The sequence below is a fragment of the Lytechinus variegatus genome, chromosome 6 (genome assembly GCF_018143015.1).
Source record: "Lytechinus variegatus isolate NC3 chromosome 6, Lvar_3.0, whole genome shotgun sequence".
Taxonomy (NCBI): domain Eukaryota; kingdom Metazoa; phylum Echinodermata; class Echinoidea; order Temnopleuroida; family Toxopneustidae; genus Lytechinus; species Lytechinus variegatus.
In genome coordinates this window covers 21,021,588-21,137,977 of record NC_054745.1, presented here as the reverse complement: position 1 = coordinate 21,137,977, position 116,390 = coordinate 21,021,588, and the positions used below count along the sequence as shown (strand labels likewise).

Sequence of the window (116,390 nt, the reverse complement as noted above, 5' to 3'; positions counted from 1 at the left end):
CAGTACGTCCATAACCATTTCGTCTCATAGCCAGTTGGTCTAATACCCATTTATTTTCATTCATTTCGCCCAATTGGACCAAATGTTATATGGACTAAATGGCTATTGGACCAACTGTCTATTACACGAACTGGTGAGTGGACGAAATGGCACTCAGACCATGTGGATAGTGGACGAACTGATGGTAGACCACATCATCAGTAGACGAGTTAGTAATTAGACGAATTGGCATTAGACCAACTGGAAATAAACCACTTGCAGTGAAGGCATCTTCCACGGAAGACATTGGCAGATCCATACATCAAAGTCAAATCTGGGCTCCGTATCACACAGGCTTGCAATCAATCACTAAATACCAATGACCAATCAAGATCGTCGTTGCACGCGCACTCTGTTTAAAATACTGACCGGGAACCAATCGGTGCGGTTCTTTCATACACGCAATTCATCGCAAACCTAATTAAATGGTTGACAGGTTGCATGGAAATACGACAACATTTTTTCTTGGGGAAGATACTTTATTTACTGAGAACACAGATGCATGTCTGCCTGGAAAATCTGTACTTTTACAAGATCAATAAAATCAGACAATGATGCATTTCTCATACATTTTCACTTGGTTGCTGATTCTTGATGTAACAATACTATTTCCCAGTATCATTGGTTGAAATGAATTCGTCAAACAGTTTGGTAATTTGATATGTATCAGATATGAGAGAAAATGAAATGGATAGAAAATAATACCAAAAAAAAAAGTAATAAACTCCCCGATTCCAGGTAAAGTCATTAAACTCTAGACAATCAATTTAACATCCATTAATTGGTGTTCATCTGTAGCAGTGATGATAGTGATGGTGATTGTGATGAGTAGAATCCTGTCGATAATATGGACATTTATTTTTAAAAAATAATATGAAAATGACAAGTATGATAATAATACGTCATAATGATAAAAACAATTAGAAATATTGATGACAAAGTATAATGATATATCTAAAATTACAACAATAATGACGGTTATGATAACAATATTAGTAGTAGTTGTAATAATAATAATAATAATAACAAAAATAATGATGGTGATGATAATAACATTAATAATAAATAATAATAACAATAATAATGATGATGATGATATAGTAATAATAATGAAAACAACAACAAATATGACGAAAATAATGACAATATCATAATGGATAACACGTTCAGAAAATATTCATGAACAAAAATATAAAAGATATGTTAAGGTGTATGAAATTTGAAAACTATACGGAATTTAGAACGAAATAAAGAATATATTAAATTCGTATCTATATCTAGCATTTCTCTTCTCGTTGGTGATAAAACCAATGATACTTAGCAGGGTGAAGTTAAAACACAAAAATAATGATAAGAACGATATCAACAATAATAATGGATATGGTGATGATGATGATAATGCTACTACTACTACTACTAATAATAATGATAATAATTATAACAGCGACAAAAAGCAACAAATATAATAATGATGAGGTAATATATACTAAAAGTAGTACTGATAATTATATTGAAGATGGTGATGATATTGATAACATTAGAAATAAAAAATAATTATCATAACAATAATAAAGTAATATAAATAACATTCATATCAACGAAAATAATCAGACTTAAAAAAGTGATAGGAGAAATTGATACAGATCAGAAGTATTTAAAATAATAAGCATTAATTTATATAGCGCAGCTTTTATATGGATATATTCAGCTGTGCTTGTTCAGAGCTCTTTTTATTTATTTTGGTCTACATAGCATATTTTCTTAACTAAAGAGATATGTTTGTAATTTTGATTTGAAGAGAGCCAAGGATGGAGAGCTTCTTATATCAACTGGCAGGCTATTCCATAGTTTGGGGGCAGCAAGTGCAAATGCACGATCACCAAGTGTGACTTTTGTTTTGTGAAATGGTATCTGAAACAATAATTTATCTAAAAGCAACAATGATAATAATCATCATAATTATGGTTATAACAATAACACACTGATAACAATAACGACAATGTCAATAATAAGAATAAAGATACAAATAATAATGACATAGAACATAAATAATTATTGCAGCAACATTGATGGTGATGATGATGATGATCACGATAGTTCATTATGGTAATGACACCATTAATTTTTTGAATAAAAAAAAGTCGATTTAAGATAATAAACTCCTGGAAATAGATAAGACAACTTCAAGACCTTTGCCATTGTTTGACCAGAGCCAAAGTGGATTGTTTTATTTAAAATAAAATAGTAAGGCCTACATGTAGCTTTTATTCGTTAATTGCAAAAGTGGGAAATTAAGCTCCATTATTAAACATTCAAGTTCTAAATCGAGTGTATGCATGCAGTCTTTGCATATCACTGTGTCTTGCAGGGCCCTGGGAATGATTTTGTTTTCCGGTGCTGAAGTTAATTTGACAAGGAAAAAAAAAGGTTTACCCCCCCCAAAAAAAATGATCTGTTCCTCCCGAGCAATTTTACTTTGTCACATCGTCCAAAATTCCTGGGCCATGATGTCTTGATAATGCAAAATGCCATGATTAGCATCGCTCCCTCTTATTGCAGTAATATATACTTTCACTTTGTTAAACTTTACACCTCTGAATAAGAGCTGATCTGATATTTCGCAAACTATTATTGTGTTAATATGCATTGCACTTTCATTTTAATTTTCCAATATTACGAATCTTAATGATCGCACAAGCTGCAAAAGGAACTTTCAACAAATTGGTAAAAGAATGGTACAGATTCAAAATAATTTCTATTGGATTTTTCGTGAATTCGAGGCTTATGACCCTATGACGATTGGTGACCCTACGACGATTATGACCCTCTGACGATTGGTGACCCTACGACGATTATGACCCTCTGACGATTGGACCTATCCCCTAATGGTGATTGGATTGTACATTGTTAAGTGCAAGGTCCAGTTTATTCGAGAGGGATCGGTGGCGGTATGGCTTGGTTGAGATCACCTGTTGATGAGAGAAAAAAAACACAGAGAGGCTCCGATTCTGATATTATACATATATATTGTATGGCTGCGCAGTAGGGAATTTCGCAACTACTACGCAGGCGCTTTCTGGAACATAGAGAATCTATTGTAAAAAAAAGCCAGTCATGACAAAGCAGCCTTTGTCGAAAATCGATCAAACAAAGCAGCAATGTCGTCCGCGACTCTGGACAAATGACATATTTACAAGTTTTCGTCAGCTCCAGACCCTAGGACACAGAGAAAGACCTCGGGCCTCTTAGCTGATAAATAATAATAATAATATGCAACATTTATATAGCGCTTAATACAAACGTTTCTAAGCGCTGCATACTATTACCCCGGCTTTAGCACGGCTACCCTGATCGGGCGTATCGAGCATTCAAGGAATTTCTTCCTACCGGGTACCCATTTACTACACCTGGGTCGAGAGTGGCAAATGTAGATAAACGCCTTGCCAAAGGACGCTAGTGCTGCGGTGGGATTTGAACCCCGGTCCTTGTGGTTCACAGTCCGGAGACTTATCCACTGAGCCACAACACCTCTACAATTGTGATTTGACAGGCATTTTTAAAGGTCAAGTTCACCCCAGAAAAATGTTGATTTGAATCGAAAGAGGAACATCAAACAAGCACAATGCTGAAAATTTCATCAAAATCGGATGTAAAATAAGAAAGTCATGACAGTTTAAAGTTTCGCTTATTTTTCACAAAATAGTTGTATGCACAATTTAGTCGCATGCAAATGAGAGAATCGATGATGTCCCTCACTCACTATTTCTTTTGTTTTTTATTGTTTGAATTATACAAATTTTCATTTTTATACAGATTTGACTGAACCATATAATGTTAAACAATGGTAATTCCACATGTTCAGTGAGAAATAAAACTTAGTTTCACAGGACAATGATAATAAGACAATAATAGGACTAGGACAATGAAATTAGAATATTTCATATTTTTCAAATAAAATACACAAGAAAAAGTGAGTGAGTGATGTTATCAGTTCCCTCATTTGCATGCCGCCCGGATGTGCATATAACTATACATGAAATTAAGCAAAACTTTAAAATGTCATAACTTTCTTATTTTACATCCGATTTTGATGAAATTTTCAGTGTTATGCTCGTTAGATGTTTCTCTTTTTACTCAAAGCAACTTTTTGTTGTAGTGGACTTGTCCTTTAAGTAATTATGATGTTCTAGAATCTGTACCTGTTGCAACTGCGAAAAGGTACTCCAGACTACCAATAATAGATAAAGAAAAATCTGACAAATAAAACACTAAAAAAAAATGATCAAAATCAGACAAGTAATAACAAAGCCATGGTGACATTTTAAAGATTTGTATTATTCCAGTGAAACCGTTGTAGGCATGTCTTCATAAATATTCAACGAGCAAACTGAAGATATCATATCCCCACTTGTTCTTTTGTCTTCATGAAATTAGGTTAATTCACATTTTCCTCCAAGAACTTGAAAATTCGGATTGACAACTGATTTAGTGCATTAGATATTTATACTTATGTTATTATAAGAGAGACATATCATTTACGGATGTACGAAAAAAATGAAAAAATTATGATTTTATGTAATATCATTAGAAAAAGAAAGTGAGGAGGTGACATCATCAGCCCACCTAATGAATATTCATGATGATGTGTATATAACTGTTTTCACAAAATATTGCTTGACTTTAAGATTCAATAACTCCGTTATTTTTAATGAAATTTTAAGCATTATGCTCTGTAAATGTCACTCTATTTATTTAGATACAAATATTTTCAGCCTGGAGTCCCCTTTAATTGTGTCATTGAGTACTTTTCTTCGGCCTGAAAGGTCGTGCGTACAAGCTCTATCCAGCTTATGGATATCATGATAAACATACCTGGACAGGTCCCTATTGTGACGTGCTGAAACCGGGGCTGCATCACTTTATCAAGTTCTTTGTTCCGGAGGGCCAACTCACACCTGTTAAAAAAACAAAAACACGGTCAATATACAGCATCAACAGCCACACATGAATGAAATCGTACGCCATTTTAAATAATGTAGGCATAATGCTGATTATATCGGTCAGGATCAGTTTCTCTTGGTGTGACTGACTGTGTGAACATGCGGTCATACGACATTGTTCCGGGCTTCATTTCGTCTAAGATATACCCGATATATAAGATTAAGGCTGCACTAGGGCTTTGTGTTAGGTTTATGGTTTGGTTTAGGATAGGATAAAGTGTTTACTATAATTTAGGATTGAAGCTGGTCATTCGATTAGTATGTTGAATTTATTGAGGAGCAATTGTTGCCGGAGCGGATGTAATGGAACTGAACATGCACCCGCCAGATATTTTTTTTTCGTCAGATTTTATACACCCGACACGAGAAGGCAGTGGTAATGACGATATAATAGAGTTATCTTGTCAGACTTTGCATTATGAATATTCATGGAAGGAAACTATAGGATATATCGAAATTTCCAAGCCATCGATTATCTCGAATGGTGTGGCTAAATCAGTAGACCAATTCTATAGTCGATTTCATAGTGTTACATATAAGAATTGTAAGAGCAATTACATTTATTTATTTAGTTGCATATGTATTTCCTCTTAAAGAATATTCATAGCATATAATAAATAAGAATATTCCAGAATGTCTCAGTAAAGCTTTGTTAGGCATGCATATTAATGAGGTGGAGTAATTTTTGTTATTTCTCGAATGTCCCAAGATAGACAATAGAGCCTGCCTGCTGTGAAAAGGACAATAAGATTAGCTATGTTGTTTACATTGTTAATTTCACGGAGGTCATTCAAGAGTCTTCTAAAATTAGACTGCTCTAGAAATTGGCAGAATGTTATTTTTGTAGACAATGCTGGAAGCTTCCAAAATAGTAAATAATTTGTATATAAGCTAGCAGTTTCTTCAAGATTACATCACATCAAATCAGAACTCAGAGTTTCACTCCGAACTTAATTTATGTCAGAGCATAGTTGATTTCCAACTGGACTACAACATCTATCGTCTGTAGAATTATTTGCACGCCATCAATGAACTGTTTGCAGTTATTTTGAGAGAGGAATTGTCAGTTCTCATCGAGAGCATCAACCTGTTTTAATGAACGCTTTTCAACCCATGGAATGCTGAAATTGACTGTTAATCATCATCAACATCATCTTCACGGACATTTCAACTTGTTACAGTGACTCTTGCTATTCATCGTGCTTCAACATCTGTTTCATCATCGCCATCATTGTGAACTTTAATTCAAGGAATCTTCGCCAAACAACTTGGATTTTATTTGGATCTAATATCATAACCTTGGATTGCACATCTAAATCTTCAAGACATGTAAGATGTTTTGTATTTGTTTTGTTGATTGATGTACATCTATTTCCTGTAATAAAAAAAGGAAATCAAATTTAAAACTAAATTTTCATTGCTATTTGTTTCGGTATATCGTAACAATAGACGCAGTTTCGAGTCTCTTCATGAACGTTTTTTTTTTAAGATTTGTTTTCCTTCAAATTTGAGGCGAGACTCAAAAAAGGTCTGGTATATCGTCATTCCAACTGCCCTCTCGCGTCAGGTACACAAGTACTGACAAAAAAAAAATCGTCACCCGCCAGAAATTGCAAGATTTCAAGAAGAAAGGTCCGTACCAATCAATGTATAAAAATTTGAATAATGTGGTAGAAATGCAGGGCTGAAAATGATAAGTCGAAAACCATTAAAGGGGATGTTCACCTCGAAGACCAGTTCGATAGAAAGATATAAGATTTTTTTTTTAATGTTGGCGAAGGTTTGAGGAAAATCTCAAAAAAGATTAAGAAAAAAGTTATTAGAAGTTTTTGACTTCCGATGTCATATGCAAAGAGCTGATCCATAATGTTATGTACTTTAAAATGCATTTCACTTTATCAGTGGGTCATCATGACTAAAATGTTTGGTTCTTTCAGGAGTGCATGTGAAATGATTTTCTGTTGATATACTGAAGGTAAAATAATAATTAAAAAAATGAGAATAGGATATTTCATTGACATTTTTAGTACACAATATATGGGGAAAACAGCATATGACGTCAGAGATTAAACATTAAAAATTCTTATAACCTTTTCAATGGTGGAGATATATGATGAAATGGATCTGACTTTATAAAGAAACGGATATATGATATGATTTTTATTAAATACCTGATCCGAAAAGTCTTGAACTCATTGCCGTTCGTTGCACAAACAGGAAAATCGTAGTTATCAGCACAATATCTTACAAGGCTTTCGCATTTGGGAGTCCCGTCTTTAGTTACAACGCATTTCTCATAGAGCTTGCATTTGAACGTAGGGTCCTTCTCGCATCTATCTAAAAGTAGAATAAAAATAAAGATTTAAATGAAAGTAATTATTGATTTGATTAAATAAAAAAACAAAAGAACAAAACAAATTTGAGGTCCTAGTTGTAACCTGTGTCATGCGATTCACAATATTTTCAATATTTTCAACATTTTCACACTTGAACAAGAATGGGCTCAATAGTCTTGACCCGCTACTTAAAAGAATGATCATCGTTACCTCTTTTAAAGCCAAAGTTAAACAGCATCTTCTTTCCACTTACAAGTGATTCTTTTAAATTAAACCAAAATTAAACAAGCAGTTATATGATATATTTTGTTTTGTCTTGTTTTGTCATGTATTGTAAATATTGTAACTTGTTTCATGTATTATTGCATTTGTTATTTCCTATGTTTTTTATTCTTACTGCAATTTGTTTGCTGTATTTGTATCACTGTAATTTATTTGTCATGGATTCCCCTGCTTTTCAAGTCTCTGGCTTTCCTAGGGTGTTTGATCCTCACATTTTACAATGTATATATACATATATACTCATGTGATTTTTACCTAATAAATGAATTGAACTATTTGAACTTTACAGAAGTTGTGTAAAAAGTTTAAACATATTGTGGCCCAGTGGATTAGTCTCCGGACTTTGAAAAAGGGGGTCGTGGGTTCAAATTCCAACCATGGCGTAATTTTCTTCAGCAAGAAACTGATCCACAATGTGCCGCACTCAACCCAGGAGAGGTAAATGGGTATCGGCAGGAAGTAATTCCTCAAGAAGCTGTGTGCGCTGTGAACGCCTAGCTTAGCCGGGTAATATAGGAGCGCCTTGAGCACCTAACAAGGTGGATATGTGCGCAATATAAATAACCTATATTATTATTATTATTCAACAACAAAGTTTAATTTGTAATATTTCTCAATAAATCAAGCATGGTTGTTTCACTGGTAAAGAACTACTGTATTTTTTAAGAGTTTTTTTTTACTCGTTAAGTTTTAAAGTCCCTGTAAGATTATACCGGGTAATAACTTTTCAGTGCTTCAAAAATTAAAAAATAAATACGCCGTAAACACCTCTCCAATGTTATTACTAATACTGTTACATCAATCTCCCAGGGTGATTAATTTTGTTTAATCTTATTCAGTGACAAATATCTTGACAATATTGATAGATCAGTTAGAATTGTTTTTCTTATTGGCTTTAAAAAAAATCAATTTGAATACGAAATACAAAATAGATCAATGTTCGGTGTATTTTTTCCTTTTAAAATGGCGCATTTTCGCATTTCAAACAACTAGGGGTACCAGTGAGCAGATCATTGTGGCTATTAAGTAATAGGGCATCCATTATTGCCATGATTTCAGAATTGGGGATTTTGACAAGAAAATATTTGCAATCAATTGCAAATTAACAAGTGATAGATCGATCTTAACTTAGGTAAATGGGGGGGGGGGGTGGAACGGTTTTTGAAGAGTGGATGCATGCTGATTTCACTCCAAAATGAAATGAAGGATGATTTTGGTCAGAAAAAGAGTTGCCAAGCAAAAAAAACCATCCCTCCAAAATTATGATGATTTTGGTCAAAAGAAAATTGACAACCGACCACGAAAACGTTTTCGCTCAAAAATATATACCAGCCTGACTTCAAATGGGTGCTACCTATCATGCTTATACACTGTAAAGCATGAAGTGCTAATATAGCACTTACGGTGCTTGTATAGTGACTGCACTACGAGTGTTGATTTTCTAGTTCAAATTTAACTAGGAAAATCAGCACTCGCAGTGCAATCACTATACAAGCACCGTTAGTGCTAAATTAGCACATTTTTTACAGTGTGCATGGTGTATATTACAGGCAGTACCCCCATCAAGTTCTCAGAGGTGCGTTAATACTCGCAGCAACCCCTCTTCCCGAGGCCACGAAGCCAGTTAATGACTTATTGTTGATTAAAGAAACAGGTCAGAAATCAATTGCAAAATTAAGTTGATTACAAGACCCGCGAATGATTATATAAGATCTAAAATTGATTTTGCGATCGATAATTGCGAATTTTTTGCAACTTTCTTTTTGAATAAGTCAAGTCTAAATCTTTTATATAAGGCTGTAATATTGCCACATTTTGACTATGCAGACATAATTTGGTCTTCTGCGACTAAATCTTGTTTGGGCATGTTACAAAAACTTCAAAACCGTGCAGGTAGCCGGGGCAGGTAGGATCATATGAAATCTATAAACTGTCTGAGCACCGACCAGTATGTGAAATTCATTATACTCTAGGCTGGGAAACTCTACAGCAACGACAATTCATTCATACTTACCGTCTTTTATGTTAAATATTCCATGATATGTCGCCTGCTTATTTAAAACAAAAAATCATTTTTAAGACATCGAGATACCATACTCGAAAAGGTAATCGGGTTGTCTTGCCCAAGCCTAATACTGAAAATTGCAAACGTTCATTTCACTTTCGTTGTGGAAAATTATATAACAATATACCTCTATACATTAAAAAACTTGAACAATTTTTCTACTTTTTAAAAAGAAGTTTTGAAATTAACCGGTTAAATGTAATGATGGTTTCACGTTAGGACTGTCGGGGGGGGGGGGTATTGTGAACTTGCACAAGTTCATTTATCCACTCTTTTACATTTTTTTAATATTGATTTGTTAAACATGTATTTATTAGAAATTTTCATATTGTAATATGGTTTCACGTTAGGACTGTCGGGGGGGGGGGGGTATTGTGAACTTGCACAAGTTCAGTTATCCATTCTTTTACATTTTTTTATATTGATTTGTTATACATGTATTTATTAGAAATTTTCATATTGTAATGTTAATTTAATTTATTTATTTTAGGGACCCCGGGGAAGAACAGGTTGGCTATCAATAGCCAATCCGAAACGGGTCTATCCCTATGATTCTATATTACATGCATTGTAATCTTGCAACTTTCCTTTTGAATAAGTCAAGTCTAAATCTTTTATATAAGGCTGTAATATTGCCACATTTTGACTATGCAGACATAATTTGGCCTTCTGCGACTAAATCTTGTTTGGGCATGTTACAAAAACTTCAAAACCGTGCAGGTAGCTGGGGCAGGTAGGATCATTTTGAAATCTATACTGTCTGAGCACCGACCAGTATGTGAAATTCATTATACTCTAGGCTGGGAAACTCTACAGCAACGACAATTCTTTCATACTTATCGTCTTTTATGTAAAATATTCCATGATATGTCGCCTTCTTATTTAAAACAAAAAATTATTTTTAAGACATCGAGATACCATACTCGAAAAGGTAATCAGGTTGTCTTGCCCAAACCTAATACTGAAAATTGCAAACGTTCATTTCACTTTCGTTGTGGAAAATTATATAACAATATACCTCTATACATTAAAAAACTTGACAATTTTCTACTTTTTAAAAAGAAGTTTTGAAATTAACCGGTTAAATGTAATGATGGTTTCACGTTAGGACTGTCGGGGTGGGGGGGTATTGTGAACTTGCACAAGTTCATTTATCCATTCTTTTACATTTTTTTATATTGATTTTGTTATACATGTATTTATTAGAAATTTTCATATTGCAATGTTAATTCAATTTATTTATTTTTAGGGACCCCGGGGAAGAGAGATTGGCTATCAATAGCCAATCCGAAACGGGTCTATCCCTATGATTCTGTAATACACGCGTTCAATACTGTTATATTGTTAATTTGATATATTTTTTTTAATTATTTGATTATGTAATAATATTTTGTTTATATCTATGCATTTTTAATCGTGAATAAAAACCACCCAACCCCATTATGTCACTCGGGATATATTAAGCTTTGTTTGAACTTTCAAGGAGTTGGGGTTGGGGCACCTTAATTCTTACCTTCGCAAACACCGAAAAGACTGTCCTTGGTCGGTCGGTCGGCGCAGAACAACCCTTCGATACAGTCCCCACGGATCGTGCATGGATCACCGAGCTTGCCTCCGCATAGGCAATAGCAGAGCTGTTGCTGGCCGAACTCGTCGACGTAAAAATGATTCTGCAACATGTGTGTCGACAAGCTTAAATCCAAAGTCGTCAAATTCTGTGGGGGTGGGCAGTCACATGACTGCAATAAATTGAAGAGGAGGAGTGCTTTTAGAATGCTTGATCTAATAACCACGGTTAGAACGACAAATCTGCTGGGCCTAAATGATTATGATTATAACTGTGATAATAACCACGGTAGCGATGATGATAAATTATAATTGTAAATACTAGTGAAAACGGGACATATAGCATCAAAGGCGTTGGAACACCCTCGTTAGAGTTGTGCTTTATTCTCTAAGTAAAACATGTGTCGAAATTTACACTAAGAGAGAACCCTGCACATTACATTTATATTTGTAATATCATGAGGCTTTTTCAACATTCAAACATATTGTACAGATATCTTTAAGCAAATGACGATATAACTGTATGTCGAAAAGTCTTTCAGCATCATTGAGCACCACTTACTTTGGAGAGTTCGTGATAAATTATTTGCGCAGAACTTGGAAGTAAATATATGAATGAAAGTAGACGTTAATGATAATGAAGAACACATGGACTTTAGCTAGGTTGATTTGAAGATATGTATATATATATATATATATATTATTTGTGTGTGAAGTTATAAGTGTACAACAGCTTTGGCAACTCTTTTATTTCAAATATTGTGTAAAGAAATGGATGAAGAGAACAATGGTAGGCGTAGCTTAAATCAAGGTTCCCCAGAGCTATCTACCCTTTGGAAAAATTGGTGATGCCGAAAAAATGTCTCTGCCGGGAATCGAACCCGGCCCCCAGCTTTGAGGCACCGCGGCGTTCAAAGCTGGGGGCCCGGGTTCGATTCCCGGCAGAGACATTTTTTCGGCATCACCAATTTTTCCAAAGGGTAGATAGCTCTGGGGAACCTTGATTTAAGCTACGCCTACCATTGTTCTCTTCATCCATTTCTTTACACAATATATATATATATATATATATATATATATATATATATATATATATATATATATATATATATATATATATATATATACATTTCTTTCACAACAAATTTAAATAAAAGAGTTGCCAAAAACTGTTGTACATGTACAATTTCTCACATGTATATATATATATATATATATATATATATATATATATATAATTGTGATGAGCAAGGACCTAAACATTGCGTGGGTGCTTCAGTGAGTGTGTTCACTCACGGCAAACACTACCTCCAAGTTGAAGGCACAGCAATGGGTACCCCTGTCGCCCCTTCATATGCCAACCTCTTTATGGGTCAAATTGAAGAAAAACTAATAAACCAAATGAATTCACCCACTGTCACAAAATCATGGAAACGTTATATTGATGACATTTTCTTCATGTGGAATGGCTCGCCGCGCACACTCGAAAGGTTCCAGGGGGAAATGAACAAGCTGCATCATTCCATTAAATTCACTTTCGAATCATCCCACCTCCAGACACACTTCCTAGACATATCACTCACAATACACAATGACCAAATAGAAACAGAACTTTATACGAAACCCACCGATTCACACGCCTACCTCCTACCCTCATCATGCCACCCTAAACACTCCATCAACAGCATACCATACAGCCAAGCTCTAAGAGTAAGACGAATTTGTTCCGAAGCTGGCCGAGAAGACCACCATCTCGGCCAGCTTCGGCAACACTTTGAAGACCGGGACTACAACCCACAAATCGTAAAAAAACAAATAGAAAAGGCAAAAGAAAAACCCAAAGAACAACTCCTCACATATCAGTCCAATCCAAAACAAAACAACAACATCTACTTCCCCATGACCTTCTCACCCGTAACAGCCAAAGTACCAAAAATAATTAAAAAACATTTCCCCATCCTACAACAATCACCAACAACAGCCAACATCTTCCCGAACAAGCCCACTACCTCCTACCGTAGAGGGCGCACCCTACACAACCTCCTTGTCAGGGCTGGACACCCCTTTCCAACACCAAACCCCACCGCCACCAACACCGCCAATGACCCCCCGGGATTCTTCAAATGTAAATCACACAAATGCATTCTCCATAATCACATCAAGGACACCACGAAATTCACCAGCACCGTAACAAAACAAAATTACACAATAACATCACACATCACATGCAAATCCACCTGGATAATATACCTCATTACATGTACCAAATGCAAAAAACAATATGTTGGCAAAACTGAAACCACCCTTTACACCCGATTCAACAATACGAGATCCGAAATACGTAACTTCCATTCACCACAACACAAGACTCTTCCATACACAGTGCACTTCAACCTTCCCTCCCATTCACTAGAAAATGTCCAAATTACCGGGATCGAGTCAATCAGAAGTAGGTCACGTGAAGCAATACTACACCGAGAGTCCTTTTGGATATCAAAACTAAAAACACTACAACCACATGGTATCAATGCCGAACAATAGATCACTGACCCCTTACTCCTGATTGACCCTAACCCCACGACCCATTTCCGTTTCCCCTTTCAAGGGTCAATGCACTTTCACTGATATACACACACACACCCACACATCACCAACCTGGTCAAGCACTTACAGTAAAACTTGGAGGTAAGAAATCAGACATTTATAATGTATCTTTTTTGTATACATCATTTATTTATCGCAGAACCACATATCATATATCATTGTTACCTCTACCTATTATATGATACTTTGTGTAATTACCAGCACTACCAATTAGAGTAGGGTTGGTTTGGGTGTCTGCGCCTATGTATGTATGTGAATGCGAGTGTGATTACATACATAAGTTCACGTGCTTAGACACGAATGTATATATGAATCAATACCTTATATAATTATGTATTATTTTGAGATATATATACTATTATATATTATTATACATTTTGAGATATATGTATTATACAACACACATAACCCAATACTTTCAAAAAATGTTCGTAATAAAAATCTGCGTAAACTTAATTAATTTTAATAGCTATTGGATAATCCTAATTAAACATTACCGATGTAAAACATATTCTTTTAAGATATACCTCTATTTAGTAAATTAATCCAAATATATGCATATTACATGTAAAGCCATTATGTCTTTTACATCTTCAGATACCTGAAGAAGGCCGAACTAAATGGCCGAAAGCTTGTATTAATAAAAAGTTGAAGAAATCCAGGCTACGTCTCCCGCTTCAATGCTTTTTGAGCTTCTTCGCCAATATATATATATATATATATATATATATATATATATATATATATATATATATATATAATCTTATGGTGACTAATGGTGTGTTGTGTACACTATACATGTATGGTATTATTGAAAATACGCCAATGTGTATCCAGATAAAGAGGTGTGAAATTCTTTGTAAGTCTCTTCGGGAATAACAACAGATGTTTCTACTATATCTATAAACAATCTCATAATTACGCCAGGTAGACAAAATAGTGAGGTGGGAGTTCCAAGCGTTAGCTCCGTGATCCAAGCTACATCCACCGGACAGGAGGCGCGATAGCTCAGTCGGTAGAGCGGGGGTTTCGGATTCCGGTGACCCGGGTTCGATTCCCAAGTGGTGCGCTAGTGCCCTTTGGTAAGGCATTTATCCTCATTACCAGGTCCCTCGGAGAGGAACTTAAGCCGTCGGTCCCCTGGTTGCTTGCTCACAGGCATTCGTGCTTTCTTATCAGTCAGGTAAAACCTCGGTATGACACGACATGGTGGCTCAGTGGTAGAGCGCTCGCCTCGTGAACGGAAGGTCGTGGGTTCGATTCCCGGCAGAGCCCACTAGAATGGTTCCATGACATGCGCTCTGGCGACAATTATTCCGATGAAAAGTCTGCACATTAAGCCAACCATAAAACCTAATCTCCAAAACTAGATAAGCCCTAATCCTTATCTTTACGTCATTCTGAACCAAGAATTATATTACAATTTTAACTCTAACCCCATGCCGTATAAGATATTATGACCGAAGTAAATGGCGTGTCATTGTAGTCTGCTGGGCAAACCCTTCACTCGAAATAAGGGTCTGAATGTGCAGCCTAATCACGCCTTGTGTACTGAAGGCTCTCTCGCTCAGTATTGGAACAGCAAGTTTTGTATGTGCTAGTCTTTGCGTGGAGGCACACTTGTTGATCAAAGTTCCAATGAGGGTCTGTGCCTGCAGACTAGTGTCAATGCGGGAATGAACTTACAGCTGAGAGTGGATATACCCTGGGTAAATGAATAAGAGTTATCTTCTTCTACGATGCACGCGACGAATGAAAGAAACATAGAAAATGTATTGTCAAATGACATGACAATGAACAACCAAGAAGACGTTGTCGAAAATTGGTGAATTAAGACAGCAGTTTCGTCCTGGGGAGAGTTTCATCAACATTTTCATCCAACAAGTTGTCAGATCTGACATCTTTCTCTGATGTTGATTGGCTGAGAGGTACTGTTACTATGGTAACTGTAGGATAAAATGGGACTTGTCGGATAAAACGTACGACAAGTCCTTTCATGAAACGCTCCCCTGCACTGACCGCACAGAAACGTCGTTAGCGCTAACATTGCGCTTACAGAGGCCATGTTGTAATGTGGCAGATGCCTAATGTTACAAGAGTGCACTGCTTACACATTGAAATAAATGTTTTGACTTTACAATCCCAAAGATGTGACAGGGCTAATTTCTGTTAGCGCTCTGTTAGGCTAACAACGTTTCTGTGCGGCCGGTACTGGACTCTAGACAAACGACATCAAAATTTGCAATTTTTCAGCTCCGAAACTTAGGACGAAACTGCTCTTCCAGCTCACCGATTATCAACAAAAACCTCCCAGCTGTTCATTGTCATTTCACGGGAATTTCAATACATTTACTGCGTTCTTGAATCAGTCCCCATTGCAGTTGCGAAAACTCTCTGATAATTGATAAAGAGGATGAATCTATACAGGATGTCGTCAAATCTACATCGTGTGTCCTGTAGTAAGAGTGTTTATGATCTGTTGTGCCGGTCGGTGTGTTTTGGTGTTGGGGTGGATGACATACTGTATGTGTGTGTCTGTTTATGACTTGATGAGTTGTGGCGAAATCAAGTAACTATCAAATCGTTCAAGCGAATTTCTATCATTGAGGATAAATACATCAAAAGATCTCGAAATACAACCAATAAAAGCTAATACATAAGAAATAATAATAATAAAAAACAATGAAATACATAAACTTCGGCTGTGATGCTATGATTTTTTTCTTCTTTTTGCTACGTCGATTCGCCTGTTACTTAGTATCTAAATTTAGGTAGTCCATCGTATTTTATCTCTGCTCTGCCGACATTCTTGCCTTACTATGCCACTAGTTATGATGAGGAGGGGAATAAAGGGAAGAAGTAAGAGGAAGATGACGATGGTTGTGGTGATAATGATGATGGTGATGATGATGATAGTGATGATAATGATGATGATGGTGATAATGATGATGGTGATGATGATGGTGGTGATGATGATGATGATGGAGGTGGTGGTGATGGTGATAATGATGGTGGTGGTAATGATGCTGATGGTGGTGATGATGGTGGTTGTAGTGATGGTGGTGATGACGGTGGCGGTAGTGATGATGGTGGTGGTAGTTGTGGTGGTGATGATAATGATGGCGGTGGTGATAATGATGATGTTGGTGATATGATGTTATGATAAATAATGATGGCGATTTATAGGCACAATGTTGCCAATGACAAGTTTGATTTAATTACGGTGATTAAAAAGGGCAACAAGTAAGAGTATAAAATGAAAACGAGTTAAACGATTATATATTACGATGTTGTTAATCGTTATGAAATATTGATTCGATGAAATTGATAACAAATTACTGAGATGGCCCGGTCATCTAGAGAAACAATTATAACAATCAGAGTAATTACAATGTGTGGTTGCAATTAATGTTATACAACATTCTATTATTCACCTGCTAACAGAGTTTTGTGCGGGGTTGCAGAAAATAGTGGCAAGGGGGCGTTTACCCTTAGAGAGAAGGGGTAAGAATTTAGTCAGAGTGAGGGAAAAGGGATGTCATCTCCGTAAATTTCAGATCTTCAAGTTCAAGTCTATACTTCTCGCTATACTTTATACTTGTCCGTACTTTCCAGTAAATTTCAGATATTGAAGTTAGTCTAAATTAAGTCTATGACTTCTAGGCCCCATTGCATAAAAGTTACTACTAGCGACCCAATGGCAGTTTTCATGAAATTCACTTACTCCAATCGGTTGGTGAACATCAACAAAATTGTCATTACTTTATCATTGACAGCTTATGTGACAATAAAAGCAATTTTGCACCATTATATGATTTATCTTTATTTTTTACCTGGCAAGTCCACTCAGGTCCTCCAAATCCATGGACGAGATCGGGAACACTGCATGCAGCCAAAACCGCAAATGCTAGAAGTCTGAATGCCATGTTGGCACACCTTTCTCCACGAAGATTCCTGGATGAATAATTCCTGCGTGTTTTTGCGTCTGCCTTCGTCCTCTCCCCGTCTATCTTCCGCGCCTCTATGCGGAAATCGTAATAAGAGCGTTTTCCGTCCTCTCTAAAAGGACGATGCGAATGTTTTCTTCGATGCAGGTAAAACTGACAGGACTTTCCGACAAAAAAATACGCTAAGCATCAAAGAAGATCGGAGCAGAAGCATGCATGGTATGTGGGCGTGGCCGGACTCAGGAAACTTTTTCAATTGGGCGATAGAAGTAAGGCCGCTTTGTATGAGATTATTGATTGAATTAAGTGAGTTATGACGCAAATTATATTTCAAAAGAATCTTGCAACAGGTAACCTGCATGTGGGTCGAATTAAGCACAGTGGCGGATCCCGGGAGGGGGGGGAGCACGTTCTCTCCCCTTGGGAGGCAGAAAAAAAAAATTATTTTATTATTATTTTTTTATTATTTATTTTACCAATATAAAAAGTACATACACATTACATTAGAAAATTTACAGTACATTAACATGCAAAGAATGCATGCGATAGTGGAATATCGCATGCATAGGCAAGTGAGGATTTTTTTTTTTGCTTGTCAAATTGTTCAACAAAATGACATTTGGGGAGGGATTGCCAACATTTTCCGGTAGCAATTCCCCCCGCCCCGTCCCCTTGAAAAATCCTGGATCCGCCCCTGGTCCAGCATTCAACGATCTCTCAAGGAGGGGGTGGCTCTAGGAGTGCAACATCTTTCACCAGTCGTGTTGCCCTGTTATTTTTATCTTAACGGAACGATTAAGTTTGATTAACCGGAGAGGGGAGGAGGTTGACATTTTGGCGTATTCCCCATTACCCATCCAACTTTGTTTGAAAATTCTCATGGATGCATAAAGCAGTGAATTTGTTTATATGCATATATTTAAATCTTTATTGATTAAAGCAGTGATTTTATCAATAATCTTAGTAAATACTGACAGCATGCATGTGTGACGTATCAACAATTGCACCATGTGTCTGTATTAATCAATAATTCCCGCGCTACGTTTTTCAAAGGGTGTAAATGAAAGGGGGAATTGATTGAATAAATAATCACAGATTACTTGCTCGCATCAGATATGGACAGCTGCATCAAATAATGAGAATTTTCCAGTATTTTATCTACTCCGTCGTTACTTCCGTGATAGGTTTTGAGATTTGTGTGTATATGTGGAAGGGTGAATTAATGATTACATGCAAGATAAACAAATCGCATCTTCTAATACGTAACAAATGACATCTTAGTCCCAATAACCTTTGTAACAACTCATCATCTAGGTCCCTTTCACCCAGCATATCACCCATCCTATCCACACACTCACACAGACACCATCACGCACAACCTCACACCAATTTTTGGACACTCACACCACAGCTATTTCCACACACATCCCAAGCACTTCACACTCATTCTCACATCAGAAAATACACATGCAACATATCTCACGGGCGCCCACATACACGCACACCCTATTAAAAAAAATATAACACACACTCATAGGTATACACACCCACAATATAGATCGCAGATTTATTCACACACTCTTACATAGCATACACACATTACAGATCTCACACGCACCCACATACACACACCCTAATATAAAACACACTCATAGGAATACACACCCACAGCATACATGTACATCACAGATTTATTCACACACACTCATATAACATACACACATAACAGATCTCAAAGGCACTCACATACACGCACACCCAAATATAACACACACTCACAGGTATACACACACACAGCATACATGTACATCGCAGATTTATTCACACACACTCTCTTATAACATACACACATAACAGATCTCAAAGGCAACCACATGCATATCCACACTGTCATCATTACACACACTAAACACTCACTCACACCACATATCAAATGCACCCACATTTAGCTTTCTCATTTATGCCTCACTGCATATAAAAAAAACTGGTTGGTTTCACTGTCCTGTCATTTTCTTTTACAGGAAAAATGTAGAGAAAAATATAAAATGTTTTGCGCTTCCAGAAACTTTTCATTCCCATTTTGGCAGTGAATATATTTAGAATTTGAGAAAGCAAATGGGCAAAAAAGAGAGTAAATCTAAATGATCACTAATCATTTAAAAGGTAAATTGTATTATCCAAGCATGAATAAGTATATGAGCACAAATACTGGTAATACCAAATAATTTGGAATGAACAGTTGTATGATGTAGGCCTATCAAAGTTCATCCCAAAAACAAAAAGAAACCAAGATTTTATAGAAAAGTTACCTATCATTGCAAAGCTTATAATCTTCTCATTTAACTGGTAGACATGAAACTCCTTAATCACACATGAATAAATGTACGATAGCTACCAGAGCTGCAAACCTGAAAAAGAACATTTCATTATTTTTAAAGTTGAAAATCAGTATTTCGGTGAGGAAATCAGTATTTTCAAAAAAAGCCATAGGACAACACATAAAGCTGAAACTTTAGAAATCAGTATTTTACATTAAACTATCAGTATTTTTCTCACTTTTCAGTACTAAATACTGAAAAACAGTACTACTTGGCAGCTCTGAGCTACCATAGGAAATCTGTTAAAACACATCTGTTTAATGGAATTATAAAAATACAAGTTTTTTTCAAGTAGACAGAACTTTGTCATTTCTTGACTCTTTACTGTGACTGACGTGCCAAATTGGAGGTCAGATCTTTAATTTTTATACATGTATTTTCTATTTGAAATTCAGATACCCCCACCCCCTTTTCATAAAGTTTTTTTCCATTCATGCATGCATGAGGAATTTTCTAGTTCTACCAGGTGAAAGAGGAGATTCGAAGCTTTACAATGAGAGGTCATATGTCTATTGTATGTGTGATTAAATCATTACCAATGATCCATAATTCTTGGATCATTTTTCTGGGACGCACTCTACAGGCGTCTGTTTCTATTTTGTTTTTAAATGATAATAAACAATTGTTCACAAGTAAACAATTAGGTGTAAGTTTTGATTTACTTTATCTTTGTCTGATTCCTTCTCTTGCCCAACATTTCTCCTTATTTTGCCATTGAATTAAACTTTCTTGTAGCGCTAAACTCGTTTTCGATAAATACTACAACATATGCTTCTGAAACCATTAAGCATAGCTTTTTCAAAGCCATTTATTTACAAATAATATATACATGTACACAATATATTTACAGATTCCTCATACTCATTCTCCTTCAGAACCGTGAACCCTGAAACCAGGGAAAGTTTGACAACTGGAGCGACAAGATGCGGAAGATAGGAACAAAGCAGTGTTTCCTGAACAGTGAATCTCACACAAAGGGAATTGGGTTTCCTACATAAATATGGTAATTGCTTTAAATCTAGATAAAATTGAGCTTTTTTTCTCTTTATTTTTATACCAAATATGACATGAATAGTTCAGGCATAGACAAGCAAGAAGAGTTTGAAAATTCAATTTCAAAACAAAGTTTTGCAAACATACAGATTGAGACTTCCCCTATTCACAATAACTCTTTGATTCATAAATACCAACACTCACATCACTTCCCATTTCAAAGAAATAATTGGAATGAACGGACCATTGATCATGCGTGACTGACTCTGTGGAATTCTCTTCCATAGGGTTTGGAAACACAGACATCAGCAACCACCTTCAAGGGCAACCTGAATACGGATTTGGATAATGATGATGATGCACAGCATTTATATAGCACCATATATTTGTCAAAGACATTCAAAGGCGCATTGGAGGAACCACCCAATCTTGGTCGCCTACAAGGGCACACACACAGAACTGTGACCCACAGGTCTCTCCTCCCGGTATAACTGATTGGGGAATGCAGGTGGACCACTACACCGGGATTTCCCCCTACTCTTATTCGAATAGTGCAGTGGGTTCTTAACATGCAAAGGTGGTGATCTCCTCTACACGGAGCCTCCATTTAACGTCCTATCCGAGGGACTGAGAATTTTTCCACTGTAACATAGCCTGCATCTATGAAACAGGGGAGAGACGTTTACACACAACGCACTGGCTTCAGTCATCCGCCCGGGGTGGACTCGAACCCATGATCTTAGGTTCGACAGGCAGACGCTTTAACAATGCTTTTTGACAGACAACCATCTATGTATCAAAGGCTATCCTTGTAAGTTCAACCTGCGATGAACTTTTTGTTCTCCCTTTCTGTATAATTTGCTCTAAAGCTCCTTGAGCATCTATTTGAGACGCCTTACAAATTCTATGTATTATTGTTATTTTTAAGGATGTGGACACCTTGCATAAGAAAGGTATGGCTCATGATCTTTTGTTTTCTTTCTAAAGTTTCTTTCACTACTGTGTAAAGGAGACTGGATTAAGATTCACAAGTCATTTTGGACATGCTTCGGTATTTAAAGCTACTACACAAAGAGTGGCCAATGCACTGGGTGTTTCATCTCAAATCAAAGAGATTCTATTCGCACTGTTAATTTTCAATTTATGATCGAAACATATGCAGCAATTGTTATATCTAACTCTAAAAGTTTCATATTTTGTGGGATGCATTAGTTGAAGTGTCTCCCTCTTTCATTGAAATTCAGGACAGTTGGCAGGAATGTCTTCCAATAACAAAGATGACATATTAATAAAAGTTCCTGATAAATATTTAATTTCTCTTTTTTTTTCTTCGCTTTCCTTTCATATTCAGCTCTTATGTTGCACTCATAATGACATCTCTAAGCACTTTACAGGTATATTATTACCCCCATCGGATCCTGGCTTGCCCTAAACACAATGAATGTACTTTCTCCACTCCCTGAGGAGCATTCCAACAAGCGTTTTCAAACTGATTTGCAAGGCATCCTTCCGGGTTTCCAATTAAAACCTGGATGGAGAGCATGGCAAAGTGTTGATTGATGCCTTGCCAAAGGATGCTAGGCCATGGTGGGATTCGAACACACAACCCTCTGATTACAAGGCGAGAGTCAGAACCACTACACCACAACGCTTCCACAATGTGTCAATGAGTAAATATATAAATAAATCTATGACATGACAGTGTGTATGCTCTTTAGAAGAGTAATTTTCTTCAAGGTTCAATGTTCAATAAACTCAGAAAAAAAGTACAATTCTATCTTACACAGGGGATCATTTCTTGTTTGCTTGACCTTTGTTGGGTTGTAAGCGGTGATGTTGACGAGGGCTGTTGCTTTTGTTGTTCGCTGTCTAACATTTTAAGTAACATGAACACAGGCAATCATTTCTTGTTTCCTTGACTCTGTTGTTGCGTTGTAAGTGGTGACGTTGACGAGGGTTGTTGCTTTTGTTGTTCACTGTCTAATGTCTTCAGTAACCTGAACAAACCGGCTGCCTCCCTGATGTGGCTGAACTCAATACAGAACGCCTGCATCTCGATGAAGAGATCCTGTAGGATATAAGATGTTATGGGGCATATGTGAACTTACCACAGACAACCATGTGTAGTAGTGCCAATTTAAACTACTGCAGACAGTTCACATATTAATATCAATACCTCAAAATATTGAACATATGTAAACTTTATTACCACAGTTGACCATGCAAATCAAAGCCTCACCTTAGCTTTTGTAAATCCCCCAATAGGGCTATTACTATTACTATTCATTTAAAGATTATATGAATGTGTATGCCCTATAACATTTATGATATTGGGGATATGATATGAAAATGTACAATGCAGGATAGCTTTTATGATTTTTTCACAACAATTTATCTATATTGGGTGTCAGATTATTTTTGTTTCCTTTTTTATTTAAGACTGTTTCTTTCTCTAAAAAAAATATTCCAAAGTATGGAATAGGCTGAAAATGTCAGGATATAATTGAAAAATATATATTTATGTTCGTAGAAATATAAAGATATCAAAGGCCGTGTTTATGCTTCCACTTTTCAGGCCAGAATCAGCATTCCAAACGTGATTGATCCAAAACACGGTTGCGTCCATGCTTACTTTCATTTAAACGCTGTTTCAAAACGCCGATCATAAACTCACAAAAAGGTGCGTTTGTAAACGTCGTTTGACTAGAATCAGACTTTCTGGGGAAGTATAAACAGAACCACGATCGTAAACGTGTTTAAATGACGTTATTTGGTACATGCTTCCGGTGAGATGAAAATCCGCTGGAAAATACAGTCATATTGCTCCATGTTATATCCACGTAATAACAACACTCGGAAAAAAAACCTTCGAAAAAGCGCGCGCCCAGTTTGACCTCGCTTTCCTGTGAAGCCAGCTGGAGATCGTGATTTCGCCTCTAAAAAGTTAAGCATAAACAGCACTCCCAGAACCACGTTTATGATCAGCGTTTTGAATCAACGTTTGAAATCGCTGATTCTGTCCTCGCAGTGGAAGCATAAACACACCCTAAGATTTGCACATAAGAATTCTCACAAAGAATCAACAATTGATTAAAATATACAAAGGCTACTACACTTTTTTTTAAGGATTGGCACATTAGCTGCTATTCAAGCATAATTTACATTACCATGGTAACGATCCCAAAACAAGTTTGTACAGAACCCAATCAAATTACCACAAAAATGAATTAAAAACATGAGGCAAAGGATTCAGAAAAAAATTCAATTGCTGAGAAATAAGCAAAAAAAGCATGTCATTCCAACCAAATGTTTGGTCTTTTTTTTCCCAGAAATAATATTACACCGTCCTACATGTGCTTATCTGTGTTGGTGATCTCCTGTTTGGTCATTTTAAGTTGAAATTTCATAATTCAAAAAGTATGGTTTCTGCACCTGTACGGGATCTAGATCTTTTAAATGATAACTTCAATTTCAAGCTCTAAGCTTAAGATGGAGGTCTCCCACATTTCAAAATGTATTATGCCGATATATGTATATATTTTTTTCTGTAATTTGTTTTAATAATTAAAAAAAAACATCAGGTATAAATATATTTCAAGTAGATTGTAAGAATGTATGTATGCATATGTTATTACACTTGAATAGCCTTTTTGTTATTGGAATGTGGAAATAAATCAAATCAAATCAATCATATCATATTCACTGACAACAAACCTTGCTTTTACAGACTTTCTCATGAAATCAGTGTTAACTGCAAACACATTCATTTTTCTTTAATAAATTTGTAACTCAAAGAAAAATATGACTTACTTTGACATTGATGATCTTGTTGCGTATAAGTGACTGAAGAAAAACGCAAACCTGATGATAAAAAAGAGAGAAAGATATTCATCAGCTATAACAGAAAATTCAGCCAGATAAATCATCACTAATGAATAATAAACATTATTTGTTTAGCGCTTATCACAAAACATGTCTCTAAGCACTATAAACAATGCAATCAATCGTAGAAAAGACATCAACCCCACAATGAATTGTTAGCTTTATAACAAAGGGCCCTGGTCTTTTTTTTTATAATTATATGTTTTATTAGGAAATCAATATCAAATTACAAAATTTACAAACAATTTGTCTAATTGGCAAAACATAAAAATGTTACATCAAAAAAGAATAAACAAGTAGCAGATATATACACAAAATCGAAGTAATAGGCCAATTTCTTTTAGGAAGAATATATAACAAGAACAATGAAAGCATAGTGAATGTATAAGAGTACATGTAAAACAATAGCAGGCGAAATATTATGACTGGAATTTCAACTATCGAAAGTTGCGTAATAAGTCTTTGACAAGGGAGATAAAGCATTAAAATGCACAAAGTAACCAAAAATACATGGGATATAAATAATAAAAAAACTTAGAAATGCATCCAATATGCAGGAAGTTTAAAAGGTGAAACGCCATTTCTTAAAGTGAATTGGCAAGGGCCCTGGTCTTTATATCCAAAGGCCTAATTCTCAAATCCTCTATGCCCACATGTACGATTACCAGCTGGTTGTATCACTACTTTTCATAAACAAAATTCAATTGAAAATTCTTTTGGGTAGTTTAAACAAAATAGTACTGTAAGCACTAAGAGCTTGAAAGTTAAATTTAATTTGGCAATTCGTAGCATACAGTAATACAAAAACATCACACACACAGGCAGAAGTAAAATCAGATTGAATATTGAATTCAAATCAAAATTCTTTTTGGGGATTTCCTGCCTAAAGTTACTCAAAACCAAGTACAAATCAGGTAAAATACTGCAGGTAAAAAAGAATTCAAATTATTATTCTCTTTGGTCCAATTTGGTCATTTCTAGAATAAAGCAATAGAACATCGCACCCATAAGTAAAATAAACCTGTGTAAGTAGGGGATGCAAATACAAATAAAGCTGTCAGGAACTTGTCAGGACTTCCAGATGTTGTGGCATATGTACATCAATGAATCAGTCATGGTTGAAAGGCATATTATTTGATTTCAAATGCCCCTCAAATGGATCACATCTGAATAAATATTTGAGTTTAGGGCTATTTGGGTATTTATTTCCTTCAGTGGAGATGTGGGTGCTAAATATTAGCATGGAAAATTGATTTTGAAATGCAAAGAGCAGCATTAGGAAGAGGATGGGTTAATTGATTGATCCATCATGGATTTGGAAGGGGGTTATTTTGTTTTTACAGGAGAGAGGGAGTAGAGATGGAGGAAAAAATAAAGAAACATGACGGAGAGAGAGGGGTGGTGGTGCGATGTGGTGTATGCAAAGATTGTAGAAAGCTTAAAGCAAAGGATGGCGTATGCAGGGGAAAAGAGCGGCAGTGGTTGTCACTGTAGTTTAAGTAAGAGTAGTAATAGTATTATCATCATTATTATTATTATTAGTAGTAGTAGTAGTAGTAGTAAGTAGTAGTAGTAGTAAGAAGTAGGAGGAGGAGTAGTAGAAATAGGAGTAGGAGTAGTAGTTTTAGTAGAAGTAGTAATAATAATAATAGCAGTAGTAGTAGTAGAAGTACTAATAGTAGCAGTAGTAGTAGTAGTAGTAGTAGTAGTAGTAGTAGTAGTAGTAGTACTAGACGTAGTAGTATAAGTAGTAGTAATAGTAGTAGAAGTAGTAGTAGTAGTAGTAGGAGTAGTAGAGGTAGGAGGAGTAGTAGTAGTAGTAGTAGTAATAGTAGTACAAGTAGTAGTAGTAGTAGTAGTAGTAGTAGTAGTAGTAGTAGTAGTAGTAGTACTAGTACTAGTACTACTAGTAGTAGTAGTAGTAGTAGTAGTAGTAGTAGTAGTAGTAGTAGTAGTAGTAGTAGAAGTAGAAGTAGTAGGAGTAGCAGCAGCAGCAGTACTAGTAGTAGTAGAAGTAGTAGTAGTAGGAGCAGAAGTAGACGTCTTCACCGTAATTCAAGTAATAAATAGCAATTAATAAAAGTTGTGACAGACTGGGAGACAGAGAGGGAGAAAGGGAATCAAAAAGGAGATCAAAGCTAGCCACCAATATACAGCCAGTGCAATATTCATAGGCTTACTTACCAGCCTCACAAGCCTGTTCTGCATTGATTTGTCTTTTATTGTCTCACATGTCGATATACAGTTGGAAATGTAGAGATGAACAAACTCCTGGGGCAAGTCTACTGCCTGCAGAAATTATTCATAACACAAAACAAGAATGCACTGTGATTGTTCTTTGTATTCATTTTTTTAAACATATTAACTATCACGACAAAGATACTGATGATAGAATTTCTGTACCAAGATTTAATTCTTATATATTTTATTGTGATTTTGTTTTCAATCCCTTAGCTATATCTTTGTTTTCTTAATTTTTTTTTTATAATGTTTTTTTGTTTACAACACTTGTTGATGACATTTCAATCATGAAAGGCATGAATAGTATCAAAGTAAATGATCTTATCAATAAAAGCAAAAATAATCACACATTTTTACGAATATTTCGATGAAAGAATATTTTGTACTGATTGTACATGAAATCATGTATTTGAGCAATTATGTGTAACTCCGATTATGTGTAAACTACCTTTGTGTTCACCACAAAGGTAGTTTAAAAATCGTGCAAGACTTGAAAAAAATAGTCATGAAAAACATGGATTACTGCGAAACTTGCAAAGTGTAATATCTTCTTTTTTTCAGATGTTATTGATCAAAGTATGAAATATAATATCTCGATACCCAAGTGTGATTTCATAAACATGCAAAATATTAGCCCTCTATCCCTGTAACAAACATGACAGCAACTTTTCCATCGAATTCCTTCCGACATGATTATGCCAATTTTGACACGGGCATATATCAACCAAAATGGCTTTAGTGTTCTTTTATGGCTTACCGTTGTTAGTCTATTGACAACCTCCATCGAGTGCAGAGACATCTCCATGTTGACAAGGACCGCAAAGTATTCCGTGATCTGATTGGACTGAATTAAACGTAGCAAGATCTCTATGGCAACAAGGGGATTACTCTCTACCAGCCCTGGTAGCTGCAAAGTGATAATACAAAAAGAAAGAAAAATAGATTCATTTTTTCAAAATATTGTTAGATCAGCTCATATCGTTTGATTGCAACACACTAAACAATCTGTTTTGCATTCTGATTTTTCAATGCATTTGGTGAATGTATGAACATTCCAACCTATAAAATCAATTAAAGGGGAGGTTCACCCGGAAGAAAATTTGTTGTAAAACATGCAGAAAAAATAATTTAAAATATTTTTGAAGGTTTTAGGGAAATCTGTTAACGATTAAAGGACAAGTCCACCCCAACAAAAACTTGATTTTAATAAAAAGAGAAAAATTCAACAAGCATAACACTGAAAATTTCATCTAAATCGGATGTAAAATAAGAAAGTTATGGCATTTTAAATTTTCGCTTATTTTCAACAAAATATTTATATGAACGAGCCAGTTACATCCAAATGAGAGAGTTGATGACATCACTCACTCACTATTTCTTTTGTAATTCATTATATGAAATATTTTTATTTTCTCGTCATTGTCATGTGAAATGAAGTTTCATTCCTCCCTGAACACATGGAATTCCATTATTTTAACATTTTGTGCTTCAGGCAAGGAGGTCCTAATCGTCAAATTCGTAAAAATTGAAATATTGTCTAATTCAAACAATAAAAAAACAAAAGAAATAGTGAGTGAGTGACATCATCGACTCTCTCATTTGGATGTAACTGGCTCGTTCATATAACTATATTGTTGAAAATAAGCGAAACTTTGAAATGTCATAACTTTCTTATTTTACATCCGATTTTGATGAAATTTTCAGCATTGTGCTTGTCTGATTTTTCTCTATTGATTCAAATCAACATTATTCTGGGTGGACTTGACCTTTAAAAAAGCTATTCAAACTTTTGGATTTGCGACGTCATACATGTACATGTAAACAAGCAGCTGCCCCAAATGTTATGGAACATGAATAAAATGCATGAATTTCATTTTTTTAATGGTTCCTGATGACATGTCTATTGATATACAAAAGGTACAGTAAGGACCATTTTCAATTTTCTGAGAAAAGGACATTTCATTGATATTTTACCATTTGTTACGCAGAAATGCTGCTCGCACATGACGTCATAAATCAAATTATTAAAATTCTAATAACTTTTTAATTCTTTGATGGATTTTTCTCAAACCTTCGGCAATATTTTTTTATTATTTCATTCCACTATATTTACAATAAGCCTTCTGTCAAGGTGAACTATTCCTTTAAAATTGAAAAAAAGTGGTACTAAAAAGAAAATATGATTTGTTGAAAAATCGTATCTTATCAGACTGAATAGTGTGTGGTGTGGTTAATGAATATCTGTCACCATTGTTTATAACAAAATCAAACTTTTACCTGAAGGCCAACATGTACATCTATTCCAGTGTTAATAATCATTTTCAAAATAAGATTTATTTCTTCTGAATGGCTCCTAGATTCTTTCAGTCATCAATCAACTATAAATGGCTGTACAACTTTGGCAAGTATGATAATAACTAAAAAAAAATATTTTTGTCTAAATGATTCTTGCAGAAGTTGCACCTATGTGAAAAACCAATTTGGGATCTTTCTCTAGTTCACTACTCGGCAGCCAATACCATGCAAAGGGTATCAATACATACACAAGGCATTGAAAATGAAATGCTTTTTCTTATCTCCATAGGCATTGATGAAATGTGGTACACCAATACAGGCTCTTTTTCTAGTTCGCTAAGCAGCTGATACCAATGTTGATACAATATAGTCACATCAATACATACCCAAGGTACTGAAAATCAAACCCATCTTCCTTACCTTTGTAGGTGTTAATCCTATGTGATAAACCAGCTTAGGATCTTTTACTAGTTCGCTAAGCAGCTGATACCAATGTTGATACAATAGAGTCACATCAATACATACCCAAGGTACTGAAAATCAAACCCATCTTCCTTACCTTTGTAGGTGTTAATCCTATGTGATAAACCAGCTTAGGATCTTTTACTAGCTCGCTAAGCAGCTGATACCAATATTGCTACAAAAGAGTGACTACAATATATACCCAAGGTACTGAAAATTAAACACATCTCACTTACCTTTGTAGGTGTTAATCCTATGTGATAAACCAGCTTAGGATCTTTTTCTAGCTCGCTAAGCAGCTGATACCAATGTTGCTACAATAGAGTCACATCAATACATACCCAAGGTACTGAAAATCAAACCCATCTCCCTTACCTTTGTAGGTGTTAATCCTATGTGATAAACTAGCTTAGGATCTTTTACTAGCTCGCTAAGCAGCTGATACCAATATTGCTACAAAAGAGTGACTACAATATCAGGCCTCGAAATAATCGACGGCCATCGCCGTCGATGCCCCCATTACTGGCCGTCATGCCCTTCTTCTTTTTGCTAACAGTTACGGCCACTAAGAATGTGCCCTTTTTTATACGGCCGTGGTGCCCTTTTTCTCATAAATGTGCCCTTTTTCTGATATATAATGTGCCCTTTTTCTGATATATAATGTGCCCCTTTTGAAAGTCTGCACCTTTTTTTCTGAGCAAGAAATCTTTTCTCCGATCTCAAAAAGTATTCAATACCTTAGCTTTACCAGCGACGTCCAGTGCATGTATGCAGTCTAGTCCGAAGCCGCGCCGAACGATGAGCTAGCTATACACAGCTGGCCGGCCGGCCGGCCGCTAGCGCGCTTTACATATGCTATGTAAGCTGCAGCATAAGAATGGACGAGCGCGAGCTCCGTATGTGTACTACACAAATGTCGCGCGCGCTGTTTTGATGTCGATCGTTGGAAGGTTGAATTTAGGCTTGTCCAAGTGAACACGTACATGAAAGTCACATGGACACTACTTGAAAGAAAAAGGGCTCAGCTGCATGTAGCTAGCTGTGCACTAGCGCATCGACTATGGAAAGCCCCCCCCCCCCCACGCCGCGAAACTGTAACACCTACAAATAATTTATTACATGCCCCTTAAAAAGTGGCCTTGGTGCCCCTCTGTATGGCCTTGGTGCCCTCTGCTGCCTGGCCTCAGTGAAAAAGTGCCCCTCAAAAAGTGGCCTTGCCCCCCCCAAAATCCTATTTCGAGGCCTGCAATATATACCCAAGGTACTGAAAATTAAACCCATCTTCCTTACCTTTGTAGGTGTCAATCCTATGTGATAAACCAGCTTGGGATCTTTTTCTAGCTCGCTGAGCAGCTGCTGTTGTTGCTGGAGCATGAGTGTTTCTTTAAAGGCTTTACCCATGAGTCTCTTAACCTCCTGCCCAGCACTGTTCGTCATGCACATTGTGGTGTCCCATGCGATGGTGTGGTTGCCATCAGACGGATTCATCCATAACAACTGGAAAGGAGGTTAAGACAGTAGGAATGACATTTAATAATCATACCAACATGCTTATATAGCGCGTATCACTACCAAATGCGTCCCTATGCGCTTAATTGGATATCATTACCCTGGCCTTAGCCCTGCAGCCTTTTACAGCGCGGTGGCATTTCAAGGAATAAATTCCTGCCAGGTACCCATTCACCTAACCTGGGTCGAGTGCAGCACAATGTGGATAAATTTCTTGCCGAAGGAAATTATGCCATGGCTGGGATTCGAACACACGACCATCTGTTTCAAAGTCTGAAGACTAATCCACTGGGCCACAACGCTCCACTAATACCAATACCAATTTAATACCAATATCATCTGACAAGCAATCTGATCTGGGCCCCATCTTACAAAGACTATGAAAACTATGGAAAGCCAACAACGTCAACATCTTAAACTAACGGTTTGTTCAAAACATTTTCTAGAAATTATGTGCATTCATACATTCACTGTTTTTTCTTGACAATTCAGTATGCTTCTCTTTGTTTTCAAAGTACATGTACATGGAGCAAATTTCCTAGAGAAAAAAAATCTGACATTGATGGATTTCCATATACTTGATCCGATCTAGCAATGTCAACATCTAAAGGCCACTGCACACCTTACGACTGTTCGGGATCCGATTTTGGAAGAAATCACATCTTGCTCATTTTCTGAAGATGTGAATGGAACAGATCATTTTATTTTGGGTTAAAATTAATTGATAAAATAATATTATAACCATTTTGAAAGATTGAAAGTAGGAGTGGGCTATACATGGGTCAAAAATACTTTTTTTGTAATTTCAATATGGGAACAGTTTTTTTTTTATTCCTTGTAATGTATCTCAACATGAAATGACAATATTTTTTGTCTCGGGTCCGAGAAAAAAGTGTGCCGGGCCAAAATCCAAAATGGCCGCCAAACCACCCAAAATCACAGTTTTGGCCACAACTTCTTTATTTGGTGGTCTTTTTCTTTGGTTTTGGTGTCTATTCATATGTATTTGGGGGCAGGCAATTTGTTTTTCCTATAATTAGTACTTTTAAACCATTATTTGTAGAGTTAAAAGGTAATTATACCTAAATTTTTCAATTTTTATAGCCTTTTTTCAGCCAAATGTAGGTTTTATCGTCCTGGGGTTCTTGGATATTAGATGGTACGAGGTCAACAATAGCAAGCAGCTTCATAGAGCTATATCGCTTTTATTCCTCTACTATGGGTTTTACGGATATTTGTGAAATATATCTTAAATTTAAAAAAATGTTAATTATCCATAGGGGCTATACAGTATACAATGTACTGTACATACTGCACTGCATAAATGCATTGGCCACCATGACAAGGCATGTATAAACTATAGTGTTATAAATGAGCTCTTAGGTTTAGAATTAGATGCCTCAGAAATTGAAGATATATTTTGTCTCAGAAACTGAGGACATGTTTTGTCACATATGCTAATTCAGGGGGCGGAGAAAGGTAATTAACCCCACATCATGGCATTTACACTGTAGATATTCTGGGCCCCGTGCATAAAAATTTACCATTATGTTAACTTAATGGTAACTTACATGGAATCCTTGGTTCTGATTGGCTGTTGATCAACGTTACCATGATTATATAGTTACCTGACCCCATAAACATAGGCCAGTTAGACACCACAACCAGGTAAAAAAAGCCTCAAAATGAAGAAGATATGGCTACACGTAGATATGTGATGTACGTATATGATATGTGATATTTTATGTGCAATTTACGTTGCTGGTTTCATCATGTACATCAGCTGACAAGCAATCAAATTCACAATTCCCAATCTAATTTTAAACCTTAAGAGCTTACAATGTATTTCTATGACACTATAGTTTATATACAGGCCTTGTCATATGTCATGGTGGTCAATGGCAGTGTAGTATGTACAGTAACAGTACATTGTATACTGTATTGCCCCTATGGATAATTAACATTTTTTTTATTTAATAAGATATATTTCACTAATATCCGTAAAACCCATGGTAGAGGAATAAAAGCAATATAACTCTATGAAGCTGCTTGCTATTGTTGACCTCGTACCATTTAATATCCAAGAATTCCAGGATGATAAAACCTACATTTGGCTGAAAAAAGCTATAAAAATTGGAAAATTTAGGTATAATTACCTTTTAACTCTACAAATAATGGTTTAAAAGGGCAAATTATAGGAAAAACAAATTGCCTGCCCCCTAAAACATATTAATAGACACCAAAACCAGAGAAAAAGACCACCAAATAAAGAAGTTGTGGCCAAAACTGTGATTTTGGGGGGTTTTGGCGGCCATTTTGGATTTTGGCCCGGCACACTTTTTTCTCGGACCCGAGACAAAAAATATTGTCATTTCATATTGAGATAAGGTAAAAGGAACACAAAAAAACTGTTCCCACAGTAAAACCAAAAATCACCCATTTATAGCCCACTCCTATTGAAAGCCCTTATTTTGGAGTAAAGTCCAAATTAGTTTCAAATCGTAGCCAGTCGTACGACTGCTATGACGTCATTACGACTAGATATTAAATTCGCTGTTTTTCTATCATGATAGCATAGTCACAAATTTGATCATAGGTATTCGTACGATGATTTAGAACATTACACAGTAAGATATTCCAAGTCCAAATAATGGCATCTAATTCTACAGTATTTTATTCTGAAATCGGGTCGCAGACCAGTCGTAAGGTGTGCGGTCACCTTGACAGGCAAATTTGTTCAAAATATTTCCTAGATATGATGCATATTCATACATTCATCGTTCTCTTGAAGTCTGAGAGAGATTCTCTCAAATGTTAACTAAGGTGTGAAAAGTTATGACAATGATGGATTTCCATATAGTTGAGATCAATTGGATCGATCACAACTCTTTGTAAGATGGGGCCCTAATCTGTATTTTTTCTGGCTTGTAATTGGCAAAGAAGCAAATGTGTTCAACTGTTACCATGATTGTTTTGGTTTATCATAAGCAATTTGCTTACAGCTAATATTGTCACAGAAGTTTCACAAACAAATTTCAGCTAAAAGAAAAAAAATGAAACAAAGAAAAACATATAAATTGATTTTGACACAATATTTGTTTCCAGTAAACTTTTAAGAATACAAAAATTGTAACCACAGCAAAATTCATACTGCATGCAATAATTTGGAGGTTCAAAGAAAAAAGTCAAGTTTTACTAAATTTTTTTTGTAAAATAAGCATAACTGAAGAAGGAACATTGTAAAAAAAAAATGAGTGACATGAGTCTGAATATTACATCAGATGCATGCTGCATTCACCTCAAACACACATAAGTATATTTTCAATTATTATTATTATTTATATACTGCGCTTTTCCCAGAATGGCCCAAAGCGCTTACAAGAAGAAAAAGAGATTGTTACAACTGCATGTATACAAATGAAAACGTACAATCCTAAAAATCTGGAATGGAAAAGAGAAAGGTTTAAGTCCCTTTTTAAATGAAGCAACAGATGGTGATTGTCTAAGATTAAAAGGTAAGCGATTCCAATAGGACCGGAATAAATTTTAGTACAGTAGCATAGAACAGAAGTTTCACAAACAAATTTCAGCTAAAATAAAAAAAATGAGGAAAAAAATGAGAAAAAAAGGATATAAATTGATTTTGACACATTTGTTTCCAGTAAAGTTTTGAGAACATCAAAATCTGTAAGTACAGCAAAATTCAGCCTATTGGGAGTATTATTTAGAAGTACAGAGACAAATAAGTCAGGTTTTACATATAAATTTTGTGAAATGAGCACAAATGAAGAAAGAACACCATTTTCTATTAAACTGAGTGACATGAAATCTGAGGATTACATCAGAAGCATGCTGCTTTCACCTCTATCTACTGCACACCTAAGTATATTTTCAATAGGACAGGAATGAATCTTAGTACAGTAGCATAGAACATCTGGGGCCCGTTGCAGAAAGAGTTGCAATCGATTGCAACTCTGAAAATCATGCGCAACTTGATTTTCAACCAATCAGCAGCGCGCATTTGGGACTTGCGTTTGATTTTCTGACTTGCGTTTAAACGCAACTTTATTTTCCTGGAAAAAATGGAAACACATACCTCATCCTCACAAATGTGCAGCGGGGGCGGAAGGCGTATGAACTCGGGGGTAAAGGTCGTTTGCATGGGAGGCTTGGATCCGCATATCAGGGCTTCCACTACAGGCTGAGCTATTTGGGGGTCAAAGGTGGAGCTACAGGAAGAAAGAATGAAAGAAATGGTTTAATATGTTGTTATTGCCTTGATGTCTGATATAATTATTGTTTGCTTCTACTATGTACCTTGAACTACGGAAGCATGATATCAAAAATAGAAAAGCTGGGACATCACATTCTCTTTTTGCGTACTTCATCCTGATGGCACTGTTCTGTTCAGGAACTGGCTTCTTGAAAGATAAATTTATCAAAACATTCTACACTGGTATAAGAACCAAATTTCCCTTGAAATATTTCCAAATAGTTCATTTCAAACCTCAAATGAGTGAAATGGAACTGGACACGACTTCTTTGAATATCTTGCTTGAATTATCAGTCCCTAAGCTAATGTCAGGCAATTTTGATGCTGCTGAGGCTGATGATGGATGATGATGAAGATGATGATGATGGTGATGATGATGATGGTGATGATGATGGTGATGATGATGATGGTTATGATGGTGATGATGGGGATGATGATGATGGTGTTGATGATGGTAATGGTGATAATGATGATGGTGATGATGGTAATTGTGATGACGATGATGATGATAGTGATGATGATGATGATGATGGTGATGATGCTGATGATGGTGGTGATGATGGTGATGATGATGGTGATGATGATGATGATGGTGATGATGATGATGATGGTGATGGTGATGATGATGATGGTGATCATGGTGATGATGTTGGTGATGATGATGATGGTGATGATGATGATGGTAATAATGATGATGATGGTGATGATGATGATGGTAATTGTGATGATGACGATGATGATGATAGTGATGACGATGATGGTGATGATGATGATGGTGATGATGATGATGGTGATGATGGTGATGATGATGGTGGTGATGATGGTAAAGGTGATGATGACGATGATGATGATAGTGATGATGATGATGATGATGATGGTGATGATGATGATGGTGATGATGATGGTGATGATGGTGGTGATGATGGTGATGTTGATGGTGATGATGATGGCAAAGGTGATGACGATGATGATGATAGTGATGATGATGGTGATGATGGTGATGATGATGGTGATGATGATGATGGTGATGATGATGATGGTGATGATGATGGTGATAATGATGGGGATGATGATGATGATGATGGTGATGATGATGATGGGGATGATTATGATGATGGGGATGATTATGATGATGATGATGGGGATGATTATGATGATGATGATGATGATGGGGATGATTATGATGATGATGGGATGATGATGATTGGGGATAATGATGGAATGATCAGACCTTTGTGACGCTACCTGATTGAATTTTTGAACATTAGTATTACAAGGTCATTGCCCTACCTAGCATCAGGGTCAGGATCATTCATAATGCATGACAAACCAGCCTTGGTCAGACTGGGCAGTTCTGATTGTCTTTCAGCCAGGGCGAGCTGGAGACCGGTGATGTCAATGTGAGGAGCATTCGGACCGGGGTCCATCGCAACGATCTGACGTGGAGATTTCTTGAATAGCTAAACAAAACAAAATAAAGGGAGAAATAACTAAATACTTATTTGAAAATTGTCTAAAGAGCGTAAAATAAAGCACAACTATTACAATGCAAAAAGTGTGCATGTGTATCAAATTCAGAAGACATCATTTTAAAGGCATTCTAGATGATGTCACTCGCTTTCCATACTCAAGTTTGATGAAATCAATCACATTCCATTGTAAATATGAATTTCTTTGTGAATAATGGATTCAAGATATATATATATTTTATGCCAAAAAATTCTGATAAAAAGTGCATTATCATACAGAATTTTGAAAGTGTTATCGACAATGGCTCTGTGAATCCCTATTAAGAAATACCAGATCCCAATTTTTTTGGTACCAGTAATAATACAATCTTTCATTATTACAAGTATACCATGAATATAAACTACAAATGTTATGGGTCTACATGTATACAAGTCTGATTTGCACACACAAAAGATAGTCCAGACACAACCAACCGTGCCAGAAAGAAATCAAAGTGAAATACAGTGTGACAATCACTGGCGGACCCAGGGGTAAGGGGCAAAGCCGGCCTGTGCCCCTTTTGAGAAGCAAAACTGAAATTTGTAATGTAAAAATGCTGTTAAAAACAGAAGTGTACCCCCCCCCCCCATTGAAAGTGAAGACCTTTTTTTTTTGCCTGTCCCAGACTATAGATCTAGCAATTTAATTTTTTTCCCTGTTATCAATTTCCTGCTTCTGGTGCATTCCTGGAATGCAAGCATAAAACAGTGAAAAAAATTATTCAATTCAATTCAAAACTAATTTCAATCAATCAATCACAAAAATACAGTTAAATATAGGTATATACAAATTAGATTAAAAAAGTGCCCCCCCCCCCTTTTGGAAAAACTTGGATCCGCCCCTGGTGGCAATATTGCGTTCACATAGGTCTTACCTCTCGAGGTGGATTAGAGGTTGAGATGAGTTGAGAAAGAAAATATCTTTCTGACTTGCCAATGGGACCGACAAGGGTGGGACCACTGATCTTGTCCTCCTCAGTTCTTGTCTGTTTGAATGAAAATTACGCAATAAATATATTAATAATAAGAACAATATTATAATAACAGGCATTTATATAGTGCAATCCATGTAAAAACAATCTCTTCCAAGGAACATTGTTGTTATTATTATTACACCAGTTTTAACTTGAGCTGCCTTTCAGCACTCATGCATTCAAGGAATTAATACTGCCGGGAACCCATTCACCTCACCTGGGTCGAGTGCAGCACAATGTGGTTAACGCTTTCTAATCTTAGGAAGGAATACCTTACGCCCTTTTTCCGGTAACAAAAATACCCAATCCACTGATCCAGTTTATACCGAAGATAGGCCGCTAGCTCGAATCGGTCAAGTATGCGCGTATGCACACTGAACGAAGAAGCGTCTTGTTCCCAGAGAAAGGACGCATCTATGTGCTAAAGCACGTGGGAATTTTTACTTATTATGTCATAATGACGTCGATTTTTTGGAGCCAAATTACGCTAAACAGCATTTCTTTGAGAGGGCGACGATAAATTCTACTTATTTAAGTCATGTATATCCCATGACTTTCAGAATGGAAGAATGACTTACGAGTTACCACAAATCATCGGCTGTCTGCAGTCTTCCTAAGCCACCCAATTTCTTACTTAAACTTTACAGATTCTAAGAACAGTTATGGAAAAGCTGTACATGTATATTAGAATTATGGCGATGGAAAGAAAAAATAACTGAAAATGGTGTAATTCCTGTAAAGAGAATTTCTACAGGTAGGCAAAAGAAGATTGCCACTTTGGTCATATCTAAATTAAAGACTTTCTAAGCTTTCCTCGAGATGGTAAATTACCAAATTTGTTTATTGCCAACTCGTCCACTCATCAAATGGACTACCTTCATTTTATAGTCTAATGCCATTTTGTCCATCAACATTTCGTCTAACAACCATTTGGTACAATAATCACTTCGTCTATTTGCCAGAACCAGTTGGTCTAATACCTATTTTCTTTTCATTCATTTCCCGCAATTAACACTTAGTCCAATTAGACCAAATGGTATATGGACTAAATGGCTATTGGACCAACTGGTAATTATATGAAATGGTGAGTGGACGAAATGCAATTAGACCATGTGAATAGTGGACAAACTGATTTTGGACCAGGGCTCCGTAACACAAAGATTAGCGATCAATCGCTAAATCGACTGACCAATCAATATCAATGTTACAAGCGCATTCTGTTTAAAATACTGACCAGGGACCAATCTGTGCGGTTCTTTCATATTTGCAATTCATCGCAAACCTTTGTGTTACGGAGCCCTGATGATAGAAAAGTTTGGAATGGGACTAATTGGCTTTAGAACAATCCAAAATAAACCCTCAAGATGTTTTGAATTTGAGATATGTCAATCAGTGTTATTTTATACAGCACTGCAAATGTATTTCAATGAGCGTACTCACCAATACAAGAGAGAAAAGAGGGGCGAAGGGGTTGTTGCCGATCGGCTCTGCACGATACATCTCCCATAACAAGAATAGGGCTGCTAGCCGCTGGGGTGGGGTGGGTAAGAGGTCAGGGCTGCTTAAGAGAAGGACCTATAAAATGTGAAAATCATAATATCTTATTAACAAATATAAAGAACAATGAAAATCTATAACGCTATGAGCTCATTTGTAAAGTGTTATCAAGGCAACAATCTAACATCACATCAAACATCACAACATCACATCAAGTTTGGGATTGTCATCTTTTTCAAGCAATCTGCTTATGATGACAATCCTTCTCCTGCAAATTGTGAACATCATATAGTTAATCATTTTTGTCTGGAATTATCTTTTTAGTAATCTTTATTTACAATTTATGCCAAAAATGCTAACATATTATGTTTATTATGTTATGAAAAATGTATTATACAAATGTTATGGATGCAGAAGAAAATAATAAATCAAATCAAATCAAACTGCTAAAAATAAGACCTCAACATGAATTAAAGAGAAATGCCAGTAGTTGCAGCAAACACTGATTTCATGAGAAAGTCTGTAAAACCAGGCTTAATTGTAATGTATATCATTGAGGATCTAGATCTTGTACAGTTACATAAACTGAACTTTGTGCAATCTTGAAATCTACGCTGAAAAATGTTCACACTGAAGATCACCAACACAGATAAGCGCACGTGGGACAGTGTATTATTCTGTGCTTATTTGCTGATTTCTCAGCAATTACACAATTTCTTCCAGAATCCTTTGGCACATATGTTTTATTCATGCGAACAGACACTTTGGTGGTCATTTCATTGGATTCTGTATGAACTCATTTTGATATTGTTACCACAACTGGCATTAACCTTTAAACATCACAATGACTAAAATTCATTAGGCCTATTTTATTTCTATTCCTGAGAATAATTGGAGACATCTGTAAATATAGCCCTGTATAATTAATCTTGTAAGTGTATTGCACAATTTCAATGACTAAACTCCATTAAAATAACCCTTAAAATGAAATAAAATTTCTGCTAATTATTAGAGCTCTATCAAAATTATACATCAATGGCTAAATTTGATTAGAGTAATACCGTAAATCAAAATCAAACATATAGCCCCAAAAGAGTAACGTGTTTACATACATGTAGCATCCAGCATGCACAAGCATGATAGAGTACCTATTGTCCCCAGACAATTGGGCCCATGAAATGCTCTGTAGGATCAAGGCTCTGTCTTACAAACAATTACGACTGATCTGATCAATAGTAACTCTATGGAAATCCACCATCAGTGTCATAATTTTTTTGACAGGAAATTTGTAAACAGAGGCAAACACACCAAATTGTCAAGAAATCAATTAATTTATGAATATACATAATATCTAGACATTTTTTTTCTGAAGAGTGTGCATTTTAAATGTAGGCATTGCTTGCTTTCCATAGTATGATGTTGATCAGGGTCCCGTCTTACAGAGAATTGCGATTGATCCGGTCAATCGCTACTACAATGTATGGAAAGCAAGCAAAGTCAAAATATAAAATGCACGTTTGTTTAAAAGATTTTCTAGATATGAATGTATATCCATAAATTCACTGATTTCTTGACAATTTGGTGTGTTCTCCTTTGTCTACGTAAGACATTTTGCAAATTTCCCGTAGAAAAAATTATGGCACTGATGGATTTTCATAGAGTTAGGATTGATTGGATCAATTGCAACTCTTTGTAAGACGAGGCCCTGCAGGATACGCGCCTGCATTTACGTACCAGTGATGATCCGACTTTGAAATGTTCTTGTTTATTGAAGCTTCCATGAAAAGCCTGGGCTAGAGATTCAAACGACTTGTTGGCTGTTGCTTCATCCCAGAGCAACCTAATAAAGAAAATAAGTTAAAACTAGACTAAGAATAGTTTTGATATGGTTTGATTTGAATCCATTTTTCCACTTTTTTTATTTACAATTCAAAACACGTACATATATGATAAACAGAGCATAAATGGACTACACTACAGTATAAATTTGAAAAAGTAAACAAGTAGCTTAGACTATAGAAAATGAGTATTCAAATATTCAAGAACTAGGGGAGACCGGGGTTAGTTGGAACATGGGGTACATGTAAGTTGAAACATCGTAATTTTCTTTAAAAAGGCCTGTAAAATAAATTTATGCAATACTGCCCTCAATTTATTGCAGTAATAATTCAACACTGTTGTATTATTAAGAGCAATGAATTGAGGGCAGTATTGCATAAATTTATTTTACAGGCCTTTTTAAAGAAAATTACGATGTTTCAACTTAGCCCATGTTCCAACTAACCCCGATCTCCCCTACAATAAAACAAAACTTAGTGGTGGAACCTAAATTCAAAGCAATGATTGTATTTCCTAGGTTAGAGACACATATCCTCGATATGCATCGTTTTTTTGTAATAAATTCTTGTTAAAAATGAAATCAATGTCGTAGAAATGTCAAAAATGAAGTTGTATCCCATTTACATTTTAGGGCTGTTAAATCTATTCTCTTTTAAAAGGAAAGTAGAAATCTTGGAGGCGAAAGTTTTTTTCACGGCAACACATAGATCTACACATGCTCCGTACATAGCCAGGAGGCTTCTAGAAAGTAAAAATCATTTACTAACGTAACTTACTCTCTTACGAAGCACAGGCTTCTATTCTATACATGTGCGTGTAGGCAGCCAAAACCTGAAACTTTCGCCCCCGAGATTTCTACTTTCTCTCTTTCTATGCTATGGATTTTATTTTTAGACAAGAATTCATTGAAAAAATGACAGAAATATCATGAAAAGAAGGAAGAGACTTGCCTGATGCTTACGCCGCCATCTTGCTTTCTATTGTTCTTCGCCAACGTTACCCGACACACGCGTCTGTAACCTTGGCGAAGAACAATAGGAAGCAAGATGGCGGCGTAAACATCGGGCAAGTCTCTTCCGTCTTTTCACAATATTTTTCTCATTTTTTTGGATGAATTCTTGTTCAAAAAATAATGAGAGTGTAGAAATGTTGGACATGAAGTTTTATCCCATGTACATCCCATGTACATGATTTAGGGCTAGATCTTTTAGAAGGAAAGTAGAAATCGCGGGGGTGAAACTTTCAGGTTTTGGCTTCCGTCGTGTGGGTCAATGACCAGGAAGACCTGGCTTCGTATGAGAGTAAGCTTACGTTAGTAAATGATTTTTACTCTCTAGAAGCCGCCTGGCTACTCCTGGCTATCCGTACACGCATGTGAATGGGACGAAATCACTGCCCTGGCTCCGTGGAGACTGGAGAGTACATTAGTAAATGATTTTTAGTCTCTAGGATTCCCTGGCTAACCCTAATGACCCTATCCACGAACTTAGTGTTAGAGAGCTCCTCGAACTGATTCTTTGACTGAGCTGAGCCTGAGCCGAGAGTGAGATGTGTGAGTGAAAAAGATGTAACCCAGGGAACTCCCGCCCGCTACGTTAACGAGTGGCAGTTTCCTGACATCTGGGCACAAACTGGAACCTCAAAAAAATGAAAAGTTCTCTCCTTCTACCCCCGTCTCGATCGGCCATTTTTGTTATGAATCGTAACAAAATGGCCGATCGAGACTGGGGTAGGAGAGAACTTTTCGGTTTTTTTTGAGGTTCCAGTTTGTGCCCAGGAATCTGCCACTCGTTAGACTAGCGATCGCAACGGGTTCGCGTTTAACACATTTCCTATTCTGCCAACACACAAAATGGGCAAAATTCATTGAGCCAGTGTATCAACATTTCAAATCCTTTTTTCATAAAATGTTACGATCTTTTTCTATTATATCTAAACTTCTTATTTCTAGTCAATTTACTCACATTTGCATCGCCAAAATGTTGTTTTTAAGGCCGTTTTCGAGAGCACCACCTGTTCGTCGTCACACAAAAGTCGCCATTTTGGAAAATATGACTCCAGAACCGGGTTAATCTTGCAAGTTACTTTTACTTGTTGACGCCCTCTAGGGACATCAAATAACCATGTGTTATGTATCATTAAAATCGGCAGACTTTCTTCTACAAGTTAGTGATGATTTCAGTTCAATGTCGGCAATGTTTTTCGTTACAAAAAGGAGTTTTTTGGACACTTAAGGTAAATCATATTTCTATTTTCTTACTTCAAAGCCGTATAAACAGAAAATTTCCCAGGGAACAGTCAAATATCAGATATAAATTAATTCTTTGAAGTGTATTTGTATCAGAAAATCTAATTTTGATATATAAGAATGTGTCGCATAGCTGCGCAAGAGGCGAATGCAAGCCCATGTTGTGCCGCCTAGAGTGTGATTTTGGTGCCATGGCTGACCGAAAGGAGTGAGTGTGCGTGGTGGCCGTGGGTGTGGTACTTGATGCATGTATGTTATTGTTAAATCCATTGAAATTAGTTGTAGGTGATAAGTTGTGCATTTGATTTCTGCATGAATTATGTGTATTGATGATTAATTAATGATAATTTCAACTTAATATTTCAAGAAAAAAAAACAGGCGGGAATTAAAGCATGTTTAATTCCAGTCTCATTTTTTTTTTCATGATGTACAGGCGCAGACCATGCATTGACTGCTGCCTGGTACTGGTATCAAAATGAATAGATACATGACTATATCTATATTCTGTTGTTTTGTGTCATCATATCAATAAGCTGTCTCATCAATTCACATGATGTACACAATAATGGGTCCCTGTTTTATTATGTTTACTAGGAGGGAGATTATTTTGTAAATGTGATTTTAAATGTAGTAGAAATTCAGATAATGTCAGAGACTTGCTTTTTAACTTTATATATTCCAATATATTCAATGTTTATATATTCTATAATTCTAAGCAGTGGAGTACATTTCTAGCTACTGTTGCAGCTCCAGCTGTCTGATCTTGCATTTTCTGATCTGCAAACAAGTTTGAGACATCATGGTAATTATACAGAATACAGAGTGAACCAAACTGAAAGAAAAATAAAAATTACTTGCAAAACTTAATTTTCTACTTTTGAATGATATAAATCTTACAGATACCGGGAAGTATAGTGGGACATTCATTTTTATTTTCTGATTAAAGTCTGTTGAGGAATGAGACCCCCAAGAGTTGATTAATTTTTTTTAACAACGCAAAGCGTGCCATGCACTTCTCTTGTCTTTATATTCTAATTTGTTATCTTTCTTCTTGTATACTATATTTTCACAAATAGAAGCTGTTTGAATAAGAAAAATATGAAGGTAACACAGCCATGCTCTACAAGATCACCTCTTGTGTTGCATTTTAGTCAAATTAACTTAGTAACCTACATGAAAAAAAAGTATGGAAGTTTCTTAGATCTACAAGTACCTGTAGATCTGCCACCCAATGGGTACTTGTCTTGGGTGGCAGAAAAGTTCCGCGTATAGCGTCCCTTTAAGAGGCCATATCTTCAGTTATGGTGCTCCAATTGTAATTTGGTCTACACCATTGAATTTGTCTTGAAAAAACCTTTCAAGTGATGTATAATTTGTCTGTATTTTAAAAAAAAAAAATCATGTAATATAGCTAGTTAGACCTTCATCCATATAATCGTGGTAAGTGCTTGATTTCTGTTTTAACTATTTATTCGGAGAATTAATTTGACCATACTTCACGCTAGTCAGGTGAGTATGGTCAATTACACGTAAGCAGAGCTACCAAGTCTCACGCATTATGCGTGAGACTCAAGAATTTGGACTCTTGTTCATCCCCTCAAATCTCTGTCTCACGCAACTATCACAACCTATCCCCATAAGTACACAATGTCTGTGATCTCACTCAGATTCACAGAAAATCTCACCCATACTATAGCTGGTCTTTGAACTTGGCACCTCTGCGTAAGGTCCTGGGGTCGATTGCACGAAAGGGTCTTTGCAAGGACCGTCTTTCGTGTCGCCCATCTTTTAAGATGCGCCATGTGAAACGCATTTTAAATAAATCATCTGCAAACATATTTCATTCGTCGTCCATTAAAATAAACAAAATATTTGTTTATAAAATGATGTGATATATCATGAAATTGTATAAAATTTGTTAAAAGCAAGCTTACGAATCTTATTCTTTATCATAAATTTCAGAAACACCCCGCTCATAGCGTATCATAAAAGATGGGAGACACGAAAGACGGTCCTTGGAAAGACCATTTCGTGCAATCCCGCCCGCATAGCGGGCGGGAGTTCCCTGGGTTAGAAAAGATGCAGAACTTTGCAGACCCGCCAATGCACAGTCCCAGACATTCATATCCGTGCTGGAAAGGAGAAGGGCAATAAACAGATAAATTGCATTTAACAATTGTGATCAATGAATGAAATTTAAAAAAATGAGCATACCCTGTTAGATTCACGCTGTCCTTTTTTGATAAACCTTGGTCCATTCTAATTTCAGAAATGTTGGCCTTGGCCTACGCCGTACGGCAAAATTCAACTCGAGTTCCCGGTAGTACGGCGGGTACGGCGACAGTAACGGAGCTTCCCTTCATCTAAGGGGTAAGCAATGAATTCCAATGCCCGGAGTTAGAAATAAATATTCATTATGAATGACGTATTCTGTAGCGCGCGTAATTTGAAAGCGTTGTACGCGTTACGTAGAGAGACGTGATTATGTGGTGCCAAAGAGAACTCGTTTTTTGGAGAACGGTACGGTGTAGAGAACTTATGTTGGTTACCACAATTATTTTAATTTCAGTCTTCTCGATCTCGGTAGGCCCGGGGGGGGGGGCACTCAAATTATTTTTTGATGGGGTGTGCCTCACGAAACTCTGAAATGGGGGTCTAAGGAACTGACTAAAAGGGTAAAATACGGGCCGTCTTTTCATTTTTTTATCTCTATTTTTAATTAAGAAAAAAATGATTTAAAGAATCAAATTGAAATAAGAGCCAAGTAGTATGAATAATAGGTGTAATGAAAACTGCCAGTGTAAGAAAATTAAGCATTTGCCCCAAAGAAAAAGAGAAAATAAGCCAAACATTGCCACCCTTATTTTGCCACACATGGAGATTAACCGAGAACAACTATTTGCTTTGCTTACTTTGCAAATTTGTACCCCACCTAATGTTAAAAATCTTCCTAAGCCTGTGGATGTGCAGTGTAGTGGCCTGGGGAGGGGAGGTAACAGGGTTAACGGGTAACCACACGCGTTACCTGAGACCTTGACAGGGGGGGGGGGGGCCACTTCCATTCACGAGTGGATACCATGCGCGACCATGGGGGTCTCGAAAAGCACCCTAGACACGTATATTTCCATTTTCTGAAAAGCACCCCTTAACAAGTATTGCCGTGTGAAAGCCTACCCTTAACAAGTATTGCATGGAAACAAAACAATACTCTTATCGGTAATATTCCCTGAAATGAATCCCTAAACAAGTACAGGAATGTTTTGTTACAGGTCCTTCGGTCGTCGGCTTTACCTTATTTGATTTAGTACGACCCCACCTTCTACACCTCGAACAAATCGGACTCTAAACACAAAGTTTTGGGGCAAAAAGGACATCCTTTATAAAACATATTTTAATTTTGTTTTATCATGCCCGCATATTCGACCCTAAACACGTAATTTTCCTAGCGAAATAGATACCCTTTTTTCATTATTTTTGTGTTTTTGACACCCTTATCACGTTACGTACGTAACTTGCCCTATCGTGAAAAAGACATCCTTTTTACATGTTTTTTTGGTCGCACATGGTATCCACTCGCCAATGTAAGTGGCCCCCCCGGGTCTTGAAAAGGCCTCGAGACTTGCAATATAGCTCTTTGGTGGCCCTTAGCGCAAAATCCAATCACATAAACCCCCAACATCGAGATATATGTTAAAATTTCATCTTTTCTGGATACATTGATAGGTGTCACAGCTGGTAAACGTTTCCCAAAAGGCTTGAAATCGGCCGTTATATTACCATACATTTACGTGTAAACCATATGGGAGCTGAATTACTAGTGTGCCCCCTTCAGAACCGTTCTCCCTGTATGTGGTATTTTGAAAAACCTTAGAGAAACATACATTTTGTCTCATTGAAGCTTGAAATAAAAAGTACACCAGAAAGAGACATGTAAATGTAACAAAAATAGCATTAATAAGCATGGTCAGTGAAAATGATAAAACATTAGCTTCAAATAGATAAAAAGATCGCTCTTCAATTTGTTTATTGATTAATTACCATTGAAACATGAATTCTTATGTGGTTTAATAGTCTTTGTATATAATATATATTGTGTTTTTAATTTTTTCATGGAAAAATAAATCTTGGAACTTTTGATATAAAAATGAAAAAAATGACACTTTACATATTCATATAGGATGACAAAATATAGTTTTAATAACACAATCATACAGAAAAGACTTACAAATACAGCATGTAAATCAAAATCATATTTTATGTAAAACACGCAGGTGTTTATCTTGTTGCCCTTGTCGAGTTCTACAAGTTACGATAGGTGGTTACCCTGGCTAGGCCGTCGGGATATCCCTGGGGGCCCCTTGAAAAAAATACTTTTTTTAATTAAAAAATGGTCTAAATAGCCCTATATTCCCTTTAATTTTGTTAATTTGAGCCCCCTTAATGTGCATGCGCCGGGTCAAGCAGGTGTTTATCTTGTTGCCCGAATCAAGTTCTACAATTTAGGATAGGTGGTTACCCTGGCTAGGCCGTCGGGATATCCCTTGGGGCCCCTTGAAAAAAAAAATTAAACTAGAAATTTCCAACCCTTTTATTCACTGACTAATGTCCACTAAAAAATCCTCGTATTAGGGCAAGCCAGCTATTTTATGGTTGCCCGAGACGTGCTCCACCTTTTAAACCCCCTAGCTAGCTTTCAAAACCCCTAATTTTTGAATATCGAATATTGAATATCTGTCAATTTTACACGCGTTTGAATATCGAACCTGAATATCCAACCAACTTCACAGTTTGAATATCGAATATCCAACCAACTTCACTCCGGTTAAAATACTGGTAACCCTAATACCGTAGTACGGTACGTCTCTACAACGCTATTGCACGTACGTCACGTCGCTGTAGTTAGCTAGCTAGCGCTACAACGCTATCAAATTACGCGCGCTACAGAATACGTCATTCGTAATGAATATTCATTTCTAACTCCGGGCATTGGAATTCATTGCTTACCCAAGTGGGGGATCGTATCTCTGTGAGTTCACTAGATCAAAACGCCCTCTATGGCATGAAAGGGGTTGATAATCTTTCTTTCTTTGTTTCTTTCTTTCTTCCTCTTTTCTACTTTCCCTTTTCCCCTTTCTCTCCTTTATTTTTTCTTTCACACGTTTATTCATCTTCCCATACTTTCTTTTTATTTCTTTCTTTATTCTTATCAAAGAATTACGGAAACCTTTGTTTTTCTTTATTTTATTCTTTCTTTCATCCTACTTTTATTATTTCTTTTTTTTCTTCATTTCTTTACTTCATTTTTCTTCCTTTCCTGTCGAGTGTCAATTCATCTATTTTCTTTCCTCATTTCTTTCTCTCCTACATTCCTTCGTTCACACTCCCTTGCTTTCCTTTAAGATATTTTTTACTCTAAAAAATATTGGGTAAAAATGCTCCATGAGGCATGAGAGTAATTATGTGTCCAACCTTGCAACATTGGGCATTTATCCAGTGTGATGAAAATTTTGCCCATTCTAAAGTAATTGCTGTTTATTTTTTAAACCTAAACTGGACAATATGCTTCCTGCATTGGGTAAAATACTCCCCAAAATTGGTTGGACACATAATTGCCCTCGTGCTGGAAAAGATTTTACCCAATAATTTTTACAATGAACTTCAACATTGTGTAGACTAATTCTTTCTTGATCTTTTTTTTTATCAAAGGTCGAGTCCATCCCAGAAAAAAAGTTGATTTGAATAATAACAAGAATAATGCTAAAAACTTCATCAAAATCGGATGGAAAATAGGGAAAGTTAAGACATTTTAAAGTGTCCCTTATTCTTCACAAAACAGTTCTATATGCTCAACTCAGCTAGTGGTATGTAAATGAGAGAGTCGATGATGTCACTCAATATTTCTTTTGTTTTTTATTGTTTGAATTTTACAATATTTCGTTTTTACGGATTTGAAATTGATGACCATCTTGTTTTAACCACAATATGTTAACACCATATAAATCCCACATGTTCAGGGAAGAACTTTCGGCATGACAATGAGGAAAAAATTGAAATATTATTATTATTATTACTTATTATTTGTATTGCGCTTTTCCCATTAGGCCCATGAATAAGATGTAATATTTTAGAAACTACAAAGTATGAAAGAGATGAGTTTTTAATGACTTTTTGAAGATTGCTAATGATGGAGACTGTCTAATTATTAGTGGCAGGTTGTTCCAGGATTTTGAAGCCGACACCGTAAAAGTTCGGTCACCAGCTAATGTACGAGTTAATGAATATGTGAGGCGAAGGTTATCACTGGCCGATCTATATATAGAGCTCTAGTTGGTGTATACAGATTCAGGGAGTTATTTACATACTGTGAAATATGAAACATTTCATATTTCATATATTAAAATACAAAAGAAATAGTTAGTGGGTGATGCCATTGGTCCCTTCATTTGCATACTGACCAGGATGTGCATTTACGAAAATTAAAAATTGTCATAAATTTTTTGAGTCATTTCAGATTCGATTTTGATGAAATTTTTAGTGTTATCCTTGTTTGATTTTTCTCTTTCTATTCAATCATCTTTTTGTTGGGGTGACTTGTCTTTTAAGGCCTGGCTGGAGCGATCCTGCTCGGTCGATCCGCTCATGAAGCTTGCTTTGTCACTTGTCCCGTATTTCAAAGTAGACGAATTGGTAATTTACCTTTTTGAAAAGTGATTTGATCGGGTAAATCGTCATTATTTTTGTTTTTGTTATTATCAAATTATATCCTCGTGTTATATTATATTATTTTATATTTTATTGTATTATATCATATGACATGATATTATTTACCCTTTTTTAACAAAATTCAATTCTCATTAGGCAAATTTTATGTTCATCTTCTGTCATTCATGGTGGAAGGTATTTGAATATAATCTGTAATTTATCGATATGACGTAGAAAGTCTGTGTGTGTGATTTTCTAAGATTTTTTTAAATCTTACTGGTTTTTTTTAGCTGGGTGTCAACAACTCAGAAAAACGTCAACGCCATTTTTTTTCAACGGTTCATTTTCCCGTCCGAAATTAATGTCTGACAAAGAGACAATTAAGAGTCAACACAATTTTTTGTGGGGGGGGAGGGGGGGGGGGTCTGCTCGACTGCTTCTCAAGATGAGGAACGATAGTACCAACGAACGTAGAAGGCACCAACACCGAAGTGTTAAGCGGAGGTTAGGTCCACAAAGGCCACCCTCCCTCCATTTCGTAGAAGCACGCCTCAAAGCGAAGTATAGTTTGTAATAAAATTAATGTTGTTCAAACACAAATCATATCAAAGATCGATAAAAGCAATCAAACTTATCCATCTAAACAATTATATAAAGCGCAAGGCAATATAAATAATATAAATTCAAACTTTGGATCGTATAATGTTCAATGTACTTTGAGAACTGTTTTGGAAACAAAAAAGTAATAATATATTGTTCAAACATTGGTGACGTCTTAAGGGGGTGACAGTCACCCTTCGATTGTTTATTATGAAAGGGGTGGGGAAGGAAGAATTGAAATGAAAGAAAGGGAAAAAGTAATGAAGAAGATAAAAAGGATATATATTTATGGACCGTATTACTCTATAAACAAACTATATGGCATTCACTATTAGGTCGAATTGCCCCTCCTTAGCTCCCTCCCTTGGTAAAATATCATGCCACCGCCCCTGATACAAACAAATAGCCTTTATGGAAACCGGGTGCGCCCCTATTTCAATGTTGCGAATGTAAAACATAAACACTGATAAAGAAATACTTATATACACTGATACAGGATATACAAAGAAGTTAATACGAGAGATATCGGTAAATAAGTAAAAGAACAAAAACAAAATTATGAGTTGAGTTGAAGAGAGAAGAAGAAAAATGAGAAACTGGAGAAAGAGAGTTAAGAATGAGAAGTAGAAAGAGGATGAGGAGCTAAAGAAGGGACGTGAGAAGGAAGAAATAGGAGTAGGAGAATCAATAACAAGATAGTATAAGGAAAGAGAACATGAATTTTACGAAAGGAAACATGAAGAAAGGGAAAGAAACAATGTAAAAAGGGAATGTGTACGAACTACTAAGTACATCATGGCTTGAGGGATACTTCCGAGTTCAAACAACATACCAAGATATATTTCTTTAACTTCGGTCTCTTTAGGGTTTTAAACTGCAGATCTTCAGGCCTGCTTTTATCAAGCTCGAGAAAGAGAAGGACACACAAAGATAGAAACAAGGAGACTGGCATCTATACAGTCAGGCAGTCACAGACAGAGATATACTTAACAACTCGTTCCTGTTATCGACCATGATTATCTTCATATCGATTGTTTAGTCTAACCCCTGAATATTGCTAGAACCAATGCCACCCTTTTCTAGGAAGCCTGTAATAACGCAATATGTAAATGGTAAACGATATGGCACTATTAATGTTTGATAACCGATACATTATGTCAACATTACCAACAATTGTCAAAAAGAAATAGTGTAGACCAGTTGGAATTACCAGATAGCTGTAAGTCTATACCAAAACAAGATGGCGGAGCATATCGTCTCCTGGCTTTTGGCCAAGGGCGCCAGCATCCTGTCCGATGACCAAGAGGAAAACTCGGACATCTTGCTGAAAGCGATCAAAGATGGCGACTTAAACATTGTTAATCTAACCCTCGGAGGTGTCTCGGACATGAATAAAATGAAATTCGAGGGCGAGTCTCTTCTTAGCATCGCGGCTTATAGCGGACAAGCTGCCGTGGCAAAGGTCCTTGTCAGTAAAGGGGCCGATATTGAGGGGATGGACGAGGATGGGCTGACACCGTTGCATGTAGCTTCGAGAGAAGGACATCTAGAGGTAGTTCGGTTTCTCGTCTCGAAAGGAGGAGATGTCAATCGACAAACTTACGATGGGATGACTCCACTTGCAATGGCAGCAAAACGAGGACACCTAGATGTCCTAAAGTTCATTGTCGGCCAAGATGTCGAGATTGACAAGGCCGACAAGGATGGAAGATCCCCCCTTCTCTGGGCTAGTGCTCGAGGACATCTATCTACAGTCAATTATCTCCTTCGCGTAAGGGCAGATCCGAACAGCGCTAAGAAGAATGGCTGGACGTCCATGCATTACTCCATCTTCTACGACCATCTGGACGTCCTCAAGAGTCTTGTAAATGCAGGAGCTGACGTCAACAGGCCAGATCAAGATGGGACCACGCCTCTTCATGTTGCTTGCTACAACGGTCGTATACAAATGTTGAAGTATTTGCTGAGCAACGGAGCTGATCTTCACAAAACCGAGTTCGATGGGACGTCAGTGCTCCACTCTGCTGCTTCTCAAGGTCACCAAACTATTGTCAGTTATATTCTACGACAAAAAGAGGTACCGTGATTATATCAACTTCTGTTTAATATCACATACCATATTTGCATAATATGTTTTTGATATAATTTGTTATGCTCCCTTTATACATGCGGTGAATGTCCACTATAATTTTTCATGGTACGATAAAAATACCTAAGACATGTAAGAAGCAACTGCATTTCGAAAGTATTATTATTACTTTGACGGGTATTATTGAAAATCGGCAAATAACTAACGAAAAGTAGCATTTGATAAAGAACACGTCTTAATAATCCAGTTATACTCCTACTGACTCTGTCAGTTGCCATAACTTATAAGTCAGTGGTAAATTGTTTAATGTTTAAGATAGATTATAGAAGCTTATTCTTAGAAAGGAAGACTCAACCAAAAGCTTGATTCTCGCACGCAGGGTAGAGAGCTCGTGAACAGACCAGACGCACGAGGGGAAACACCCCTGCATGTCGCCACCTCTGAAGGTTCGACCTCTATCATTGATGTCCTGGTTTCCAACGGAGGTGACCTGAATGCCCAGACGTATGGAGGACAAACCTGCTTACATCTTGCTGCTACAGAACTCTGTGAAGGATCTACAGAGATTGAAGTCACCAAGGAACTGTCAAAGGTATAGAGCGTCCTATTAATTTCAAATAACATGTCTATCAACGAACGTACAGGGCGTCAATTAACCTTTAAAGTTGCTAGTTCCTAGATGTTTGTTGTAACAGGCGTGTGTGTGTGTGGGGGGGGTGCGTGTTTGTACATATTTTTGTTTGGTCAGGGGCATGGATAGATTTTCTTAGACGGAGTGCTGATTTGCTAAGAAAAACTTGACTAATTAAGTCAGGCGATCCTTCAACTCTGCAAAGCAAATGGGTATCGGAATACAAGCACGAACGAAATTCATGATATAGATAAGTTTATTTCAAGTTAATCAAGAAAAACAAAAATTATTTGGGGGTATTAAAAAAAAGATTTTGGTCAGTTTTTCATCCCTTTCAGTCGCTTTCCCGAGGTTCGGGTTTTATTCCGGGAGGTAAATTACATATACATCCTAATTGCCTCACTCATCTGTAATGCTAAACTCAATTTGGCCTAGAGATGAAATAGGGTTAGCCTATTCTTTATGTAGGCCCTATGTCTTAAGTAAAATTTATATAGTTAAATCTAATTTATTTTCATAATTGATTGCTTTAGTTGATGACCGGAAGTTCAAAGGATACCCTCGCACCAGTCGAGGCTTTTATGACGCATTTGATTCAGAAGGGTGCTGACGTGAACATACTAGACATGGCTTCCAAAAATTCACTGGATTATTTATCACACAGGATGGCTAAATTACTGGTTGGGTATGTATAGATGATATTGCAATCTATTTTGAACTTAACCATGATCTAATTATAAAGAGTCAGTTTTAAGGAGCTGTTTTGATAGGCTCACCTAATCAATCCATTATTTAAACTGGACGAACCTTAAGAAAGCCAATGTCGTTGAATTTCTGTTTCGCTATAGGCCCATTTCTAGTCTGTACCTTATACATGAAGTAGTGGTCATAGAAAACTTCTGCCTACTGACTTTTATTAGGGTTCATACGCCTAATAACCTTTTTTTTTTACACAAAATCAATTGATGATTGTAATGAACATCTTCATAAAATTAATCAAGGAATCAAAGTGATTCATCGACCGTCAATTGTGATGCTCTTAAGAAAACCTTTATCATCTATCCGTTATTCTGGACATCAAGTTACCTTGTAATAGCTAACAACAACGCGGCTTCTTTTTTTTTTATTCTTGTTGGGAATTTTACTTCATCTTTCATGAGGATTAGGTTGGCCCACGTTCTCTGCTGTCGACCAACATCAAGTTACTCATCATAAAAAATAGCCAAGAAACCCGAATAAGGAAAGCATGAAAAAATACCAATGTCTATACCTAACTGATGTATCTCACGTCACTATGACAACTACAATTACAACCTTGTTTGTTTTTTGGCTTACCCTCTACAGGGATCAGAGTCGAGCACAAGACGGGCGCCCTCCCGGAGGTGGCAAGGTTGACCAGACAGCAAAAAGGAAGGTTGGTTCTTCAAGATCATCATCCATATTGAACGAAGAGGTCTTGTACCAGTTGTCTGAAGACATCCCGAATGAGTCAGTCCTGGCACTAGGTCTTAAATTAGGAATCTCTCAAGCAAAGGTCAAAAGGTTTGAATCCAAAAACCATAAAGGCTCTGGAGTGACATCATCAGGAACTAATGCCATGCTTTACTATTGGTTTAATAGTACGACAGGTGCAGAGGGGCTACCAACACTCAAAAGAGCACTTAAGAAATCGGGTTTAGCCAGACTGGCGGAGGAATATCTCCAAGAAGGGAAAACCACTTAAAATTTGTTAAAATAGGTGATCCATCTAACAATATCCCTCCTATGAAAGTAGCGAGATTCAATTCAATGTCCAAAATGTAGTTTGGACGTTTAATTTGTAGTAGACGTCGTATACTTCGTAACTCCAGGTCAAATGACCGGGAAACCCCGAAATAGGTCAATTAAAGTTCCTTTAAGATTAAAATGGAATCGCCTTAGCATCTGAACACTTAAATTTATCATGGGTTACTTTTCAAGCGAGATGATATGTGGGCCCAACCATATGAATTTCGGTCCGTCTCTTAAGATTATTTTAAAATGGTTCAAGCAAATATTCCTTTCCACACCAGACGTTTCAAATAAATCTGCTTTGCGGGCACATATTCTATCAATGCCAGACGTCGTGCGAAAAACGCGACGGGGTTATTCACATTCCAGCCATTATTCCAGTGAATTTTATGATTGATATTATTTGCAAGAAAATTCTAGATATTTTATGGTCAGTGCTGCGAACAAAATATTTATCCAGCACTTGATGGTTGGTTATTTATAAGTCGCAATAATTTATTATTTTCAAGCATTTTGTTTTATACCAATTTTTATAATCAAATATCGAAGAGTTAAAAAAATGTGTTTGGTATAATCTCAGGCTTTTCCATCTGCTTATGTTGATGGAATCATTAAAGAGTCAAAGTTTTGATGACATTTGTAATCTACATATTCAGATATCTAACATTCTATTCGATTCCATCATAACTCCAATGAATTTGTATTTAGTTGAAATCATAGCGATTGAGAGGGTATACTTTAACATCTAACGTAGATACCTGGATCCCGTTTCATGAAGACTCGTTATAATAACAAAGGCGCAATATCTATACCAAAATTACCATCAGCCAATCAGATTGGAGGATTCAGTGGCTTTTAACGGTTATTGCACATTTGTTATGATCGCATTTTGATGAAACCGGCCCTGCATCTCCAAAAATTAGGCTATTTGTAAATCGACAGAGAGGAGACAGATATACACGGACAGATTTAAAGACAGAGGTGTAAGGGACAGGGAAAAGTGGAAGAGAGTGGAGAGATAGGAAGAAAATAAAAATATAAGTAGAGAGAATAAGAGAGAAGAGATAGGGGTGAAGAGGGTGAACATGGAGTGGGGTGGTGGAGGGAGAGAGAGAGAGAGAGAGAGGGGGGAGAGCGGAGAGAAAGCAAGAAAGAGAAGACGAAGACGGTACTATATGGGGAGAGACAAAGTAACAAAAAGAGAGAGGAGAAGGATATACAGTGTGTGTGTGTGAGAGAGGGGGGGGGGGGGCGGGGATGGAGAGAGTAAGGGTTGGAAAGGGCAGATACATACATCTGCGGGATTTACATGCAATCAATTGTAGACTCTTTTAATATGAGATTTTTGCAACCAGACAACACAAAAATGCAAAGCTCGGGGACGCCACAAGATCTAAAAATGTTCGAAAGAATTTAATATCTATAATTCTTTTCGTAATAGAATTTCAATAGACTACTAAATAATTTTATTCTATAAAATTATTTATTTGACAAGAAGAAAAATCTAAAAACTTATTTTTAAGGAGCAATTTCTGAACGAGTGAATTTATAGTAAATGTTTTCATTTCAATTCGAAGTGTTTTTTTTTTATCCATGTGGTCACTAAAATGTATTTCAGTATATTTACTCCCTATTCACCCTTTCAAATATATTCACTCCTTAAAAGGTAAAGTTTTCACTCATTCTAAAGAAAGTACGAAAATAACTAAATACACCATATGATTATTTCGAATGATATAAATATCACAAAGAAAGTGTACAGCAAAATAGATAAGGCCTTTTATGATACATGAAAGATTTTCTTCATTGCTAAGATCTGGATTGTTTTTGTTTTAATTAAAAACGACGTAAACGGATGAAAGTTTTGTGTGTACGTTTTTGTGAATATAAACACATAGACATGATAAATAGATATAAAATATGCATAGTAGCATAGCACTATATATTATTGTCTAAAATGATACAAAATTGATATCTTCATCATGTTTTTGTAGGTCTATTACCAAAACTCTCACTATAATACAAATAAATTTACATGTATTGTTTGTCATAATATAGAAATATAATTGTTATGAAATTAATTCCTTTCATGGAGCAGTCACGTCATCATTAGGGGGTTTTGCTCCTCGCTGTACGGTTGGTTGGTTCAAGAACAGACAACATGTATTGTCTAATGTATATCATGAAAAATAACAACCATGAAGTCTTTGTCGAGAATCGGTAAATTAAAACAACAGTTTCGTCCTGGACTGTAGACACACCACCTAATTGAATTTTTTCATCGGCTCCGAAAATTAGGACGAAATTGATGTTCCGATGGACCAACTGTCGACAAAGCCCTCCTAGCTGTTCATCGTCGTTTGATGAGAATTTTTCAATACATTCACTGTGTTCTTAACCATACCGTACGTCGAGGAGCAAAAATAATCCCTAATGACTAATAGGTTGTCCCCCGTGTCCATCATTGACATGCAGATCTGGCGTCGCATATGGCGCATCTGTCGACTCGAGAAACTAATCAAAGCGTGTTGCACCAGTCGCGATCACTACCCAAATGTCATTCTCCCGATGATAACAGTGAATTTTCGCAATCACTTGGCAGACGCTTTTTACAACGCATCGATTCCTTTGAAAATGCAAGTCAAATGATCGTCCCAAGATTCTGACCGGACAAAAATTGCAAATAATTATGTCGTTTGTCCGAGGTAGGACGACACTGTTTTGATTCACCAATTTCGACGCTGTTTTGTCATTGAATGGCATTTGACTTAAGATTTTCTGCGTCATAGAAAGCGTTTGCGTAGTTGTTTTGAAAATGCCCTCATCATGAAAGGGCCCGTGCGGAGGTCCGTTACATCCGGGTTTCTCGGGTTTGTCCTTTCCGTGTTTTTGTTTTTTAAATTGAAAATAGAAGACAGCTACGATCATGTGTGCTTAAGTCTACCCAAAATGCACCTCTCCCCATGATGACGAAACGGAGTGAGTGTCCAGATAACTTCCGTCGCAGACATCCGGGTTCAGAGGGGCTTTGTTCTTGCCTTTGTATTCGATGATGAAATATACCAGCATTATTATGCCGATGACGAGCATGATGAGTCCGATGATAACGCTCGCTATCGACCAGTTCTTTGTAGATTTAGAGGCTTTGAGTGAGCTGAGCCCTGGAAGTCGCCTGCTTTATATTTGTCTTTAACCTGTAGATGAGGATAGAAAGAAAAACAAATGTTTGATATCATTTATCATATAATCAAATTCACACGCGATGTCAACATGATGGAATTGCCCCCCCCCCCCCCCTCTCTCTCTCTCTATCTATCTCTTACCCATTTAATTTCCACTACATGCCTATTAGTACTTTTGTTCTACTATTTGCCCTTTTGGATTGTATAATGTTCAATAGACTTTGAACCTTGTTTTTGGAGACGAAATAATTACAATAATTAGGTCGAATTGACCCCCTCCCTCCCCCAACATAATATCATGCCACCTCCCGCCCCCACCCCTACAGTTCGTCATGCTTACGCATCACAGCAGAGTAAAGTATTCTGAAGAGGTAGAAGCGCTTCAAAATTTGGCCAATAGATTATTTGCAAATAATAGAAAGAGATTATGGTAAAAATAACCCAAGATTTGCTGTTGGAATGCCGATGATTGGAAAAAAAATCAGGTCCTACCTGTACCATTATTTGCTGATTACTCACCTGTTCTTCACTTTATTGTGACGTCAAACAACGCGCATGGCAAAAAACATGCGCAGATAGGGATGTGCACAAACCTGACTGGAGAACGCCTTTTATTATACAAACAATGTTACCCTTTTCTGGGAAGCCTGCATATGTGCACTGGCAGATCTGGGGGGGGGGGGGAGGAAGGACCTGGGAACAATTTTTTCAGTGGGGATGCTGAAATCTCTCCTCAAGGGGGGGGGGCACATAATTGAGTTTTCCATAATTACACACACACATACATGATAGTTGCTTCTTAGCTTTCTTCTTATAAAAGAACATAGATATATAATTAGATAACTCGAGTGCGAGCTTTTTTTGGGGGGAGGGGGCAATTTCATGTATTTTGTCCTGAAAATTGAAAATTTTGAGCAATGTTTGTGGTCCTGAACAAGATGCGTATGTAATAAATAATAACTGCGAACGTGATCAGATATTGTTTATATACGCTCTTGTCTGATCGAAAGGGAAGTATTATAAGGACTGTCTGCAGTTACCCATTAAGACGATATATATATCAACAATCAAATAATGCAGGCGCGAAGCGCGAGATGAAAAATTTGACATTCCGGCCTAAATACTAGACATTTTAAGCACTTTTGTAATCATAAACATGATAGGTATATAAATATACAATTGATGCGAGCGCGAAGCGCGAGCGGAAACAAAATTGAGGTTTTAGACAAAAAAAACCCGAGACATTCTAAACACTTTTCTAATAATGAAGAGGATTATTATATAACTATACAATTGTTGCGAGCGCGAAGCGCGAGCGGAAACAAAATTTCAGACCCCCAAAACAAGACATTCTAAGCACATTTCTAATCATGAACAGGATAGGTATATAACTATACAATTGATGCGAGCGCGAAGCGCGAGCGGAAACAAAATTGAGATTTCAGACCAAAAAACAAGACATTCTAAGCACTTTTCTAATCATGAACTGGGGGTGTTTCACAAAGATTTAAGTATGACTTAAGTCGCACTTAAAAACCGACGCGTACATGATATGCAACGCGCGATTTTATTGATAGATACGCATTATATAGTTCGCGTCCTCATGACACGATCTGACCAATGTGGTCAAGCCTTTCATACCGTACGCAAATCATACTTAAATCTTTGTGAAACACCCCCCAGGATAGGTAAATAATTATACAATTGATGCGAGCGCGAAGCGCGAGCGGAAACAAAATTGAGATTTCAGACAAAAAAAAAACCCGAGACATTCTAAACACTTTTCTAATAATGAACAGGATAAGTATATAACTATACAATTGATGTGAGCGCGAAGCGAGAGCGGAAATAAAAATGACACTTCAGACCTAAAAACGGGACATCTTAAGCACTTTTCTAAGCATGAACAGGATAGGTATATAACTATACAATTGATGCGAGCGCAAAGCGCGAGCGGAAAAAAATTGAAAATTCAGACCTAAAATCGGGACATTCTATTCATGTCTTGTAAATTAAGAAAATGATTGGCAATTTGATATATTTTTTCATTGATGATGTGAGCGCGAAGTGTGAGCAGAAAATTTTTGATAATCTGATCTGAAACTCCACACTGAATGTAATATGTTTTGAACAGACAGAGAAAAAATCAAACGAACATGGGAATAAAAATTTGATCAAAATCCGACAAGGAATAACAAAGTTATTGCAGTTTAAAGATTAGCATTATTCCGGTGAAACAGTTTTAAGCATGTCTTCATTAATATTCAATGAGCAAACTGATGATGTCATAACCCCACTTGTTCTTTTGTATCTTATTTCAAAACATTAGGTTTGTTCAGTATTTTCCCTTTAAGACCCCCAAAACAGTTGAATCGACAACGGATTTAGTCTATGAGATATTCTTTGCTGCCACTTATTTCATTATAAGGGAGATATATCATTCACACTATATTTATGAAAAATGATTTTGATTCCATGTAATGACACAAGAAACAGGATAGTGGGGATGTGACATCTTCACCCTACATGGGCGGAAATCCCTGAGGGCAGGAGGACGTGTCCACTCCGCTACCAAAAATAGTAGGACACAACATCAAATGTCTCCCTTCTATTTTAGTCTTTCATGGAGAAAAATATATCACTTCACAAACAAAATAATACCTTTTGGACTAAATGACCATACATTTTGAGTGAAAATCTTTTTTTTTTTTTTTTTTGGGGGGGGCTTTTCAAATTTTGTTAGGGTTAAAATGATTTTACATTTAGGGTGATAACCTTCTCTTTTTTTGCTTGTCAAATTTTCCAGGCCCTTGTCCCCCTCCCATTGGGGACAGATTTCCGCCCATATCAACCCACCTATTAAATATTCATGACGACATGCATATCACCATTTTCATAAAATATTGCTAAACTTTAGAATTAAATTACTTAAATATTCGTTATCAGATTTTCATAAAATTGTATTTTATATAAATATTTTCAGCCCGGAGTAGCCCCAAGACAAGCTGCGTATCTGAATAAACATGCGTGCGCATGTTAAAAGTTAGACCTAGTATCTGGGCATTGTAAATAATTTTCTTATTATAAAAATCAATAATGCAAGCGCGAAGCGCGAGCAGAAAATATTTGGTATATTCCCATCTGAAAAGGGTGAATTTAAATACTATTTTAAGTACTGTGACGGAAAAATACGAAGTGGAGGTTTTTTTTTACAAAAACGTCGTTCATTTTCATTACATTTCTGTCATTTTTCACCTTTTCACTAGATTTCCAGGAGGTGCTGTCTATGGAAAATTTCAAATGCAGCACCCCCGGTATCCCCGCTTCCCAGGCCCGGGGGGCCACTTCCATTCACAAGTGGATACCATGCGCGACCATGGGGTCTCGAAAAGCACCCTAAACACGTAATTTCCATATTCTGAAAATGCACCCCTTAACAAGTATTGGCGTGTGAAACCCTACCCTTAACAAGTATTGGAAACAAAACGATATACTCTTGGCAAATATTCCCTGAAATGAACCCCTAAACAAGTACAGGAATGTTTTATTGTTACGGGTCCTTCGGTCGTCGGCTTTACCTTATTTGGTTTAGTACGACCCCATCTTCTACACCTCGCGCAAATCGGACTCTAATCACGAAGTGTTGGGGCAAAAAGGACATCCTTTATAAAACATTTTAATTTTGTTTTATCATCCCCGCAAATTCGACCCTAAACACGTAATTTTCCTAGCGAAATAGATACCCTTTTTTCATTATTTTTGTGTTTTTGACACCCTTATCACGTTACGTACGTAACGTGCCCTATCGTGAAAAAGACATCCTTTTTACGTGTTTTTTTTGGTCGCGCATGGTATCCACTCGTCAATGTAAGTGGCCCCTCCGGGTTCCCAGGGCCATGAGGAAGGACGAGAAATACTGTGAAATTTGATTTCTATTGTCTGACTTGTAATTGTTTATACTAAACACGGGCGGTCGGGCACGCGCACACTTGATTGACATAAAACCTGGAAGTTTCAAGTCAACCACACCCATATTCCATTATGTCCCTCCCTGCTATCGAGTAGTGTAGAAACTATGGTTATCACTTATCGCGCGCGACCACGTCTGTATCGGAGTGCCGGAGCTTGATTGAGTCGCGTAATAGGAGGGATGTTATTGGAATATGTGAGACTATGTAAATGAACATTTATTTAAAAAAATACAAACTGAAAGGGAACCTGATTTCGTGGGGGTGCTGCCTATGGAAAATAATACACGCAGCACCCCTAGGAAAATTTCTGAGGGTGCTTCAGCACCCCCTGCACCCCCGCTTCTCAGGTCCCTGGGGCGAAGCCGGACCGTGCCCCCCCCCCCTCCCTTGAGAAGCAAAATTCAAATTTGTGAATTTTACAACAGAGGTGTGCCCCCTCTTTTGAAACTGAAGACCTTTTTTTTTTGCGGGTACGAAATATCCTTAATTTGTGGTTGAAAACTTTTTTTTTGCTTTTAAAAATTTTCCTCCGAAAAATTTGCCCCCCCCCCCTGGAAAATCCTGGATCCGCCCTGATTATATGATAAGGTAAACGAAATATCATATGCTACAATTAACCTTTGATAATCGCGACATTATGTCAACATTATAGCAACCATTGTAAAAAATAGTCAAGTGTAGACCAGTTGGAATTACCAGATAGCTGTACGTCTATACCAAAACAAGATGACGGAACAGATCTTCAATTGGGTCGTGAACAAAAGTGTCAGTATTCTAACCGATGACAAAGAAAATGAAGAAGAGGATAGGTTGCTGCATGCGATCAAAGATGGTGACCTCAACATTGTAACTATACTGCTCAGTGTTGTCTCGGACATGCATAACAAAATTTGTTTGATATTCAGATCAGAAGGGACATTTTAAGGAATGATTTTAGGAATTCATGAAGAGCAAACATATCTCACCAATCCACTAATGCGAACGTAATCACGGACAGGAAATGTTTATATACGAAGACCTTAACATGGGGCAATCGCTTTTTGTAAAAGAAGCATATGTCACTACATAAAAAATTATCACTTAAGTGCTAGGAAATATATTTGGTTTATATTTACTTGAAAACTGGATGTTTTAGTACAACAGGATTATATATCTCGTTAAACAGACAATGCGAACACTAGGAACAATGAATACGTAGGTCCTGGGCAAATTATGTTTCCTAAAGTTATGATAAAATTGTTTCTTATGTAATGTAACATAACGTAATTATAACATAACATTATAATGAATAATATTTTCTTCTTTCCCACTACGTTTCTCTTCCTTTCTTCCTCATTTCTCCTTTTCCCCGTTTTTTGGGGTAAGCCGATGGGGGGGGGGGAATGGGCCCCCATGCCCCCTGTAGTTACGCCACTGTATGTCCATATGGCAAATACCCCCTCCGATATTATTATCTTTTTTACCCCATGGTGGTTTAATGGTTTTATTAGAGATTACATTCAAAATTTTTTGACATTCCATCTTAATCCCTTCCCCAAAACCCTAACATTGATGAATTGGAAGCAATGGGGGTTTCTCCTCAATGTTATAATGAGGACATAAGTATTTCGTTTTGAAATGGTGAACTGGCTCTTTATTTGCATTTTATGATTCAATAATATATTGTTTTATTTGTTAAGCGGTATTTTAGGAAGAATTTTCACCAATAAAACAATTATCTCTTGTGTTTTTTTTTTCATTTCTTCCGTAAAAGGTGGGGGGATGTTTGTACAGGCCATCCCCCCTCCTCGAAAAGTGGGGGGATATATCCCCCCATCCCCCCGGGATTTACGCCAGTGAACGTATGTAATAAAGTTCATGTTGTTCAAATACAATTTATCGTATCAAAGATAGATTAAGGTCAATCAAAATGATCCATCCATAAACAGGTAAATCGCTAGGCAATTTAAATAGTATAAATTAATACTGTTCCTTGAACTTTATGATGTTCAATGAACTTTGAGCATTGTTTTGGAGACAAAAATAATAATATATTTTTCAAACATCGGTGACGTCACACTGGGGTGACAGTTTTCCTTTGATTGTTTATTATGAAAGGGGTACGTGGGGAAGGAAAAATTAAAATGAAAGAAATGAAAAAAATAATAATATAGAAGATAAAAAGGATATCTTTTTATGAACCGCATTACTCTATAAACCAACTATATGGCATTCATTATTATGTCGAATTAGCTCCCTCCCCTGAAAAAGTATCCTGCCACTGCCCCTGATACAAATGGCCGTTATGGGAACCGGATACGTCAGCATTTTAACCTGTATCATATTTTCAATGTTGCGAATGTATAACATAAAAAATGATAAGAAAATAATAATATATATATATATATAGGATATGATATACAAAGAAAAGAATACAGGAGATATCGGTAAAATAAGTAAAACGAAAAAAAAATTACGAGCTGAGTTAAAGAGGGAAGAAGAAAAATGAGAAACGGGAGAAAGAGAGTTAAGAATGAGAAGTAGAACGAGGATGATGAGCTAGAGAAGGGACGTGAGAAGGAAGAAATAGGAGTAGGAGGATCAATAACAAGATAGTATAAAAAAAAAAGAAAGAGAACAGGAATTATAAGAAGAAGGCAAACGCGTGGGCTTGTCGTGGACTGTGTAGTTGCGCCGCGACGATGCGTTGTGGTCAGTTCAGAATCTCGCCTTTCAAACAGAGGGTCGTGGGTTCTACTTCCTAGCCACGGCGTGTTTCACTTCAGCAAGAAATTTATCCACACTGTGCTGTACTCGACCCAGGTGAGGTAAATGGGTACCGGCAGGAAGTAATTCCTCAAAAAGCTGTGCGCACCAGAATCGGCAGACTACCTAAGCCGGGGTAATATAGGAGCGCCTTGAGCACCTAGCAAGGTGGATAGTGCGCTATACAAATCCCATATCATTTATTATGGAGAGGGAAAGAAACAAATAAAAAAAGGGAATGTGTACGATCTACTAAGCTACATCATGTCTTGAGGTATACTTCCGAGTTCAGACAACATACTAAAATGGATTTCTCTAACTTCGGTCTCTTTAGGGTTTTAAACTGCAGAGCTTCAGGCCTGCAGCTTTTATCAGGCTCGAGAAAAAGAAGGACACACAGAGATAGAAACAAGGAGACTGGCATCTATACAGTCAGACAGTACGTCACAGACAGAGATATACTTAACAACTCGTTCATGTTATCGACCATGTTTATCTTCATATCGATTGTATACTCTAACCCCTGAATATTGCCACAACCAATATAACCCTTTTCTATGAAGCCTGCATAACAGTATTAATAACGCAATATGTATATGATAAGGTAAACGATATGTTTATCTTCGTATCGATTGTATACTCTAACCCCTGAATATTGCCACAACCAATATGACCCTTTTCTAGGAAGCCTATATAACAGTATTAATAACGCAATATGTATATGATAAGGTAAACGATATGCTACAATTAACCTTTGATAACCGCGACATTATGTCAACATTAGCAACGATTGTCAAAAACACAAGTGTAGAATAGTTAGTTGTAAGTCTATACCAGTACAAGATGGCGGAGCAGATCTTCTCCTGGATCCTGGACAAGGGCGCCAGTATCCTGTCCGATGACCAAGAGGAAAACTCGGACATCTTGCTGAAAGCGATCAAAGATGGCGACTTAAACATTGTTAATCTAACCCTCGGAGTTGTCTCGGACATGAATAAAATGAAATTCGAAGGAGAGTCTCTTCTTAGCATCGCGGCTTATAGCGGACAAGCTGCCGTGGCAAAGGTCCTTGTCAGTAAAGGGGCCGATATTGAGGGGATGGACACGGATGGACAGACACCGTTGCATATAGCTTCAAGAGAAGGACATCTTGATGTTGTTCGGTTTCTCGTCTCGAAAGGAGGAGATGTCAATCGACAAACTTACGATGGGATGACTCCACTTGCAATGGCAGCAAAACGAGGACACCTAGATGTCCTAAAGTTCATTGTCGGCCAAGATGTCGAGATTGACAAGGCCGACAAGGGTGGAAGATCCCCCCTTCTCTGGGCTAGTGCTCGAGGACATCTATCTACAGTCAATTATCTCCTTCGCGTAAGGGCAGATCCGAACAGCGCTAAGAAGAATGGCTGGACGTCCATGCATTACTCCATTTTCTACGACCATCTGGACGTCCTCAAGAGTCTTGTAAATGCAGGAGCTGACGTCAACAGGCCAGATCAAGATGGGACCACGCCTCTTCATGTTGCTTGCTACAACGGTCGTATACAAATGCTGAAGTATTTGCTGAGCAACGGAGCTGATCTTCACAAAACCGAGTTCGATGGGACGTCAGTGCTCCACTCTGCTGCTTCTCAAGGTCACCAAACTATTGTCAGTTATATTCTACGACAAAAAGAGGTACCGTTTTTATATCAACTTCTGTTTAATATCACATACCATATTTGCATAATACTGTATGTTTTTGATATAATTTGTTATGCTCCCTTTATACATGCGGTGAATGTCCACTATAATTTTTCATGGTACGATAAAAATACCTAAGACATGTAAGAAGCAACTGCATTTCGAAAGTATTATTATTACTTTGACGGGTATTATTGAAAATTGGCAAATAACTAACGAAAAGTAGATAATCGGCAGCCTTTCCTTAAGCATTTGATAAAGTCTTAATAATCCAGTTATACTCCTACCGACTCTGTCAGTTGCCATAACTTATAAGTCAGTGGTAAATTGTTTAATGTTTAAGATAGATTATAGAAGCTTATTCTTAGAAAGGAAGACTCGACCAAAAGCTTGATTCTCGCACGCAGGGTAGAGAGCTCGTGAACAGACCAGACGCACGAGGGGAAACACCCCTGCATGTCGCCACCTCTGAAGGTTCGACCTCTATCATTGATGTCCTGGTTTCCAATGGAGGTGATCTGAATGCCCAGACCTATGGAGGGCAGACCTGCTTACATCTTGCTGCTACAGAACTCTGTAGTGGCAAAGGATCTACAGAGATTGAAGTCACCAAGGAACTTTCAAAGGTAGCTCTATAGAATGTCCTATAAATTTTAAATAACTTATCTATCAACAAACGTAATGAGCATCAATTAATCTTTTTGCTGTCGACGCCCCCATCGTTCCTCGATAATTATTGTAACAAGTGTGTGTGGATTGGGGAAGGGGGGCGGGCTAACGTGTTTGTACATAATTATGTTTGGTAAGGGGCATGGACAAATTTTCTAAGATGGGATGCTGGTTTGTTAATCCCCAGGTTCTGGTCTTTTCCGGGATGTGATTTATGCATCCTGATTGGCTCATCTATCTTTAACTGCTAAACTCCATTTGGCCAAAAGATGAAACTGGGTTATTCTTCATGTACTTAAGTACAATCATATACTATAGTCTTTTTTCTAATTAATTGCTTTAGTTGATGACCGGAAGTTCAAAGGATACCCTCGCACCAGTCGAGGCTTTTATGAAGCATTTGATTCAGAAGGGTGCTGATGTGAACATACCAGACAAAGCTTCCAAAAATCCACTGGATTATTTATCACGGAGGATGGCTAAATTACTAGTTGGGTATGTATAATGATATCGCATTCTTTTTTCAACTTTGCCATGATCTAATTATAAAGAGTCCGTTTTAAGGATCTGTTTTGATAGGCTCACCTAATCAATCCATTATTTAAGCTGGACGAACCTGAAGAAAGCCAATGTCGTTGAATTTCTGTTTCGCTATACGCCAATTTCTAGTCTGTACCTTATACATGAAGTAGTGGTCATAGAAAACTTCTGCCTACTGACTTTTATTAGGGTTCATATGCCTAAAATCAACTTTTTTACACAAAATCAATTGATGATTGTAATGAACATCTTCATAAATCAAGGAATCTAAGTGATTTATCGACCGTTAATTGTGATGGGTTCTTTTCACTGTAAAAAATATTGGGCAAAATTTTAACCAGCACGAGGGTAATTATGTATCCAACCAATTTGGGGCAGTATTTTACCCAATGCGGGAAGCATATTGTCCAGTAAGGTTAAAAATAAGCAGAAATTACTTTAGAATGAGAAAAATTTTCATCACACTGGATAAATAATAATACCCCCCCAAAAATGCCCAATTTTGGTTGGATACATAATTACCATCACAGAGCATTTTTACCCAATATTTTTAAGAGTGTAGAGAACCTTTCTTATCCATCCATTATTCTCGACAATCGAAAGTTTTGATATTACTGTGCATTAAGTCACCTTGTAATAGCTAGCAACAACATGGATTTTAATCTTTATTCTGGTTGGGAGCTTTACTTTACCTTTCATGATGATAAGGTTGGCTCACGTTCTCCGCTGTCGACTAATATCCATTTACTCATTACGAAAACATAGCAGTAACCCGAATAGGGAAAGCATGAAAATTACCAATGTCTATACCTAACTGATGTATCTAACGTCGCTATGACAACTACAATTACAATCTTGTTTATTTCTTGCTTACCCTCTACAGGGAGCAGAGCCGAGTACAAGACGGGCGCCCTCCCGGAGGTGGTAAGGTTGACCAGAAAGTAAAAAGGAAGGCTGGTTCTTCAAGATCATCATCCATATTGAACGAAGAGGTCTTATACTGCTTGTCTGAAGACATCCCGAATGAGTTAGTCCTGGCACTTGGTCTCAAATTAGGAATTGCCCAGGCAAAGGTCAAACGGTTTGAGCAAACAAATCACAAAGGCTCTGAAGTGACATCATTAGGAACAAATGCCATGCTTTACCATTGGTTTAATAGTACGTCAGGTGAAGAGGGGCTACCAACACTCAAAAGAGCACTTCAGAAAGCGGGTTTAGCCAGACTGGCGGAGGAATATCTCCCAGAAGGGAAAACCAATTAAAACTTGTTAAATTATCTGATCCATCTAACAACTTCCCTCCTATGGAAGTAGCGAGATTGAATCTAATGTCAAAAATGTAGCTTGGACGTTTAATTTGTAGTAAACGTCGTATACTTCGTAACTCCAGGTCAAACGACCGTGCAACCCCGAAATAGGTCAATTAAAGTTCCTCTTAAGATTAAAATGGAATCGCCGTAGCATCTGAACACTTGAATTTATCATGGGTTACTTTTCAAGTGAGATGATATGTTGGCCCAACCAGATGAATTTCGGTCCGTCTCTTAAGATTATTTCAAAATGGTTCAAGTAAAAATTCCTTTTCACACCAGACGTTTCAAATAAAATGAATTAGTATTATATCTGCTGTGCGGACACATATTCTATCAATGCCAGACGTCGTGCGAAAAACGCGACGGGGTTATTCACATTCCAGCCATTATTCCAGTGAATTTTGTGGTTTATATTATTTGCAAGAAAATTATAAATATCTTATGGTCAGTGCTGCGAACAAAATATTTATCCAGCACTTGATGGTTGGTTATTTATAAATCGCAATAATTCATTATTTACAAGCATTGGTTTTATACCTATTTTATAATCAAATATCGAAGGGTTAAAAAATGTATTTGGTATAATCTCAGGCTTTTCCATCTGCTTATTACATCTATTTTTGTTTACAATGGAAACATGTAGATCAGATATTAAAATTTATTTTCGTTTCCCTGTATATTAGAAAGTATTAAGGTCTTGATAGTTTTTTGTCGACGAAGGGATGCTTTTTCTTTTAGACACTTGCTTTCAACAAGGCAAACATGCATACGTATATTTAGCATTTTCACGATATAGGTGTGACTGTCTGAATTATTCAAACTTTTTTTTTTTATTATTATATTTTTATTGGAGAATCATCGAGGATCACAATATATACAAACAATTTTTACATGATTAGAAAACAAAATCAATAAGGCAGAATAACAGCAAAATGGTGCATTGATCAAAAGCGAAGTTCCGAGACAGAAAAGGATGATGGCCAGTGTACAGACCTTAGTTTACAAACCTCCAGAAAGTCACTATTTCACTGACATCGAAGACCTACAAAAAACAGGTAAACAACGCGCAGCTATGGCCGGATACTTAATGTGAAAGACGTATAAATTAATCACCTTTGATGGAATCATTAAAGAGTCAAAGTTTTGATGTCATTTGTAATCTACATAATCAGATATTGAACATTATATTCGATTCCATAATTCCTATGAATTTGCATTTAATTTAAATTATTGAGATTGAGAGGGTATACTTTAACATCTAACGTAGATACCTGGATCACGTTTCATAAAGACTTGTTATAACAACAGAGACACAATATCTATAACAAAATTTTCATCAGCCAGTCAGATTGGAGGATTCAGTGGCTTTAACTGTAATTGCACATTTGTTATTATGGCATTTTGATGAAAACGGGCCCTGCATCTCCAAATAAGTCAAAGCGACAGAGAGGGAGACGGACGGACACGAACAGATTTAAAGACAGTGAAGAGAGAGCAAGAGAATATAGATATTAGTAGAGAGTAGAAGACATAGGCCCGTATTCTGAAGTCGGGTTTAACTTAAACTTAGGTTCAAAGTTGTTGTTTAAGTATGGATAGCGAATTGTTACATAAATCACTAACATAAAGGTATCATATTTCAGCTCATTTGGCTCTCAAATCATTCATGATTGTCTAGGAAGTATAAATAGATGATTGTCTTCACCAACGATGAATCAGGAAAGACCATAGCAAACATAAGAAACATACAACTTAATAAGCATTTTGACAATTTTGGCTTCCCATACTTAATCCCGACTTCAGAATACGGGCCCATAGAGGGGTGAAGAGTGGGGTGGTGGAGAGAGATAGAGAGTCAAGAAGATGGAGATCGAGGGAGAGAGAGAGAGAGAGATGGAGAGAGGGAGAGGAAAGAGAAAGTAAGAAAGAGAAGACGAACTGCCATATGGGTAGAGACAGAGTAACAGAAAGAGAAGGATATACAATGTGTGCATGCGTGTGTGTGTGAGAGAGAGAGGGGGGGGGGATGGAGAGGGGGAGGGTTGGAATGGGCGGTACATAAATCTGCGGGATTCACATGCAATCAATGGTAGACTCTTATAATATTTTTTCTTTCAACCATACAACACAAAAATGCAACACTCGGGGACGCCTCAAGATCTAGAAATGTTTGAAAGAATTTAATATCTATAATTCTTTTCGTAATAAAAGTTAGTAGACTTCTAAATAATAGAATTTCATTCTATAGAATTATTTATATGAAAAGAAGAAAAATCTAAAAAAAAAATATTTTTAAGGAGTGAATTTCTGAACGAGTGAATTTATAGTTAATATTTTCATTTTCTAATTCCAAATGTTTTTTTTTAATCCATGTGGTCATTAAAATGTATTTCAATATATTGTTTAAATCTGTATTTATATTTACTTCCTATTCACCCTTTCAAATACATTCACTCCTTAAAATTAAGGTTTTCACTCATTTTTAGAAAGTACGAAAATACTTAAATACACCATGTAATTTCGAACTATATAGATATCACAAAGTAAGTTGACCAATTATGTTCAGCAAAATGTATAAAATGATAAATGAAAGATTTTCTTCATTGGTAACGTCTTGATTCTTTTTTTTAATAAAAAACGACGTAAACAAATGAAATATTTGTGTACCGGACCTTAAAGAATATAAACTCATAGACATGATAAATAGATATAAAATATGCATAGTAGCTTAGCACTATATATTATTGTCTAAAATGATACAAAATTGATATCTTCATCATGATCTTGTAGGTCTATAACCCATACTCTCACTATAATACAAACAAATTTACAATGTATCATTTGTCATATAGAAATATAAATGATATGAAATTGAATTGATTTGATGAGAGCGACGATGCCGATAGCTAGGCAGCAGAAGATAGTGACGAAGAGGGCGAAGGAGAGATGATCGCTTGGCATCGCCTGGGTGTTTCGAAGCATCTCGACCGATGAGGGCGACTGTCAAAAATAATCAGAAATCATCATCTATATTCAAGATGCAGTCACGCCATCATTAGGGAATTTTGCTCCCCGCCGTCCTGTACAGAAAAAATGTATTTTCAAATGCCGTTTATGACAAAGAACAACCAAGAAGTCTTTGTCGAGAATTGGTGAAGGAAAAGAGAAGTTTAGTCCTTGACTCTTATTAGACAAACGACATATGTGAAAATTCTTCGTCAGGCTCTCAAACTTAAAGGACAAGTCCACCCAAACAAAAACTTGATTTGAATGAAAAAGAGAAAAATCAGACAAGCACAATGCTGAAAATTTCATCAAAATCGGATGTAAAATAAGAAAGTTATGACATTTCAAAGTTCCGGTTATTTTTAACAAAATAGTTATATGAACGAGCCGGTTACATCCAAGGGAATTGATGACATCACTCACTCACTATTTCTTTTGTATTTTATTGCATGAAATATGAAATATTTTTATTTTCTCGTCATTGTCATGTGAAATGAAGTTTCATTCTTCCTTGAACACTTGGAATTCCATTATTTTAACATTTTGTGCTTCAGGCAAGGAGGTCCTAATCGTCAAATTCGTAAAAATTGAAATATTGTATAATTCAAACAATAAAAAACAAAAGAAATTGATTCAAATCAACATTTTTCTGAGGTGGACTTGACCTTTAAGGACGAAACTGCTGTTCTGGTTCACCAATTTTCGACAAAGTCCTTTCAGCTGTTCATTGTCATTTGACGGGCATTTTCAATTTATTTACTGTGTTCAAGAATCCTCCGTACGTCGTTGAGCGAAAACGCCCTATTGTCATTTGACGAGAATTTTTCCATACGCTTACTGCGTTCTTGAACCATACCGTACGTCGAGGAGCGAAAAGAAAATCCCTGTTTCTGTTTATTCTTGTTATGGTAACTCCCGTTGGAACTCGACAGGACAGCTAGTTGCTGGTAAACACCAAGCTGGTATAGGAAACATTTTATGTCTAGTTCAATCAGTCATAGTGGCTGACCTTATAGACGACAGATATTACTCTCGGGCTTTTTAATCAAAGTGGAGGAAATGGGGATTCAAACTCAGAACCTTGCGATTATGAGTCCAATGCACTAAACACTCGACCACACGACCCATAATAACGAATAGGATGTCCCACCGTGCACATCGTTTCATGGAGATCTGGCGTCGCATCTGGCGCAATTGTCGACTTGAGAAATTACTAATCAAAGCGTGTTGCACACATCGCTATCATTTTACCCAGAATGCCATTCTCTCGTTGATATCAGGATATTTTCGCAATCACTTAGCAGACGCTTTTTACAACGCATCGATTCCTTCGAGAGTCAAAGCAAAATAGACAGCCGAGAGTTTTTTTTCAAAATTTGGTTGTCCGGGAAAACAGATCTTCCGAAGATTCTGACCGGACGAAAATTGCAAATAATTATGTCGTTTGTCCGGAGCAGGACGACACTCTGTTTTGATTCGACCATTTTCGACAAAGACTGTTTTGTCATGAATGGCTTTTGACAAAAGATTCTCTGCGTTATGTAAGCAGAGTTTGCGTAGTGGTTGCGAAAATGGCCTCATGAAAGGGCCTGTGCGGATGTCTAACTGTTACATCGGGGTCTCTCGGTTTTGTCCTTTCCATGGTTTTTAAACTGAAAATAGAAGACAGCTACGATCATGTAAGCGTAAGTCTACCCAAAATGCACCTCGCCCCATGATGACGAAACGGAGTGAGTGTCCAGATAACTTCCGTCGCCGACATCCGGGTTCAGAGGGGCTTTGTTCTTGCCTTTGTATTCGATGATGAAATATACGAGCATTATTATGCAGATGACGAGCATGATGAGTCCGATGATAACGCCCGCTATCGACCAGTTCTTTGTAGATTTAGAGGCTTCGAGTGAGCCCTCGAAGTCGCCTGCTTTATATTTGTCTTTAACCTGTATATGAGGATAGAAAGAAAAACGAATGTTTGAATATATATATCACATTATCAAATTCACACGCGATGTGAACATGGATTGGCTCCCCCCCCCCCTCTCTCTATCTCTCTCTCTCTCTTCGTACATTATCCCCTTCTCCCTTCCCGCTCCCCTCTCTCTATCTCTCTCTTACCCATTTAATTTCCACTACATGCCTAGTATTACTTGTTTCATGTCGGCCTTCCAAGCTTTACCCCCCCCCCAAAAAAAAAAAAAAGATTTTCATAAATAAATGAGTTGCAATCATTGATTATTTCTGTCGTCTCAATTTCAAGAAATGTTGGTGAAGAATGGCGAAATTTGATGGCGAAGATCATGAGGCGCTATAAGCAAGTTATTGGTACAAACGTTTTATTTGTCAGACACAATTTCAATCAACACATTGGTTAATTTGATAAATCTTTACAAAGTCATTAAGTTTCAAGCTGAAAAATTGATTGATTACGCTATCAAAGTATTTAAAAAGTACCAAACGTGTATAACCAGTATAAAGAGCAATGTGTTACTATAACTCCAATATGAATACAAGTTGGAAGATTAAATCATAGTCCTGTTTGGGGTGCGTTACATGAAGTACCTTGTCAGTGATTTCTACTGACAAATTCAATATCAGCCAATCAGGTGGTAGGATTTCAGTAGCTTATAACAGTTGCTAGGATATACTCACCTGAATTGATTTGATGAGAGCGACGATGCCGATAGGTAGGCAGCAGAAGATAGTGACGAAGAGGGCGAAGAAGAGATGATCGCTTGGCATCGCCTGGGTGTTTCGAAGCATCTCGACCGATGAGGGCGACTGTCAAAAATAATCAGAAATCATCAATATTCATTCATGCATTATTCATGGATGTCTCGTCACCTCCAGTTATGCCGAAAACCTAGGGTAACCCACCACAAAATGCCCCTTTCATGCGGAGTCTTGAATGCAGACAACAGTAACATGTTTGGAGAGCCCATTAAACACCCTTTTTTAAATGTAATATATTTCACCTGACTTCCCAATTACATGTATAACTAAAACATGGCAGTAATTGATCACTTGTTATTTTTTATTTTTTATCTATTGCTTTTTTTTGGGGGGGGGTTCATCAAACCTTGAGCATCACTGAATTTTTTTTTGTCAACGAGATTTTTAAATATGAAATATACATATCTGTATCATTAAATCATTCTTATTTGTTAAGAGAATGAGTTGAAGAATGTCTCTTGAAGAAATGCACAACGAAACACAAATAAATAATAGAGTGATGGATAAAATCAAAGTTTGACATATCAAATTGGAAAATTTGTAAAAAAAAAATTAACTCCATATTATACGAAAATGACTTAAAGGGATTCTGCCGGGTTTAATTTCATTTAGAGACGTTACGTAAATTCTGTTTAAAAGTCAACTGAGCAACCGAAGTATTGTCTTTGACATTCAATGTTCTTATCATTTTGAGAATTATGTCTTAAAAAATCTCTATGCACCTGTTATTCTTCCCAGTTTTCTCAAAAGGTATTTTTCGTGTTTATTATCATTCTTACGAATATGATTGATGGGATAATCATAAAAATGTTTGAATAATAATTAGATATAAACTTACCTTTGATCTCCCTAGAAAAGAAAAAGTGAAACAAAGAAAGATTATTTTTTTGCAACAACAAAAAACCCATACATGATTGTATGTATAATCATATCTGACATAGATTATATTTTGGCACTATTAACAGCTTAAACAAGTGAATGAAATCATAAACAACAGAGTATAATTTTTAATACTTAATTCTCAATAAATCAAGCTTTGTTGTGTTAAACAAGTAATGTAAGGTTCACATATATATAGTTTTAAAATTAGCACGTTGTCTAAGCCTGTCACTTTAACAACTATTGTTAAAAATGTTGTGTAATTGTTTAAACACTTTATTTAAAGAGTTTAAACAGTTGTTGATAAAGTTTGAACAATACTTCTCGAGTGACGGGCTTAAACAACATGCTTCAAATTTAAACAGCATTTTCACAGTCTACTTCTTTCATAATGTAGTAGTACAAATATCTAGGGTATTTTAGGGCCAGGTTTGATATTCAAATGCATATGGGTGCAGGTAACCCCCCCCCGGCTACCCCTCATCCTGATAATCAAAGTAAAAAAAGCTGTTTAATATGTGATAAAAAGCTCTTTTTAATTACTATATGAACCTAATACAGTAGCTGTTTAACAGATTAAACAATCTTGCTCAATTCATTGCGAGTTTTAGTATTAAATCAGACCTTGTTGTTATTGATAAAACAACCACTAAAAGATTTATATAGTAAAACAGTGTAAAATAAGAATTTTAAACAGCGTTTTTACTTTGTAGTGATACTAGTAATAGAAGTAAGACATAATCTTATGATCATCGATGTGAGTGTATGATAGGATCTACAGAGCATCTATTCATGACATGCTAACGAATCTTTGCGGTATTCCAGTGATGTATCCCACCACAGCGAACCCGTCGGGAGCGTGTCAGCTTTATAGGTCATATGCCTCTATCATCTGGCTAACGTATACATGGGGAAATACCGCTCATTCCAACCAGTTGTATACACGGTAAATCGCGATTTAAAAATTTAGTCAACGCTGTTTGATATATGAAGTCTACAGTACACTGTAAAAACTTTGGTGTTAGAACTGACACCAATTGGTGTTAATAGAGGACCACACCCTGAGGTGTTAAAATTACACCCTAGAGATTAAACGTAACACCAAAGAGTGTAAATGTAACAACAAAGGATGTTGTAATAACACCTATAGGTGTAAAACTAACACCACCAATTAAACACCGGTGTAAAATAACTGGTGTGGTCCTCTGTGTACACCGGTTAACACCACAGTTTTTGCTGTGTAGTTGTTTAATTCGATTCAATTCAATTCAAAATTTGTTTATCAAATATACTTTCTTTGCGGCAAAAGCCGAATTGTAAAAGTTTACATTTGAAACAAAATCATCAATAACAAGATAAAAATAACTTAGTACTACGAAAAAATTTCAATATAGACATTAATTTAACAAAGTATATCGTAAATAAATTTAAATCGATACTAATTGATCAAATAGGAAACTATGCAAAATACATGTAAATATACCTATTGTGTTACCATGATCATCTTAGATTTTCTAGTTTGTAAGAAATATGTAAATTTTTGGATTGTAAAAAATAACACAAGAATATGGGTTTAAGTGAGTGTGTTTGTTAAGAGAGACAGATAAATTTGAGAGATGGAATGTCTTTTATATTCTATAAAATGTCTTCGAAAATATATTTGATTTACTTATAAGCCAAAATCACTTTAGGTCACCACAGTTTCCATTTATCATATATTCTAGTTATATGAACAGTATCACGAATTACACAGACGTGGGTAACATAATGATTGTGTATTGTCATTTTGATTGCATTTTTGTTGTATTTTGAAAATGAAATATGACTGAAATTTTAATCTCCGAGTGCATACATGGAATTTAATACCAAATCAGATCTATATAAACATTAATGTTGTCAATTTGACTGAATATCCCAATTTTCAAAAAGAAGATAAGGCATTTTTGTATTTTTAGAGGGATTCAGTTTGCGATCAAGAATTCCCTATCAAATCATTCCCTTTAACAATATCCCTTCCTCAGCCGCGAAATTATTCTTCCCACAAGAGGTTCTTGACCCCAATATGATTATTCATGACTTGCGTCTTCGGAACAAGAGGACGCAAAGTCCCCGACAGTTGAAGTTACAGGTATTGTCACGTAACGGTTAAAGATAAATACTGTCCCACGTTACATGCTTTTCTGTTTAAGTAATTTCAGAATTATCGATTTTGAGCTAAGATTTTACAAAGATAAGTTTACATTAATGTAAATCTAGATGTGTGATAATATTTTGACAATTAATTTTGATTTAAAAGACTTTTTCATCAAATGATTGTTCGCTGAAACTGCTTTATTTTACCCTCAGTATTGAAAATATAAACTTTACCAATTGCAACTCTATTCCGCTCGAGTCGCAAAAGGTTAAATTGCATGACCAACGTTGTTTGCTACTGTATTAGGTATATACACTGAAATAGAACTCAAGAGGATATAGTCATGCTGCGGGCCGATTCGGTGATATCAGAATCCGGTAATATCGATATTCGGTGATATCGATCTACGGTAGATAGTGACATACTATATCATAGCATGCTGCGAGGTGTAAACTATATTTTTAACTTCCTCTGCATGATGCTATGTTCAAACTGTTTATGTCTCTTTCATTTCTCTATCCTTTAACTATGAGCGAACGGGACTGATACACAACCAAATTACCCCCCCCCCCCTCCCGCAAGAGAGAGAGAGAGAGAGATTTGCATTTGAAAACATACACGCTTTTATCCAAAAGTTTGACGAAACAAAGTATAGAGGTAGTAAAACATTCTGAAGGGGTTGCTTTTAAACGAATGAATTTTTAAAGACAATCCTATTTTAACTAACTTATGATTCTTGATACAATTTTTATTCACAGTTTAATAATAATATCATACTACCTGGTTACCAAGCAATTTGGTCACAGTTTGTTCAATGTGTTGATTATCTGGATATGCGAATGGGACGGTTGAAATGCTCAAATTCAACTATGTTAAATTAATTTCACGGTGGAAACGTCGACGTTATAAGTGTTCAGAGTATATTTACATCATGCACAATATGAAAATGTGATTAACGCTGTTAAAATGCTCAGTGTGAAGAAGAGTTCATACAATACACTGTGTAGGGTAAACTGTGCTCTTTACAGGATGGTATACTTCATTGTAGTGTAAACGCAACCCCTTTAAATGAGAAAAACACTCCTTTACCCATGAATGAAGACGAATTATGAATTCACTTTGATTGCTGCAGGATATCTATCTCAACCCGCCGTCTAAGAGGGTCGCAGTCAGAGATAATTTCTTTCCGAACATGACAGTATTAGGTTGAGTTACTCATCTTGTTGGTCTGGCCACGCTGATCAAATAAGGATATCAATTTACCGCATTAATTTTTTTGTATTATGTTAAATATTTCGTCACAATAACATTTTAAAGCTAAAATTAGATATGTCCACGAATTGTTTTTGTTTTGTTTTGGATTATTAGTATTTTTGTTTTGCTGTTGGTTCTCAAAAAACAGGTATATAGGACGGAAAATACCCCCTCCCCCTCAAAGTTGTCATAAGAACCGAAGCAGTCACACTTAGTTTTACATTCTAAAACCGATTATATTTCTTTAGGATTATAAATAGTTTAAATCCGTGCATTTAATAGCCATACTTGAAATTACATTACCCCCCTTCCTGCCTTTATTTTAACTTCTCTTATCTTTGCTTGTTGATTTGTATAATGTTTACTCTATGTTTCGTGTAATCTTTTGTGTGTATCATGTGATATTCTAAATATTAGTTTGTGCGAACAAATTGAATTTTCATTTGTACTCGATTGCAATTGGACAATAAAAATATCTAATTCCAAATCTGAATTATGAAAATTACCATGATATAAGGCCTACCGATATTGTCTGTGGTTATTTTTGATAATGTTCGATAATGATATTAATAACAACAGCAATAATAATTATGATGAATAAATAAGTGATAACAACAATACTAGTACTAATAATGATAATAATAAATAAATGAATAACAACAACAACAATAATAATGATTATTATACTGAAAATGATTTAAAAAACACACACATGTGGATTATAAAGCGCCAAAATCCACTGTGAAATGTGTTCAATGCGCATGAAGTAATTAAGAAGGGAATAGAGAGGTTTTAATAACATTTGAAGTAAAAATAAAGTTTACGTACCTGAATCACCCATTGTGAAGAATGATCAGAATATCTTTCCTTCGTGGAATAATCTGTTTTCTCTGTTGATGGGGAAGCCGAATATTTACCTACAAAAATATAACAGGAACAGAATAGTAATAGAATCTAGTAAGCCTCGTGAAATTGGGAATGGAACGTCGAAGAAAAGCTACGATAATGGATCCAATATCAATTGAAAGCTGAAATGAGAGTGTTCATATCGTCATACGTCACTCATTCTCCGATTTACTTCTGCAAAATCCATTTTCTCTAACTAGTAATAAACAGCCCGCTGATTGTGATTTTCAAAATCCATTTAAAGCAAAGTTCATCGACCGAAACACACTCACATTGGGTGCGTTATCGTCTAACACTGTGGTTTAGTATGTTAGTATGATACAGTTCCGTGCAAATCCTTAATGATGATGATGATGATGTTGATGATGATGATAATAATAATGATGATGATAATAAAAATGATAATAATGATAAAATAATATCAATTATATTAATGATTGTAATAATAATAATATTGATAATAATGATTATAATAATAATAACAATGAATAATAATGATAATGATAGTAATAATAATGATAATAATAATAAACAAATAAATAACCTAAATGCAAAACCATCATAAACAACAAACAAAACATTTTGTGCTTCGCCTGGGTTGCCACAATAAGGCAGGTTTCTCTTTATTCTGAAAACATTGCCTAGGGAGCATTTCATTAAACAAATAGTCGGTGATTTTTCTCTGACTATACTGTTATAAGCCACAGAAATCTTGGCACCTGATTGGCTCAAAGCACATTTTGTCAGTGAAAGCCATAATTTGTTTCATGAAACACTTTGCTGTGATCACTCAGTGTGTATCACAGTGTTTCTACAGTGTGGAACACAGTGTGAAAACACCTTCACCCTGTTACATTTGAGAATTTCAGCAGTGTGAATCACATATTTACACAGTCGACCGTGTGAACACGCTGTGAACAGTCATACTGTCAAGGTGTCCACAAGGTGAAAATGTCTTCACATTGTTGAATTTAGGAATTTTAACAGTGTGAATCACAAGTCGACCGTGTGAACACGCTGTGAACAGTCACACTGTCGAGGTGTCAATCATTAGAAAGTATCTTCCCACTGTTGAAATTGAGCAATTTAACAGTGTGAATGATATTTTCACACAGTCCACTATGCGAACAACACTGCGTTCTTTTTATCAGGGATTTCCTTACTTCAAATCAAACAATGACTACATACAATTTACAAATACAACACTATCGTTAAAAAAGATCATTTTGAAATTAAGAGCTCGTACATATACAGGAAAAACAACAAACAACAACTGAATGTACCACTAATAGTACTAGAAAACATTATGAATATATTAAAGATGGTTATCTAACAGCAATATGCCCGCAATCTAACACTATGTCCCAATTAACTCTCCCTGGTTTCAATCTAAATATTATTATATACATCAGACAAATAAAAAAAACCTGAAAGTGGAAAAAAAATGAATGCAGTGCTAAAGATATCATAAATGCATAAACGATGTATATAACTATGTATCAGTTAATATTCCTTCCCGCCAATCAAAATAATGATTTTGATTTGATTTGATTTGATTTTATTTCTGCATTCACATCAATATCAGAATTACAAAATACATATATATACAATATTTACAAAGGTTATAACAAAATAATAACAGTCGCATAGTATAAATATTGTAAATAAATATTAACAAAAAAAAGATGTGTCATATATTTTTTCAAAACAAGATTATAAATGAATGCAGGAGACCGCCATCGTGAGCGATTAGGCTTGATGATGATGGAGGCCTCATAAAAGGTACGTAATAGTTCTTCAATGATCAAGTGGGTGCTGTGCAGGTGTAGGTGCAGGTGCGGCAAAGAGCAGTTGAAATATTACGTTTAAGAGGGGGCTGCGTAAGATGTAATAATGAAACGTTTAATATTAGCTTTCAAGGAGTAGATTGTTAAACATGATTTGATATTGTCTGGAAGATTGTTCCAAATATCGGGACCGTGATGTCGAATGGATTTGTGGGTTATTAATAATTTTGGGTTAGTGAGGTGGAGGTTTCCAGATATGCGGGTTGGGTAGGAATGGACAGACCTGTTGAATCTAAACATATTATTAAAAGACTGGGGAAGTTGATTGTTAAAATACTTAAACATAAATACAGCAATTTGAATCTTATTAATATCAAAGATTTTTAATGTTTTGAGTCTGTGAAACAATGGGTCAGTATGAGCCAAGTAATGTGAGCCTGTACATATACGGATAGCTCTTTTTTGTAGTTTAAATATAGAGTTTAGTTTAGAAGAGCCACAGTTTGCCCAAACGATATTGCAGTATGATATATATGGAAGAACTAACGAATTGTATAATAAGAATAAAGTTTTATGAGGAAGAAGGAATTTTAACTTTGAAATGATTCCAATACTTTTTGAAACGCACATTGTAACATGGTGTATGTGTTGGTTCCAAGAGAGAAATTCATCCATAATTACACCTAAAAATTTTGAATTGGTTTTCTGTTCTAAAGGCGTACCGTCAATGTTAATGTAAATCGGTGTGTTGATATTATGAGATTGATGTCTGAAATACATAAAATGTGTCTTTTTTGTATTTAAAGAAAGTTTGTTGGCCTTAAACCAGTTAGACACCTTGTACATTTCACGATTTACTACATTTTTTAAAGAATTAAGGTCTTGATGAGAATAAAATATATTTGTATCGTCAGCAAATAAGACAAATGACAAAATAGAGGAGGTTTTTATAATATCATTAATATAGAGTAAAAATAAAAGAGGACCTAAAATCGACCCCTGGGGAACACCACATTGAACTAAAAGAGAATCAGAGTCATTATTATTAAAAGTGACATATTGCTTTCGATTATTCAAGTAATCTTTGAACCATAAGAGAGATTGGCCTCGTATTCCATAATGATTGAGTTTGGAGAGTAAAATATCGTGGTTAAGAGTATCAAACGCTTTACTTAAATCACAAAAAATACCAATTACGTGTTCTTTATTTGCTATGGCATTACTTATTTTGTCATAAATTTGAAGTAAAGCTGAGTCTGTTGAATAATTTTTCCTAAAACCATATTGATTCGAATTTAGAATATTGTGTTTGTTGATAAATTTGTAAAGTCTTGTGTATACTATTTTTTCTAGAATTTTTGATATTGTTGGAAGTAAAGAGATGGGACGGTAATTACTTATTTCGTGAGGATTGTCTTTCTTAAAAATTGGATTGACTTTAGCTATCTTAAATAAATCTGGGAAAACGCCTTGAGATAAGGAGTTATTAAATATGTGAGCCAAGGGGCTAGCAAGAGGGTGAATTATTTGCTTAAGTAAAAACATACTGATGCCATCAGACCCAGAAGATCTAGAACTGTGAAGGGTACGGGCAATGTTGACAATTTCAGAAGGATTTGTTGGGGTTAGAAAAAGAGACTCCTGATTTGGATCTGACAGATAATCTGTATAATGTGCATTGGGAGTATTTATTTTATTTGCTAATTCGGGTCCGATATTCGTAAAAAAAGAATTGAATGAGTTTGCATAAAGACTGGGATGAAGTATTTTAGATCCATTAAGAGTAATGTTATCATTGGGTGGGGGGTGGGTTTTTGTACCCAAGACTTCTTTAATAATTTTCCAAGTTATATTTGTATTTCCACTGGCATTATTTATTTTGTTAGTATAGTGCAATTTTCGGGATATTCGAATCAATTTAGTTAGTTTATTACGATATATTTTATATGTTTTTAAGGAATTATCAGTTGGATTGCGCAAATGGGACTTATAGAGTCGATTGCGTGTCTGTATTGACTTCAGTAGACCTTTTGTTATCCAAGGATTTTGGGGTTTATTACGTTGGGTTTTAGCTTTACCTAAAGGGATATTTTTTTCATAATAATGTTTTAATTTATTATTAAAGTGATTGTAAGCAATATTGGGATTTACTTCATGGTAAACGTCTTCCCAATCTTCTAAAAATAAGTCTTGCTTTAATAGTTCAATATTTTGTTTAGATTCTTTACGATAAAAATATTCTTTTTTGGATTTTGGGTAAGATAGTTTACATTTACAAGTTAAAAATATAGGTAGGTGGTCCGAAACTTCAGAACAGAGGATCCCTCCGATAGCTTTGCTATTATGGACGTTCGAAAAAATGTTATCAATCTGAGTTGATGAATTTAAATTAATTCTGGTGGGTTTATTAATGATAGAAAGGAAGCCAAATGAGTACATCAATTTCATGAAATTAGTTGCATTATTATTATCGGTTGAGGGCAAGAAGTTAATATTAAAATCACCGAGTAGAAAAATATGTTTGTTTTCATCCCCTATTTTATAAAGAAATTGTTCTAATTCATCATGAAAGAGGTCTGTATTTGAATTAGGGGGTCTATAAACTAATCCTATTATAATGTTTTTGGAACTAGTATTTTCGATCTCTATGAACAAAGACTCTGCATGAGATAATTTTGCATCAGAACGAACTGTGAATTTAAGATTATGTGAAATATAAAAGGCAACACCACCACCTCTTCTTTCTTTACGGTCTGTCCTTATTAAATTATAATTAGGTAGATTAAAAATATCTGGGGAATTTTCATGTAACCATGTTTCGGTTAAGCCAATTACGGAAAAGGGAAAGTTGTTTAATGAGTGTAACAGGTTAACTAAATATTCAAAGTTCTTATTTATACTTCGTATGTTTGCATGAAAAAGTGAAATATTGTCTGAAGTATTATTAAATTTGTTTTTAAATTCTTGCGGAGTGTAATATTTGCTATCTTGTGAATTCTCAATAATAATGTCCGGGGTAAAGGTATGTGACTCAGACAGGGGGGCGTGAAAATGTAAAGTACCGGAGGTTTGGAGAGAGGTCAACTGCAAGTGTGCAAGTGGTGCAGGTGATTATGTGTGTGCGTGAAGGTGTGTTCATGTTTGAAAGTGGTGCTTGTCTATCAGCAATTGGAACATAATATACAAGTACAAAATGAATAAGACCCATCTTGGTCAATGATGAATAGGCAGAAGAGCAAAGCCCGACCACCAAAAAAAAAATACAATAAAACAATTTCAGCAGCAATACTTAGAATTTACAAAGGGGGAATCGAGACAAGACATAATTAACAAACAAAGCCTAAATTCAGCTGTATCGAACATTTGATTATTTACAGTGGTTTCTATCGGTAAAAAATACTGATTTGAAAGGACATGAATTGGTATACTTGAGAGATAAATATCAAGAAAAATTAAAAGAAAGAAGGGGAAAAGGCAAACATGAAGCCAGATCCATTAACCAGAAACGATTAGGTTTCTCACATCTTAGAAAAACAAAATACTGCTAAGACAGTCATAAAACAAACAAATAAAAGTTTGTTTAAGTTTGCACTGTAGTAAATGTTGTAGTACAAAAAACAAACAAATAATTGATTTAAATAATGATAAGCACTGTCAAAGAGACTAGTGGGGACTACAAGGTCAGTGGCTGCACGAACCCGCCAACTATTGTTTAATAGAAAGTTTCATTGAGGAGTGGGAAGTGATCAGTGGTGCATAACCATGCCTGATTGAAACCTGGGGATGTGATAAAGCAAATTAATTACGTGAAATGAAGGTACAGTACAAACTTTCAGCATATCTTCACCAGCAGATCGTTTACAAGTCAAATAATGAATTTGAGTATCCACTTTGAGACAATGCTTAATTGGATAGAGACATTAAGCGTTTGGTACACAAAAGGGTTGGTGTAAATAAAGGGATGAATTCGATGAGTGGCGGGAAAAAAATACTATATGGAAAAATGTTAAGTACATGACTAAAGATAATGGAACAACCCGTAGTTGAAAGGACATATAATGCACAGTTTATACACTTGTATTAGCGTAATCAACACACATTAAAGAACAGATTTTCCCCTTCTCTCTCCCTTTCTTTTAATCAAAGGATTAAAGCAATTGAATTAACAAATTTTCGTCTAATAACAATATAAACAATAAAAGGTTGTTTTATGAATACCGTTGAAGAATGTAATTACAGTACAAGTACAAAAAGTTCACTTGCGGTATTCTGGTTGTTGCTAGCTGTACATAAACTTCATTACGTAATGATTTGTAAAGGGACAGAGAACAGAACAAAGAATGATTAGGCAAAGGTCAATGAGGTTTGCCCATGGTCAGTCGTCATGTTCTTACATGCTCATGTATCGAGCAATAATAATCATGGACAATTTGGTAGGCGGGGAATAATCGGTGGTGCATGATAATCACGCCTACGTGAAACCTGTGGATGTAATAATTCAAGGTGATTGCATGCATTGAGGTGTAAAATAATAGAGAACAACCTTTCATTAAATAAAATATGCTAATCGTATCTTTTCTGACAGTTTAAAAGTCCAAGAATGAATTTCGTCATCCAATTTGGAACAAAGCTTAATTGGATAGAGAAAGATAAAGCGATTGATACACAAAAGGTGGGCCGTATGTAGGGATGAACTGAGAAGTGGCGGGAAAAATACTCTATGAAGGAATGTTAAGTACGAGACTAAAAGTAATTGTTCCAACCAGGTAGTTGAAATGACATATTGTACAGTTTGTATAAGTATAATCAACACACTGGCAATGATACATGAAAGGGTAAAATGTTTCTCTTCTCTTTCCCTTTTTGAAAGTATTTTCCTTGTAATAGGAAAAACACAATAAAGGTTGTTTTACGAATAAAACATGCAACGTTGAAGAATGTAATTACAGTGCAAGTACAAAAGAAGTTTGTTTCTATTATACAGATTGTCATTAGACTTTGCAGTATGCATTACGTAATGAATTTTGCCATTGTAAACGGAAAGAGAAGAGAAATAAATAAAAAGATTAGGCAAGGTCTATTCAGTTAGCCAAGGGTCAACAGTCATATTCTTATACATGCTCGTATGTCAACCAAATCTTTTATATAAAAGAAAAAACCGTTTAAAATATTTTGACATGTCAATCGTAAACTAATTTGGAACAATGCTTAATTGGATTGAGAGATTAAGCGGTTGACATACAAGTCATGCAAGTTGTGTGCGTATGAAGGGATGAAATTGGAGAAATGGCGGGAAAAAAAATACTTAAAGAATGTTAAGTACGATAATGGTTCAATCAAAATAATGATGATATACGTCCTTCTGGTTGAACAATATCAACCTTTGTCAAAGAGAGGACAATCTATATTTAAAACAAGAACTTGTAATGTAAATCAAACATGGAATGCCTACCTTTCCTCTTTTCTCAAAATCTGAAATAACGAGGTTATTCCTTTATATCCGAATAATCCAATCAAAGACGATGTATTTTGCCAAAACGCAAAAATGGGTATTATAGTCTTTAATAACTCCTTAGTCAAAACTATATCAACAAGATCCACATGACATGCTTGTGTACTAGCTAGCGGAGTATATAATCGACTATCTACCTGATGATGCGAACGATAGTAACTGCCATTGCCCCCCAGACCGGTTCAAACGAAGAGTCACATCAGAGGGCGGATCCAGGATTGTCAGAAGGGGTGCGGATTTTTTTTTTTTTTTTTGGGGGGGGAGTATTTGTTGACAAGCAACAGGAATAATATTTTAAAGACAAATATGTATATATATTTATTTATATATATTTGTGTGTAAAGCTTTACATGTACAACAGCTTTTTGGCAACTCTTTTTTATTTAAATATATTTAAATATATTAATTTGAATATAAATATATTATTTAAATATATATATATATATATATATATATATATATAATATATATATATATATATAGATGCATCCGATGTATGCTCGTTTGTTTAATATGTAATAATCTTTGTCATGGAATCTGTGCCTCAAATAATCGTGCAAATTATCAAAATTATGCAATAGACTGTGATGATTTAAAAATTATGTTCATTATATTTGCTATCTACAAAATGGGTATGCGTATGAACATTTTTTCTTTATATTGTATGATTATATTGGAATTTCTTTTTCAAATAAAGAATCCTGCGGGGGGGTGTTTAATTGGTGTTACCCTGTTCACCCGCGTACCTGTATTGTACAGCCCCCCCTCTCTCTCTTCCCTCCACCCTCTCTCTCTCTTTCCCTGTCTCTCCTATGCCCCGGATGAATGCATGCTTGTGTCATGTTGGGAGATCATCCATCTACCAAATAAGTAACATCGACTAACGGGGCTGGCCCGCTTGGAATGCTATTACTTCTACATGGTGTGCTAAGAAAAAAACCCCGTAGGGTATGGAGAAATTGCTTCTCTGTCTTCATCGAGTTTGTCTACTTCTTGTTTGGTATCATCACCAGTGGCGGCGCCATGAGTGTTTTAGTAGGGGAAGGGGGTGGTCAAGACGACTTTTTATTGAAAATAATTTCTTATCATCATTATTATCATCATCATTGTCAATAATAGTGAAAAGTGTTGTCATTGTGATAATCGCTGCATAATCATCACTGTAATTACTTATAATTGATATCATCCTCTTTCGCATTAGGATCATCATCATTCTTTGTTGAAGATGTTGAAATTTCTCCCGACTTTTGCCTTTTAACACTTGTAAAATCACGAGAAGGGTCGCCTTCTGTCTCATATACATTCCGTTGATAGTCCATGTGTTGGATCAATATAAAAAAAAACCAAGGAAGAAAATTCCATGCTTATTTTAACATTTTTATTTGATTTCCACAAATTTTCAACGATCTATCGTCTTTAACAAGTGAATTACAAAAGTGTTTCGTTTCCATGTACAACTAGCCTATGTTACTAAGCGCATTGCCATGATGACGCATTGGGCTAAAAAATTGTCATAATAGATCAATAATAGCCAAACGTCATATAGACGTCACAATGCATAATATGTTTGAAAAAAAAGAGAAGCCTGGGTGTGTGTGGGGGGGGGGTGTTAAGATTTTAATACTTAAAATCTTATCTAAATCAAATACATCAGATATTCTTATAAAGATAACAACAGAATCAGACTACTGCCTGTACGTGGCACAAACACGTATATAAACTTAGATATTTTCATTGAGAATCTCACATACTTGAAAATAAAATGCCGTATCTCAATGACCTTAATTTCTAAATCCTAGAGTAGCCAACGGAAGAAGAAAGTAGCGTAATAAACTAGGTTTGTGCAAATGGAGAGCCTATCATACAATTCCATGTAATGTGATTATTGTAATGGACTCCTAAATAAATTTCATGGACTTATCTTTGTCGTATCGAATTGATCAATCTGAAAGGTTCTATGTTTATGCTGCTGCGTTAGGTATGGTAGAATATATAGTTATGGAATTTAGGCATGTTTTTAGTGTACACTTTTGCTGATGACGATCAGAATAATAATGGTGAATGGAGACAGAATAGAAAATATTTGTTTTGAATTATAGAGTTATACCAGGAAATTTGTTGTGTTATTTCTTCTTCTTATTCTTCTTCTTATTATTATTATCATTATTATTGTTATTATTATCATCATTATTATAGCTTTTTCATCTCCTTTCATTTTCCTTAATAATAATAATTTCTTACCATCACTATTATCACTATCATCACTTTTACTTTGTATTGTATATGGACCCCATGGAAGAACAGTATAGTCATGTCGACTAAACTGAAAATGGGCAATCCATCTGTTTTGCGTTTTTTTTTGTTTTTTTTTTATATACGGAAAATAAATACTGTACTATATCAATAATAGTGATAAGAATCATTATCATGATCATCGATGTTATCATCATTATCATTGTAATGTAATATAATCACTTATGAATATTATCTTCATTATTCCTCCTTCTCGTCATTTCATCCATCTCATCATTGCATAATAAACAAAAATCTTAAACAGATGATGGAAAACCAAAAAATGGAAATTAGTTTTTTCAGATGAAACTAGTTAAAAGTAACATAGGGAAATTAAATTATATTATAAAATGTTTTGGTAACTACAAGCATATGACTCACGCTTTTTATTTCATGAAAGATCTAAAGGTAGAAATTAGTAGAAGTTATTGAAGAAAAAACATGTAATCAGAAGAGACTTGATTTAAAACAGGTCTCAAAGGTTCTTTCATTCAATTAGTTCCTGTTTCGTTATTTTATCTATGTATATTTTTGTATGTGATTTTTGCATAAAACGATTGTAAATATCATTTGAACAAATAAAGTCCCTCTTATGAGGATTAAAGAGGAAAAAATAACATAGGGAAAAATCCACACCGTTCAATCTGAATTACATTGAAAAAATAAACCAAAGTCAAACATGACAGCCTGATAACACGTTTACAAGGAATACACTTATGACAAATCCATCAAGTTTAATACCAGATTCGCTCGCATATTCGGGTACAAGCAGCACGTCACAGTTATATATAGGGATTCCAGTCATGCCATACCCCAAGCCATCAGTCCATCAGAGCCGTGTCATGCCACTTAAATGATTTCATAAACCATGCAAGCATTTGTGATCTACTCCTGAGAAACCGAAAGCAAAGCAAGAAATGTTTTCGGTGTTGTTAATCATTCGAAAGGATGTTGTATCATATACAGGTCATCCTTGCCCTTTGGTACATACCTATACACTGACATCAATAAATACACTGTTAGAAAATTTATCCTTAAAATAAAAGAAGTTCCTGCAGCAGAGTCTCAAGAACACCTGTAATCTTAACAGATTGCGTAATCTTACAGGAAATTGGTATTTGGTGTATGGCATCTTACAAATTTCCTTTTCACCTTTTTCATCTTTTCACCTTTTTAAACAAACCTGTTCTGTTAAATTGCAGGAAAAAATCATGTTTTATGAATTTACAGAATGATTCTGTAATTGCTTTCTGCAAAATCTTCTTTTATTTCTCTGTAAAATCACGGGTTTTTTAACAGTGTAGGGTTAATCATCGCGCTCATGTTGTTTACTTGCGTGTTTGCGAATCACAAACAAGTTATATTTTTAAGTGTTGACCTTTTTTCAATCATCCATAATATATCATGTGAAATACATTTTTGGAGGCTATAGTGTGTATCATCATAAATATATACATGAAAGAAGAAATTAATCAGATTTATTTTAAATTATCATTGAAAAGTATTGAACAAAGAAATAAAAAAAGAATAAACTAGTGCTAATGTATACATGAGAAAATAGGATAGAACAATACTTTTCTTTTTAAGATATAGAAATTAATTGAGCAAATATAAGCGCAGATTGCAGCAGTACGTGGCATTTATGGCCACCCCTAACAATCTTTTCAATCTGTTTTAAAAATGACCAGCTTTTTCTCTAACGCCAAATTTAAGTGGCCTCATTTTTCTATTTTATGTTATCATGTCATGATATATCTATTTATTGATTGATTGATTGATATATTTATTTATTATTTCATTCATTCATTTATGCATGCATGCATGCATGCTTTCATTCATTCATTTATGCAGTCATTCATGCATTCATGCATTCATTCATTCATTCCCTCATTCATTATTTTTTTATCTATTCTATTAATATTATTATCTTAGCGATTATTTTATCTTTATCTTATTTGTTTTTATATTCATGCTTTCGTGATTGGGGTGGGGCAGAGAGTCGCACTTCTACGAGGGATCATGCTGTAACCATGGTAACTGAATACCCTTTTCTGCTTCCTTTTCCTTTAATATCTCATCCTACCCCTCCTTCCCTCGTCTTCCTCCCCTCTTCCCACCCCACCCTCCAAGCCCTACTAGATCTCTAATAAACCATCTTTCACGCCGTAATGACTCGCAGACTAGTGATGGATACGAAAGCAAAACAAGAATTACCGTCGGTCCTTTTTTATCGTCCAATTATGCTGTCCGATTGATATTACACGCTCATCGCTACCCTTCATTCCAATGAAATGATTTAGGATAAAATAGCGGGGATTACACTAAGAAAATTGCGTGTCTTGTCGTCCTCGCATCGACAATATAGGGAGTACTGTATAAGCTTCCACAACGCCACGGGCGGAAATCTCTCTCCAATGGTGGGGGGGGGGGGGCACGGGCTGGAAAATTTGACAAGCAAAAAAAAAGAGGTTATCACCACAAATGTAAGGTCATTTTCACCAAAAGAAATTTGACAAGCCCCTAAAAAGTATGCATTTCTTTCCAATCATAAAAGACCAAAAATAGTATAGGGGACATTTAATATTGTGTCCCCCTACTATATTGGGTATGGGTGTCCCCTACCCCCCCCCCCCTCCCCTGGGATTTCCGCCCATACACAATGCATGACGGATCCCAGAACATAGAAAATCTATTGTCAAATGTCCTTCTTTATAAAGTACAACCAAAAGGTCGTTGTCGAAACTTGGTGAATCAAAACAAAAGATTTATCCTGGGGAGCGTTTCATCAATATTTCCATCCGACAAGTTGTCAGACCTGACATCTTTCCATGATTTTGATTGGGTGAGAGGCACTGTTCCTATAGTAACTGTCGGATAAAACGTCTGAGAAGTCCTTTCATGAAACACCCCACTGGTCTCTGCATGACGATTGTTCGTCACCTCCGAAACTTAGTTAGGACGAAACTGTTGTTCCGGTTCACCAATTTCGACAAAGACCTTCCCGATTTTCTTCGTCCTTGGACGGAATTTGCGGGAACAATAAAAAAAAATCATCTAGGACCCGTTGCAGAAAGAGTAGCGTTTAAAGTAAAAAAAAATATCAATCGCAAGTCCCAAAAGCGCGCTTTGTATTGGTTGAAAATCAAGTTGCACATGATTTTTAGAGTTGCGACTGATTGCAACTCTTTCTGCAACGGGCCCCTAGACATATACAGCAAAATTGAACTTATATAATTGATTACAAATGTGTGCATTTTGCATATAATACACACTAACGTACAGAGGGGAGGGGGGGGGGCTGGGGGACCAAAAATGAGAGAAACTGGTAAGGAAAATAGAGATTTCAAGGGGAAAATATGATATCGTAATCTGGAGATTGTGTAAAAAAACAGTCAACAAATTTTTGTTTTTGTATCAAAAAGGTCAGAATTTATTCTATCTCGCTTCCATCTCTCTCAGATTCATAGATATTTTGCCCCATACGCCTTATACTGTTGTACGCCCCCCCCCCCTCCATATTATCTCCGATAAACATAAACACGCTAATGTAAGACAAGGTCACACCTACACAGCTCACTCCCAACTGATCAATAATGCTATCGAAAATAACGTGTATTGGCTTTGATCGGACTTAGTCGGTTTCCTTGGAGTGTGACTGCGCCGAAGGCTTAATCGAGAAAGAATCCGATGTCAAAGATTAAGGCGCCTTCTGTCTTTTCGATGCTTCCAATTTGGCATTGATTAATTGACTTATTCATGTAATGGCATTTCCAGCGAAGCAGCTAATTATAGTGGTGACTTGCGCACAGTAGTAGAATACGGCCATGGAACCTCAAGGGAATTTCAGTACACTTACAATTTAATGAGGATTGAAATCGATGTTGTATTCTGAACTTTTAATTAATTATTAATTGTTTGCATTGCGTAACATATTGTAGTATTTGAAATAAAGAAGCAATAATGAATTTATGTGAACAATATGATCAAAATTCAATTATATTTTTAAGGGGGAAGGAAAATTATTGATGTGGGTGCGTGTGTGTGCGCATGGGAGAATGATGTCATCCTTCAATTTTGCCCTTATGCATAGGCCCTCTTTTTTCGACATAGCTCTTCGACTCTTTCGAAATAACATGAAATTAATTGTAAAGGAGCATAATTGCGCCAGGGCGAGTGGCTTTCATGAAATTTTGAAGTAGTCGTCCCATAACTCTGTATAGGCCCTCTTTTTGCCCCTGGCTACATGCAGAGGGAAGGTGTTGACCTGGTCGACTTGACAAGGGCAATATCATGTACACTATTACTCTTAGTCATATAGAGTGACACGGCAACATTGGCACGCCAGGAACGCGCAGTGTCTATATCCACATCATCATCAAGGGGTGGGATAGTTCTTATCTTTTGGTTTCACCTTACATTCGGCTAGCTGGTTAAGGCAGGGACCGGCCGGGGGTTTAAGGGACTTCACTCCCCCCCCCACACACACAAACACCTAATTGCTATCTTGTCTTTTTTTGGCATGGTCAGCCCGCCTCAATTTTTCAAAACCGTTCCGCGACCCTCGTAGTGTAGGCCTTTACGTCATTCATACATCTATCCTGCTGAAAAGAAAATGTTGTTACACATTATGTTCACAGTGTGTTCACAGTATGTTCAATGCATTCACAGTGTGTTCGCAGTATGTTTACATTGTATTCAATAGGTTCACTGTGTGTTCACAGTGTATTCATGCCATGTTCAAAATGCGTTATTTATGTATCCACAATGTGTTTACATTTTGTACACCGTTGTTCATAGTGTGTTCACATTGTATTCAAAGTAGGTTCACTGTGTATTCACAGTGTATTCATGTCATATTCACAATATGCTATCTATGTGTCCACACTGTGTTCACAGTTGTTCATAGTGTGTTCACATTGTATTCAAAGTAGGTTCACTGTGTATTCACAGTGTATTCATGTCATGTTCACAGTGTGTTCACAATGTATTCATGTCATGTTCACAATGTGTTATATATGTGTCCACAGTGTATTTAAAGTGTGTTCACCATTGTTCATAGTGTGTTCACATTGTATTCAAAGTAGTTTCGTTGTGTGTTTACAGTGTATTCATGTCATGTTCACAGTGTGTTCACAATGTATTCATGGCATGTTCACGATGTGTTATATATGTGTCCACAGTACGTTCACAGTGTGTTCACAATCTCAAATAGTAGACTGATTTCAAATGTGGTTCACACGATTAATACATGATCAAATGATATTTTTTTGGATGTGCAAATGGGATTTCAAATATATTTATTTATTTATTTACTTATCTATCTATTTCACATCTTTATACAGGGTAACTAATTCAGCTGTAGACGGTAAAAACATTGACAGAGGTAAAATGCTGGTTTGCAATTGGTAGTAGGCGGCAAGTAGTAAGAATTCCAAAAATTTTCTGTAGAATCTGATTTTTTGTGCTATTTCTCCTATTTTTAGGGTGCTGAATACGAATCTGCTTGTTGCCAAATTTATAAATGCCGTCTTCGACCGTTGCCATGGCAACCGATTAATTTCTCAAAAATAACACGTATTCCCATGTAAATGGTAGATAAACATGATATAAATTAGCCAAGAGATTGAATTCAAGGTTCCGATTAAATACAAATAAAATTCAGAAATATTTAAGATCATCAAAATAGTTCCAATTAGCCCGTTGCCATGGTAACGGCTCATTTTTCCTCCAGAAAAGTAAAAAAAAATATTTAAAGCTGTATAATCTGTTTTTTGTTTCATTTTCCCTGCGATTAGGGTGTTAAACATAGAAAGTGATTTTGCTAAATGTATAAATACACTCTCATGCCGTTGCCATGGCAACCAAATAATACCTAATTTGGTAAAAAAGATAATAACATGGAAAAAAAGATAATGGCAGGAAAGAGAATAAAAGCTACTTAATCTACATGTGTTGGGGTTTTTCCCACTCATTTAGAACAATAACTACATAAGTATTATGCATGAGATTATTGGAATGATAGGAATTGATGTTGCCTTGACAATGCTTGAATTTAGAAATATATATCGATGTTGCAAATGGCCCGTTGCCATGGTAACATCTTATTTTTCTCAGAAAAGTACAAATTTTGATAAAATCATGTACAGTCACGTTTTTATCCTTTCATTTCCACTAAGTTTAGGTTGCTAAAAAATAATATGCTTGTTGGTTATTGTGTAAGTACCATCTCAGACCATTGCCATGGCAACCAAATACCAACTTATTTGGTAAAAAATAACCTGTTGAAAAAGGTAATGGTGGATGTACAGTAAAAACGAACTAATCTACATGCGAAAGGCTTGACCCATTAATTTAATTTTTAAAGCAAAATTCTGTTAAGTATTCTGCATTAATTAATTAGAATGATAAAATTTCCTTGGCAACGCTTGATTTTGTTAATAAATATCAATGATGCAAATGGCCTATTATCATGGTAACAGCTCCATTTACACCAGAAAATAACAAATTTTAATAAAAATATGTCCGATTATTCTTTCATTTCCGCCAAAGTATACATGTAGGTTGCTAGACATTGATTTGCTTGTTGCTGTTGCTTTGATAGTGGTTAATCAATTTAATTTCATGTGATAAATATCAATGTTGCAAATTGCCTGATGTCGTGGTAAACATCACTCCTCGCAAAGTTCCCTCCTGCAGACTTTTCAACCTGAAGAAAGTAAACTGTGAGCAGTTTTCCATAGATCTGGATACATATCTTCAGAACCTCCCTGCACTCCCTACTCATTACGACACATTTTAGAGCTGTTGAAGAAATCATCAAGGAAGAATATTCCACAGAGATGCCATACAAGCTATACTCAGGGCCAGCAGATTCGGATCCTTGGGAATGACTCTACAAAGTCCCAATCTACATGTAGGTCCCAAGTTACCGCCGGTCAAGTGGCCAGCCAGCTTCTAGTGAACTGCCAAGGTAACCCGCAAAGTTCCAACCTCAAAGTTTGGGAATAGCCTGCCAAGAGTCATCTGAATTCACAAGAACTTTCAGCATGAACGACTTGTGCAATGCTATCAAAGCAATGAAGATCAGCAAGGCAGCTGGATTGGACGATGTCCTCGATCTGTGAACAGATGAAACATCTTGGACTCGTTGCACGCCAACTGCGGCTTGACATGCTAAACTACTGTCTTGAGTGAAAGCACAATGCCAAACTTATGGAGGAAATCAAGGGTAGTTGCCTTACTCAAGCCAGGCAAAACACCAGCCAGCCCAAAGAGCTACAGGCCAATATCTCTGCTTTGTCATACAAGATCTTTGAAAGGCTCCTACTCCACCACATAGCTCCCTTGGTGGATGAGCTCCTCCTTCCAGAACAAGCAGGATTTAGGCCTGGAAAGTCTTGTACTAGTTAACTGATGAATCTGACACAGTACATTGAAGATTGCTTCGAGGAAGGGTTGATAAAAAGAGCAGCCTTTGTTGACCTCAATCATTGAATACTCGAAAGGAAAGTCTTTGAGATGACAAAGGACATTAGCCTGACACAGACGATTCAGAACATGCTCTCAAATCAACGGTTTTGTGAATCTCAGTGGTTCCAGTAGCAGATGGCTGACACACAAAAGGTCTCCCAAAAGGAAGCATCATCGTCCTACTCTTTATCATCTACACAAATGACCAACCAATCCACCAAATAATGAGAGCTACCTGTCCGCTGCTGACATTTGCATTGCTTCACACAAACAGTCCTTTGAAGAGATGAAAAAGCACTCAGCGATGCTCTGGTAGGCCTGACTCCTTTACTACGCTGCAAATCATCTCTGGGCAAATCCAGAGAAATCCCAACTCAGTGCTTTCCACCTAAAAAACAGAGATGCAGACCAGTAACTAAGGGTCAGATGGTATATAAAAAAAATTGTTGGAACACACCAGTAAGCCAATCTACCTTGACGTCACTGTAGACAGTTCCCTTACCTACAAAGAACATGTTGCCAAGACAAAGGCTAAAGTTGGAGCAAGGAACAGCATCCTGAAGAAGCTTTCCAACACAAAATGGGAACAGGTGCAAAACCATCCGTGCGACAGCTCCTGCTCTTTGCTACTTGACTGCTGAGTATGCAGTCCTCATCCGTTTTAGGTCATCACATGCTGCCACGATTGATACAGCCCTGAATGCTGCTTGCAGAGCAATTACTGGCTGCGACAAAAACAAGAGCAGATGATCTCTAGCTACAGTGTGGTATTGCCCATCCACACATCAGAAGAGAGGTATCAGCACAGGTGGAAAAAAACAAGCAAGAAGATAACCATCTTCATCCACTCTTTAAAGTATGAACCTGCCAAAAACAGACTCAAATGAAGATGTAGCTTCCTTCACCTGACTGAATCCCTTGATGGCTCTGCTCATAATCAAAGGGTCACCCTATTGTCCAACCACCTACAGTCTGTGGCCAACGCTCAATCTCTCCAATGGACCTAGCGAATCGCTTCCCAGGTTCAAGTGAGGAATGTGTAGTGTTAAGATTTTTTTCTGACCATTTGTGCTCTAATAAATTTTATAACGAAAAAAATAGCCAGTATGCCAATTTTTCTAAGGGTTTGTGAAATTTGGGAGAATTCAGCTAGAGACAATTTTGGGCAATTTGCCCTAGAAATCTGACAGAAATAATGATTTAGGGGTAAAGTTTTTAAGAACTTGACATGCGAGATCTATTTGCTGAATTGAATTACCCCCAACTTCTAACTCCAAGGTTGCTGCCAATTTAAGGGTCACAAATGATTTCATTTTGATAGAGAGTTGTTCAAAATATTTATTTGGGGGTTTTAGAGTCAAGAAATCAAAATTGGGGCCCTGTTGTACAAAGAGTTGCAATTGATCCGATCAATCGCAACTATGGAAAGCCAGCAAAATCAGCATATGAAATGCATGTTTGTTCAAACAGATTTCTAGATATGAATGTATGAATGTATATCTGTAAAGTCATTAATTTCTGAACAATTTTGTGTGATTTCCTTTGTTTACAAAGGACATTGTGCAAAATTTTCATAGAAGAAATTATGACACTGATGAATTTCCAAAGAGTTACGATTGATCGTATCAATCGTAACTCTTTGTACAACAGGGCCCATTTACATATGACACACTGACCTTGCCTTTAAAACAAATGGCGGTCGGTAGTAATTAAAAATGGGTGATGGGTTTGAATATGGCGTTCCTCAGGGTTTTGTACTGGGACCTATACTTTTTCTCTGTATTTATTACCACTTGGGGACACTTTGAGGCAGAATAATGTTGAATTTGATTTCTTTAGTTCCCAAATCTCCAACTAGTTTTCACAATGCTATTGTATTCCGGAAATTAATGTATCAATGATAAGAAATAAAGTTAAGCCTACTCTTTAATGAACAAAAAGTCCTAGACATAGCCACTATTTACCTGCCCATGTTCATTTGTTAATTGGTAATTCTGAACCTGCTGAATCTGTTAGAATTCTAGGTGTTGAACTTAATTCGTCATTAACGAGTAAGCAAGTAAATTCGCTTTGTAAAACCCAAAACTCCCATTTATGCAAACATGGAGCTACCATGATACAATATACATGTAATGGTCGGAAAGATATTGACGGATGATGCTTGCCATCATGCTGTTCAATCACTGGTGTTCAGGCGCCTAGATATAGTCAAAACAGCACATTCAGAATCGAGCAGTCGGTACCATTACAACAGCCAGAAAGTATGATCATGTTTCCTTTGTTCAAAGAGCTTCACTTGCTACTGGTCAAAAACAGAATCATAGAAAAATTGCTTTGTTTACTTGTAGATTAAAAACTTGACACCACAATACATTTCATGCTGGGTTTTTTCCATACCCTTTTCTATCCCAAACTTGGGTAAACAGTGCACAAGTTTCACTGGTCCCAGTATTCAAAATCAGTTTATGTCCTTCTGTACAATTATTTTTTGAATTTTATATTTAACACCCACTTTATATATTGCAAGCACTGGAAGAGTCAAATTATTCATTTTTATAATAATAAATGAAATAATATAGCCTAGCATTTGTATCGTGCTCCTATTTTACCCTGGCTAAGCTAGTCTACCGCATCCGGTGCTCACAACTTCCTTCAAGTATCCATTTACCTCACCTGGGTTCCAGTACAATATGGATAATTTTCTTGCTTTTAAAAGGAAAAGACACCCCGGCTGGGAATCGAACCCATGTCCCTCAGATTGAAAGAAAGAGGCTTAACCACTAGACCACGACGCCCCCACAATGTTAAGCTATATTGGAAAGTGCTTTGAGCATGTTTACATGAAGAACTTGCTATAAATGTTAAAATGTATGTATTTATTTTAAAGGACAAATCCACCCCAACACAGAATTTAGTTTAATAAAAAGAGAAAATCCAACAAACATAACACTGAAAATTTTATCAAAATCGGATGTAAAACATGAAACTTATATTTTATATTTTCGCTTAATTTCACAAAAAAAAGATACTGGCATTTTCTGGTTGGTATGCAAATGAGGATCCACTCACTATGTCTTTTGCATTTTATTATGTGAAATATGAATTTTTCCTATTTTCTCCTCATTTTCATGTCTAATACAAAGTTTTATTCCTCCATGAACACATGTAATTAGCATTGTTTAATACTATATGGTTCAGTCAAGTTGGCCCTTATTGTCAAATCAGTATAAACTGAAATATTGTATAATTAAAACAATAAAAAACAAAAGAAATAGTGAGGGACATCATCGACTGTCTCATTTGCGTATTACTGAGTTGTGCATATCACTGTTATGTGAAAAATAAGCAAAATTTAAAATGCCACAACTTTCTTCTTTTACATGAAATTTTCAGCGTTATGCTAGTATGATTTTTCTTTATTTATTCAAATCAACATTTATCGGGGTTGGACTTGACCTTTAATAGAAAGCTGTTAAAGATAATAATTATAACTCTAAAGTTTACTTGGCAAATTGACATAATCCTGGCCTTCTATTAGATACAACTGACCTTTTGAGAAATACAAGGTAAAATTTTTCCATGTTTTAATGTAGACTCAATGTGGGACTTTCATGAAAAACCCATTCATTTAATAATAGAATCTTGAGGGGTTTTTTTTAACCTCAAACGACCCTTAACCTTCACCTTGTGACATGATATATAATTAACTTGAAAATTACTAAACCTAAGTAAAGTTTTTGATGTTGATACCACAGTACAGTCAAATTTCATTGACCAGAACTTTAACCTGAAACTCCTGCACATTGATCAGTGATAGTTGAATACCTATATGCACTCTCAAAGTTTTGCCTTATCAGAAACTTGATGAGATTCAATGATGATAATACAACATGGCCAAATATTGGCGATCGTAAAAGACCTAAGACCTTGATCATATGACCTGAAACTTGAACTTTATGATTAATGATAATGATTATGTCGATTGGACTTTATTATAAATTGAAAATGGCCCGAAGGAGTATTTTTACATTAACAAGCATATGGATGTTGAGCACCCTATCATTAAGGGAAATGAAAGGAAAATCAGTTTTTATCAACTTCGTAATTTTTTGAGAAAAATCAGCTGTTACCATGGCAATGGGGGGGGGTTGCAACATTCATATTTATATTTATATTAAATGCAAGTTTTACCAAGGCAACAGTAATTATTTTCTTTCAAATGAACTCATGCAGACAACTTACCGTATGTTTTGTTCAATATTAAACGAATGGTTCAAAATTTACGCAGGTAGATTGTGATTTTTATGGTATTTTCCATTATTATCTCCCCCATGTTATTCGGTTGCCATGGCAATGGCTTAAGATGGTATTTATACATTTAGCAACAAGCATATATAGATATAGCATCTTGTAATTAGAGGAAATGAAAGAAAATTCAGATTCTGTAATATTTTCTATCAAATGGATACTTTTCTTAGAAAAATAAGCTGTTACCATGGCAACGGCCAATTTGCAATATTCCTATTTATCTTTAAATTCAAACATTGTCAAGGCAACATCAATTCCTATCATTCCAATAAACTCCTGCAGAATACTTACTGTAGTTTTTGTTCTAAATGATTGGGAAAAAACCCAACGCATGTAGATTAGGTCGCTTTTATTGTATTTCTCGCCATTATCTTTTTTACCATGTTATTCCTTTTTTTACCAAATAAGGTATTATTTGGTTGCCATGGCAATGTAATGAGAGTGTATTTATACATTTAGCAAAAATAACTTCTACAACTATAAATCAAATTTTTTTACTTTTCTGGAGGAAAAATGAGCCGTTACCATGGCAACGGGCCAGTTGGAACTATTTTGATGATCTTAAATATTTCTGAATTTCATTTGTATTTAATTGGAACCTTGATTTCAATCTATTTGCTAATGTTTATCATGTTTATCTACCATTTACAGGGGTTTACATGCTATTTTTGAGAAATTAATTCGTTGCCATGGCAACGGTCAAAGACGGCATTTATAAATTTGGCAACAAGCAGATTCATGTTCAGCACCCTCAAAATAGGGGAAATAGCACAAAAAATCAGATTCTACAGAAAATTTTTGGTAACCTTTAATATTATGACGAGGAGCTGTGTACTATGGGCCCCGTTAATTAAAATACATACAAATTATACTAGTAAATATATGCAGTACATAATATACAAAATAAACAAGAAATACAGCTTTAAAAATCCCAATTGTGTTCAACACGCTGCACTCTGTGAACGCAAGTGCTGTGAACACACTGTGAACGAACTGTGAACATACTATGAATGCACTGTGAGCACACTATGAACGCACTGTGAACATACTGTCAACGCACTGTGACACACTATGGACATACTGTGAACACACTGTCAACGCACTGTGATCATACTGAACATACTGTGAATGCACCATGAATACACTGTCAAGGCACTGTGGACACACTCTGGACATACTGTGATCACACTGTGAACATACTGTGAATGCACTATGAACACACTGTGAACACACTATGGATACACTGTGAAAGCACTGTGAGCATACTGTGAACGCACTATGAACATACTGTGAACGCACTGTGAAAATATACTGTGAAAATCTTGTGAACACATTGCAGCTTACACTATGAATAACCTGTAGAACACACTGTTAACACATTGTGTTTTTCCAGTGTGGTTATCACAATAACAAGAGAAATTCGAGTCAGCCGAGTCAGGTAACAGGATTGGCTTACAATTGGCTTCATGTCTACCCACATGTATATATAGCATACAGTTAATCAATAATTCATTCGTACAAGCATAATAAGATTGTGTTGTGCCAGAGGCAAAATATTAGGTCACTGCCCAATGAAATTGTGATGCGCTTGTTCATTCATGGTTAGTTCTTTAACTTTTACTATGGGTTAATGCACATGAAAACATATTGATCGGGTGCTAATATATATATATATATATATATATATATATATATATATATATATATATATATATATATATAAGAAATACTAACGTAATATATTTACGAGTAATGCAAGTTTGCAATGCCAACAAGTTCTTTATTCACTTTCCCAATTTTCGGTAGTCATCTACCTGCTTTGGGGAAGATTCGTGAATGCACGAATCTTCCCCGAAGAAATTACAACTTACAAGTCTTTCCTACGGGAAAAGCACAGTTTTTTTCCACAGGGTGGTCACAGTGTGAAATCATCTTCAGATTGTTGAAATGGAGCATTCGAACAGTGTGATATACATCTTCACATAGCTCAGTATATTGATACATTGTAAAAATTCTGTAGAAGTGTCCACAAAGTGGATTTGTCGTCACTGTTCTAACTGATCACCTCCACAGTGTGAAAACGCAGCTTCATGTAGTCTCTCACACATACTACCCTAGCTGGACACTCATACTAGCGATTATATTCACGCTGTCAGATTGGAGTGTGAATCACATATCTTAGTGCACAGTGTGAACACATTGTAAACACTCATACTTTAGAGGTATCCACAATGTAAAAAATCACTTTCACATCCCTTGGAATAAGTGGGCTTATGTGGAAAGAGAAAAATCAAAGAATAAGATCAAAGAAAGTTTGAGAAAAATCGGACATATAATAAGAAAGTTATGAGCATTTGAATATTGAGATCACTAATGCTATGGAGATCCTCCCATTGGCAATGCGACAGATATGTGTGATGTCACATGTGAACAACTTTCCTTTTGAAAGTCACTATAGAAATGCCCCCCAAAATGTATCTTTTCGCTCTTTCTTACAAACTCTTCATCCTTTATTCTTTGAAAATCTGTATTACAAGCCCTCTTATAGAAAGAATTAATGATCTACTGATAGATGTGATAAAAGAGGCATTTTAAGTGAAATATATACAAAAGCAGTGGGAAAGTTCTTCACATGTGATATCACACATCTTTGTCGCATTGCCAATGGGAGAATTAATCTACATTACAATAATGATCTAAACTTCAAATGCTCATAACTTTCTTATCATTCATTCAATTCTTCTTTTGTTGATCTGTTTCTTTAATTTTGTTTTGTTTTCACACAAGCTATCTAGTTCCAAAGGTTTCATTTTCCTTTAAATTCAAGATAAATTCTGGTGTGACCCACATCTTCACATATGGGAACATACAAGCAATCATACTTTCGAGGTGTCCACAGTGTTATACTTTTTCACAGCATTTTGACAGTGTGAATCACGTCATCACATACAGACATACACTGCAAAGACTCCGGTGTTGATTTAACACCAGCCCGGAATGCATGTGTCCACACCAAAATGTATTGAAACACCAGTTTGGAATCAAAACGATGCTGTTTTGATACTAATTGGTGTTGTATAAACACATATCTGGTCTTAGACCAAAACCAAACTGGTGTTGTTTAACACTTCCGGTGTGGACATAACGGTCCAAGGCTGGTGTGAAATCAACAACAGAGTTTTGCAGTCCAATTCACGGTATGAACAGACTGTTAACTCTAATAATATCAAAATGTTCGAAGTGTGAATTCATCTTCTAATTGCAGTATCCATGTACACTGGCAGATCCAGAGGTGGGGGGGCAAAGACGACCCGTGCCCCCCCCCCCCCCCTAAGAGGCACAATCAAAATTTGTAATGTAAAAACGTCGTTAAAATTGAAGTGTTCCCTCCCCCTTTTGAAAGTGAAGACCTTTTTATTTTTTTGCTTGTCCAAATGGAAAATCCTTGATCCGCCCCTGTCCATGTAGTCCACCGTGTGAACACGCGGTGAACGCACTGTTTAACACTTTGTTCTTTCTAGCAAGGATATACTGGTCTTCTGTAAATAGGCCAAACGAAGATGAGTACAAACAAATCCTGCATAGATTCCTAAAAATGCTCATTAATCAATGCTTTAAGGTACACTATAAGTTGCAAAGAGAAATCCGATCCATGCGATAAGCGGGGTGTTTATCTTTTCAAGGTTTATCTTATAAGATACTAATAAATTAATTGTGGAAATAGATAGATAGATCTATATGCATGTCTGACTTTAAGTTGGATTGCCCTAAAAATATGGCTAAGAGCAAGCAGGTGTGAAAAAAACTTGAAAAAAATGTTGATCACAAAAAATAACTTTGCATTCAAAAAGAGGAATAAAAGCAAATTCCTTTACAAAACGTACTAAAATGTGATATTTTGAGGATTGTCTTTGACAAATAGCATTCACTAATGAAATACAGCCAAACTGAATAAGTTAGAGATGGTAGAAAAGGAGTGAATTAAAATAATGTCGTCTTATCATCCAAATGAGTCTTCATGCCATTAAGACAACAATTTCAATAAAAGTGAGTTAGAAATCATGACCTACCTTAATGTTGGGCAACAATGTTGGAGTTTCTTGTTGGCATGTTATGGAGGAACGGCTGAGTTAGATTGTAAATTCACAGACGTACACATCGTTGATGCAAATCGCTTTGAGACATAACCTTGTCAATTTCAAGTCCGCGCGATCAATCTCTATCAACCCGCGAATATCGGAGACAGGGCTCCATGCATCTCCGCTTGCGCATCGATCGCTTTAGGGATGCGACGTGAAGCTAGGGAGGGGGGGGGGCGGGAGGGGGATTTAAGAGAGGTTTCGGAGGGGTTTAATGTGCAGGTGCGTCGTAGTATGTACATGGTAATAACTGGGGATTGTATGATGGGGTGCGGGGGCGTGGGTTGAATGGGGAGGGAGATTGAAAGGGGAATCAGGTAAGATGAATGTGAAGGAATGGGGTCAGAGCTACACCGTAGGGGGGGAATAGAAATTAATGAACCTGGTGAGGGAAGAGAAATAAAGCAAACACCTTCATGGTTATCGAAATATTAACTTTCTCTTTCTTTCTTGTATCCCACTGTCTTTTTTCCCTCTGTTCTTAAAGGACAAGTCCACCCCAGCAAAAAGTTGATGTGAATAAAACGAGAGAAATCCAATTAGCATAACACTGAAAATTTCATCATAATCGGATGAAAAATAAGAAAGTTATGACATTTTTAAGTTTCGTTTGATTTCAGAAAATAGGTGTATGCATATCCCAATCGTTATGCAAATGAGGGAACTGATGACATCAATCACTATTTCTTTTGTATTTTATTATATGAAATATTAAATATTCTAGTTTTTTTTCCTCATTGTCCTGTGAAATTAAGTTGTATTTCTCCCTGAACATGTGGAATTACCCTTGTTCAACAATTTCATGGTATAAATAATAAAAATAAAAAAAAAGAAATAGTGAGGGACATCATCGATTCTCTCCTTTGCATGTGACTGAATAAATATTGTGCATATACTATTTTTTGAAAAATAAGCGAAAATTTAAAATGCCATTACTTTCTTATGTTACATCCGATTTTGATGAAATTTTCATCATTATGTTTGTCTGATTTTTCTCTATTGATTCAAATCAATACTTTCCTGGGGTGGACTTGTCCTTTAACCATTTATTCTTCTTCATTCGCTATCTCCCCATCTCTCTCTCCCCCTTCATCCCTTCCACTCGCTCACCGTGCCCCCCTTTCTATCTCCCCCTCTCTCTGCATTCTCACTCTATATATCTCTTTGTGCTCTCTCCACCCCTCCCCAAACTCGGTATCTAGCTGTTTCTTTCTCACCCCTTCCCCTCTTCTTCCTATTCTTCCATCCCATTTGGCATGACTAAATAATATGAATAGAATGATTACATGAATGAACCAATCAAAGGAAAAGACGAATTTTTCCATATGTATGTATGTATGCGTGTATGTATGTATGTATGTATGTATGTATGTATGTATGTATGTATTAATGAATGAATGAATGAATGTATGAATCAATGAATGAATGAATGTATGAATGAATGAATGAATGAATGAATGAATGAATGAATGAGTAAATGAATAAATTAATGAGTGGATGGAGGAATGAATAAATGACTCCAATCATGACCGTATGCAGCATTGAGGCTAGGGGGCAGTAGCCCCCCCCCCCCCCTCCCATCAGAGAAATTTTGTAAAATTAAATTTCTTTATTGAAAATTTTCACAAATTCACCAAAAGTGTGAAAAAAAATCCTTCACTTTATAAAATGCAAAAGTGCCCCAAGTCAAGCTCTTCCGCTTTGCTTCCTCGCTTTAAAGTTTTCAAGATTTTTGTGTCTTACCCCCCCCCCCCCCAAAAAAATGCTTGCTTACGGCCATAAATCCAATCCATGCAAAGAACCGATAACATGTGTGCATCCTGTTCTGTACACTGTATGTTATAATCTAATCAAGATGGAAAGTGCACTATATAAATCTTATGTATTAAACCTTATGTATTAACAAGATGATATATGAAAACTTGAAAAAGAAAACACATTTCAGAAAAAAAATTATTCTAAATGTAGCTACTTCTCATAGCTTTTTATTCCTCTCCTATACTTTACATCAGATATTTACACATTTGGAATATATATATACTTTTGAGCAGAAAAAGATAGTTATACTACATTAATTCTTCTCCATGTACCATATTCTAGTACTACCTTGTACTGTTCTAAGTTTACCTTGTACTGTTTAAAATAAATAAAATAAAAATTAACGTGAACATACACCTTCTGGAATGGACAGAAATGAAAGTGGAAAGATATATATTGCACTAGTTCTTAACTACATGTAGGAATGATAACAACTGACTTTGTTTACATACATGTATGGTGTTGGAAACAAGATCCATATGTTGTATGAATACATGAACATCTTCGGGGGGGGGGGGAATGCAGATGTAAGGCAGTACCCATTCTCTTTTTTTGTGCTACCCCTATTGCCAAATCATAGATTGTGTTGAAAAAGATCAAAACACTAAGTATTATATACATATAGCTCTGGTCATTCCTGTATTATCTAAAGATAAACTCCAGTTCAGGTAACAACAGAAAATCAAAGGTGCAGAGAATTAAACAAAACTGACAAAGAATTACAAATACGATAAATAACTGAAACCTGCCATCAATTTTTCATGAAAATGTACAATTATTGTAGAGTAATGAGAAATAAAAGATTGAGGGGGGATATAAAATGATTGTCCATTCATAGTGTGGTCCTGCAGGTTGTTTCCTGTGTTAGCTTCACCAGGCACCCGTTGCATAAAACTTTTGCCATAAAAAACTCTGGTATCTTTTTTAATGTGTAAGTTTCAATGACATAATGTTGTTTTAATGGAGTTTTTTTATGGCAAACATTTTTATGCAATGGGTCCCAGGAAAAGCATTTGACAATGAAATGAATATAATTTCAAGCTAGCCTGAATTATTCAAATTTTGTTATTCTAAACAAGCATTCCAGCATATAATAAACATTTTAGGGATGCCTCCAACCATTTTCTATAAAAATTACATTTCTATACCAAAACTCAAACTTCGCTTAAAGGATTAAAATTATGATAAAAATATTAATTTAAAGAATCACAAGAATTTCGCCAACATTTTCTGTCTGATAAGTAATCAGAGCTGACAACTTATTATTATTATCTTTTTTTGGGGCAGAAAAGCACTGTTACTATGGTAACAGCTTGATAAAACAGGACTTGTTAGACATAACGTCCCAACAAGTCCTTTCATAAATGCTTCCTCGAACTCATGGGCGGAAATCTGTCTCCAGGGGCTGGGAAACCTTGACAAGCAACAAAAAAAAAAAAAAAAAAGGTTTTCACTCAAAATGTAAGGTCGTTTAGTCCAAAATAATGTTTTTTTTTTAATTGTGAATGATGTATTTTTCTCCATCATAAAAGACTGAAGAGACTAGGGGGACATTTGATATTGTGTCCCCCATACTATTTTTGGTAGGGTGGACGCGTCCCCCCTGGGATTTCCGCCCATGCTCGGACTATTGGAGCCGCCTCTACTTTGTATGAGATTGTTTCTAGGAGTAACTTGCAAAATCACAACAGAAATTTATCTCATGTTGATACTGGTGAATAGAATACAAATACATTTACAGAATGAATTAAGATAGCAGAAAGAAACATAATATATGTAGATAAATATTTACATACAGATGAATACATAAACAGAATAGTTTTCAAGGTTTAAAGTAGCCTAAAGATCATCATCACGTTGTAAATGACCAAGTTTCACATGATTTTTCTCCAAAAATGTGAATAAATAATGATTGTTAACAGAGCTTTTCGAAGCAATCCTTTCAAAAGATCTGTCAAAAATAACACATTTGTGGACCTTCATTTTTGAAACTACATATGTACTCGATCAATCTGCGATATCTCAAAAGGTATTATTTGAGACACTACATTCATGAGCATAATATAAGCATGTGAGATTATCTCTTAGGCAATAGGCACTACACCAACCTATATGTACTGTCATCAATGATTGCACTGTATATTACAGAAGAAATAAATCATCTTAAATCAATATACTATTCAATAGATAAGACATTAATAATCTTAAATCAACATATCAAATCAATTCATTACTCTGAATTCAATCACATGCAATATAATTTTGAAATCAATATATTTTCTAATCGATACATCTGTTTAAAACAAATCATGGCACCATACAGGCCTAGGGCTGTGTCACCTGAATGCTTTAGCCAGTGTATGTCAATGTGCGTATGACAAATCGTTTTATCACTTAAAATCAAATCCTATTTCCTTTTATCAAGAAAGCAAGTTCTTACAGGCATAAAACTTAACATGAATATGACTTTTAAAAATCTGAGCCAATTGCCAACTTGTCTACTTTCATTTGGTCTACCATCAGTTCGTCCTCTGTCCACATGGTCTAATTGCCAATGCAGTGGTCCACTCACCACTTCATCTAATAATCAGTTGGTCCAATAGCCATTTAGTCCATATACCATTTGGTCTAATTGGACTGTCCATTGTGCAAAGTGAATGAAAGTGAAATGGACATTAGACCAAATGTTTATGAGACAAAATGGTCATGAATGAAATGCTGATGAGACAAATTGATGATTGGACCAAATGGTTATTACACCAAATGGTTGTAAGCCGAAATGTTGATGGACGGAATGGCAACACGAAATGAAAGTAGAGCATGTGGTCAGTGGACAAGATGGCAGTAGACAAATTTATAATTTACCAAATAAAATACATGTACAGTTCATCTTTGCAAAGAACCAGGGGCTCTGGAATGGTTAAAAAAAATAAGAAAAGAAATGTGTTCATCTTCTATAAAAGTATCTTCTATACTAAATCTACTGGAATTTCATTACAAGTCAATTCAAGTATAAGATTATAAATCAATTGCGACAGTGAGCACAATTACTCAATTGATAAAACTGTCTGTACATGAAATTCAGTCACCACTAACATGTAGTGTAGTGAAGTTCTTTATTTTCAATGTTTATAATAAAATGTTCATTTCATTTACAATGGAAGTACTGCAGAAACTAAATAATTCACAGTGAAAAATCACAATTTAATTGAATAAAGAGAGATCTTCTCATGATATATATATATATCAATGTCCCATTCTTATTTAGAGAGACATCATACGTGACAATAATAACAGCATTTCAATTTCCAAATTGGCAACCTTCATATTTTACTCTCAGGATAAGCTGCATAATTTACGAAATCATTTATCACTGTTCAAGTGAACAGTGATCAAATTGGCAACAATTTATTTCTAAACTGCCAACCATCTGAGATGATGTCCATTACAGGGGCAGCACTAAAACGGGAAAAGGGGGAAGAGAGATGCCCACTTCCCCTCTCATTTTTCAATTAGATAGTTAATAAAAAGGAAAGACAAGAAAAAAGGGAAGAAACAAAAAAAGCATCAACAAGAGAGATCTCTGGGGCCCATTTCATTAAGAGTTGCAAATGTTGCAACTTTGCCATTACATCAGCCACCATGGTAACCTTGATTTTAATTGGCTGATGAGCCCTGTTACCATGGTAGTTGTCATAACGGCAAAGTTAAAACAGTTGTAACTCTTTATGAAACAGACCCCTGGGCCATACATCCTGGATGAGTCCACACTTGCAGCAAAATAATGATAGGGGACATAGGATAGTATATTGGGATTTACAACTATGAATTCACATGCTCAATCGTCTGTCAGAAGAGTTGAGCTTTGTTCAACTTCTCATCTCATTATGGTTCTTCATTATCACTATAGCACAGAAGAACTGCATTCACACAACTTGGTATGGTTTCTGTGTTCAAACTCTGCTTACAAGGAGAGAAATAGATTGAGAGTGTGAACCAACCTAGAAGGGATTTGTAATACAGCATCCATTCTATGTTTCAACTTTGCTCATCAGAATGATTCTCCATCATCACTATGATACAGAAGAACTGTGTTAAAACTGCATACACACATCAGCTGTATGACTAATGTGTTCATACTTTACTTGCAGAGGAGAAACAAAGATTTAAGAGTGTGAACCTACCCATCAGAATATATGTGTAAATCTGTGTTCAACTTCTCTTCTAATCAGCATGATTCGTCATCACCACTATAATACAGGAAACCTGTGTTCATATTGCATCTACACAGTCAGCTGTACTTATGACTACCAGTGTGTTCGCACTTAAGAGATGAAGGGGTTGGAAAACGTGTTGATGTACATGTATCAGGTTTAGAAGGCATCTTTGATATTCTGGAATTGCTTAATGGCAAGGTCAACGGGCAGGCAGAACTTGATGTCGCTTAGTTTGTCCAATATTTGAATCCCGCCATCGAATCCTAGTACAGATAACAGGGAAAAACATAAGCATGTAATAAATGTATTTAAACAAAACTGAGGTCAAGATGAAACTTACATAAAGCATGGGTAGCTCCTTTGTTACATTGACTTGAAACCCTGAAATGAACAAATGTTTTAAAGCAAACACGGCCGTATCTCATCAATGGAGATGTCTTAGCGACGTTTCAGAAACTTAAAGTCGCTGAGACATCTCCAACATAAATGTGTTTTCAGTCTAACCATGGAGCCATCTCTGCTGCAACTCGGAGACGTCTGGAGACAAGGTGGCCGGCCTTTTATCCGATGGTCACGGGGGATGTTACTGCAAAGCCTCAAAGTACTTGACTTTTCTTTAACAGTTGCAGCGACGTCTCAGAGCTGTTTCCCACACGTCACAGTGACTTTGGGGACTTTGCAGCAGCATCTACTGACTGTCAGGCAAAGAGCTTGTCACCTTGTCTGCAGACTCTGCAGCTCACCAAATCTGGATTTGCAAAGCAGTTGTAAACAAGTTTGCAAGCCCAGTGAGCTATCACCTTTAAGTTTCAAATAGATTCTAATGCAAAATATTTGCAATTTCACAATATTCATAGAAGAAACTGAGACAAGCGTGGCAAAAACTGACCATCAAGAAAAAAAATACTGATATTATTTTCAAAAAGTAGCACAGACTGTTGATTTTCTGATTTTAAAGCCTTTACTCTTGAAAATGAGAGTGGTTAATACCTGATCTTAACATATAACTCCATGACTGGTAGAAGCTATCCATCAGAGTATGCGTCCTGCATACCAGTCTGCACCAAGAGGCCAACTTCTGCTCACTGTGAGGGGGCGGGGGAACACAAAATAAATATAATTAGAACTGATATCATATTACAACAATATGAGTGAAATGTTGTGGGAATGAGACATGCAGTGAGTCCCAGAAAAAAGGAAACCCATTTCAGAATTAAACATCTTTCAGGGATGTAACTGGAGTTTTGTATAAAAACCTGAAAATGCGAAGCGGAGCGAGCAAAGGTCTCGCGCCTTATGGCCGGGGGTCCAGGGGCAGCGCCCCGGTGGGGGTCGGGGGGCGAAGCCCCCCGAAGCCAGAGCATTATTGCACATTTGGGGCCACAGGAGAGGCCATTTCAGGGTTTAAATTGTAAAAAAAATTACCTTTTGTGTAGGTTTCTATAGACTCTTTCTTGCAGATGACAAGCTTGAGGATGGCTTTGGTGTCAACTCCCTAGTCCTCTTTGGTATCCTATAAGATGTGACTGAGCTTGAAGGTGGCTTTGGTGCTGACTTGGCTTCAACATTTGCTTTCTTCACTTTCATCAGTTTCTGTTGCTGGAAGATTTGCTTTTTAGCCAAGGCAGCAGCTTTGTGGACATGGGCTGTGGCTCTCGATTTGGGTTGAGATGACACTTCACTTGATTTATGTCTTTTTCTAATGACTGGTGGCTTATTGCTGGACTGCCTCTTCCTCTTTGCATTTAGTCTGGATTTTGCAGTGAGCATGTGGTAACAGACAGATTTGTCCACTGGGGATTTGAGTATGTTGTCTCTGCAGTAGAGTTCAACAGATGTCACTCCTTTATTCATTAGATCATATCTGACTGTTTGTATGGAGGCAAATGTTGTGACATCTAACCTGTTTGTCTTCTTTGTGATGATATTATTCATCATACTGAACGACTGTTCAATTCTTGGACCTGTGAATATGGATAATGCTGCACTAATAGTTCTCTTCAGAGCTGGGTAGTGCTGAAATACCTCTCCCCACCATTTATCCACTCGAGCGCCATCATTAAATGGTGGCAGTTTTGAGTCAAGCTGGTACTGGGTGCATTGGAGTTTGTATTCATCCATGTATTCAGCCTGAATATCTACATTAAGCAGCTTTGGAAGCTTCGTCATATATTCGTTTGTAACAGAATGTCCCCTGGCTTTTGGATCTATTGATGATAGAATTCGCAAGGCACGATTTGTGAGGGGCAGTTTTTGCTGCATGTACTTTCCAACCTCTGTATAAGCATCTCTGACTAGTTGCAAGAATGTCTTGACAGCATCTGGCTTCATATCCTTCACGATCTCTTCCGTATGTGTACCAATGACAAGTTGCGATAACTTACAAGTGATGTTCTCATTGATCTTGAGATTAGCTAACTGGTGTGCATTCATATCAACCAAATTCTCAAGCTTGATGAAGCGTGCAAGGAAAGTCCGAAACAAGTCAGTAACCTCATCATGTAGTTTATGGACTAATGGTTCCTTCTGTTCAAATATCAACACAAATGACTTGAACGAGGGTAGTACCGCCACATACAATTCTATGTACAAGATGGTAAGCTGATAGAGATGAAACAATTTGTGAACAATTCTCTTCTTTCTCGCCAATCCTTGCTCCGTTAGATTCTTCTTGTGAAATCTATCATGTATCTGCTGAAGTTTTTGTCGACCATCATCAGATACATTGTGCCTTGTCAGTATAGCTTCAAGTTCTGAAGTATAACTTGCAGTGAGTTCTGAATCAATGAAGCAATAATAAAGGCATCTGAAAGGATCCATCATGCTCTTTATCCTTGCTGCGGCATCATAGGATGAGAGCCATCGATGTGGTACCCTCTCAACAGGCAAGGTACATTTGACACCTAAAACTCCGCATATCTTCTCCAAGTGTTCTTTGATATCAGGGCTCCACTTCAAGTCGTTGTACAAATCATCTGCAAGATGTTCTACATGCTGGTCGAAAAAGCTACAAAACTTTTTCACTGAATTGCGCGTATGGTGACAGATGTCACCATCTATGTCCAAAAGATGTGGGGCAACATCTCGCAGCCTGGTTTCAAAACCTGACTTTTTCCCCCTCATGTATGCCGCTGAATCAGATAATGAGGACACAACATTGTCCAGTGGTATGTCATCATTCTTCAATAAGTCAACAACAGTCTGAAACACTGTTTCAGCATTTACGACAGTAAGTGTCACCGATGCATAATGCTGCACAACAGACATGTTCAATGTCTCAGAAAAATATGACACCAATATACTTAGCACCTTTTCATTTGCATTAGACGTGCATTCATCGAGATTTATTGAAAATGGAGTATTCTGCATGTCCTGTACTATACGCTTCCGAGTGACTGAAGCAAGTCCTTCATTTAGTTTATACGCGCAAGTCGTACGCTCCATGTGCAGATCATCAAGCACCTTTTTGTCCTTTGCGAGTGCTTTGGCCAAGTCTATTATCTTTGGCACAACACTAAATGTGAGGGTATTCTCCACAGTAAATGACGTGACCATAGCTTCAGCATTTGCTTTTCTGTCCTGAAAGCTTACATTCCGTTCACGCTGTAAGTCTTGCGAGGTCTTTCCAGAACATTGGTCAATGTTATGCACATTTGGTGGGGCACCGTAAGGCAGAGTGCATGATGATGTCGAAGGAATTTCAGTTTCGCCACTCTCCATTGCTGTGATATTTCTGAACAATGATGGTAACGTCTGATTAGAATCCCTTTCCTTTTTTCTCTTTTGGTGCATTTGCGAATTTCCATGACACACCAAAGCCTTCTTTCCACTAGATGCATACTTTATCTTATCGTCACAAATTATGCATTTGGCAACTCCTGCTACATCCAACTTTCTGATATAATCAGATAAAAACTGCCCTGCATCGTCCTTCGATTCAAGCCACTGCCATCTAAATCTGTTTTTTACACCCGCGTCAATGGCGTTGACGTTGTCACTTCGATTTACCTCCATTTTCAAATTCAAGCACGGACGAATTCAAAAGAACTACAAGTTACAATCATGTTGACAATTCAAACGAATTCGCGAATTTCTGCACAAA

General features: G+C 36.2%; 7 protein-coding genes across 7 annotated transcripts in view; 3 read left to right on the top strand and 4 right to left on the bottom strand.

The window, feature by feature from the left end:
• Positions 1–1,837: 1,837 nt before the first annotated feature.
• LOC121417178 lies at positions 1,838–18,020 on the bottom strand. Its single transcript, XM_041610772.1, has 5 exons — positions 17,726–18,020; positions 11,236–11,461; positions 7,211–7,376; positions 4,912–4,994; positions 1,838–3,008 (listed from the first exon to the last, which is right to left on the bottom strand). Exons 1-5 carry the CDS (start codon positions 17,816–17,818, stop codon positions 2,965–2,967), a joined length of 612 nt encoding a protein of 203 aa, XP_041466706.1. The 5' UTR covers positions 17,819–18,020; the 3' UTR covers positions 1,838–2,964.
• Positions 18,021–22,544: 4,524 nt separating this feature from the next.
• Positions 22,545–46,294, bottom strand: LOC121417177 (CCR4-NOT transcription complex subunit 11-like). Its single transcript, XM_041610771.1, has 11 exons — positions 46,154–46,294; positions 41,586–41,691; positions 39,795–39,929; positions 38,256–38,366; positions 37,163–37,332; positions 35,696–35,828; positions 31,381–31,587; positions 28,091–28,240; positions 27,277–27,381; positions 25,021–25,071; positions 22,545–23,278 (listed from the first exon to the last, which is right to left on the bottom strand). Exons 1-11 carry the CDS (start codon positions 46,195–46,197, stop codon positions 23,111–23,113), a joined length of 1,380 nt encoding a protein of 459 aa, XP_041466705.1. The 5' UTR covers positions 46,198–46,294; the 3' UTR covers positions 22,545–23,110.
• A 6,187-nt stretch (positions 46,295–52,481) lies between these two features.
• Positions 52,482–53,196, top strand: LOC121417631 (myotrophin-like). Its single transcript, XM_041611368.1, has 2 exons — positions 52,482–53,012; positions 53,116–53,196. Exons 1-2 carry the CDS (start codon positions 52,482–52,484, stop codon positions 53,194–53,196), a joined length of 612 nt encoding a protein of 203 aa, XP_041467302.1.
• Positions 53,197–54,506: 1,310 nt separating this feature from the next.
• On the top strand, positions 54,507–55,700 carry LOC121416558. Its single transcript, XM_041610053.1, has 2 exons — positions 54,507–54,646; positions 55,306–55,700. Exons 1-2 carry the CDS (start codon positions 54,543–54,545, stop codon positions 55,682–55,684), a joined length of 483 nt encoding a protein of 160 aa, XP_041465987.1. The 5' UTR covers positions 54,507–54,542; the 3' UTR covers positions 55,685–55,700.
• A 10,763-nt stretch (positions 55,701–66,463) lies between these two features.
• On the top strand, positions 66,464–69,913 carry LOC121416557 (ankyrin-3-like). The gene is made up of 4 exons (XM_041610052.1): positions 66,464–67,309; positions 67,723–67,941; positions 68,328–68,479; positions 69,408–69,913. The coding sequence occupies exons 1-4, from the start codon at positions 66,473–66,475 to the stop codon at positions 69,784–69,786; spliced, it is 1,587 nt and encodes a 528-aa protein (XP_041465986.1). The 5' UTR covers positions 66,464–66,472; the 3' UTR covers positions 69,787–69,913.
• A 4,150-nt stretch (positions 69,914–74,063) lies between these two features.
• Positions 74,064–88,195, bottom strand: LOC121417176 (transmembrane protein 233-like). The gene is made up of 5 exons (XM_041610770.1): positions 87,985–88,195; positions 80,668–80,756; positions 76,411–76,421; positions 75,492–75,620; positions 74,064–74,782 (listed from the first exon to the last, which is right to left on the bottom strand). Exons 2-5 carry the CDS (start codon positions 80,678–80,680, stop codon positions 74,534–74,536), a joined length of 402 nt encoding a protein of 133 aa, XP_041466704.1. The 5' UTR covers positions 80,681–80,756; positions 87,985–88,195; the 3' UTR covers positions 74,064–74,533.
• Positions 88,196–112,314: 24,119 nt separating this feature from the next.
• LOC121417175 (RUN domain-containing protein 1-like) overlaps positions 112,315–116,390 on the bottom strand; it is a 22,768-nt gene continuing 18,692 nt past the window's right edge. Inside the window, exons 14-15 of the mRNA XM_041610769.1 lie at positions 113,279–113,373; positions 112,315–112,551 (exon numbers count right to left, since the gene is read on the bottom strand). Coding sequence (XP_041466703.1) covers positions 112,445–112,551; positions 113,279–113,373 — 202 coding nt within the window. The 3' untranslated portion in view covers positions 112,315–112,444. The remainder of the gene's footprint in view (positions 112,552–113,278; positions 113,374–116,390) is intronic.

What these genes read in the sequence shown, in the direction of transcription:
- LOC121416557 (XM_041610052.1), top strand. Translation starts at nt 66,473, where the DNA reads ATGGCGGAGCAGATCTTCTCCTGGATCCTGGACAAGGGCGCCAGTATC. An exon ending in TCACCAAGGAACTTTCAAAG is followed by an intron (nt 67,942 to 68,327) that starts GTAGCTCTATAG and finishes TAATTGCTTTAG; the next exon opens with TTGATGACCGGAAGTTCAAA. An exon ending in ATGGCTAAATTACTAGTTGG is followed by an intron (nt 68,480 to 69,407) that starts GTATGTATAATG and finishes TACCCTCTACAG; the next exon opens with GGAGCAGAGCCGAGTACAAG.
- LOC121417177 (XM_041610771.1), bottom strand. Translation starts at nt 46,197, where the DNA reads ATGGACCAAGGTTTATCAAAAAAGGACAGCGTGAATCTAACAGG. An exon ending in CTCTTTTCTCTCTTGTATTG is followed by an intron (nt 38,367 to 39,794) that starts GTGAGTACGCTC and finishes TCATTCAAACAG; the next exon opens with ACAAGAACTGAGGAGGACAA. An exon ending in ACAAGATCATCAATGTCAAA is followed by an intron (nt 23,279 to 25,020) that starts GTAAGTCATATT and finishes TATATCCTACAG; the next exon opens with GATCTCTTCATCGAGATGCA.
- LOC121417178 (XM_041610772.1), bottom strand. Translation starts at nt 17,818, where the DNA reads ATGGCATTCAGACTTCTAGCATTTGCGGTTTTGGCTGCATGCAGTGTT. An exon ending in TTCAAGACTTTTCGGATCAG is followed by an intron (nt 4,995 to 7,210) that starts GTATTTAATAAA and finishes TTTTTTTAACAG; the next exon opens with GTGTGAGTTGGCCCTCCGGA. An exon ending in CACAATAGGGACCTGTCCAG is followed by an intron (nt 3,009 to 4,911) that starts GTATGTTTATCA and finishes TCTCATCAACAG; the next exon opens with GTGATCTCAACCAAGCCATA.
- LOC121416558 (XM_041610053.1), top strand. Translation starts at nt 54,543, where the DNA reads ATGACGCATTTGATTCAGAAGGGTGCTGACGTGAACATACTAGACATG. An exon ending in ATGGCTAAATTACTGGTTGG is followed by an intron (nt 54,647 to 55,305) that starts GTATGTATAGAT and finishes TACCCTCTACAG; the next exon opens with GGATCAGAGTCGAGCACAAG.
- LOC121417631 (XM_041611368.1), top strand. Translation starts at nt 52,482, where the DNA reads ATGGCGGAGCATATCGTCTCCTGGCTTTTGGCCAAGGGCGCCAGCATC. An exon ending in CAGTCAATTATCTCCTTCGC is followed by an intron (nt 53,013 to 53,115) that starts GTAAGGGCAGAT and finishes TTGTAAATGCAG; the next exon opens with GAGCTGACGTCAACAGGCCA.
- LOC121417176 (XM_041610770.1), bottom strand. An exon ending in CTCTCATCAAATCAATTCAG is followed by an intron (nt 74,783 to 75,491) that starts GTGAGTATATCC and finishes CCTCATATACAG; the next exon opens with GTTAAAGACAAATATAAAGC.